The 143,507-nt window shown below is 35.6% G+C and overlaps 11 protein-coding genes and 1 long non-coding RNA gene across 15 annotated transcripts; 7 read left to right on the top strand and 5 right to left on the bottom strand.

Moving 5' to 3' along the window:
* Window positions 1-4,764: 4,764 nt before the first annotated feature.
* Window positions 4,765-11,363, top strand: LOC121733313 (sodium channel protein Nach). Its single transcript, XM_042123529.1, has 9 exons — window positions 4,765-4,865; window positions 5,211-5,405; window positions 6,461-6,748; window positions 6,904-6,985; window positions 7,103-7,188; window positions 7,385-7,581; window positions 10,284-10,449; window positions 10,685-10,788; window positions 11,197-11,363. Exons 1-9 carry the CDS (start codon window positions 4,765-4,767, stop codon window positions 11,346-11,348), a joined length of 1,371 nt encoding a protein of 456 aa, XP_041979463.1. The 3' UTR covers window positions 11,349-11,363.
* A 1,373-nt stretch (window positions 11,364-12,736) lies between these two features.
* Window positions 12,737-21,615, top strand: LOC121733439. The gene is made up of 13 exons (XM_042123697.1): window positions 12,737-12,869; window positions 13,737-13,921; window positions 14,251-14,561; window positions 15,373-15,501; window positions 16,581-16,735; window positions 17,043-17,284; window positions 17,624-17,773; window positions 18,490-18,633; window positions 18,727-18,944; window positions 19,938-20,103; window positions 20,416-20,580; window positions 20,833-20,965; window positions 21,443-21,615. The coding sequence occupies exons 2-13, from the start codon at window positions 13,744-13,746 to the stop codon at window positions 21,444-21,446; spliced, it is 1,995 nt and encodes a 664-aa protein (XP_041979631.1). The 5' UTR covers window positions 12,737-12,869; window positions 13,737-13,743; the 3' UTR covers window positions 21,447-21,615.
* A 3,617-nt stretch (window positions 21,616-25,232) lies between these two features.
* Window positions 25,233-28,342, bottom strand: LOC121733441 (uncharacterized protein F21D5.5). Its single transcript, XM_042123700.1, has 6 exons — window positions 28,106-28,342; window positions 27,157-27,821; window positions 26,748-27,017; window positions 26,338-26,487; window positions 25,592-25,797; window positions 25,233-25,376 (listed from the first exon to the last, which is right to left on the bottom strand). The coding sequence occupies exons 1-6, from the start codon at window positions 28,236-28,238 to the stop codon at window positions 25,253-25,255; spliced, it is 1,548 nt and encodes a 515-aa protein (XP_041979634.1). The 5' UTR covers window positions 28,239-28,342; the 3' UTR covers window positions 25,233-25,252.
* Window positions 28,343-29,006: 664 nt separating this feature from the next.
* On the bottom strand, window positions 29,007-33,157 carry LOC121733440 (spindle assembly abnormal protein 6 homolog). The gene is made up of 12 exons (XM_042123699.1): window positions 32,921-33,157; window positions 32,671-32,834; window positions 32,190-32,346; window positions 31,871-32,056; window positions 31,461-31,618; window positions 31,211-31,370; window positions 31,057-31,125; window positions 30,664-30,807; window positions 30,373-30,580; window positions 29,949-30,123; window positions 29,326-29,426; window positions 29,007-29,192 (listed from the first exon to the last, which is right to left on the bottom strand). The coding sequence occupies exons 1-12, from the start codon at window positions 33,035-33,037 to the stop codon at window positions 29,050-29,052; spliced, it is 1,782 nt and encodes a 593-aa protein (XP_041979633.1). The 5' UTR covers window positions 33,038-33,157; the 3' UTR covers window positions 29,007-29,049.
* A 4,396-nt stretch (window positions 33,158-37,553) lies between these two features.
* Window positions 37,554-40,888, top strand: LOC121733438 (leucine-rich repeat-containing protein 1). Its single transcript, XM_042123696.1, has one exon. It carries the CDS (start codon window positions 37,800-37,802, stop codon window positions 40,551-40,553), a length of 2,754 nt encoding a protein of 917 aa, XP_041979630.1. The 5' UTR covers window positions 37,554-37,799; the 3' UTR covers window positions 40,554-40,888.
* A 7,821-nt stretch (window positions 40,889-48,709) lies between these two features.
* On the top strand, window positions 48,710-53,133 carry LOC121732939 (cationic amino acid transporter 4). The gene is made up of 7 exons (XM_042122974.1): window positions 48,710-48,982; window positions 49,100-49,246; window positions 49,612-49,860; window positions 50,052-51,028; window positions 51,223-51,439; window positions 51,768-51,929; window positions 52,827-53,133. The coding sequence occupies exons 2-7, from the start codon at window positions 49,105-49,107 to the stop codon at window positions 53,045-53,047; spliced, it is 1,968 nt and encodes a 655-aa protein (XP_041978908.1). The 5' UTR covers window positions 48,710-48,982; window positions 49,100-49,104; the 3' UTR covers window positions 53,048-53,133.
* Window positions 53,134-56,732: 3,599 nt separating this feature from the next.
* Window positions 56,733-63,594, bottom strand: LOC121732940 (acetyl-coenzyme A transporter 1). Its single transcript, XM_042122975.1, has 8 exons — window positions 63,436-63,594; window positions 63,138-63,365; window positions 62,572-62,861; window positions 61,835-62,192; window positions 61,224-61,343; window positions 59,212-59,394; window positions 58,324-58,545; window positions 56,733-58,139 (listed from the first exon to the last, which is right to left on the bottom strand). Exons 2-8 carry the CDS (start codon window positions 63,345-63,347, stop codon window positions 57,969-57,971), a joined length of 1,554 nt encoding a protein of 517 aa, XP_041978909.1. The 5' UTR covers window positions 63,348-63,365; window positions 63,436-63,594; the 3' UTR covers window positions 56,733-57,968.
* A 1,861-nt stretch (window positions 63,595-65,455) lies between these two features.
* Window positions 65,456-67,653, top strand: LOC121732941 (replication protein A 32 kDa subunit). The gene is made up of 6 exons (XM_042122976.1): window positions 65,456-65,602; window positions 65,680-65,762; window positions 65,837-66,058; window positions 66,499-66,684; window positions 67,169-67,371; window positions 67,530-67,653. Exons 1-6 carry the CDS (start codon window positions 65,593-65,595, stop codon window positions 67,612-67,614), a joined length of 789 nt encoding a protein of 262 aa, XP_041978910.1. The 5' UTR covers window positions 65,456-65,592; the 3' UTR covers window positions 67,615-67,653.
* On the bottom strand, window positions 67,522-69,147 carry LOC121732942 (LDLR chaperone boca). The gene is made up of 3 exons (XM_042122977.1): window positions 68,869-69,147; window positions 68,341-68,595; window positions 67,522-67,952 (listed from the first exon to the last, which is right to left on the bottom strand). Exons 1-3 carry the CDS (start codon window positions 68,997-68,999, stop codon window positions 67,778-67,780), a joined length of 561 nt encoding a protein of 186 aa, XP_041978911.1. The 5' UTR covers window positions 69,000-69,147; the 3' UTR covers window positions 67,522-67,777.
* Window positions 69,148-74,362: 5,215 nt separating this feature from the next.
* On the top strand, window positions 74,363-113,843 carry LOC121733115 (protein spinster). Of its 4 annotated transcripts, none has more exons than XM_042123272.1 (10): window positions 74,363-74,775; window positions 104,689-104,885; window positions 105,155-105,306; window positions 106,423-106,623; window positions 107,464-107,595; window positions 108,746-109,007; window positions 110,285-110,383; window positions 110,738-110,921; window positions 112,307-112,332; window positions 113,115-113,200. In XM_042123272.1, the coding sequence occupies exons 1-9, from the start codon at window positions 74,571-74,573 to the stop codon at window positions 112,324-112,326; spliced, it is 1,452 nt and encodes a 483-aa protein (XP_041979206.1). In that variant the 5' UTR covers window positions 74,363-74,570; the 3' UTR covers window positions 112,327-112,332; window positions 113,115-113,200. The 4 variants fall into 4 exon arrangements, with proteins under 4 accessions (XP_041979206.1, XP_041979205.1, XP_041979204.1 ...); XM_042123271.1 differs by lacking the exon at window positions 108,746-109,007 and adding an exon at window positions 107,899-108,166; XM_042123270.1 differs by lacking the exon at window positions 112,307-112,332 and having other exon boundaries at window positions 113,115-113,843.
* Window positions 113,844-115,493: 1,650 nt separating this feature from the next.
* On the top strand, window positions 115,494-141,828 carry LOC121733145. Its single transcript, XR_006036508.1, has 3 exons — window positions 115,494-115,613; window positions 134,961-134,962; window positions 141,815-141,828. It is a non-coding gene; the product is annotated as an uncharacterized LOC121733145 (long non-coding RNA).
* LOC121733143 (ovarian-specific serine/threonine-protein kinase Lok) lies at window positions 117,338-122,168 on the bottom strand. The gene is made up of 9 exons (XM_042123311.1): window positions 121,872-122,168; window positions 121,472-121,601; window positions 121,226-121,359; window positions 120,970-121,097; window positions 120,609-120,734; window positions 119,987-120,190; window positions 119,332-119,543; window positions 118,683-118,881; window positions 117,338-118,299 (listed from the first exon to the last, which is right to left on the bottom strand). Exons 1-9 carry the CDS (start codon window positions 122,050-122,052, stop codon window positions 118,045-118,047), a joined length of 1,569 nt encoding a protein of 522 aa, XP_041979245.1. The 5' UTR covers window positions 122,053-122,168; the 3' UTR covers window positions 117,338-118,044.
* Window positions 141,829-143,507: the final 1,679 nt, after the last annotated feature.

Below are 143,507 nucleotides of genomic sequence, written 5' to 3'. Positions count from 1 at the left end.
AACAGTGTCCTCGGCCCATCACTCGACATGTTTTATATGGACGTGCTCGGCCAAGGGCACTGTCTCCCCAGTCAAGTCAGTCGGCACTCGGCAAGCTAGACATAACCTGAAAAAATTACGACGGACCGCAATCTGCGTATAAATAAATTTCTCTGATAAACTGTAAGTGTAAAGTAATTAAATTCCATGTATTATCCGTGTAATCATTCAGTCAAAAGCAGCAGTCATTTGAAGCTGGTGTTAATGATGTTATTGTATTGTTTTATTAAGGGTATGAAAACTCCGAGATGGTCAAGCAACTTGTGTTGACAGGAAAAGAAGAGGGTTAAAATGCTAACTAAAAAAACTACGTGCCTGTTAATCGCTTGATCGTGTCGGAAGCTCTTAAATCATTGGACTCAAACTAGAAAATTTCTAACAGGCTCTACATTCTTAGCAAGGTTAATCCTAGTGCCAAATGTTCTATGAAATCAAAGTTACCATAAATGTTATGTTGCTTATCTATACTTATATTATGTAAAACTTTTGTAAATATATTATTTATAAGTAAGTAATATAGTAATTTTAAGGTTATATCGTGTTTACATAAGAAAATAATATTTCACCTACAAATACTGTTGTTAGGCAAGTAGTAGATTGAGGTAGTTTGTGTGCGGAAAGAAATAATAGGTACAGATGTTAATAATAATAATAATATCTATAGACGCTTCACACCACGTCAGTCTGGCCCCGTGCCAAGTACCTGAAGGACTTGTGTTACGGGTACCAGACAACGGAAATATATTTAATAATTTTACACTATACATATATTTAAGATTTTTATTATAATAAACACATATTTAATACACATCCATGACCTTTGAAAACTTTTTGTTCCGTCGACGGGATTCGAACCCGCGACCCACCGTTTGAGCTACCAACAGCCCACCAACTGAGCCACAGAGGTCGTTAAACAATTGTCAAAACTTTATTTTATTTATATCAACTTAAAATCAAGGTTAAAAATTTACAACGCATTCTAACATCCTTTAGCCTTGCATACTGTACTCATTACCAACATGACATTACCCAATACAATTAGTTTAATGATAATTTATAATGTGCAAGGCTATAATGAATATAATTTTAAACGAGACTTATTACTCTATTATAGCTATACTTACTATAGAAAAGACGTCTGTTTTGGCACATGGTCACAAATAGAATGTACGCATTCATGCTTCCTATTCACATCCTGTCAATGTATATACATTATACCTATTTTATGTGTGGCCAAAATGGCCGAAATGGAAACCAACAACAAAAACAATAGTTGTTTGTTGCTTCGCATCCACGCCGCACACTAGGGTCGTTGAGGAAGTGATTATGAGGAAGAGGAATTGTCACGCGCAAATTTAGAGGACGCGGTATGCGGATGAGGAAGAGGATATTTTCTGAGGACGAGGTTTTCCTCATTCGCATGATGAGGAAGTTGAAGAGGAAGTGGATGAGGAAGATGATGATATTAAATTATAAATACTAGTACCAACCCAAAAACCTTTGGGTTGGTACTCAAAAACCTTTGTCACAGTATAGCAATATGACATATTGCTATACTGTGCCTTTGTCCTGTTTGTACATAACTAGGTTCATACATTATACAAAAATTATTTAAAAGTACTTTATACGTGGGAGAACCATGCTTCGGCACGAATGGGCCGGCTCGACCGGATAAATACCACGTTCTCACAGAAAACCGACGTGAAACAGCGCTTGCGCTGTGTTTCACCGAGTGAGTGAGTTTACTGGAGGCCCAATCCCCTAACCCCTACCCTATTCCCTTCCTTACCCTCAACTATTCCCTTCCCTTCCCTTCCCTACCCTCCCCTATTACCCTATTCCCTCTTAAAAGGCCGGCAACGCACTTGCAGCTCTTCTGATGCTGCGAGTGTCCATGGGCGACGTAGGTTGCTTTCCATCAGGTGACCCGTTTGCTCGTTTGCCCCCTTATTTCATTTTAAAAAAAAACTTGTACTATTATCTATTTTGTGTTAAAAGGGCAGTTTCCAGTGGACCACACTATGAATCTAAACCATTCTCAAAACACACAGTAAAGAATCATCAAAATCGGTCCAGCAGTTAAGGAGGAGTTCAGTAACATACACAACACACGCACACAAAAAAAAATTAGTGAATGATACATTTTTATTTAGGAATTGAAATGAAAATAAGAATGCAGTCTTTGTTTCTTTATTAATATTAATTTAAATAAAAGTATTGAATACTAATAATCAAAATTAACTATAGGGAGGTTATTTTTTATAAAAATTAATTTGGACGCTGTTTCCCCTGACAACCGGTTTCTTAGCTCATCATAATATGCCAATCCAGCATTGCTAAAAATTCGTTCGCTGGGGACACTTGATGCAGGTGAAGATAGGTATTGCCGTACAGCTCCGTACAACTCCGAATATTTCGGATTATTTTTCCACCATAGAAGACTGTCTTCATGCATGTTAATTCGTTTTTCTTTAATGTAGTTATTTAATAGTAGCTTTAGTACCACGCATCTATCTTCTGTTGGTAAACTTTTAATTTCATTGTCACTATTTGGTTCAGAGGCTAGCATTTCGGCTAACATTGAATCTACAATCCTTCCCGTGGAAGCGGCGGCTGCAGCACAGGCTGTGTCTACTATAGCTCCAGAACTAGTGGATGGTTGATTGTGGACTTCCATGACGACATCATCTATTGGACGTTCGCTGGTTGATGTTAATAGTGCTAATTCAATGCGTTCTTTAGTTATTTCATTAAAAAATTTCGTTTTGTATTTTGGATCCAAATAAGTAGAGATGGCGTAGAGATTATTATTATGAAGCTCACCAAGGCGATTGTTAATCTCTTTTATCAGTTTTTGGATGACATTTTTGCAATCTTGGTCATTACCGATGTTATCTCCTCTCAAAAAATTTTGCATTGTAAATGTTAAGACATAAATCAGAGGTATAACAGAAGATATACATGCCTCAGTGCTGCTCAAAGATTTAGTTACCTCTTCAAAAGGTTTCAGAATCTTTGTACAATTTTCAAGTTTCAACCAATCACTTGGTACAAGTTGCGGCAAATTTGGGTGTTGCGATGTATATAGTATGATAGCATCCTTTATCTTAACAAGTCGCTCAATCATATAAAACATGCTGTTCCACTGAGTAGCACATTCTTGTATAACTGACAGCTGGGGTAAACCCAGGCGCTCTTGAATGTCGCTCAATTTTTTTTGTCCAGTTATAGAATTATTAAAGTACGTCGCAATCTGTTTACATTTAGCCAACAGCGTTGAGAAATGTTCATTACCCGCCAAAGTTGAACGTATACACAGTTGTAATTGATGTAAGGTGCAATCTATATTGTCGATTTGTGAGATACGGGCAGCTCGTCTCATATTAGATCTACCATCACGGACCATTGCATGTAGCTTTTCCCGAGGAATGTCCCATTCCTCTCGTATTTCGTCGAGCATTTGATCTACCAGATCGTCCGTGTGTCGTTCTTCGAGTATAACACATTTAAGAACTAAAGACACTCTTTTGAAATCATCATTAATGCCATGGACTGTAAAACTAAGCAGAGAAACACCAACTCCAGGCTCTGTCCATATGTCAGTAGTGAAAGACACGTATTGCAAATCTTTTATCAAGTTTTTAATCTTTTCACAAAGTTTAGGATAAACGTAATTACACAAATACGAAGTATAATACTGACGATTTTTTAAATCATATTCAGGCTGTGCGGCATGGACAAAACGTCTAAAGCTAATACCTTCTATAAAATTGAAAGGCAAATCTTGCAACGCGATCATTTCGCAGATTAATTTATCTAGCTCACGATTTTTTTCGTGTGATGAATCCCAGCACTGATCAAATGAGAAACCCAATAAAGACTCTTGTAAAGTAACTTGCCTCTTGACCAACTGAAGAGAAGTTTCTTCTGTGCACTTACGTTTCTTTTCCATTTCGCATTTTTCATACTCCGTATATTCCGTTTTATGACGTGACTTGAGATGACTTCGTAGCCCAGAAGTCCCGCGCCCTTTTCTTGAATAAACTTGTTTGCACAAGTTACAACGCACAGTCTGATCGTCTACTTCATTAAAGTACGTCCATATAGCACTGCACTTCGGTCTCATTTCGACTTTCGATAAAAGAAATCAAATTATTAGATTCAATTATTCGCACTGCGTGCGTAGCTGCGTGCGCGCGTGAACAAAACAACGCTTGCTATGTCAATAAAATTCAAGCAAGGAACAGCGGCGCGCGGGTGGCGAGAGGGGAGGTCGCGCTCTGGCGTACGTGCGTTGCCATGATTGGTCCATACGCGACGCACATGCTCAGTGAAATTCCTCATTTAAATCCTCTTACATTTTGAGGAAGCGATAGCGGAAATCGATTTTTTATTCATTTATAAGGATGCGTAACGGTTGAGGAACCAAATATTGCGGAACTCGGCATTATGAGTAAACGGAAGAGGAATCCTCAGCAGCCCTACACCGTGACACTATAATATTATGACGATAATATTATAATCGACGCCAACGATATCTAAATACGTTCTAATTCTACGATCGACGCGCCAAAACGTCCTTGCATCTAATCATTGTATTAATTAGTTAATTTACAATTTATATAATATAAAGCAGATGCTCCAGTAACACCACAGAAATAATTTTCATTACCTCACTTTTCATAACTATTGAAAGCATATTCTGTCCTGCAATATAGTTACAAAATGTCTGCTTCGTGCAAAGCCCAAATAAAAGAGTATTGCCAGAACTGCTCCTTTGCTGGCATACGATTTATAGCGGACGATTCTAAACATTGGATAGAAAGGTAAGTACTTATAACTAAACTACCCCTCCTCTGCTATGTTGCATTAATGAAACGCTTAACTACCTATATCTTCCTATACTTAAGTAGGTACCTACATATTTTAGAATTTTCTTTGAATATATTTTACAGTAATTACTAATTAAGTACAGAATTATTACATTTTAAAAAACTGTAGGTACTTTTATCGAAGTTTGTGACTAAAATTTGTCAAACTAAGGTCTGAAAACGCAAAAAAGAGCCTATCATAACTATTGATATCAATTTTACTATTCAGAACCAACTCTTCTACGGTCATAATCGAACAGTGTATAATTAAACAATATACCTAAGTATATCAAATTCTAGATGGTTCTGGGTAGTTCTCGTAATCCTATCGTGGTACGGCTCGGCTCTGCTCATCATAGCAGCTTGGAACGCCTTCGTCAACAATCCCATTAGCTTCGGCGTGGAGACCACATACACCGACTGGAGCACCAAGATGCCCGCTGTGGCTGTCTGCGAGATGGCCAACGATGACCAGATATACAACGTTTCAGATACGTAAGTAGAATTATAAGATTGGTTAGGTAGTGAGTTGATATTATAATAGATCAGAGAAATGGGCATTGTCCAAAAAAATCACATGTACTTTTTATATTTTTTTTCGTTAAAATAGGGTATTTTAAGAATATATTTTAAATAATTTTGAAATTCATTGGCTAGTTTTTTCTCAACAATTTTTTTAAGTTTCGCTCTGACGTGATGATCGGCGGCCAATAATTGACCTCTACAGTATGTTTTTCCTTTTAATCTTATTTATAATGGCTGGTTCGTCAAATGCAAGTTCTCATTATGTGAAAGCTGATACGAGAAGCTTACCAAAAGTTCGAAACGTAATGTTGGTCGAATTTATTGCTAATTTAACGCCATTGAAGGTCAAACAAAGGTTAAACATATTTGTTCAAAAATATAAGTAACTAATGGGTATTTTTTCGTTTATATACAGAAAAACGATCACTGACCTTATTCCTCGAAATGTTTTTGTAATGAGCAAAATTAAAAAAAAATGGACAATCCCCATTGAACTTCAGATGCCCAGCCGAGAGATTCTTTGCAAATAAATTATTATTATTATACAAAAAAAAAAATTCCATACTTACTAGATGACGCCCGCAACTCCGGTACGCCAAAATTCGTTTATTACGTGGGAACTGCACATTTTATCCGGGATCCCTTGTCCTTTCCCGAGACTTTTGGGAAGAGTAGAAGACAGACAGACAGACATCACTCAGATTAACCTATGACTTCCTTTTAAGGTTGTGGGTTCCTAGTAAGCCATACCAGGACTTATATTATTTGTACATAAAAAAAAAGTTTAGATATATGCGGTCTGAAAATAGTTTTATTACCCATAAAATATATCTACTTCATAGGTTTTATGACCCCATGACTATAATGAGTAGTGACATTATTAAAGGCCGGCAACGCAACTGCAGCTTTTCTAATGTTGCGAGTGTCCATGGACGACCGACGACGGTAGTTAATGCTTTCCATAAGGTGACTTGTTTGCTCGTTTGCCCTTTTATTTTATAAAAAAGATACTCTTAATTTTGCAGAATCTGGACGCCGAAACACCTTCTAGACCTTGAAGACGTTTTAAAGGATATCGCTTACTTCCGTGGAGTGGCATACAGCCTTATAGACGTGTGCTACCTCTCCAAGAACCCCGATCATCTCTGTCCCCTCTCCAATTACTCCTACTACACAGAACTGGTCCGAAGTCCATGCCCAAAGCTGATCAGAAATTGCTCTTATAACAACATCGTATTTGAATGCTGCGACTATTTCCAGCCAATAAAAACTGATCTCGGAACTTGTTATATCATAAATTCCATTCAAACTGAGTAAGTATTCATCTTGTAAGGCTCTTGATTAACTGCATATAGGTACTAGTCGAAGTTTCACTTTTGTAAGAAAAAATATAGGTGTGATATTTAAGTACTTCAATGGTAAAAAGACCGCATAAATCGGTAAAGATGAACCAAGTTTAATTTTTCAGAAATCCTAGGCCTTATCCAATGATAAGCAACATTACACAAAAAAGAGGAATCCTCCGTTTTCAAATTATGCTCTTATCAATGGTAAGTAATAAACTAACAATGACTCTCTACCCTACTTTACCACGTATCTGAATATTGTTCTTTTATCTGCAGATGGAGTAGAATTTTCGGCTTTGACAAAAAAGTAAAATGTTTCAGATTTACACAATCGGAGAAGATGAAATACCAGGAATAACGACGCTTTATTCATCAACATTAAAAGCGAGTCTTGGAAATACATATCTGTACGTAAACTATTATATGCTGGAACTTGGCTTGACACGCTACCGCGTATTTTTATACTGTAATTCTCTAGTCTCTTGTATCGTACTCAGTATAGGTACTCAATGTTTCTAATCCTCACTAACCTAAAGGTGTTTTACGCGAGGATAAAATATGTATGGCTCTAGAATCTAGATTACCTAAAGTTACGGTTTCCAGCCGTCAAGTATCAGTTCGAGACATAGAGAACGATCCTCTGGTGGTGGAGACGACACCGGAACAACGCGCCTGCCGCTTCAACTCGGAGAATCAAGGCCTGTACCCACACTACTCGTACAGCGCTTGCATCGTGCTCTGCCGGAAGCGGGCGCAGTTGGACATCTGTCACTGCAATGATCACTTCATGTTGAACACATGTAAATACTCTCGTTGATATGAAAATTGCGAAGATATCTGTAGCACAATCGACGTTAGAAGAAGACAACCATAGACTAATATGCCCCTTATACTCTAGTCCAGGGATTCCCAATCTTTTCCAGCCTGCGTCGCAGTTACCCGTCGCAATATTTTGTGACGGCGCTCTACTTTACCTAGCTATTAGAAAAAGATACATAAATGGTTAGGTTAAACAGGTGAATGATAATTAACAAACATTTAATCATCTATCTGCTTTACATAATAAACATTATTATAATTTTATTTTATAATATTTGTGGTTTTATATAATGATGGAGGATCGACTCACGAGTCATGGCGCCTCTCTTGCCTTTTGTGACACACTTAGGGAACCCCTGCTCTAGTCTCTACATGTTTGCAATCGCGTATTGGGTCATCTTGAGCCAACGTAAAGAATACTTAATATACCTAATGGGCCGCCTTAATATGGGCGCTAGGTTTCTTGCCCTGGCTTAATGTAGACATGTTTCAACCTTTTCGGTAAAGAAGCATTACCATGGGTTTCGGTGCTGAATCAGCAGTTACAGGCCGTTTCGATAAAAGAAGGATCTACATTGAAATAATTCCTCTAAAACCCCAATACAAACTTTTAATATGGTAATCTACGAGTATACTGTTTACTGTTTAACTAGGATACACTAGAAGTCAGTCAAAATTTAGTGCATTCTAATATTATACTACTGATTGAAATGAAATCTGCCCACAAAATGTTTGCAATAAATTGTGGGATTGCTATTGCAACATGCCACAGAAATACAATACGATACAATTCTACAAATTAGGTAAACGCAACCTACACTAACAGAATTTTTCACCTTGGAGTGAAAGCTGTATGTAGATACACCTACATGTAACATAATATATGTCGACTTTACACGAAATTTATTTGAATATATATGTAATTGATTGTACCGTTGGTTCTTGGTGGAAATGCATGTTGAACACTAATAAAACAATATTTGCGTGCACTTTTTCCACTATATTAAGAAATTATTAAGAGGATACCACAGCAGCTAGAGAAATGAAAAAAAAGTACGTGTAATATCTATAGCTGTCTCCCTTACCTCAAGCCTATACCGCAGAACGCGATAGAGACAACTGCAGAAAATCCAGAAAATCAACGATTCGTTGTCCCCTGATTCCTTCTCCAAAACTTAACCGATTTAAGTACTTTTTTCATTAAAGATTAAAAAAAGGCTTGAGCTGTGTTCCTATGTTTTGCTTTTTTTGTATAATCTATCCAAATCTGTTTTCTGGACGTTTGAACACAGTGGAAAATCTGGCCATTTTTTTGGGTTTTTGAACGTTCATATCTTATTTAATAATTAAATTATGAAAAAAAGGAAAACATAGGGACATTGTATTAGTGGCCGTAGATATTCAGGAAAAAAATTATAACTCTACTAGCATTATCCAGGGAGGAAACAGGGGACAGCGTTTGTATGGGAAAAATGGCGGTGTGGAATCCTCTTAACAAATTACACGACCGGTTTCGAAATTAACCACCTGAAGATGATTAATTTCGAAACTGGTCGTGTAATTTGTTAATAATTTCTTAATATAGTGGAAAAAGTGCACGCAAATATTGTTTTATTAGTGTTATTTGAATATCTCTAGATCTATTAATTTAATTACAGTTAATTAAATTAACAATTGCACTTCTAAACTAGTTCACCATTTGATAAAGCTCTGCATTGATTGAATATTGACATCAAGATTTGATCTTATCATGAACGATCAAGGTTGGTATAATTCAATTACAATTACAACACTCGAAAGGTTATAAAGGTCTCACAATCTAAGTTATCAGTGTATATCCTGTGGAAGTCGTGACCGTGGGGGCCTCAAATGCCGAGGGCTGAGGCTATATCCGCCACTGTATTGTTACACGAGATATCGTGAGAAGTAGAGTAGAGCATCTTTTAATGTATATCTGTATTCTGTACGGTAACCATTGTACATTTTATAAACTTATGTAAACTTTCTCACGTTAAACGAAAGGGCTATAGCTCAGCATATTGTTATTACTTTAATATCACAAAAAGTAGGGCTAGCTAGGTAGGTAAGTACTATACTTTAATCATCTACTGCAAAGAAAATAGTAGAGAGCTAAAATCAAAATTGTGAAAAGTAACCTAATAGTAAATAATATGTGCAAAGTAGCTAATAGCAAAGTTGTTTTCGGCAGATGTCTTTTTTTTATGATAGAAGGGGGCAAACGAGCAAACGAGTCACCTGATGGAAAGCAACTTCCGTCGCCCATGGACACTCGCAGCATCAGAAGAGCTGCAGGTGCGTTGCCGACCTTTTAAGAGGGAATAGGGGAATAGGGGAGGATAGGGAAGGGAATTGGGCCTCCGGTAAACTCACTCACTCGGCGAAACACAGCGCAAGCGCTGTTTCACGCCGGTTTTCTGTGAGAACGTGGTATTTCTCCGGTCGAGCCGGCCCATTCGTGCCGAAGCATGGCTCTCCCACGTATAAATGTCTCATAATTAATCACAAATAGGTACCATTTACTAGTTAGTTCTACTTATAGAACTACGAGTAACTATTAAACGGTACCACAAATTCGCATGATGAGGGGAGGTAATGAAATAGATTGTTCACATTTAAGCACCTATAGATTCTCTGTAGTACAAAAAATATTGCCAATTTCCAGCGGACTCCGAACGCTGTAACATCACCGGCATGTGGTGTCTCCACACCCACTCCAAACAGCTGACAGCGCTGAAGCCGCCGTGGTCGCAGCGCCAGGGGCTGGTCTGCGACTGCCTGCCGTCATGCGAGGAGACTGATATCACCATCATCAAGGATGTTACTACACCGTGAGTGTACTTCTAAAGATGGGCTTTAGAAGGAAAACTATATTTACTTAATACTGCGTTTGGTCCTGAAGAGAGGTCATATCAAAACTCTTCCCAAATTTAGATTTTTCTTACTACGAAGCTCCCCAAATGAATACGGCCGATTCGAAGAACAGTGAGTTGGCGGTCGTCCGAGTACGTGATATTGCTCATTGTTAATTCGTTGGCTGTTCTTTAAAAAAACTTTGTATTTCAGGCTACATCCAAAAAGGAAGAAGGCATTCGTTGAAGTCATGCTCCCGTATTTGCCGACTGAAAGATTTAAACGGAACGTTGTCAGAAGTCGCCTGGATTTAGTTGGTAGGACAACCCAACCACGGCACGAATGATACGGCTTCACCATTATAAATATTGCGGAGAGCGAATGAATTTATTAGTTTGACTCAGTCATAATTGGCATTGCTTTGGCTATGTTACGTCTCTAGCAAGTTAATCAAAGTATGTAGTTTTAAATAGATAACGCCTGCAACTCCGTTGCGTCAAAACTTGTATATCGCGCGAGAATCGTACATTTTTCCGAGATAAAAAGTATCATTTATGTACCTCAAAACTGTCAAAACTATCAACAGGGACTCAAAGTATCTCCATACTAAATTTCAGCAAAATCCTTTCAGTGATTTGGGCGTGAAGAGGTAACAGCCAGACATACTTTCGCATTCATTATATTATATTAGTATGGATTAATATAGTAGCGCTTTTCTTTTCCAGTATCAGTGGGCAGCACAGCCGGGCTTTTTGTGGGAGCGAGTCTCTTGAGTTTTGTGGAGCTGATATTTTTTTTCACAGTCCGTTACATAAGCAACGTGCTCATGGAGAAACGGAAACGGAAGAGGGTCAGAATCATTTTACCTCGACATTAACGTCGTGATTGATATTTCACGGCCGCATATAACATATAAGTTAATTTAATCTTTAAATCCTTCTAGGATTTAAGGATTAAATTAACTTTTATTTAATGACGGTTTGACATACACTCAATACATTTTCTATCAAACTCTACATTAAATTAGTGCGGCTGTTTTAACCCATCAAACCCCATAAGCTCACCGGTGAGCGAGACACAATAGAATAACAATAGATTTCCAAGAATCCACGATCGAAGGAAAGGTTTTCATCACGTTCAAAGTTCTATTGTAATGCACTGCTTATGAATTATTGTAAAATAAAAAATACATTATACATATTTCGTTCTATTTAGAGAACTACTCATTTCTCTACGCAGAGATCTGGCCTCTATTCTACTAGAAAACGTTTGTTTAACATTTGTTTTGAACAATAAAAGTGTATTAAAAAGTAATTTATTTTATTTATTTGTTTAAAACCTAAGTTTTAAAGGCAGGAATGGGAGCGATTCCTGCCATAAAAAGTTTCCAATTACATACTTAGGAAACATTTAAGATTATCCTTCGTACCTTAATAGCCTTAATGACACCTTCGAGACGGATTATAGTTATTTAATAAAAGTACTTAATACGAACCTTTTAATGTGAAACCTTAGCAACGCACTGGGCGAGTAGGTTACATATTAGTTAGGTCTAGGTCTCAGGTAAGTATAGTGCATAGATCAGGGGGTTATTTTGATTATTTCTGGTGAATTGACAATCACATAATTAATAGATTCCCAGAGGAGAGAGTTCCGGAGATATGCGAACACAAACATAAAAACATACATAATATACACTTTTAAAATTTGTCACATTTTTTTCTGATGCTGATATTATTAAGGACTAATATATTTGAAAACTGGGAAGTTCTGGAATTAATAAGTTCGTAACTAATTGATAACCTCCTTTTTTTGAAAGCGGTTAAAAAGGAATAAACAATATTACCTATGTCTTGATATCTAGTAGAGACCGCATTTGGGCGAACATAGGTCGAAATTTAAGTAAGAGTATCAACATAAAAGTGTGCGCCTAATTTTAAAGTTCATTTGTAACAATTTACTACTTAGATTAACTTTTATATTTGTTACTTAACTCGTAATAATAGAGCTAAGAATAGAGAAAATGTCTTAAAAATTTGTCAAATCTGACGAAAAGACATCTTTGTAGCTAAATATTAAGAAAATTTTATAATTATTGGGATTTTTTAAATGCCTGCATATTCCTTTTGAAGCCCAGTACAAAAGGCAAGAAAATTTATAAATAAAAATCGTTATTTTGGAACATTATTTGGTCGATGGCTGAATGGTCACCCTAGTAATATTTTCATCGATCGTTAGCTGAGTAAGTGAGACAGCGATATCTGTCTGCACTCCTCGCGTATGTCGCATGGAAAATGGAAAAGCGACCTTAAATTGTAGTGAAGTGTCTGCATGGAATCTTCTTAAATATTGTGATATTCAAGATGTAGATTATTTATCTTCCCACTCTATAATTATGGTGAGTTATATTAGTAAACAACATAATATTATGTAATTTGTTTTGGTGTGTAGTGTATAATTATATCTAATATCCTGTAATACAAATAAAAAAGCGAAAGGTCTTTAAAGTCGTAGACGTCCATAAAATATTAATTATTAGAAATGTTTTGTTCTAATTCACTCAACAATTCTTTTACAATTTATTTTAAATTCAGTTCTAAAAATATGACTAATTAATCATTACTAATAGTAATTAATTATTTTTTAGGTACACTTGACAAGGTTATAAGTGTAAAAATGTTTTTACGATTGTTCAAAATACGTATGCTATGTTTTGGTTTCCTTTGTCTTCGTCGCTTACATAACATAGGTACTTTAAATGATATTAACAACATATTTCTAGACAGCAGACTATATTTAAATTCATATGCCCTTTTTGGAAAAATATTAACACAAAATCATAATGAGGCTAACCTAGCTCTACTTTTTAACATTTCTATTTTTTCACAAAAAATAAACAAGGGGTTGACTTAGTTATTTGATAATATAATATATTGACTTGCTCGCGACTTCTTACGACCAGAAGAAAATTGCCAATTGAGTAAAAAATAGCCTGCTATCTTCTTCCCCTTGGACTCTACATGTCTGCCAAATTCCATAAAAAATTATAAACTAGAAAGTAAATTTCTAGTTATTGCTTTAGGTTTTAACATGTAGGCTTTAGTGATAGAAGTTGGAAGTAAATAAAATAATTTAATTAACTAGCAACTAACATCAATAATCCAAGACGTGATGAGATAATAGAGATCAATAATTAATAACTTGTACTATTCAAAATCCATAAACCCACTAACTATATAATATTATCCTTTACATACATTTTCAGAAGTAACATGGCAAGCGGAGGTAGTTCGCCCAAGATGGGCAAGTTGTGTGGGCTAGCCGGCGGGGAAGCGTGCGGCGCCAGGTGGACTCTAGGTGCGTTGCTGCTGGCGCCACTAGCTGCCGCTAACTCCAGCTACTGTGCCGTCTTCGCCGTGTTGCTGCTTGCTGTCTTTATAACATTGGCCAGTAAGTATACTAATAGAGGCTGTATAATTTTAGTAAATGTGACGTAAATTTGCTGATTTTAATCCCTCGATCGTGGATTCTTGGAAATCTATTTTTATTCTATTGTGTCTCGCTCACCGGTGAGCTTATGGCTTATGTTCAAACTAGAAATCTTACACCTGCACATAAGTGGCGATATGGCTACCACTTTGCCTAGAACGCTACGATCGATAAAACGTATTCAAAGCAATTTTAGATGTCCGCTACATTTGATCAAAATGCCTAACAATTCTATTCAGAAAATGATTTTTATTGGGCAAGTACTTTTTTCAACTAAGCGTTTCTTTCAGCATTCACCAGTCAGGACTTAAAGAAGCTAGCCGAAATCCTCCCACCTGCAAAGACAGCAAGAGGCAGACGGGAGAGAAACCTCCGTTCCCTCGCCGACTACATGGCTATGTGGATGTCGTTTCTGTCCCATCTAGTAGCGGTTGCTGTCTGTGCCAGGATCCTAAGCGCAACCGCTGACCATGTAACAGGAGGACGTACGAGGAAGTGGTTGTTTGGTTACGAAACCCGCTCCCTGGGGGAACCCTGGCCGGATGTTTTGGGAGTTACGGTAGTGATGGTTGTTTGCGCCATGTTCATGTGTGGATTGGAGGTAATTTGTTGTTACCATGATTTAAGACAAAGATTCCAATAAGGCCTATCTATAAAAAAGAAAATGTTGCTACGTTTTGCATTAAAAAAAAGTCGAGCGATCTTTTAGTAAGACTTACTAAAAGAGTAAGAAGTACACCAAAAACAAAACAAGAGACCTACATAAAGTCATGTACAAATGTAGAGTTTAATCTTTCTAAGCAATGATGAAATACTCAAACCAGATATGTTACAACGCGCGCGTTGTGAAGCTTCAAATACGGCCCAATTGGGCCGTCTGTTGTTTAGTCTGCATCGAGCGCAGTCACGAACGTGCCGCGTCTTGTCTTACCTAAATAAATTGAAAATGACGTCGTGCGTATTTCGAAAATGTACCAATTATGACTCGAAAGTAAACAAATCACATGGAATCTCTTACCACATGTCTTGATTGCAATAAATACCTCGATTATTTACATTTTCAATTATTTTTTCGAACAATCTGGAAAAAATCAAATTTTCGTCATAGCTCAGGCGAAGAAAGAGACAGCGATACGATTCGACGTTTAAAAATAGAACTGTCTCTTTTATGTAAATGGTTTTTCGTATCTTTTGTTTCACTTATCTGTCAAATTTGTCAATGTCTGCAATTTCGAATTTGAAAATTGTTCGGAAGAGATTTTAGCCGGAAAATAGTATGGACGTAACATATCTGTCTAAGTAGAATATCATTGTTTCTAAGATACATTTACCATCTTTCATGATTCGACCATTAATAGTATTTTAATAGAACTTCAAAAATTGGTTTAATATAAAAAATAAACATTTTTTAGGAGAGTATGATGTTCACATTCCTACTGCTAGTGGTTCTGTACATCTTCAGCCAATGTTTCGCAATATTTGGCCTGATGAATTTGGACATCGCAAACATTAATATGCCCATACCGATTACCACATTTGAGGTATGTTATTTGTTCTATCATTATCAAGTAGTAATACCGGTTGTCATTAAGCAAACGAAGGTAAATTGTTGTGGACATTAATTAAACCAAGGTTTATCATAATAGTTAATTATATCGTATATTGATACGGTAGCAAGTTCCAACATCACTGGACTTCAACAATGCATATTAACGAGAATTATAGCTACAAGTGGACATCGGATTATATGCATTTACATACTATCAAAATCAAAATCAATATGCATATGCAAATGCATATAATGACACTTTTTAGGCGATAGTGCATTTTTTGGCAATTTTTCGTTGATAAGTAGTGCATATTTCGGTAGTTTTATGTCCTCGTAGCTCCTCATGTAGTCTCCAAACTAGTTATCATGGCAGAGCCCCCGCTACCATATGTGCAATGTGTGCAATGCACACGGGCGCCATCCTCTAGGGGCGCCAAATCGTCATCTTTCTAGAAACAAAATTTTTCTTTGTAGTTCACAACATTAGAAAAAATATTGAATAAAGTAGTAACGATTTTATAAACTTCCATGGGCATTACGATATTGCAATCGGAAAATATCGGTAGATAATTACTATTGGTGCTGTATAAGAAATGAAAAATCCTGGATTTGATGAATTAAGTGACTTGATTGTGCATATTTTGTGCATATTTCGACCATTTTTTCGTGCATATTTGCATGCACATTTTGGCACTTTGATCGTGCATATAATCCGATGTCTAGCTATAAGTATGGATGGAAAAATATTTCGAATAATACAGCATCCAGTATAAGATTATTTACTGTATATCAATGTAAACTAGCACAAATAATAAAGTCTTCGTTTCTACGATTCTTCTATAGAAAAGTTCTGTCTAATTAAAATGCAAATACTAAGACGCTGCCTCGTGTATTATTTTCCTCTATGCACATTGCTTACACCTGTTCGCACCAGCCCTAACTTTTGATTAGATTTTTATTTGAATAAGGTACCCTATATTAACATCAAAGAGGATATAAACTACGTAACACTAATATGTGGGTAGTTGTAAAATAAAGCAGATGTTTATGCCAGCTTATTTTTACTTGCAGCTCATAGCAGCCGCTGCCCCGATCTCGTATGTGTTCTGCGTCGTCTCCACGCCCAGAGATGACAAGAAATTCAGGAAGAACATGCTACTGGTTATCGTTCTACCCACAGTAGTTCTAGTCAGCTTGTGTTTTCTGTTTAGTAACATGTTAAAAGGGTAAGTGAAACTACGTAACACTAAAATCTGTTTGTATACTTGGTTTGCAAATAAAGTATTTGAATTTGAAACTAGTTAACTGATGATTTGAGAGATTATTATTATAATTTTCTTTTGGAAAGCTCAAGTCGAAGCATCTTGGCGTCATGCCAAGTGCCTTTTTGATTCCTTGGATTATGGATATTTTCTCTTGTGACGACTATCTTGAACCAAAGTTAACTTGGAGACGATTATAAAGGTTTAAGCATTGCTAATAGCTATCATGCTTGATCTCTATTAGTTCAATCTTTCAATCATTGTATAACAGAACCAGCATCGACGCAGCCTTACCAGTCACCACATTGCTAGAAGCGCGTACATCCAACTGGATCTGCCCGGTGCTGGCTGCCATAACCGTGTCTGGTATATGCCTGGCGCTGACGGAACTCTGTCCGCTGCTGTTCAATGTGCTGGTCGCGCTGGCCTCTCCGGAGTGGAAGGTGCTGACGAGGTCTATGACGTACGAGAGCGCTACTACAGGCAGTCCAGTGCTGGCTGTTTTTACTGCAGGTGAGAAATACTTTTCGATATAGAGCCAATTATAAGTAAATGAAAGGCATATTCGTGGTGTCTTGGAGTTTGGACTTCCTCAATCCTGATATCTTCACGGTTAACAGCTTCATTCTCCAAACCCCATAAGAGCACCGGTGATCGCGACAAGAATAGAATAAAACAGCATTTCCTGGAATCCGCGATCGAAGTATTTAAGAGATTTCCGTTAAGCGGTTTACTGCGCAACGGAGTTGCAGGCGTCATCCACATTTCATTATCAGTATAAATCCTGGTGTAGTATGAATTATGGAGACCGAATATTATGGTCATATGCTTTCATCATCATCAATGTTCCAGGGAGTCTGGCAGCGATATTAGCGTTCGCGTGCCCGCTGTCGCACATGATCACGCTGATGAACGCCAGCCACCTGTTCAGCATCACCATCCAGGCATTCCACTTCATCATCCTGCGATGCTACCCCACCACGGAGCAGAGGGATGCTGGAGGTAAGACCTTTGGGACTTATAGTGATCATAACCATAATCAGTGGCCTAACTTTAGGTGGCAGGACTGGCAAAATGCCACGGGCCCCCGGCCCAAGAGGCCGTGAGCTCAGATTTTTTAATACATTGTTTTATTAATTAGCGTGACGATTTTTATTGATAGGGCCCCATGAACTTGCCACGGGCCTCGAATGTTAAAGTTACGCTTATGACCGTAATGTTTATTTAAATTGCAAGAATATGGTAACAAATTGGTCTTAAAATTAAATATTTTTGAGAACACTTAATCTGCTATAAGCATTCAAAGAACGATGAAAGGGAATTAAGAAGTAGGTGTAGATGTCGGTTTACTAGTAAACGTAGGTGTAGTTGTAAGTGTAGGTTAATGAAGTGTTGTTGTTGGTAGTTATTAATTAATTTCAGTTAAAGCTTCAACTCCCAAGCAGCCCAGGGTGGGCCGCGATAACAATTAAATAGCATTGTGTCTGGTTTTCCCAAAACCAAGGTATTAATTGTTAGAATAGACTATTGGAAAGAGCTGGACCATAATGTTGCAACTAGGAATTATATTACGGGGGCATGGAAATAGCGATATGATCAATTCGAAGATCAGACTAACAACATTATGTTTAGATGGGTCAAATATTCATGATAAATAAATATAAAACAAAGACATAGACCGTGTAAATTAAATGTAATAAGTATCTAACATTTTTCAGATGTGGAATACAAACGTTTGGGAACTGAAAGCACTCGTATGGCGAAATCCTCAGAGAAGAAGGCGAAGCGCGGTCTGTGGTTTATACCTTCTGCTCTACGTCATACGAAGACTTTGGAGAGCATCAAATCCAAGGTCATAAAAGGTAAGAAACTAAAGAGAATAAAAACATATTTCAACCCAAAGCAATATTATGTCTATGGTCAAAAATTACAAACTTTCGATGTTTTTTTTCTAGAAACCGAAGACCGAGAGTGTCTACTTCTGGATGAATACTCTGGTTGTCCTACAGAAGATGTAGACCAAATAAACAGCAGTAGCAGCAGAATTAACGTAACGCTAGCCCAAGAGGAGGACATGCAATCTGACATAGAGATCAGCGAGCCAGAGTTGTCTTCGGGAGATGATTCTACGGACATAGATGCCGTTGTCAAAGAATATAGAGATACGATCAAAGTAAGTAAGTTAGTAAAGGTGTTGTGATATTCAGGGGTAAAACTTAGGATGAACTTGTTGCTATTGAATATATATATGTAAGAAGCATTGTTTCTTACAAAGCAAGTTCTTCAATAATAATGTAAGTACATTATAATAATGTAACATAGTTAATATCGACATTAAATTGTAACAATCGATAAACAATACATATCGTATTGCGACTCAACATTCCCCTTATAGTGAAGATTCTTACTTAAGAAACGCCGGCTGTAAAACATCGAGTGTCGCAGCAACGTATATTTTGTTTTCACTGCCAGGAACTAAAGCTATTGACGTTTATACCCTTTCCAGTTTCCACACAAAATCATTAAAGTCCAATGTTCAAACACTTACGGATTTTGTCGCGGGGCACTTTGATTAATCCCGACGTTTCGGCTACTCTACAGCGGCCGTGGTCACGGGTGGACTGAGGTGACAGGCGTCCAATTTATTAAAGTTCTTCAACTACCCGAAGATTCATCAATTTTTGTTTGCATTCCGATCTACGCAGAACGAACTCAGCCAAGGTTTCCTAGATTTGTGCTTTAGCTTATTTATCACTGGATCCCAACTAGATGGCAGCACCGAACCATCTTCGCGGTTAAAATAAGGGTGTTTTTTTTAATTTCAATGGCCTCGCGTATCACTCTTGGGCGGTATCTTGCTTCTTTTGCCAGTACTTGTGGCTTATCAAATATTATGTAATGGCGAGGTTGATCCAGTGTGGTTCACAAATTATTGCGGACTTGGTGTTCCTACGGTGTTCGACATCTGCAATGTGTTCCTTGATACGGGTTTTGATGGCCCTTTTAGTTTGCCCTATATAAGAGAGGCCACAATCACAGTCGAGTTTGTAGATTTCTGCATCTTGAACTTAAGTGTTTCAACTTTGTAATATAATGAGTGATACTCGCGTAAACCTAAGAAATCATTATATCATAAAAGTCCCCTTTGTTATGTCAACTTCTGCAGGTAGTGACAGCAATCCCTGAAGCGAATGCTCCCATACTACCTTGCGTCAAGGGTGCGCGGTGGTCAGCCGTGGGGGCGCTGATCCAAGTGCTCGCAGACGCTTTCATCGCGGCAGGGTTTTGTAAAGACGAACTAAGGATGCCCATGTTCTCTGTTGGGATACCCCGTAAGTATGGAATAATTTAAATACTTTGTCCCAAAATATAAGATACTGTCGAGCAATTCAGGGCTTTTGGTCAAATTGCATAGTGCAACATGCATTGCTACTTGGCAAGGAATCCCTCCTTATATCAAATCCTGTGAGATATTGATTTCTATGCAATTTTACTGAACCCCTACTTTTATGTACGTTTCTTTCGTCGATCATATTTTATTCTTAAGTTTAACAGCAATTCTTCTCAAAACCTCCTGTGCTTTGTTGGCAGAACTATTTTTACAACTCAATTATGGTACCAAAATAATCTTCTTCATCTTTCAGTGTGGTTCATCGGTCTCTTCGTGTGCTGGTGGCAGCCCTCCCACAACATCGGGTACAAGCGGCTGCAAGGTATCCAGGGGCCGCTGACGTTGGCGCTGTCGATACTGCTGCTCATCCCACTGCTTCTCAACTCCTGGCCAGCGATCATATTGTTCGCAGGAGCAGGTAAATATGCTTTGAGATTATGATTCAATATGGGCATCACACGACTTCAAGGTCGCCAAAATGGGTCGGAAAAACGCAATATCTATTTTATATAGTTTCTACGCCGTATTTTATACTAAGAAGATGCTGGCTTTAGGCGTTACGCACCCAAAACTTGTACTATGTTATTTACTACATGTGCTGCCATGCCACCTACTTCCAGTACGTTCTCTATTCTGGATGAAGGATGCTTCATACAGGTTTTGTATACAGGTGTGGTGATATACGCGCGGTGCGAGCGCTGGTGCGGCGACCTGGCGGTGCACCACGCCCGCCCGGACCGCCGCACGGTGAAATCCGCGCCCGCAGCCAGACTCACACACGTCGACACCGTTTATATCGCTAGGTAAAGCAGTTAGACTGGCCATAGACGGACCGAAAGTTGCAGTCGGGTCCGACTGCTCTATAGCGGTCGCGTATCGACCGCCCAAGAACTGCTCGAGAGGTCCGTGTATTGCGGATATGAATTCAGTATAAAAACTGCAGATCGCCGTGCTTCAACCGCAATTTTGCAGTCGGATTCGACTGCATTAGTTCTCATTCCGGCTAGCAAATTTACATCTGCGCCCTGATTCAAACTGCGTAATTCGATTAGAATTTGACAAGTTCACTGCGCGACAAGAAAAAGCGCTAACCAATCACCGCGCAGTGAGTTTCCTAATACAAGTAGATCTGGAAATGTATGGTAATCACCCCGCTGGAAGACAGTAGCCTCTGAATTGACATTTTGCTATATAGCAGCGTTAGTTTTTTGCCACGAGCTAAAACAGAAACCTAACCAAAAAATCGAGCATAAGCATCTGACATCTATGTTCTGTTTCAGATGACAAGAAGACGACTCGGATTCGAGTCTTGATAATCTCATAGACGCGGACGAAGAAGATCCTGACGCCGAATGACATGTACCGACTGTTGTTATATTAACACACTAGCGACCGCACTCAGGGACGTTTAATGATGATTAACTTCAATTTAATGAAGAGTTTGACAGATAATGTGTGGGGCTTATGTCAAAATCTTCATTTAATTACAGTCAAGTAATTAATGTTGGCATAGTAAAAGGAAGGGAAGTAAGTTATGTTCATACAAAGGCACCGCGCGCGGCTTGTATGTGTGCGCCATAGTATCAATGCGTTGCCACGTACCGCATACAACAAAATCTCGGCGAGTTTAGCTTCGTGGGTACCGCCGAGATTTTGTTGTGTGCCGTGTGGCGACGCATTGATACTATGGCGCACACATACAAGCTGCGCGCGGTGCCTTTGTATGAAGATAACTTACTTCCCCTCCTTTTACTATGATGTTGGTCTCTGGACTCTGAGTGCGGCAGTAAGGGCCTGTTAAATCACCGTTATAGTAAAAAATGTGAGACGAGAAACAAATAACAAAACTTAGGGTCAATTTATAATAGCGCAGAGTCAAAGCTAATTCCCAAAAGCTGAACACAGAAAATTCAACCTTAACTCCAGAGCATAACGCATACATTACTTCTGCGAGGCCAGTCATCGTTGGTCGGGCGCATTCACGCGAATTTGCGCGGATGCGCGCGCCTTTTTAAATTCTCAGAAGTAATAAGGTGCGTAAACGCTTTGGAGTTTAGGGTTGAATTTGTTATGTTCAGTTTGAATAATTCGCCTCGATAAACTTCGACTCTGCGTATAAAATATTGACCATTAATGAGTATTGCTTAAAAAAGTTTATAGAATAAAAATTGACGGTTCTATAGAATAAAAACCCTCCACACGGTTTTGACTATATAATACCACTATTATTAGTGTTAAATTCGGTAGCGAGGGACAGAAGCTAAAAACATAAATAAGCTATCTGATATTTATTCAGATAATCAAATGAAACAGAATGTAAGAAAAAGGAATTGGCAAAACTAAATGATGGTGCTTTGCTAATTAGGAGCAAAAGAGAAGCGGTAGCGTAATACCAAAGAAGTGCTTAGAAAGAAAGGTTTGAATTGAATTATTTTGTAAAAAATTGTGACACAATGAAAAAGATGTGTGATTTGGCCCCCAAAATTAGTATCTTTATGTTATGGTCGAATTAAGATTGGCGTTCAAGACGTATTTTGGATAGCCGATAGTCAAGTCCTATTTTATAAAAGGATGCCTTTCAAGCTTTTGATAAACAAGGGCTTTATCGAAAATAACGCCAAATTGGAATATTTGGAAAGAAACCGAAAAAGCGCAAAGCGCTATCTTGACTAGTGTATTTTGTAACTAATATACGCCAAAATTGGCTTTGGTAAGGTTTCGTGAAATCAATTAAAACCCTTTGAGTACTTAAAATCTTCAAAAAACTTAGGCTCATGAACCATCATGTGTGAGTTTCCTTTACCGTACGACGGCCAAAGTGTTTGTGATTGATTTTAGGAAGCTTTGCCTATTTAGGTAGATTTTATATAACACTTTCTCTATTATGTGACTGTGTTGCCACTTGCCTGCTGCTGACTGCTCGATATACACATGTGCAAATTAATGTCAATTCTCTAATTATGTAATAGATTACGTTATCTATTTTATGAATATATTCAAAATATTTATTTTGCATCTGTCATAGAATTATTTACGCGTAACAGATTTCTGATTATTTACAAGAACGGTTCACAAAAAAGTCCGTCCATATCTTGATTTTGAAGTTGGATTAGTGGCTAAATTACATTGATTGTGCTTTGAAATAGCTTATAAGGACGTCGTAAATAGTAATGAGAGGCAAATATTGATATTATAATTTAAAAAAGAAGTGAAAATTAAGATTTTAAAAGTCGCCTAAAGGTTTGAGGTGTACCACTATGAAATCATTCTAATAGATACTTATATTAAAATGGTTCACCAAACGGTCTTTCGACGATTGTACATAACTTTTAAAAATAATACATAAGTAATACCTATAGGCTATATTAGCTTGCAATCGTATTGTTTTTAACGACCGCACTCAGATACATTTAATGATGATTAAGCTTCAATTTAATTAAGAGTTTGACAGATAATGTTTTTGGCTTTTGTCAAAATCTTCATTAAATTACTTTTTAATATAATTAAATATGAATTAATATTCGTCTCTGAGTGCCGCAGTAGAGAGTTTTATACATAGGTAAAATATAAATTGCACTTTCATAGTCTTATCTGGCATACAAAATTATTAAATGTCTACTCAAAAGTGCGATTGTAATGTAAAAAAAATGTACATAAGATTATATTTTTGCACAGAGTAAATTTGCCTTAAAGCTTTAGACTGCCTAACCCTAGATTTTAAATATAATTTAGCAATGCTAAGTTACCAATGGGAAAATTGCCATTAAGATTTGTAGAGGAATTTATAACAAAAATGTTTGTACCATCGAGGAAATTGATTCCTAGGCAGTTGACGGACCTACGTCATTTGGTCGAATATGTCAATTCAATGTTAATTGTGATCTGTCAGCTGGGTTTGACGTAACGCAACCAAACTACTTAGGTCCCCGATTTGCATAGGAATCAACTTCTCTGATAGTACATACAATTTAAAATAATAATAATAATAATGTTACTCAAACATAGTAGGTATAAACTTGTGACATTTGCGAAAGTGATAATAAATAAGTAAATAATTTTCTATACAGATACAAAAATAATTTGCAAGAATTCAATATTCTTGTCTCGATGGAATTAAAAAGATAAATGTGGGTCGTCTCAAAAAATATTATGAAAATATGTTATATGGCCTTCGATCACTAATATACGTGATCGAAGTATATGGCACTACCTTGAGAAGCGACATGCTAGAAGTTCTAATTTAAGTGTTAAGTAGGATAAATAAATGCAATAGTTATTGAGTTAACTTATTATAATTATCTAGTGATTGCCTTATAAATTAGCCCTGGCAACACGAACAAAGATAAAATGTTTTGGAAATTAACATGATTTATTTCGGTATACAATACTCAATAGTGTTTGGGCCTACAAAAGTTTTAAACTTGTAAACAAAGCAATAGTGAGTATGTGTCATTTGTCAGTCAATTTGCAATAAAAATACAGCTTATAAGATTGTTTTAATAAAATCCCTATTGAAAGTCAGTTAAGTTGTTCACAAATAACATTTCGACTGTATAATGGACTATTACCTATGGGTTACTAAATAAATAATTTGACTTCCAAAATCCACGATGTAGTGTATGTGCAGTGTACTAAACATTGTCTCATAAACACCAGTAGTGGGGATGCAGTCTATATAAGTCATCTGCCAAGTAGTCAATAGTTTCAGTTGTGCAGAGGCAGTGACGGAGTATACACGTGCGCTCCGCAGTGGTACTGGGTGTATTAGTGAGCCAGTGTCCCTAGGATTCTACACACACTAATATTATTATAGATGCGAAAGTGTGTCTTTTTGTCTGTCTATCTGTCTCTTCACGCCCAAACCGCTTAACCGATTTTGCTGAAACTTGGTATGGAGACACTTTAGAGTCCCAGGAACAAACATAGAATACTTTTCATCCCGGAAAATGTACGGTTCTCGCGCGGTAAACGATTTTTGGCGCAACAGACTTGCAGGCGCCATCTAGTCTAAAGAGCTGAAAGAAAAGACTGCTGAAAATTGTTACGAGGGCAAAAAAGTAAAAAAAGACGAACCTTTTATTAATTTAATGTCACTTCTCTAACAAATGCATCCTATAAATATTTTCCGCTTCCTTGTTTGCAAAACATGGGCTGAACTTCACATGGATTACTTCCTTGAAACCCTCCTTTACTGTCGGTACCACGTATTTATTCCTGTAAGAGGGAAAACAAGAATATAATCAACTGTAAAATTTACAAACTATGCGCATGTTTTATTGCGTGTAAGGCGCTTTTCCTGTCATGTAAGTCATCATCAATCAAAGAAATGATAGGATTAGGTTCCCAAACGCTCTGGTAGCTTATCCAAGTTACAATAGACTTTAGAAAACTGTGATTTTAGTAGTGTAGGTATCTTGGCTATTACTTACTTGAACGAGTGAAACACAATATCACTGACGGGCATGTGTTTCTCTTTCATGATCTCTCTAAACTTATTGTTGTGTAGCGCATGTGCCTTGCTGGTCGTCATGTTGGCACAACGACATGACACTTTCAAATCCTTTGCCAACGCTGTCCAGCGCGCTCGAGATTCTAAATCCGGGTTTGTACTGTCTACTACTACGCTTTTGCCTTGCTGAATTTTTAAAAAAGAAATGAAACTACAGACAATCACATTATTATATTTAGAATGTATGTACGTGTGGCTTGCGTGTGTGTGTGTGTAGTGTTCTTGTGTTTATTGTTGGTACTTGATACTTGCAATGAGCATTTGAGTATATAAACCTGCAAAAATGTATTGGACATTGGAGAGTCGACATTATCATAGGGGCTTAGACATATAGCAACTACAAATCGAAATGACATGGACACCAGCAATAGTCATTCAAAATGCTACACCCATGAAAGTTTTGAAAGTTCACTGTGAGTATTAAGTAGCCGTCTCAAGCGACACCGGCCGATTTTGTCTTCGCGCCAAAACAGCCTTGTAAGTCAGAGACAGAGTTGTACTCAGAGACATTTAATTACGATTAACTTTCAATTTGACAGATAATGTATGGGGCTTATGTCAAATTTTTAAATTAATTACAATGTTATTAATGTTCCACTCTGAGTGCGGCAGTGAATGTTGTTTTCGACATTAGATAACTAATCTATTATGGAACTTGAAACAAACCTGTAAAAACTTTGTAGCCTCAGCAGCACACTTTTGCCAGGTTCCAAGAGTGTCTCTGCATACAATGGCATATTTACTGTCAGATTTTTTTTGAATTTGTTTTGCTAAAAACGATTTGCCACTGCCAGGATAGCCCACCATTACTAACAGCTGAAATAAAGAAAAAGCAATAAATCTCTAGCTTTTTTACGCCGCTTCATTTGCTTATTATATTCCAGGCATACAAACTTTGATCACTAGAAGCTTTCGTAGGGATGATATTTTAATTTTTTTTTTCTAAATGGAGGCTTATGAGTACCTGCCATATGAGCGAAATTTAAAGTTTCTAACTTAAGTTTGGCCAGTGCCTTGCTGCAGTAAGTTTTGGCTTTTAAATTGATAATATAAAAAAAAAATATTAATATAACTACCTCTTTCTCATCAGCTATTAGTTTCTGATTGAATGGTTCTGAATTTAGTTCTCTTGGAATAAATTCTGGCTTGCCCATCGGAACATTTGCTATGGAATGTCCCAAGAAAAATTGTTCAGGTGTATAGAATGTTAGGTTTAGATTCTCAGCAAAAAGAATATCTGCCATCGAGTGGTCCTTCTTCTTGCCTGGAGCCCAATTGGCCAGTCTGCCGGCAGCGTCACCACAGTAGAAACTGCTTTTCATGTCAATTTCGATGCCATCATTTTTCTGAAAAAAAAATTCACACCTTTAAAAAATTTAAATTCTTCAATACAAAAAATACACCATTCTTGTATCATATAAGGTGTACTGATATATACATAGATATACCAAAAAATGCTAGTGAGTTATAATCCAATCCATTTACCTTTTCTGATAACACTTTCCACATACCAATTCCTGGTTTTCTATAGAAGCCTTTGCCAGTAGCCAAATACGCTTGCACCGGCACATTCAACTTTTCAACAATCTTCTCAATTTTTACTTTGAAATCCTCTAATTTGACCCTGCCACTGCCTATAGGCGATTGATTACTCAGAATCACTATTTTATATCCTTCGTCAAACTTCTCTTTTATCTTTTTGGGTACTTGCGGGAATGCTATCGTCCAATCTTTAGTGTCAACTGGAAACACTTTACCAGATTTTGTTTTTATGAGCGTACCATCCATATCAAAAGCAGCTATTTTGGAACTAGATTTCACTCCTCTAGCTGTAAATATGTACACTTCTTTATTGTCTTCGTCTTCCCAAACATTATCCATGGCTTCTTTTGATTCAATTTTAATTAATTTTGATGGTGTATTATCTCCCTCCTCCAATTTTCGTTTGCTGCTTTTTCTCTCACCGTCTTCAGGAGGTGGGTCAAATTCAACTATATGAATGAAATTATTCAGTAGTATTTCCACCCTACTTTCATGTTTTATTTTGTACACTGTATCATTTTTTAATTGGAATCCATTCAAGCCAGATGGATTAACACCTAATGACTTTAGTTCAACAACACAATCCTCGCAGTTGGCTTTCAAAGAAACTGAAATAATGTTAAAGAACTAAAAAAATTATAGAAATAAAAAGACTAGTTTTGATTCAAATGTGGTACCATAAGTAGAATTTCGATGCCTATTGAATAAAACAATTGCACATTTAAATAAAACGTCATGATAAACATTTTTATAAATTAACCATTGTTTTAAAACCTATAAACATAAACATTAAACAAGTTACAGGTGGATCGACCATTATCCGTTTCTTTTATTGTTAAAGATGAAAAAAAAATACTAAGAGGGAAATCAAAAAAAGAAAGACAGTGCTTACGTTGCTTTCTAGAGCAAGCTTGATCTTTGATTTTAGTTTCTTTACTACGACCAACGAAAACTTCGATGTTATGCGGCAACATAATCGGCGCGTGTGTATCTAGTAAACAACGTAAAATACATTTGCGATTCATATTGTGGAATGAAAAAAAATCATAATTCTCTAGTAAACTATTTCACACACAACTATTATTTATTTTGTTTCGCTTTTGGCGAAAATCGAAACCAAATCTGAAGTCTGAACAGCTGTTCATGACTTTGACTGTTGACATTTGACAACAATCACTATTGACATTTAATTTTTTTTATCTTTCTATTCGACGTGCACAGACGCGCATGAGTGCATTCATAGTGCATTGCATGCTACTCAACAACTCGTTTACCAAAATATATAGTCTGTCAAGAAAGTGAGGAAATTAAAAAGTGGCAACATCGTAGTGTCATCCCCAAGTCATCCCTTTCAAATCAATCTAAGAAAAAAGGGATGACACTACGATGGTGCCACTTTTTAATTTCTTCACTGTCTTGACAGACTATAATACCACAAATAATTTAATAAATGTAAAGTAGAGACTGAAACTTTAGACTTTCTGCACTTTGTGAAGCACCTATTCTGAATGTTACTTGGCAACGAGAGCCTCTACCACACACAGATCAACGTAGGATCAGTTTAAAACAAATTAGCAAAAATGAAAAAGGTATGTATATTGTATACTGACTTAGGTTGTTTACACACACGCCGTAGCGACGGCGCGGGCGGCGCGGCGCTCCATTACTCATCCTTATTTCTATTTGCCCTTACACACGGCGCCACTGTGGCGCCGTGTGCAAGCACGCTTAGATGCGAATTGAATCATACAAATTTTATGTTTAAACATTTGTATAATAATTATGAAATATATTTACAAAGATAATAAATACATTTATATTAAAGCCTTATGCTTATTATGGAAAATAAGCTGATACAGGCGTTGCGCGGTATGTAGTGCCTCTCGAAGACTTTTTTTCTCTGTAGTCTACCTTCGGAAGCTCAGTGTTTTTATTTTCTTTGCCCTTTGAACTCTGCGAAGACATCGGTTGGATGGACTCTGTAAATTAAAACATGATAATAAGTAATAAACGCATTTAAAGTATACAGACTATACACCAACAGACATAATATGCACTCATCCTACATTTATTGAAACATAAGATAAAATTATTTCATGTTACTGAACATACCTTTACTTTTCCTATTATCGTCACTCGCTGGTTTCAAATATTTGGGATCAATTCCTTTTTGTACAGTCTTTAATGGCGTATGACTATCATCAAAGTTTGATCTAAAAAATTTAACAAATAGAATGAAATATGTATAAAGCACTTTTTAAACATACAGTTACATTATATATATACGATATCGATATCATACAAGAAAAAATTAAATGAAGTCCATAATGACATAGTAAAAGAGGGGAAGTAGGTTAACTCCGGCCCAATCCGCGATTTAATTACAGGCTACTGTATGCGCGGGGCCCTAGGGTTGTCAAATTTAGGCGGCGGGGTGGTGTGGGAGCGGATGTCCGCGCTTCGTTCGTAACCGCATGAACAGCGGCAACGTCGCGATCTCCCGACTTTTGATAATAATGGTCGATTTACACGGGTGACTAACGGGTCGATTTTAGTCACCCGGCAAGTTTTTGATCGGCGACGCATAGATACTATGGTGCACACATTCAAGCCGCGCGCAGTGCGTTTGTATGAAGTTATCTTACTTCCCCTCCTTTTACTATGATAATGATAATATTTTGGTATGAGATAAATAGTATGCCCTTTTGTAAAACGAAAGTTGCTAATGAACTTACGATTTTGATGGCTCATAGAAATTAACAGATTCCTCAGTAATCTCCTCAATAGGTTGATGATTGTTTTTCGCCAGATATGGCGTTGAGCTAGATGCTGAATTAATCCCTCTCATCCTACCGTCCGTTTGCGCAGCAAAACCAGTCTCCTCTATTTTCTTATGAAGCCATTGAATAACTAAAATGATAAATTACTTTTAATTGTCTGAGGCCCAACTACGCAAATCTATGTTAAAGTTAATTACGAGTATTAGGTTAAAACAGCAGAAACATAATAGAGATTTTATGTCAATATTATAAAGTTGTGTACTCATCTTACAATTTTGACTATGATATTTTATAAGATACTAAATTTTAAATAAAACTACCTTACACTAATGTGTTTTAATAATTTAAAATGTCTACTTTACATAAAATTATAGCTTACCCATATTATTATTTTTTATAGTTTCATCCCTATCTTTCAATGCTTTTTCACTGTGTTCAAATTTTTCTTTTAAGCTTTGTATTTCTTTTTTTAATTCTTCCATATTTTTTCTCGACATTCCAATTTCAGATTTTAGATCATATATTTCTTTTGTATTTTGTTCTATGACCTTCTCTTGCTCTAAAGCAATTTCAGTTCTGCATAATAACTGCAAAAATTATAATTGATGATGATGATCCATAGATATATTGTTACAATGTTTTTTTTTTTAATTTTCAAAAAATTACATACCTTCTCTTTAATTTCAATGAGATCATTATTCTGTTTGGAGATAATTTGATTTGCTTTTATAAGTTGTTCTGTTGTTGTATGTGCAGCTTCATTGTTTTTGTTTGCTAAAGACTCACTTATGGCTAAACGTCTTTCTAAGGTGCCCTGAAAATGACAGGTACAAACACATGCTAAATTCGTGAAGATAAATTAGGTGAGAGTACTAAAAGAATGTAGGTAATATTTCTTGTTTTTGAGTTGAGACAAACAACAACACACACTATTATAAAGCCACTCACACACACACTACCATATAATATATGTGACTTTATCTTTTTTATTTTTCTAAGAAGCAAAAGACCCTGAGGAAAGTCCAAAGTTAATAAATATCAAATTAAAGTGTAGTCAGAGTACCTTTTCCATTTTCAATGTTTGTATCGTTTCATTCAACTCCTTTATTGCTGTATTATTATCCTTTATAGTCTGAAAAATTGAAAACAATTCACATAAAAAAATCACAACAGCATCTAAATAAATTTCTGTATAAAATAGTTTTTAAAGTGCAAACCTTATCGATATAAGTACACTTAGAACTTAAGTCAGCTATGGTTCTGTCTCTTTCGATCATCTCCTTTTCCAAGATTGCATTTTTTGCCTTAAGTGTTGCCACTTCCATATGTGCTGCTTGAACTTCATTTTCCAACAAATTGCAACGGTGTGCTCTTTCACTGCAATTATTTTTCAATATGATTGCATTATAGTAATAAATGTATAATATTAAAAAACTAAAAGAAGAAAGTTATAAAAATTAAACAAACCTCAACTGATTCTCCAAAAGTTTATTTCTCTCATGGAGCTGTTGATTTTGTGAGTTTAGTTCACTAATTTGCTTATCTTTTTTATTTAAATTCTCTTGGGAGCAAGCAAGCAGATTGTTGGTATTCATTTCTGAACTTCTTTGCCATTGCAATCTTTCCTAAAAAGAGAGAAAGGCAATTAAAAAATATTTCCTAATGTTTCATACAACTTTTTGTTTGTCCTAATAATAGTTGAAATTATTTCAAACAAAATAATATATAGTATAACAACTGTACATTTTGCCACAGCAGAAAGAAACTTAAAAAGCTTTCCATGATCTATTAACATCTTTGCCCTTATTATTATTGAAGCTAATATTAGTATGATTTTTTCCACTTCATAATACAATTTTCATGAAAAACATACTTACATCTTTGAGTCTATCTCTCTCAAGTTTTAAAGCTTCTTGAAATTCTTTTTGATGTCGAGCTTTCTCATCCTCCATGATAGACACAGTGTGAGTTAGATCGTGCACTTTGGCTTCTATTTTCAAACACTTGTCCTTCCATAGCATTTCAGTACTCGACAATGCACTTTTTAGGGATGACAAAGAATTCTGTAAGCGTAAATTTTTTCTCTTAAAATATATTATTGTCAATAAATTTAAGCTTTGACCTATAGCTATCGTCACATCATAAAAAAAGATTGTTATTATATTTTAAACTTTATAAAGATTTTATTATCTTTACCTTCAATTGTGAGATTGTCTCGGACATATGCTGCTTTACTTCATCGTCATTAGCTGGTCCAGTCTTTAAAGACAAATGTACTAGTCGTCTAAATTCATTGTGTTCTACAATCTCAAAATTATACTGTATTGGTGATACTTGGTGTACAATCAGAAACCTACAAAAGATGTGGTTTATAGAAAACTTCTTTTTTCAATTTTATTTTTCCTTGTCTCCTACTATATATTTTAAACATAATATTGTTAATTAATAATACTCATTTCATTCACAATATTTCATTTCATTTCACCCCATTGTCGCAAAGCAGTTGTATTTCACCTTTCATTGGAACACATTTCATCCATAAAAAACTGTGCTGTATTTTGTATTTTGTTAAATGTGATTCTGTTGGTGAATCAATAAATAAATAAATAAAACTAAAAGGGATTTAGTTTCTTTTTACAAAGGCAGGCAACAGTGACAATAGAACAAAAATACCTACATATTATTGGAAGAACACTGTTGTAATAGTTTCACCATTTGAGAGGGAAAATTTTCAAAATCTATTAAAAGGCCTTGTTGTTTTTTCAGATCTTCATAATCACATCTTGTTAAAACGATTCTGCACAGAAAAGCTGGATCTTCGTCGTCTGATAAACTTATTCGCTGGAAGTTATTAATAGTTGGACTTTAGTTAGATTAAAACGTAGGTAAGATGTTTATAACCTTTTTATGAAAAATTCTTAACTTACCAAAGAATCTTTTTCTTGCATTTTGTCAATAGAAATAGTAATATCTCTTCTGGTCTCTTCGAAGCCACGTTTAAAGGATATAAAGTATTTTCCATTATGAAAACTTTTGTAAACCATTTGCGTACCGAAACTTACGAGTCAGAAAATTGCTTACGCACCAATGAATAATATGTAAAAAAGACACAAAAGTTGAAATTCCTACATTTATTTTTAATTTGAACTGGTATAAAATGATTAATAATTATAGAAATACACGTTTTCAACACAAAATAAAAAGTTAACAACTTTGAAACACAAAAGTCAAAACAATGTAACAAAACAATCGTCACAATATTCTACTTCTTCTTCTTACCAAAATAAAAACTGTTAAGCCGGCGCGGCGCGGCGCCAAACATGCTAGCTCATAGCTGGCGCCATCCAGACATAATATCAGAGATATTATACTTACCATCAAAACGCGCCGCTGAACCACAATATTTTGAACGTCAATAGTGGACACAGATTAATATATGAAGCAAGCTAATAGTGGAGTGGAGTAATGACGTAGTTTAGTTATCGAATTTCTTGGCGGCTTGGCCTACTTCAAGCAGAAGCAGACTGCAGAACCCTCAAAAATTTAATTATATCATAAAAAATTAAATGCACTCAAATAAAATTATTTAAAACACAAGGGCGGATCTTGAATTTGTGGGGCCCTGGGCTAATACTGCTTAAGGGGCCCTACCTAATTACTCAACTAATTGCCATTTTGACAAGAAACTGTTTTCTGTAGTGATGTAGGTATATCTATAATAATCTATACTATAATATTATAAAGCGGAAGAGTGTGTTAGTTTGTTTGCTTGTTTGAACGCGCTAATCTCAGGAACTACTGGTCCGATTTGAAAAATTCTTTCAGTCTTAGATAGCCCATTTATCGAGGAAGGTTATAGGCTATATTTTATCACGCTAAGACTAATAGGAGCGAAGAAATAAAGGAAAATGTAGATAAAACGGGGATAAATTATTTGACAGGGCTTATTTGAACGCGCTAATCTCAGGAACTACTGGTCCGATTTAAAAAATTCTTTCAATGTTTGATAGCTCATTTATCGAGAAAGGCTATATTTTATCACGCTGAGACTAATAGGAGCTAAGAAATAGAGGAAAATGTGGAAAAAAATGGGAGGAAATATATTTGAAAGGGCTTATTTGAAAGGGCTTGTTTGAACGCGCTAATCTCAGGAACTACTGGTCCGATTTGAAAAATTCTTTCAGTGTTAGATAGTTCATTTATCGAAAAATGCTATAGGTTATATTCTATTATGCTACAACGAATAGGAGCGAAGAAATAGAGGAAAATGTTGAAAAAACGGGAAGAAATTATTTGAAAGGGCTTATTTGAACGTAATAATCTCAGGAACTACTGGTCCGATTTGAAAAATTCTTTCAATGTTAGATAGTCCATTTATCGAGAAAGGCTACAGGCTATATTTTATTACGCTACGACTAATAAAAACGAAGAAAGAGAGGAAAATGTTGAAAAAACGGGAGGAAATTAATTGAAAGGGCTTATTTGAACGCGCTAATCTCAAGAACTACTGGTCCGATTTGAAAAATTCAGGCAAAAAATGTAACGAGTAGTACACCTTTTTACTAACTTCATTCACATGACTAATCCAGGAAAGGTTATTGTCTAAAATAAGGCCTAGATTTTTGGCAGTGTCGGTGAAAGGAATGATGGTGCTATCAAATACTATACTAAGTATATCACGTTCACGTACACGCTGAATCGAGTATTTACTGCCTATGATCATGGCCTGTGACTTACCTGGATTAACCATCAGACCAAATGACTTAGCCCATTCAGCTATTCGATTGAGATCAGTATTAATTTCTGCAATTGCAGAAATAATGTCCTCAATGAGTGAATGACGGTAAATTTGCAAGTCGTCAGCGTAGAGATGGAAATTGGATGCAATTAATTTGGAAACAGTATTTATAAAAATAGAAAATAAAAGGGGAGAAAGAACGCCACCCTGGGGAACACCCGCCTCGATGTCACACCAATCCGAGAAAGCCTCGTCAGAGCGGACCCGCTGCAAACGTCCCCGAAGATATGAGTCAAACCAGTCTAACACAGAGGAGGAAATATTAAGGGAACGAAGGACAGAGAGGAGTATGTCAAAATCTACCGAATTAAAAGCACTGCTAAAGTCTAGTAAGACTAAAATGGAGATACATTTATTTTCCATTGCTAACACAAACGACTGCAACGATTTCGGAGGTACTTGTATTTGGCAAAATTCTCGTCTGTCGGTCTCTTTCTGTAACAACACAATGCACGGTTACGCTTAGCCATAACGGTAACTAAATCCTGTGACATCCAAGGTGCCGGTACGTGTTTAATTTTAATTCTTTTGACCGGAGCATGTGAATCGAAAATATTAGTGATTAAACCGGTCATTATAGCTACCTTTTGGTCAATGTCAGTGGTAGAGTATACAGGAGACCAGTCAATGTCAGATATATCCCGTTTATGAGCCTTCAAAGTTATGTCCTTAAAACTACGCGAGAAAACAAACTGGGTTTTACGACGGGCAGGTCTTATTTTGAAGGAAAGGAAAATTAGGTCAAGATGTGATATGGTGGACGGGAATTGGCCAAACGAATCTATAAGATCAGGCGAGGAGGTGATGAAGAGGTCTAAAAGGGAAGGGGTAATATTAGGGGCATGATGGGTCGCAGAAAGTGGAAGTATGCTTAAGTTCAGGGAGGAGAATAGGGTACGGAGTTTGGAAGCACGCGAATCAGATTTTAAGAGGCACGTGTTGAGGTCACCTGCAAGTAGAGTGTAGTCGTAATTTGGGCAATGAGTGGTCAACAGAGACTCTAAAGCGCTAAAGTAGTCAACGCGTAAAGAAGGGCTATAGACCACACAAAGCAGGACTTTCTTGTGGTGCAGGGTGACTTCAACGAACAAATGTTTAGCAGAGCCCGAGTAGTGATATATATTAGTTTTCCTTCTAAATTCAGCATATTTCCTACTACCGTGAATTTTTTCACATTTCCAGAAGCAACCGTTTAGCTGGTACACAGAGAAGACACTGGACAGTTTGTAGGCATCATTATTAAGTGCATTCATCCCAAATTACAGCTTTGTAGGCCCTATAGTCTCTGAGCAAAACCGCGGACAGACAGACGAACAGACAAACAGACAGACGGACAGACCGAAACTATAAGGATTCCTTGCTGACTACGGAACCCTAGAAAAGACTTTCTTAATATCTCAATGGTATAAATGCTTCCACACACAGGCGCGTTATTATCGGTCGATAATAACGCATGCGTTATTGCGATTTCTGTTTTCAGTAGAATAGAATAGAATAGAATAATTATTTATTTGCAGCTATTACTTACTATTGCAATAAGATACAATAAAAATAACTTAAATTATGATAATATTACCAGGGGCGTCTTTCCCTTAGGTGCAATGTGTGCGGTGCACACGGGCGCCGCGGTCCTAGGGGCGCCGAGCGCCGCTCGCATTCGGCGCGCGCCAGCGCTGGCCAGCCGCCACGGCCCACGCTTTATTGACCGACGTAAAAAGAAGTCCAGTTTGAAAACATTTTTGTGTAATATCCGAAGCTCTTCTTATATTTGTAGAATTACAGCAAAGCAAGGCGCGCCATGAGCGGCTCGTCTTTTGCAATATAAATATTATAATCTTTATTTTTCAATCTGAAATGAACCTTAAAACACATAAATGAAGATTACATTGTTTGGTGTAAATTGTAATAGTGAGTGTCCTATCGCTCGTTTTTTTCAAAATAGGTAGTGGGAGGATTTGGATTTAGATCGAATTAATACCGATGTTGTGATGAAATCGAATTAATACCGATGTCGTGTGATGTTTAATTTTATATTGGAGAAATTTGACAGTACCTATGTGGTAACTTGATGTGCTGTTATAGTTCGTCTGGTGGAACGAAAGAAGCCACCGCTTAGAGTCCTCACCCTTAAGCGGCTGGACAAACTGTACTTTTACTTTGTAAATTGTACCCATTTCATTTTGACCGCGCGCGCGCTTGTTAGGGGGTGCTAGGGTAATGTTTGCACACGGGTGCCACATGGGCTAGAGACGGCCCTGAATATTACAACAAAATAATGACAATAAAATTCCTAAATAAATCAGCCGCAAATTGGACCAAGCTCGGCAGTGTTGGCACACCTAGCAGGTATCCAACGCCGGTCTTCCGCTTGACCCATTCCGTGACCTCACAGCCGTCCCAACTTCCCAAAAGTACATTTTGTATTATGATGGTCATGTAGTTACACACTGCTGCAATAATAACGCCGCTTTTCTTGCATACCTGAGAGAAATGGTGTAATAGTACCGTCGCGGCGCGGCGCTCTCTCGTAAGAAATATCGGACGATAAAAACGTAGGCTCTGTGTACAAACTGCAAGGAATCGTGGACGCATTATCGCAATACCGCATGCGTTATTATCGACCGATAATAACGCGCCTGTGTGCGGGAGCTTTAAAGCGACGTTTTAGAAAAATAAATAAATGCAACTGGCAACAATTTCTTTGACAGATAAAAAGGCACCTGTAATTTGGTTTAATAAAAAAATAAAAAAATGATTGACAGTTTTAGGAGGGGGAGTGAGTCACAAAATCACAAGTTTATTTTATCATTAAAATAAAACCTAGAATTCACAATAATTTGTTAAATTGACTGATTTTAAAGTTGTGAGCTGTGTAGTCAGTATGTGCTTTAGAAGAAAAAATATCAGACTGAGCATAAATAGTGCATAGAAAACAAAACATTTCCGATGCTGGAAACAGCAATATTACGGAATTTCTAAGATAAGTTTTTTGTGTTACTTAGTTCAAAATGCCATTCGACTTTTTATGTTGCGTGAGACCTGACGTCGAAGATGTGATGGAGCTGGATTACTCGCATCATTCGCTTACAGACGTACCTTCGGAAGTTTTCATTTACGAAAGGACTTTGGAAACTCTGCTTTGTCACAGCAACAGAATAACTGAGCTACCGAGACAACTTTTCATGTGCCATGGTTTGAAGCATTTAGACCTTAGTGATAATGAATTACAAGCCATACCCGCCGCTGTGTCCTCATTAGTTAATTTACAACATCTAAACATCAGTAGAAACTTTTTAGCAACCATTCCCGAGAATATGAAAGCTCTGAAAAACTTACAGTTTCTAGATCTTAGTGTAAACCCATTAGAGAAACTGCCAGATACAATCACAAACCTCATTGCACTCCAAGATCTATATCTGAATGATACATACCTCGAGTACCTCCCTGGTAACTTTGGAAGGCTTGCTAACTTACGTTTGCTCGAGCTGCGGGACAATTACTTAATGATACTGCCAAAATCATTGTCTCGCTCTACTGAACTTCAGAGGCTGGACATTGGACAAAATGAGTTTCAACAGTTTCCTGAAGTGATTGGAAGATTTTTGAAACTAAAGGAGCTGTGGATTGACAGCAACAGTTTTACATCGATACCTGCTATAATCAAGCCACTTGAAAATTTGAGACATTTAGAAGCGAGCAATAATATGATAGAAATCCTTGCACCAGAAATAGGTCATTGCACCCAGTTGGAAGACCTCACTTTATCAATCAACAGTTTGACACAGCTACCCGATAGCATTGGACAGCTGAGCAATTTGACTGCCCTGAAACTGGACAACAATAGGCTGTTTTCTCTACCAGAGAGTATAGGTCAGTTGAAAAATTTAGAAGAGCTGATGCTTATGTGCAATTATATAGACAAAATTCCTTCATCTATTGGCTTGCTTAGAAAATTGAGGTATTTGAATATTGATGAAAATATGCTCAGAGCTATCCCACCGGAGATTGGAAGTTGTACTAAGTTGTCAGTCCTGTCCCTTCGTTCTAACAAATTGACCAGCATCCCACCAGAAATTGGACATCTCAACTCATTGAAAGTCCTGAATTTGGTACGTAATTCATTGAGTTGTCTTCCCCAATCCTTACTCAATTGTGATAAATTGGTAGCTCTTTGGCTATCTGAAAATCAAAGCAAACCCTTAGTGCCTATGCATTCTGAAGTAGACCCTAACACTTATGAACAGGTTCTTACTTGTTTCCTCTTCCCCCAAGTGCCTTTAAGTCCTGTCGAAAACCAAGATGATTTATCTAAACCTGACAATGCTGAGTCACAAAGTGCCACCAGACACATCAGCTTTGTGGATATGAAACCGGTTCCTAAAGTTCCAGAAAAACCAGGACAACTGAGAAGAGCTCCTACACCTTATCCTAAAGAATTAAGAGCTATGGCAAAACATGCAAGAAATATTCACAAGGATAGTTCACAAGATATCACCCCACCAAAAAAGAGTGCTGTTCACATAAAGGCTGCAAAAATAACTCCCACATTGCAACAAAAATATGTTTCTGACAACAACCTTGATTCAACAAGTGATATAGAAAAAACAAAGGCAGAGCAAGATGCAATGAAAGTATCTGTTTATGATAATCTTCCTGGTGATAATGCTTATGACAAACCCCTCAATCTTGACTATGAACAAGAGCAAACTTATAAAAGTGTGGATCACTCTTTGTATGTTGAAAACAGTTCTACTAAAGACTACAACACAGGTAGTGTGGAAGGGTGCACATTAGCCACTCAACAGTATGACATAATACATAATGAAAAATATCCTCATTCACCACGACAAGACGTAGTGAGGTCCAGTCCCTCATTACAGTCCAGCAGTTATGGTGTCAGCAATATCCATCATAAGAAGTATGAAATTATGAATGATAACAGCTATCAAGTGTGTCCAGATACCTGCAATCAAATGCAAAGACTCAGCATAAGTTCACAAGATAGGCATTGCAATGAGGAGGCCATTTTAGCTCATCGCATGGATGATAATCTCTACAGTGTGAGATGTAGAAATGAAGGTCCTTATGACCATCATTACCCAAAGAATGAAGTAATGTGCCACCCTGAAAGTGAGAGTAACTATCACGATAATGCATATGGAAGTGAAAATTATATTTGCAACCAGCAAAAAATAACACACAGGAATGTACACCCTAGAAAGTATGATGTTTTTAACTATCATTCCCACGGTACTCGAGAATTACCCAGTCCAAGAGTGCATACAGTAAGCCAAATTGTTAGTTCTACTACAATGCCAAATTTAACAGGCTACAACAACATGTATCCTGCCCCTGGTGTAGAGACACATCATTATCCTTCTGCAATGCATCAAATTGCACCACCGGATTCAAAAATTTACTCACTAAATCAAGCAGTTTCTAGTCCAACCTACATATCATCACAATCACCAGAATTATATTCTCCAACGGGTCATACAAATGCAACAAATCCATATCGTATGACAAATACACCTCTCGTGTCAGATGATGGAAGTTATCCTCGTGTGCAGTCTGTCGCCAGCCAGAATATGTACGATATTTATGACGCAATACCAGCTTCGTCAAATACTCCGAGTGTTATCAACCACCATCATAGTTCTAGTGGAACGCCAGAAAACTCCTATAGGGGGCAACCACCACCATATCATATTGCTGCACCTTACACAAAGCATGCTCAGTACTTCAATGGTACAGGAGGATAGTGGTATGTCTATGAAAAATTTTAAAAGTGGTAATCTTCAATGGATGCAGGTATGCACAGACATCTTTCAGAACTTCTTTGTGCAATTTACATGTGATAACAAAATATATTGTTGAATTATTAAATTATTTTAAGGTGCTATGTGAATCAAGTTGAGGTGTTTATGAGAGAATATTGAGAGTATTTAGAATGTGATCAGTAAAAGAGCAAATGTATTTAAAAATAGAAATATAACCCTGAAGTACGTACTTTAATGTACAAAATGTAACAACAATGTTGTTTTCTATAATTATAAAATAAAAAAAAAATTAAGTGAACATTGTGGATAGAATCATTTATATAAGTTTGTTAGAATTTAATATAAAAAATTTAACAACATAAATATATGTAATAACTAATAACGAATAAATAATAACCGAAAATTAAAAAAAATAAAAATATTTTCTGACCACATCTTAAATAAACAAAAAATGCTCAAGTATGTTAAACCATAAAAAATAATTTTAAAAATTTATTAAATTATGCCACTTGGCACTTTGTATTTAAAATTATATTTGGTTAAATCGGTAAGAGCTTTTTAGGGTTCCGTAGTCAACAAGGAACCCTTATAATTTTGGTCTGTTCGTCCATCTGTCCGTCTGTCTGTCCGCTGTTTTGCGCAGATGATGCTGACAAAATGGTACATGAAATCTTAAAAAAATATTTTTTTATAATTATGGTACCTTCCCTACACATCAAGCAGGGTGATTTTTTTTTCGCGTCCACCCCATCGTGTTGGGGTGTCGTTGGATAAGTTTTTTAAAAATATTATGAGTATTTAACACGTTATGAATGAACATTCATTGACCATACAAAAATAAAAAATAAACTAGTGGTACTGGACCCTATACTGCGCGTGGCCCTAAACGACACTGGCCGGTTTTAACTATTTAATTCTAATATAAAATGCGTTATTTTTAAGACCAAAACTATCTGAAATTTTTGGAAAGGCCAAAATTTGCTTTTCCTTATGCTGCTCCGATTGCTGATTTCCGATTGTTAGGGTCCATACAACCACTAGGAGTCCAGTGGCACCACTGATGATAAAGGTGCACCTATAGGCTATATGCCATTAAAAAAAATATAACCTCCTCCTTTTTGGAAGTTGGTTAAAAAGTCAACATCAGTAATCTATAGTCTGTCAAGAAAATGAAGAAATTAAAAAGTGGCAACATAGTAGTGTCATCCCTTTTTTCTTAGATTGATTTGAAAGGGATGACTTCACTTTCTTTTTTGTAACACCAGTTGTAGATGGCGCCACTGCGATTTCCCTGTGGGCAAATGGCCCTAAGTACTTTACTGCCTATTTGTGATACTTGCAAATTGCAATGGCACGGCTTGATGCACATCGACCGTGCTGCGTATTTTAGTAATTTCATGCTCACCATTTTTTTATACTGCAACAACTATTAATTGTTTAAATTATTTTGTTAAGTAAATTCTATAATCACAAATTAACTAGTTTCATAGAATAATTCTTCTAAAATTCTTAAGTAATTAACTGATTTATATTAAGTTAAATACTGCAACTTGTAATAATCATAATTTTATATTTTTAATGTACTTACTACACCTGATTTATAATATAAAATAAATTATAATATAAAGTCAAGGGTGCTAATTTGGCATAATGTATGAATATTTTTGATCTGAAAACTACATAAACGTAAGTAGGCATTTGAAGATGGTGTAATAATTTTGAAATAACTATACGTAATACGAATATATTATTAAGTAAAATATGTATTTAATACGAATATAATATAACTTTAGGGTCTTTTTATAGGGGTATGCAGTTTGCACAAGCGCAAAGTGTCATAAGTCACAACTCAAATAAAAATATTTGACTAATTTATTCAGAATTCAGTTAAAAAATATATTACTTACCTGTCGTAACTCAAAGTCGCATTAAGTTCCATTAAAATTTTAAAGCAAAATTAATTTATGATATTTAAACTTATCGATAAGAATGAAGAATAAAATACGCATGAAGCACAATATTTCCACAAATTTATTGACTGAAAATATTGCATTTTAAATAATAATAATTTATTAACGGGTACACTAACGTAAAGGTTGTTACGAACGTGATTTTTATTTTTGATGACTTCTTACTCGAAATATAACAAGTTTTATTTATTATTATTGTATATTTTTGATAATTCATAATAATTGCCATTTTTATTAAGTAGGATAAACGTTCACCTTGTGTAATTTTATGTACTCGCACATTTTTGTTCTCGTAGGGTAGTCTTACATTTTCATAAACTAAGGATGTTACACTTACGAACAAATAACGCCGTTTTGAGCACTACAATAATTTGTGCGTTTAATGAGTAGATATTTTTATAATCTTAATGGTGTCTAGTCTAATAAATAATAGAGTTCACGGTTTAGAGTTAGGTTCATATTTTAACACAAGTTGCGTGTTAATCATAAGTCACGATAAAGGCATAATCTCGAGTAGAGTTGTAGCGAAAAATAGGAATTTAAAATTTATAGTAGATCCTAAAGTTGATGAAAAATCAATAAACCTGACTCACACTAGAATTGCTTTTTAGCTAACAACGTTAATAACTGGAATTGGTTATTGGTTAGACTGTAGAAAAAACAATTTGCATGTAGTTTATAGTTATACCTACTCATAATTTTATAATACTAGCCAACAATATTCGATTTGGCAAAAAATCTAAATACCCGCAAAATGTTACTGTAGCTCGTTACAGAGTTAGAAAACTAATTGAATCTGACAGCCGACTCGTTAACAAGATCGTTAACAGCCGTATAACAATATTTTCTTAGTTAGCTCCGAACATTTAGTGGAGTATACTCGCGTTTAATTTCTTGGCCTGCGCGTGGCCTAGTTGGAGCTCGCCGCTCGGAAAAATGTCAAGTATAGACTTTATGTTCTTGATGCAGAATTGATGAAGTAGTGGCTCATTTGTAGCTAGCGTTTTATTATGAAACCAAAACCATTATTTAATTTTTTATGTAAATTAATTTTATTTTTGCAGCGCGTTTGACGGATTCAAATTTTTTTAGCGTTATGAAATCGTTTTTAAGTTGGAAAATAATTTCAGTTTATTCGAAAGTAAAAATGGTCCCGTAACAAATAATTATTCGATGCATGACGTAACATAAACAGCTTTTCAATTTTTTTTTAATATTTATATGCAAATGTAGAATGAATAATATTAACTATCTAATGTCGTTAGCGAATTTTGTATTCATTTTGGGACCATAATAATAAATATAAAAAAATAGTTTGCAACACTAGTACTGTTTCTGTCGTGTTTTCATTGTACAATGTATGAATTTTATTTTATTTACGGTACTACTAACTACTAAGTAGCTATTTTAAACATGAAAAATACATGGCAAATAAACAACTATTCAACATTTTACGGCTCTAGTAGCCGTAAAATGTTGAATAGTTGTTTATTTTGTAATAGCTTCAAAACGTTTTTTTTGTAAATATGCAGCTGTTTATATATCAAACATTTAAATAAAATGAATATTTAAATTGTTACCTTGATGTGTCATGCTAGTTTTGTTTAGTACTAGTGACTCTATTTTATTTACACTTGCTGAGATTTCTACATAATATTATGATTTAGATCCTTACATAATATGAAACTGGCCTTAGGGAGGAATATAAAGTCGATTTTTTTTTGTATAATATATTTAATTAATCAAACTATGTACCATTGTTATCGATGCATTTTTGCCATCTTAAGCGTAGTTCGTTGATCCCTATTCCCTTTACTAAAAAAACGGAGGGACAAGAGTCAATAAATTCTTTGAATGCGGCTTGGACTGCCACATCAGACTTGAATTTTTTTCCTTGTAGGAAGTTATCCAAATTAAAAAAAAAATGTTTATCTGTTGGAGCAAGGTCCGGGGAGTACGGTGGATGTCGCAGACATTCCAATTGCAGCTCCTCCAGTTTTGGGGCCGTCTGTTGTACAGTGTGTGGTCTAGCGTTGTCCTGAAGCGATTGACCAACCTTGGTTGTTTAGCAGCTAGTTCTTCCATCATGGTTTGCAGTCGCTGACAATAGATATCTGCCGCAACCGTTTGGCCAGATTTTAGAAAGCTGTAGTGAACGACACCGGCACTAGTTCACCAAACACTAACAAGTAACTTTTTCTGAGTCAATTTTCGCTTAGAGCAGGATTTGCCTGATTCTCCAAGGGACAGCCATTGCGACGAATGCTTCCGATTATCGTAAAGGATCCATTTTTCATCACAAGTAATGACCCGATTTAAAATTATACGTGGGAGAGCCATGCTTCGGCACGAATAGGCCGGCTCGACCGGAGAAATACCACGTTCTCACAGAAACCCGGCGTGAAACAGCGCTTGCGCTGTGTTTCGCCGAGTGAGTGAGTTTACCGGAGGCCCAATTCCCTTCCCTATCCTCCCCTATTCCCTTCCCTTCCCATCCTTACCCTCCCCTATAACCCTATTCCCTCTTAAAAGGCCGGCAACGCACCTGCAGCTCTTCTGATGCTGCGAGTGTCCATGGGCGACGGAAGTTGCTTTCCATCAGGTGACCCGTTTGCTCGTTTGCCCCTTTTTTCATTAAAAAAAAAATCCCTTCATTATTGTGTCGGTTGAGCGATGTAACGCAGCAGTCGACGCGTGTTTTCTGGTTTGCTTCACTCAATTCATCATCATCTTTCAAGTTTTTTATCTTCCCAATTTGCTTCAAGTGGATTAGATCAGTTTTATCACTTACACCGAAGCCTGCTGCTAACTCTGAAGTGGTTTGCGATGGATCGGCTTCCACAATAGCCTTTAATTCTTCATCATTCATTTTGGTCTGGGGACATCCACGGGGCTTGTTCTGAAGGTCGGTTTCCGGAACGAAAACTTTGGAAGCAAAACCGTACCCTGTTTTTTTTTTGTGACACCAGTGCCATACACATTGTTAATTCTTCGAGCTGTTTCTGCAGCACTCGTGCCACGGTAGAACTCGTATTCGTAAATAAAGCGATATTTCAATTTTTCCATTATACGATATGAATGAACGACTCCAAAGAAAAAATAATCAAGAAAAAAACAAATGAATGACTGTTTTGGAAACTCAAATATACCAAATAAATGAATACTTACATAAATTTAAATTTGGAATTCCCAAAGAGGAGATATTTGAGATCAATGTGGCCTGTTACAACAAAACGCCAATTTCATAATATGTAAGGACCTAATATTTGAACTATACAGTGTACAAATCTTATATTTACATACGTATTATTATTTTTATAGTTACAATAATAATATGAATTTTTGTATGAGTACCTAATGCACTATAATATTATTTTACATTGAAGCTTATTTTATTTTATTATTATCTATTACTTATTAACTATTCAAAATGTACAATTCAGGGTAATTATGTTTTGTATTTCTTAAAATCTTTTAAATATAATATAAGTAATTATGTAATAAAATTACCCTATTTTCAATAATAAATTTTATAAACGTATTTTGTTAAGACTGAAAACTTAATACATATCATTTTGCTGTAAGCCTATCTATTGCATATTTTAATTAAGACTTTTATATTCTTTGATGCTCACTCTAAGACACTTTTTACTGTAAACTTTGAACCTGTTAAATTCGTCCACTTGTCCGCCCATAATCTATACCTTTGTCTATGTTATTCTTCCTCAATATAGTTCTATAACGATAATAAATACACAGAGACTTTTACGCACAATGTTTGGCTTAAAATTATCTTCAACTTATAAAAGCGTATAAATTTGGATGCCTTTTTTTTTAAAGATTTCAAGAGACCTTGAATCTTGAGTCAGTTTTGTATCACTTTTGTACGAAAGTCGAAAGCCCCTGTGTAATTACTATTCATCTCTAATCTAGGACTAAACTCTATTATCTATTCCAAAGAAAGCACTATGTAATTTTATTAAATTCCATTTGCTATTTACAATTATAACATAGGTATATTTTTAATATTGTGGTAATACTTGATTTTAATGGAGTTTTATAAGCGGTAATCTCATTTATTGGTTCCCATCCCAACCTAATTGTAATATGTACTTAACTACCTATGAAGATAGCAGCTAAACGGATTGGAAATATAACAAGAAAAGTTTTTCCCTGTTCAGTATTCTTTTATCTTGCCATAAATGAAATTTAATTCGTCATTTATGCATTTAGAGTTATTTAACCTTAAAGGTGGGCAGGGGCTCTCACAAAACAGTCTATATTTTGATTCGCTAATAGTAGGTACAGTCTAGCGGTTATAGTGTAAACGGTTGCACTCATAGATATTTAATTATTACTAACATACCTAGTTTTTTAAACTAACAGAAAATGTGGAGTCACTCAGGGTTTCTTTATTTACCTAATCATTAAAAATCTCTAAGTGCGACCGTAAACAATAGTTTTTAATTTCCAAAACATTTAAAAAATCAGATTGATTTTATTGTATTTCTGAGTTTTTTATTTTTTTATTTTATTACAATATAGGTGTGATTGTAAAACTACCGTAATATGATTGTATTTATATAATATTTATATTTTTTATGGTTCGATTGTAAATCTTGCTGATCTAGATTTTTTTTAACTGCGATAAGTATAATTTACACAAAGGAAAAACTGCATCGCGTTGTAAAACAATAGGTTATCGCCAGCCAGACAAAACGCAGTAAAATTAAAATAATAAACGTTTTTATTGTATGTGGAATAATCTGGTAGCAATGTTAGTGGCCTAAAGATCTTTTAACTTGCTCATTTTGTAATTCATACTCGCAAGAATTAATTTAACTTAATTTACTACTCGCATGATCTTTCTATTGCAAAATGTTATAATTAATTATTATTGACTTCTCTTATTTAATTAATATTATAAGGTTATTCTGATTGTAATGACTTTGGAGTGGCTGTAGCCTGTAGGCCTACTACGAAACCGTTTTGAGACTCAAACAATCGGACGAGAATGCCGCGTCCTGCTCTAACAACGTCATTTCACTTTTGTTAGAGTGGGACGCAACATTCTCGTACGATTGTTTGAGTCTCAAAACCGTTTCGTGGTACGGACCCTGAACCGAATTATTGTATATTACTATTCTGACTGAAACTGTTACGTACAAATGCAATAATCATCACAGTTATTGTAGTACTTGTTAATTGTAAATAATATAACCTCGTTTTAGGGATCTATGTAAATAATTGTTCGGGAGGTTTTAAGTAGAGACATAAATATCAAAGTTATAAGTATAATAATTATTGTTGAGGTAAAAGGTTATGTACTTCTGTTTCTACCTTGTAAATTATAACATACTAATATAATTACTATTGGGTATGTATTCATGTTTTGTACATGCGGTTCGACGTAGAAAGTAGAGAAATTAATAAAATATTTCAAATTTTATTCGCTTTTTATTTAAAAGTTTAATGGTAAGTCGTAACTTATAACATTTAACGTAATGCATTATATTTCGTGATTTATAAAAATTGATTTTGGCTCGAAGGACCAAATTTTTAAAGTACCATCAGAAAATAATTTAAGAAAAAAGTTGCCACAGTAACTTTTCACCTGGAAAAGGTAAGTGTCAACAAATTAGTTCACGTTGGCACTTACTTGGGGTAGTCACGTAAAGTGACGTGCAACAGGTAGAGTGCCATTTTGTTAGGCACAATGCATTTCTTAAGCGCTTTTGTGTTAACGCTATTAGAATGTAGGAAATGGGAGACCTTATAAGTTTGCGGAGGTTAATTTTTGGTTCATGATTTTGGTAAGATTTTTTAACATAAATCGATTTTAGTTTGCTATGCCCTAGATTAATCCATTAATTTAAGTTCTGCTTTGTTACTTGGATCTTAGTAAAAAGTCTAGTTCTCGAAGAAGATCTCGAACAAATTGTCAAAATTAAAAACTGCAATGGGGAGAGTGTACCGCATTTGTCGAGAGCAGCCCCACAAAAGTCCGCTCTCTAGCCCCATATTCCTCGCAGCTCGTGCGCGGAGTTACTAGGTTCTTATACCACAAGCTGTGCTAGAATCCACATGCGCAAAATAAAAGAAACTGCGAGCCCTACAAAATTAATAAACTGCTGTTGGCCTTAATTAATCAAATATAAAAAGCCAGAAGTCTTCGATAAAATTACTTCTAATTGGAAAGCATTTTTCACAACTAAAAAGAAATGTCGCATTCCTTATTCCGCTGCACGTACCATGGCTTAATAAAGTTCGCTAAACGACTAATCTGAAGTATTTCTGGAATGCATTACCCTCGAGTTCAGAATTGAAATGAGTATCATCCCTTCCACGGCAGAAATCGATTAGATGCGCGCGGCGAATTTTCTCTTCGTATTCGTCAGTGGTGGACTGAAAATATAGACATTCAGTGATAAAATAGATAAGGTAAATTTATTTCCTTGTTATACCATTGGTTTATGGGTTACATGGTAAAATTCAAAACGTACGGTTTAATTTCGCGTAAAGTTAGCAATATTCGTTGATAAGTTGTTTTGTTTTCAGCCAAGATGCCAGGCGCCAGGCATAAAATTCTGGGCCATGTCCTCTCAGGGTTTTGCCATAAGATGAACCGACGAAAACCTATATATGGGGACTGCCTGGACACCCCTCTAAATCGCTGCCTGAGCACCTTTGACATCACTTTGCTGGGTAAGTTTTGATCCTTCTTTTCCCTTGCTGTAACGTTATCATTATTGCATACCCATGCTATAACGTAGACATTAAAACTCCTTAAATTAAATCGTAATTGATTATTAATACGAAATCTATGTTTAATGGATGTGGATGGATGGAAATGGATCAGTATGCATCTGATGTGTTGACCAAAGAAACATAAAACGAATAAGCTTAAAGCTTACTTAAAAGCATGTATTATAAAGGTATGAGCAATTGTTTTCGAATCATTTGTTGCTGACACATTTTTTCTACCTTTAATTCTTCATAGCCGGGGAACACCAATGTCCAGGTTTTCAGTTATAGGTACACAAGAGTGACCGTCATTTATTTCGTTTCAGGTGTTGGACATATGGTTGGTGCTGGAATCTACGTGCTGACGGGCACCGTAGCCCGCCATATGGCCGGACCTGCCACGGCTCTCAGCTTCCTACTTGCTGGGATAACCTCCACCCTAGCTGCTCTGTGCTACGCGGAATTTGGCACGAGAATACCGAGGGCTGGCAGCGCTTATGCCTACACCTATGTCAGCATTGGAGAGTTCTGGGCATTCATAATTGGTTGGAACATAGTGCTCGAGTATATGATAGGTGGGTACAAAAAATGGCGTATTGGCGACGACCCAACTTTAGTTCCTAATGGGATCGCAAAAAAGACATTTAAAGTCAAGGTCCAGAAACAAAACAATGCTTTGTTATAAATCGATCACTGTATAAATCAATTTCTACTTATTGCACAGTTGCATACATAAGTTGTACTCATATCTTACAATTTGTTACAGGTGCAGCATCAGTAGCGAGAGCATGGTCAGGATATTTGGACGCCCTGATGGATAAAGCAATTAGCAACGCCACTATCTCTATAACTGGGGAGCTCCACGAAACCCTATTGAGCAGATATCCAGACGTTTTGGCATTCCTCATATGCATTGTTGCGTCCCTGATATTAGCTGTGGGCGTCAAGACCTCTGCGTATATCAACAACGGCCTCACCATTTTGAACCTCCTCGTGATCTCTCTTGTTATCTGCCTCGGCTTCTATTACGCCGATGTCGACAACTGGTCGGAGAAAAATGGCGGTTTCATGCCATTCGGTTTCAGTGGCGTATTGACTGGTGCCGCTACATGTTTCTACGCTTTCGTCGGGTTCGATAGTATATCGGCCTCGAGCGAGGAAGCCAAGGATCCCTCGCGTTCAATTCCTATTGCCACCATTTTGTCCATGGCCGTGGTTGCTTTTGGATACATCTTGGTGGCTATCGCTCTTACATTGATGGTTCCGTATACGAGCATCAATCCCGAAGCTGCTCTACCTGAAGCTTTAGGAGCGGTTCACGCTGGCTGGGCTAAATACGCCGTCGCGGTTGGTGCCGTGTGTGGAATGACCACCACATTGCTAGGCTCCCTCTTTTCGCTTCCTAGATGCCTGTATGCCATGTCTGCGGATGGCCTTCTATTTGGCTTTCTCAGTGACGTCTCAAATAAGTCCCAAATTCCAATCTCCAATTTAATCATCTCCGGATTTTCTTCGGCTTTGATTGCTCTATTGTTTGATTTGGAAAAGCTGGTAGAGTTCATGTCGATCGGCACCCTATTAGCGTATACGATAGTGAGCGCTGCGGTTATAATACTGCGTTACAGACCGACACCTTCTGAGGACAAAATATTTGGCCCACCACAAATCGACTCTCCGATCGACAGAGAAGACAGTTCTGCTACTGGTACACCAGGGACCGATGCTGGATCCTCATCTTCAGAGGTGTGTTCTTTATTACTTACTTATCATGAATTCAGCAGCATGTATACATCTTATATAAGTAGTACACAATATGTAACCTAGAATTCAAATTCTGATTACTCATATATAGGCACATAAACAACATGTTTTTTCTCCAAATGTCCCAATAAATTTATAAAATATAAGTACATACCATGCTTAAATATTCTCCACAGATGTTCGAAGCGCTTACTGTTGGGCGCCTGCGGGCCCAATACGCGTGGCTGGAGCCCCTCGCCGGGGGCAGAGCACCCGGGACTGCTGTGACCAACTGCGTATACGTGTTCACACTGGCGTCCATATGCCTGTGCGCGCATAACCACTTTCTGGCCGAGCCGGCTGGATTGTGGGCGCTACTACCTGACTTCGTACTCAGCTTTATCATTATAGCCTGTAAGTTATTAAATTTTCTTAAATCTTGATTCTAGGAAAAGCAAAAAGGAGTTACCATTTTTTTTATTAAAGTCTTTAAAAAAATCTTTGTCAATGATCTGTTTAATGTTAGTAAAGTGTTGGATTGGATGCCACATAGTTTTCGAAAATAAAGAAAGATAAAGTATCTATTGACTACAGCGTTCACACTTATCAACATAATTATTTACTATATAATACAATATATATTTGTCAATATAAACATACCTCCTGCGTAGGTGGTTTTAATGAATTCAGCGAACGTCACCGAAACCGCTTTGGAGATATAAAGTCAAACTTCCTGTTCCAGGTCTGGTGATAATCTGGGCGCACCAGCAGAGCCCAGCGCGGCTGCCGTTCCGCGTACCCTGGGTGCCGCTGCTGCCGGCCGCCAGCGTGCTCATGAACGTTGAGCTGATGGTCAACCTCAACGCGCTCACATGGGCCAGGTTCACTATTTGGATGACTTTTGGTGAGTGGATTTTATGGTTCAGTTGCGAGAGTGTGAGTAAGACGTTTGAGTAAGTATCATATTATATCACCCATCCTTAAAGGTACGCTTATACGGGCAACTAAAATTGCTCCACTCCAGTAAATTCTCGTCGACTATGACGTCACGACTACATCAAGCAATTTTCGGCAACAAGCGGCAATATTGCGCAATTATTGCCCGTGTAAGCGCTTCTTTACATCGTAACTAATATTATAAATGCGAAAGTGCCTCTGTCTGCTATTTCTTCACGCTTATACAGCTGATTTAGGTGGGTTTGATACTTTAAGAGACGGGAAAGGACGAATGATGTAGGCGCAACACAGTTGCGGCCATCATATTCTAGTTCTTCGCAAATTTAAAAGAGGAGGATCGACCTTTTATGTACTAACATACCATCTATAGATAATGACGTCATACTTGTATCTCTAATTTAAGAGGTTTTTTTTAATGAAATAAGGGGGCAAACGAGCAAACGGGTCACCTGATGGAAAGCAACTTCCGTCGCCCATGGACACTTGCAGCATCAGAAGAGCTGCAGGTGCGTTGCCGGCCTTTTAAGAGGGAATAGGGGAGGGGAGAGTAGGGAAGGGAAGGGAAGGGGAGGAAATAGGGGAGGGTAGGGAAGTGAATAGAGTAGGGCATTAGGCCTCCGGTAAACTCACTTACTCGGCGAAACACAGCGCAAGCGTTGTTTCACGCCGGTTTTCTGTGTGCCCGCGGTATTTCTCCGGGCGAGCCGGCCCATTCGTCCCGAAGCATGGTTCTCCCACGTCAATGAGGTGGGTATATTATGAGCATACACGATACATACCCTTGCAACCGAGATCCGAGGTATGACTTCCGATTATTGAACCTGACAGCATTCTGAATTTTCAGGTCTCCTCCTATATTTCCTATACGGCGTGCACCACAGCAAACTGGGTGAGGGAGTCACTGGTCTTCTGTCTCGCTCTGGCAGCGGCGGGGGAAATGGCGGCTGGGGGGCAGTAGACAAGACGAGCTCGCTCGCCCGGCGAGTCGGCAGACTGGGGCGCGGGAAAAGCGACGACCGGAAACCGATCATATGCGATGACGAATTAGCCAGGAGAGAGCCTTAAGTGTTGCCAGGTTAAAAAATACCAGACTAGAAAAATAAAACGTTTCTTTTGTTCAGGTAAAATTTCAGACCAGAGAAATAAAACAATGGGGGTTTAATTTTTTTCCATGCTAGGTATTGGTTGATTTGAATAACGTTTCATTAATTTTTAAAAGAATGTAGTGCGAGAAGCCTCGTAATGAATGACATGTCTTACTGCACTTTAGCAAGGTCTGCTATGCTCTTGAGTCCTGACAGACTTTATTTATTTTATTTTATTAATCAAATCCGAATTCGATATAGTGATAGCTGTCCATAGGTATTTAGCTGAAATGTAAATGCTTTATGCAAGCACGCACAATTATATATTTTTTTTACAAAAAAGATGTGTTTATTTACTGGTAAATCGACACTGGTGATTCTCGGAGAGCGTACAGAAAAATCGAATACCTATTATTGTTTTTTTTTATTCTGTTTAATTTAAGTGTAGGTCCTTTATAAGAATACATGTCGGTCCTGTAAAAAATACCTATTATAAAAATGTAAGTAAGGGCTCCCACTATAAAAATGTGAGTAGGTAAGGGCTCCCACGCATTGCAAAAATCTAAAACAAAACTCATACTAAAAATTAGTAATGCAACGGATCTCTGTTTCTGTTTCCGCAAGTGCGGAAGTTCCGCGCGATTTTCAACATCCGTTTCTGCTTCTGTTTCCGCAACTTTTATAATGGAGATTTAAACGGAAGTTTTCAACCGACGGCTGAGAAATTTTGAATATTAATAAAATGTTCAGTTGCAAAGTTGCAATATTGTTTTCTATAAGTAATAGATTTCTTATATATATATATTTCTTATCTAGATTTGGTGTATTTGATACTTTTTTTTTCATATTATTTACACTTCCGTTTCTGCATCCGTTTCCGTTTCTGCTAAAATTTACTTTTGACATCTTTATCCGTTTCTGGTTCTGCTAAGACACTACCGTTGCATCACTACTAAAAATGACATTGCGATGCAATGCGAATTCGCAGTTTTGTGTGGGAGCCCTAAGTAAGTTTTGTAAGAAGTAAGAGTGCGGCGAAGTACAGTTTTTTCTATTTCAAAAAATCCTGACGCGCTCAAAATCACGCTAATACTATTCGATAGGGGAACTTTATTAGAAGGAATTTAATGATTTTGTATAGTACACGCTTTCTACCCTTTACTAACCTATACTGCCAGGTGAATATTTTTTTTACTTGTAACTTTACATTATAATTAGGCGTTACCTATATTAATACTTTCTTAAAGTATAATTAAAATGCCAATTAACTTAATACTTAAAAACTATCTAAGTTCATACGTGTTATAAAATATTATGTAATATGAAATGAAAACAGTTTACAATAAATCTATGATTATTTTAAACCACATATACGAAAACAATATGAGTTGCCGGCTATTCCAACGGCATTTAAATACTTACTTGTTAGTATAAAATATTATTAATTACATTTACATAATAATTTATGTTTAACATTATAAGTTGCAATAATACTGCCTATTTATAATTAGTTTTAGATTCTAAGAATAATTTTAAAGATTTAATATGATGTTAAGTGCATTTGTTGTTTATTTAGATTAATTTCAAACAAAATATTTATTTTATGTATAACTCGACAATTTTATTAAACTAAAATTTACCAATGTATTCATATAATCGTTCATGACAACATTTTTTTCTTTCATTGATACGAAAAACCAAAGAAACAGGAATTATTAATATTGTCACTGTCTACTATAATACTGTTGTATAGTGGCAACACTGTAAAGTGAGATTTTATATCAATTATTTTGACATTGTTATGTAGATCTAGAATACTTGCTCTGTTAATATTTTTTATAGTATGTCCATGGTGCTTTACACCTACTGTTCTGTTATAGATGCTAGCCGTTATTATCAATTGCTTAAAAGGATAGAATTAAAAAACCTTTTTAAAACCAAAATAAATATTATATTTAAACCACAATGCAAGTAACAAATTTAAATTTATTATGAACAAATATTTTATATACTTAAAATGATGTGTTTAAATGAGATGTTGACAATTATTTTTACCATTATACAATCACGTTGTTTGTTGGATGTCCCTTATGGTCTCAGATTGTTTGAAATCGATGGTTATGTTCCATTTGTGTTTGCAGATAATTATTTTAATTTATTAATTTTTGTAGATTTTTTACTGGTCAACTATTATAATAGGATAAATTAAATTACTGCAATGTTTTCGCGCTAGACGGCAACACCAGCACAAACAGTAAATAAATAGTTTTGTTTGACAATGTTTATGGCAATCATCTGATGTGACGTGTGCAACATGGATGGATGGATCTTGGTCGGATTATTTACTGTATGTGCTAGCAGCGCCCTCTGCTCCGACCTTGGCGTAATAATCCCTATTTTTTTTTCTTCATAAGTTTATGATGTATTACTTCCAAATTATACTTTAAATATATTTTTTCTGTATTTAAAATAATGCAATTAGGAATGTTATGAAGTTTTATATTTTAAATGAAAAGAAAATGTAGTAACACCATACAAATTATTGTTAGAAATTATTGTATGTAAGTATATTGAATGTTGATGTGTATATAAAGAAAATCATAGACAATTTCTATATTTTTTTTTACCCGTCTAGACTATAATATTACATTGACAAATACTGACATTAAAATATATTTGTACTCTAAAATTCTACATAGAGGTTTAACAAAACATTACAGTATAGAAGAATATTGTATCACAACAAAATTATGTCTAAAATTATTATTTCTTATACCTCATATTCCTTTTTGTGCAGAGAAATATTAAGTTGTTTGGTTGGATCGAACACATTATGAACTAGCGTATACAAGGTATTTTACAAAGAGAGATTTATATTAAAGTCGGCGAAGTTTTCATATTTTGAAGCATTATATTTCCCACATTAAGAAATTTTAGATTATTAATTTTACAAATTTTGTCTATACTATGGTTATTATTTTGAGCAAATGTTGAGAACTGGTATTAGTTTCTTAACTTTTTAAAGATTAGCAAATTAAGGGCCTGTTTCACCACTTCCTGATAAGGCTATCCACCAATTAACTTGACAGATATGGAGAATCTGTCAAAAAAGTTGTGAACAGCCTATTAGGCACTTTATCAGAAAGTGGTAAAACAGGCCCTTAGCCTTTTAACTTTAATAATAACTTAGTAATGTTAGTACTTAACTTAAAATGGTCAACAACTAAAAATAAATATTTTTAGCCACACCTTGCTGGCTTTATCATAATAAATACAATCACGAACCAAAATACTACATTCGTGTTTAAGAAGTATATCATAATTCATAACAAATACAATCACGAACCAAAATACTACATTCGTGTTTAAGAAGTATAACTTCTGGGGTCACATTATAACGACACGTCAAATTTTAACTAAGTTTAAAGGCCTACACGTTGGGCCACAATGGATATCCATGTTTGCCACCATTGCGCAGCTATCAAGTATGGTATGGGGTTACCAAAGTTAGCGCCGTGGCGCCCTGGTGCGCCGTGGAAAGGCAAGAGGGGCGCCGTGAGTCGATCCTCCATCATTATCCGAAACCACAAATATTATAAAATTAAATTTTAATATTAATACTATATAAAGCAGATAGGATTAAATATTTGTTAATTATCACCTGCTTAACCGGTCTATAAGGTGTTTATTTATGTATCTTTTTCTAATAGATAAGTAGAGTAGGGGGCTGTGACAAAATATTGCAACGTGTAACTGCGCCGCAGGCTGAAAAATATTGGGAACTCCTGTCAGCTATATTGGCATCGATTATTATGGGCAATTATAGATATTGGAATATGCATTTGTCCATCATGGCTTAACACATAGAGAATTACATCTAATAACACTCGGTCAAGTGGAAAATTTCATTTTAGAGTTATTATTAATCTATACATATAAATAAATTATTTATTAATTTTGTTATAGTGTGGTGGTGGAGCTCGTCGAAATTCTTACGTCGATCTTTTGTTACGGCCCGGTCACCACGAAGGTAGAACTACGTCCACCGATCTATCGCCAGTTCTCTTTCAGCTGCGCACACTATCACACTCAAATCGCGTACACGTAGGAAAGATATCTATTTGCTATGGCAATCTATTTGTGTGTGAAAGAAGCGATAGATCAATGGCCAAATTTCTCCATCATTTTACTTGTCTCACTCACGGATTTAAGGTAGAAATATTTTCTACGTAATACGCGACCGGACTTAAGTCGTATTTAGCAACTTCTATTAGGTATTTATGGGGCTTAGGCGTCATACCAATTATAGTAGTCAATACAAAATAGTCTGTTAATAGGTTGATGATAGCACCCAAAAAATTGATTGACCAATTAATGCCAATCCCTGTGGTTTTACCACAAATTAATTTGTTATTTCCTAATTTTTCTTTCAATTAATTATTAATATTTATTCCTAAGGTAATGTTAATTCATACCCAAATCCCAGTAAACTAAACAATCTTTAAATTACTAAACAAATATATACAAGAATTTTCTAGAGAAACCGCAAAAAGCAAGGCTCTTAGTTAGGTCATTCTAACTTTATGATTTCTAAAATATCTTTGTTATCATTCGAGAATTTTATAGAAAAAAAAATACCACTTTCGAAACTCGAACGTATTGCCTCGTTCGTTCTTCAAAATATCATGCCTTCTTTTTCATAAATTGTACCAAGAATGAGAGTGATTTAATCCACGGTTAATTTTAACCCAGACTGACGCGACGCGATAGCGTATCTTTCAATTGTCTACTATATAATATAGAATAATAATCATTTCATCAAATTAGAATGATCTTTCCATCGTAACTTCCTTGTGCGTTTGCTTTATGCGTAAAAAAACGAATATTGTCTCTGGTCAGTCTTATCTGTTGTATCTGCTCATCTGCCACGCCGAAGACGGGAGCCTCTGTAGTCGGTTGATGGTTTTCCGTCCCCACTGCAGCCATAAGAATCCCACAATCAAACATATGACTGTTTCAATGTAGTACCCGTCTATGCGCGTTATGCAACTACCATTGTTGGCTTTGCAGAGCTGAAAAAAGAAAATAAATATATATATTTTAATCTGTTCATTAAATTTTAATTTAAAAAGGCACGTTTTAATGTCCATAACAGTATTTTCTGTTCACATTTGATTTGGCAATAGACAATTTACATAGACAAAAACAAAAGTAGTGTCCATAGACAAAAAACTAAGCAGTAAATTAACAACTTACATCACTTTCCAGTGGGGACGAGCAAGTGTTATCTGTGAGTTCTGGGGCGGAGCACTTCTTGTAAGTGAGATGGTCTATGGCCCATAGCGCGATGGTGCTTGGCCAATTCGTGCCAAGGTTTGACACTGTGTTTAACAGCGTCATGTATGTACCGCCAACAGTAGGATCTGATACTTTGGCGAAGAAAGCCATCACAGCGACAAACATGCAGTACAGGCAAGTCTGAAATAAAATGAAATTATGTAAGTTTACAATGTTATATTATGCATGTAAGCAAATGATAATATTATTGTTAAGATTCACGGACAAAAGAAGAAGAATATTTTTAATTTTCTATTTTATATAACTGGCAACTTTTTTTTATTAGCCTATAGAGTATAGTGTCCCACTGCTGGGCAAAGGCCTCCCTCAGGATCTTCCACTATTCTCGCTCCTGCGCGGACTTGACAACTTAACACCTTAAAAAGACTATCGTTGTGTAGATTGTTCTATCCACAGACATAGATCAAGATACCGCATGTGTATGTACTTCGCGTGCCATATCGCGCTCCCAAACGACGAGCAATGCTCGTCTTTCGAAAGTCTATTCTTTAGTCTGCTATTGGAATCGGACGTCAATCGGAATTTTAAAAATGCCTAAATGCCTAATTGTGCCGTATAGAGCTGTAGAAATTCGAATAGGAACGTTGGCCTAGATAATGAACGTTTCTTATCATCACAGTTATACGTCACTGTAGGTAGCAAAAAAGTGGCACGCTCGTTTTCATACAAATGGAGGGATATGCGGTATCTATCTTGATCAATGTCTGTGGTTCTATCCATAGACTATAAAATAAAAAATACCCCTAGGTTTAACAATAAAAAGTTACATAAACTAAACCAACTAACCTGATGGAAGATATACATAGCCATGAGAATAAGCAGATAGAAGTATGACGGTCCAGTGTCACCCAGTAACGACGGGGTCAGAGCTACCAGTATCGCGGCTAGCGGACCCACTAGCAGGCGCAGGGGGAACGCTCGCAGCCATAGAGATAGCGGCGCCGGACCCGTCGTGTGTTTGGCCAGGATCTGAAATATATAAAGAGAGTAAGAGTAAGAGAGTAAGCCCGCCTTATATTCCGCTCTCAATATCCTACTAAATAACATTCCTAGCTGATACGCTCTCAGCGTCTTTAAACTCAACTTTGACAGAACTTAAGTCAAGATTTAACCACACTTAAGAAATAGCCTCTCAACTAGCAGTTTCACATCAAAGTTGAGTGCCGAGTTTCGTTTATTAATGCTAAGTACCTACTCGCATACGGTTTTACTCGATCGAGCAATCACATCGAGCAAAACCCGCGGCTTGGGCTCTATCGAGTAACCTCTTCGTTGACGTTCAGTATTCACCGAATTCGAGCCAAAAGATGTCTGTTCAACCAATGAGAAAGTCGACTCGCGCCACTCGAAATCACGTCCACACGCTTAAAACTCGACGGCTCGCGTCGAAATACGTTCGTTAATACGCAACACACAAGTACAGTACTTAAGTACAAACTATTAATTAAAAGGTAAATAATGATGTTGAGCATACAATATAATACAGCATATTACATAATATACGGGCCTAAAAGTCGCACCAATAAAATACTCCCGCACTCAGAGACATTTAATGATGATTGAACTTCGATTTAAGATATAAATTGACAGACAATGTATAAGGCTATGCCAAAATCTTCATTTAATTACAGTTAACTGTTAAGTAATTATAAGCGTCTAACCGCCGTACTCAGAGACGTTTAATTATGATTAACCTTCAATTTAATGAAGAGTTTGACAGATAATGTGTGGGGCTTATGTCAAAATTTTGAATTAATTACATTTTAAGTAATTAATGTTCCTCTCTGAGTGCGGTAGTCGGAGTGGGGTGGTTTCTCCAGCAATTTTCTTTTTTTAAAGGCTTTTTGGAAGAAATTGCTACTTCACAAGTACCTTTGTGTACTCTCTTTATTTCATGTGCTTCTATTTTGTGTGTGTGTGTAATTTGTAATTACTGTGATTCATGCATTGGATGGATGACGCAAGACTTTGGGAGAAAAAATTTTTTGATGAGTACTTATTTATTTTTCTAAAAAATTAAGTATCAAAACTAGTAAATCATAAAAAATCCTCGTGGTCCTAGGGGCGCCAGGCCCCTTGGATCGCGGGGCCGTAGACGGTGGCCCACCCTATGCCTCTGGTCATATACAGCATTCATCATGATTTGTGCTTCAATTAATGCACTGATTAAAAATAATAATTATTTTCATTGACCACCACATTATCTTTATAGTAATTATTGTTATTGATTGTATCAAAAGGCCCATACAAATAATAACGCATTTTCTTATCGTATGAGATAACGACACGGAAACTTAAACGTGAAATTAGTTATCAATATTTGAATTGAACGGTCCTAGTTAAAACTAAGACCGAAAATTAAACTTGAACATTTTAAATATCGTGACTTTGCTTTTCGTGATCAAGTCGTATTTAATATTTTAATGCACAACTATTCATGTTTTTATAAAGTAGGTATTTGTAGCTATATTATTAAATATTATCTATATCTATAACATTGTTTTATAACATAGAATAACTAATAACTGAAATAAAATAAATAATAATATTAGTCATTAGGTACATGGGATCAGCTTGCACCAAAAATTTCCAAGCACTGCATTTTAAGGTATTAAAAAATTAACTTTATTAACCAGGCAATAATACATTTCCATAGTGATGCGTAACTTAGCTAAAGCAGTTCGAAATTCAAAATGCAGTGCAGCATTGTATCTAGTCTCTGTGGTGTTATGTATAGTATAATATTACTACATCTTGTTTTTATAGTACACTAGTATATAGATACACAGTAAGCTTACCACAGGCATGATGATTTGTACAGGAACTAATGGTACCGCTAATAACGCTAGGTCCTCCCTCGGCACACCTGCTTCTACAAGTTTTAAGCCTGATACAGCATCACTAGCGCAGAAACCAATCTGTTGTAGAAAAAATGTACAGTGAACACTTTTATCATGAAACAAATATATTATAATATGGTATCTATAAAAAGAGAAGAAAACTTGTATTTTAAAACCATATTGACTGCATTTTAAATTTTACTAGATTACCTGCCACTTTGTGTAGAAATATGTTTATCATGGGAAGCATACATTTTTCCTGGTAAAACCTATCAATCCATACTTCCATACTAATATTATAAATGTGAAAGTGTGTCTGTCTGTCTGTTACCTCTTCACGCACAAACCGCTGAACCGATTTTGCTGAAATTTGGCATGGAGATACTTTGAGTCCCGGGAAAGGACATAGGATACTTTTTGTCCCGGAAAAATGTACGGTTTCCGCGCGATAAACGAGTTTTGGCGCAACGGAGTTGCGGGCGTCATCTAGTATATAAATAAACAGACAGTCATTCTATCACATTTACATAATATACTATCTATGAGGGATAATGTAAATATGCAAATACCTTAGCAGTAAACAGGACTAACGCTAATGTCCTCACAGCCGGCAGTTTTACAATTTTCAACAACTGTTTGTAGGCATTAACTATATCCTTGACACCTTTAACATCACTTTCTCGGGAGTCGGCGACATCATTGTTTTCATGTTTGAAAACTGCCACTAAAGTAGTTGCTAGAATAAATATCCATCCCCAGAATAGGAGGAAGCTAGATAGTGTCACTATTCCTGTGTCTTCGGGCACTACCCGTAGATATTTGTTGCAGAAATACGGAGACTCAAGAGCGAGGAACAGTACATAGCCCAAGAAGTACCCAGCAGTCTGTCCAACTGTATTACAAGTTGAAGCGTGACCAACATTACATCTGAAAAATTAATTATAATAGCAATAGCAAAATTAGCAAAATATATCTTAATAAGGTTATAACTAAAGTAACAAGATACTGACATAATACATATTGTGTTACATCAAAATTGTTTTCTGAGTCAAGAATGCTTTTTTAAAAAGATAATAAAGTATACATTACATGCATATTAAATTATTGTAATATACATGCATTACTGTTACTAGAATTATACACCAGTGAATATAGAAATATTGCCATGAACTGAATATTCACAATCTTAATTGAATAATTTTCCTTTTATTTTGCATTAAAATGAATTAGAAAACTGTATAAGTAGAACACTTTATTGATTAAGGAATAATTAATGAAAGTATAAATACATTAATTTAAAATTCACCTTTTCAACATTGTTAATGCCCAGCCATCTACAGCTATATCTTGAGTTGCAGCCAAGAAGTTCAGTATCAAAAATGATATTGTGAGTATTGTCATTGAAGGAGCCTCATCTTTTGATCCCAGCCAGTCCATGATACAATAGGACATAATTATCATGAATATGCCTATCAAATACTGTACAGGTACCAACCAAGTTTTACGTCTTCCAAAGTTTGGCAAGAATATAGCATCCACTATAGGAGCCCACAGCAATTTTACACTGAATGGCCAAAAAGCTAAACTGAACTCAGCCTAAAAAAAATAAGAATATTTTTATTTGTAATTACATTTACTAATTTAATAATTTGCAACACTTATATTTATATAAATTGCAATGCAACTTGTGTGATGCAAGCAACAAGCCTGTTTTATAAAAAATATAATAGTAAGTATATTTTTAAAAAACTCACATTGATTATTACTAAATACTACCAAATACTAATTGATCTAATTGTATGGCAGCCAGCCAGTAATGGATTTTATTTTAAAATATCTTTGTAGGCATTTGAGTAATTTTATTTAAAATACCTGCTGTGTATATGTTATTCCTCTGTTCTGTAGCAACATCGGAATAGCGCCGGCCAATCCTAGGGGAATCCCTTGCAGTGTGTACAAAAATAATAATACTGCAATATTTAATTCATCGCCTTTTATATTGCTACGGCCGGCAGGCACAGAATCACCGTTCTCTAGCAATTCCTCATTTTCCACGGAACGTTTTCTTTTAGTAAGAGACATTATTAAATTGTACAGAGCCTGAAATAAGACACCCTTAATGAAGGTTCGTGTAGAAAAATGCGCATATTTAAGAAATATAAATTAGTACCTTAATTTTTACTGTTTTATTTTTTTATGAATGGTAAAAAGATCGAAGAGTTAGATATTAAATATATATCTATTTCCTTGGAGATTATTTATCAATTAAACACTGAATTTATTCAGAATACTGAAATATTGTGCACCAAACCAATAACAATTAACACCACGTCTATCATTTATTGACAATTAATGACAATTGACAATTGGCAAATGTCATTTTGATTTTTGCCCTAATGACACCTGTCAACCTAATGTGTCAAGTGTCAGTGGATAACAGCTTTAAAAAAATTTTCTTATTATGGCACTTCGGCTATTTATAGCCTGTCAAGAAAGTGAAGAAATTAAAAAGTGGCAACATCGTAGTGTCATCTCTTTTAAATCAATCTAAGAAAAAAAGGGATGACATCATGACACTACGTTGTTGCCACTTTTTAAATGTCTTTACTTTCTTGACAGACGTGTCACGTACAGACTATAACAATGGCCAGTGTCGAGTATATTATGGCGGGAAAACAATATTCTATAGTACAATTTTCGGCATCGTTTTTCTATATTGTCAGATGTAAAGTCTATACAAAGTCTAAGTAATAGTCAATACAGTCAAGAAGTCAAGTCGGTCGATTCAGTAAAGTGGTAGCACAATTTTAATACTTTTGTATTAAAATTGTGCTGGGTTTTTAATGTGTAATATTGGTAGGATAATAACTATTAGATATTCGTTATCGTGCACAAGTGTAAGAAAGTGATGCAATATCCAGAAACGTGCTATTTTGTGTTCCTTCCAAAACTCAATCGAAAGTTTCTACTGAAACTGTGGTAGACGCTTTACTAAGCGTCTACCACTTTAATTACTGAATCGACCTCAAATCGACCGACTTGACTTCTTGACAACATCACTGCGGGGCTAAAATGGTCGCTTTGAAGAATCATGATATGAATAATTATAATATGATTCATTTTTCTAAAATCGCAAAATGCAACTCTGCTTCCAATGTGGGATTTTCCTATATTTTTAATTTGATTGTCAAACAGTTTCCATTTTAGTAACTAGATGGCGTATGGGTAGACAACTATCGGTAATACCAGGGAATACCATCAATAATTGCTACAAAACTGGGCAAAAGAATGTAAAACTTGATACATTTCAACTTGACAAAGACGCAATAATATTCCAATGAATAGGATAATAAAGTTATTATAACGATGTTTTAGCTAAAATTCACGGAAGAATAGCCATATTTACCGATATTCACACCAAATGTCACAGGAATTTTACATTTTGGTTTTGACAACACATCTTACCTGCACTTGTGCAAGATAACGGATATTTAATGGCTAATATTTTACCAATAATGAATATCAAAAACCCAAAAACCACCATTTGGGAAAAATTAATAAAAACCACACCAACAATAAAAAGTAGAAGAAGTTTGAAAGTGACATGCCCGCCAAAACTCTTTCAGTTGTCAAGTTTCAGTTTGACAAGTTTTTATTATGTCAGCGTGTTCCTAAACTATTACCAGTGTACTAGTCTAATCGCTTAGGCCAATGATCGCTTAGGTTTAAGATGTTTTGATTTATGTCACACTTGACAGTACACTGATATTTTTTTGAAACACAGCCTATATGTAGTCAGTGATGCCAACCTGCAGATAATTTCAGATCGGTGAGGAACCAATTGAAAATCTAGAAGTGTCTATCCTTACGCCATCTAGTTAAGATTGTTAAAATTAAAATTCAAAAATATAAATGAAAATCCCTCATTCATTTCTGTATTTTTGTACTGATTTGACATTTGTCAGTTTGACAGTTTTGACAATTCATTTGCTGAATTGATTTAGAGGAATTGCTAAATGTGACCATTTCAGCCCCGCTGATCACTCTTTCACATTCCCGGCAAAACTCCTTGACAGGCGACAGCTTTTTAATTATTTTTAATTTCTGGCAAATATACTACTTTGAATAAAAATAAAAATAAATTTGACATTGACAAATGACAAATCACAATCGTCGCGCCAAAATCATTTTGAAGAAAACGATTGTAATTTGCGAAGAATTTACTATAAAATAAGAATATTACATAAATAATATTTAAAAAAACCAAGTTAAGAAAGTTTAAATAAAACCAGCTTCTTGTAAAAAATCATAATAACTATATTCCATCATGTGGAATGGTATGCTAATCCAAACTTGAATCACTATCTTGCCTTTATAGACTGGATGTAAATAACGTAAATATTGCAAATTTTAGATCAATCAGTTGCCGGTGGAGGTTTCTTCAACTCACCCAGCCAATTCGGAAATGCAAATACTCCTAACCAACCCCAGAAAACCGTAAGTAAACAATTTTTTTGACCTCTGATTATTAGTTGAGTTTTTTTTTTCATATAAAATAAAATCGATTCCAGGGAAGGAGAGCATCTCGTACCGCACCTATCGTGATAAGGCAGGCCCTTCATTGCGGCGATGATGGGATAAAAATTTGGGGGACGGAAATACAGATAGTGTCTATAGTGGCAAGAGTAAGAAATATAAGAGAGCAGAGCACAAAAATCACCTACACAATACAAGACATAACTGGGCGGATGAGAGCTGTGCTGTGGCTTGATCAGGAGGCCATGGACGAAGATGTAAGTTCAATTTTCTAATAAGATTTCATACAAAAGATACTGCTTGCAATTACTGAAGTTGCACAATTCATGTCATAGTTTATCACATGGTACCAAACTATCTATAACATCTTCTGGTAGGTACTACATGTTTGTATCTCCATACAGGGGGGGTCAACGGGGACATGACCCCCCCCCCCCCCCCCAAATCTAAGGTCAAATTCTAAGATCTCAATATCTTGTCAAATAATAAAAGGAAATTTCTTGTTATCATAATATAACAGTGATAAATTTTTAGTGTAGTGACTAGTGAGTGACCCCCTCCAAAACTTTAGGCTGCGACCGCGCCTGGCTCCATACCCATCAAATTAAGCATGAAAATGGGACAGCCGGACTTTGTATTTATATCATTAGCCCTTGATGCAAGTTACATGAAATAATCAAAATATTTTCGTTTTCAGGACAAATCTGCGCCCAAAGTGAAAGTTAATGATTATGTGCAAATCTTTGGAAATGTTAAGACTAATAAGGGTAAAAAAGTAATAATGTCCTTCAAGATTATGCCCATAACTGATATAAATGCTATTACATTCCACTATCTACAATGCATTAATAACAGGTTGAAAATGGAGGCAGAATCTAAAAAGGTAACTTTAAATTTTACTTTGTGATTGTAAATTCAGTGTCAGTTTCTTGCTTCAGCATGTGACTAGATGTTTACAGTGTGAACAACACTAACCATTTACAGTGTTGCTTACACATCTTGCAGGGTTCCAGTAATGTAATCCAGTGACGTGCACTCACTTTGTATTTTTTTTTTTAAATAAAATTCCTCCCCCTAACATGATCAGGGCTTGATCATTCACAATTTTATTTTTTGGTTTTCCACATTAGTGTAATACAATTTTTTCCAAATACATTACATACATGAATAATTTTAAAATAGCCAATAAACTTACTTTGTATTAACCTATCAAGCCCCAAGTGGCAGCCGGCTGCCGCATAACAATCGAAAATCTAACGTGTCTGCGATACCCACGATAGACGGGTGATAGATAGAATAAATCAACATTAACAAAAGGTTATTAAAATTGCATTATTGATAGCATATTTATTATAATTTTCTTTTAGGAACAACCAGCCAATAACAACACAGTTAACAGTATGCCAGCTAACTCCATGGTTGGCATCGCTGAAAGCGGCTCTGTCAATGGTTTGAATGCTCGACAAATGGTGGTGTATAACTTGATACGAGCATCAACACTGGAGCAAGGAATCAGCAAACAGGACATGTTTTCTTCACTTAAAGATCGCATGTCAATGGTTGAATTTGAGTAAGTTTGTTTATCTGTATTGTGCTTAATTTTATAAATAAAAAAAAACTTGTAGGTTTCATACTTTAATATAAAAAAATGAATATATTAAATTAAAATATACAACAATAATTAAATTACTTATTCACCACACAAACTCAATATTGATTCTTTTGCAGAAACATTTTGGAATGGATGTGTGGAGAAGGACATATTTATTCCACAATAGACGAAGAACATTTCCGTGCCACAGATGCCTTCTAATATTTCTGATATTTTTCACAATATACTTTTTTTATAAATTTTTTTTAATTATCTACTTAAAACTCTCTAGTTTCCAAAAAATGCAGATCCCTGGTTTTATTCTTATTTATTATGACAGCAGTAGAACGGTTTTGGCAAAACTAGTTTTACAGGTTTCATTTTCTTATAATTCATCCCTTACAGCTTGATTTCTAACATTGGGTTTCTTCCCTTCATATGTTTGGCTTTCAAGTTGTACATCTTTAAGCTCATCTTGTTCTAAAAGATATTCCTTTGCTGCCCAAGCTTGGGATCCATCTTTAAACATGAATATAGCTCTATCGTCTCCTATTAAGTATCTGAAATAAAATTATTAATTTTAGTAAACAACTTGATTATACAATTTTAGATTTGCCATTGTCAATGGCAAATGAACTGTTATCTATATAATATAGTAAAAACTAGTACTTAAGTAACAACAAATATGATTAACAAACCAAATGTGGACTATAATTTAGTGTTAAAAGTTAGAGAAATTCGCACAATAAAACTATTTTATCCCTTTTTTGAAACTTTATAAAAATTTAAGTATGGCCGTACAATATCAAATTTTATTAAAATTAGTAGTGGTGTAAGCTGGAATTTGCATTAGAGGTAAAAAATGAAGAAAAGGGTGAACCTTTTATATTATAATTAAAATGATTAAGTTATTGTGTAAATAAAATAACAGAGGTAGCAAAAAACTACCTTTCAGCCTGTATATGATTGCTCCACAGACTGGTCTGCCAAATCTTAGTAAGCTCCTCGGTTCTGGCTTTAGATGGGTTATTGGCTACAGTGACAAACATCATAAGAGTCTGGCCCTTCTTAGTAGCTTGTAAGACGGCTTCTGGGTTAGAAGTATCAAGGTTTTTCAAATCTATAGATGGCGGCTTGCGCAAGTGTTCAGGCAATTCATCCTCTGGTAACGGTTCTTCGTCTTCTTCCCATTGATCAAAAAGCCTGAAAAAATATTATTGTTTATCGCACAGTAACCATACCTTTTTACTGGATAAAAAGTATCCTATAGCCTTTTCCGTGACTCAAAGTATCTCCGTACCAAATTACAGCAAAATCGGTTTAGCGGGTAGGGCGTGAAGAGGTTACAGACAGAAACAAACTTTCGCCTTTATAATATGAATATGGATATTATGGATTTTGTAAAGATAAGTCATGTTGCACTCTTTACTTCACTCAAGTTCTAAAACAACTAACAAGATCGAATTGTTACAGTACCGTTCCATGTCGGCATCGGTGAAATCTCGAATGTCCTTTTTTGCCCATTTCGGTTTATCCTCATCCTTGTACTTCTTGGCTAGAGTACCGCTAATGCAAATTACAAACACTAATTTCAACAAGGTTTTCATTTTTACGACTGAGTATTTTTCTGCCAATACAGAATGGAATTTAATAATTAATATACGGATATAGCTTTATTATATTCGTTTGTTATTTTATGTAATTTACTATTTTCATTTTAGCGACAGTCGCCGCTTATGATATCGAAATCGAAACTCGAAAATTTGACAGGTGACATTTGATAACTTTACACACGTCATGAAAGTTCTAGGAATGTAAAATTGTCGATAAAGTTTATCGATGAAAATTCGATGACATGAACTCAGGGTTAAATTATTGTCCATTTTTTTAAATAAATTGGAGAACACTTTCCTTATACTAGAGTCTGGCTAGCGAAAGATGAAGAAGAAACTAAGGAACATTATTATTCGTAGTTCGTAGATCAAAACTTTAATTCCGACTACAGACAGCTTTCCTATACGTCGATTTTTGAATTTACCGCCTTTTTCAGTCTCATCTTTCGCTAGCCGGACTCTATCTTTAGACCTCCGTGCACCTACTTTAGCCTTTTTTAATTAAATATCGAATAGTTCTATTATAAAAATCTATTATAAAAAATCATTATAATTAATAATATGTGTCTGGGTGTCCAATGTTTTTATAGATTTAGTACTTTCGTAATTTAATTGGATGTACTACGGGATTTGACCTTATATACATCCATAAGTATAGTTTGTGCGTTTTAAGATGATATGGGTGACAGTTCTTATATTCCTTGCTACGGGTTTTTTTTACAAGAAAACAAAATAAATCAAAATGTAATAAATTATATTCCATCTACAAAAACAAATGTTTCCTATAATTGTAAATGAATAAAAATGAAAAGTTGCTAAATGCTAACTTATTCATATAAAATTATAAATATTAACTGTGAAATAGGAGTATAAAATTATTGTTACGAAAATATTTGAAAAATATCAGATGCATAAAACGGAACTTATGTCAATAGAGATTGACTCTGTTGAATCGAAATCAAATCGATAAAAAAGGGCGGCCATCTTAAATCGCCGGCACCACTGAAATGTCAGTACGAAATCGGTAATTTCGATTGCAATTCCTTTACGATGTGATTCGATATTTTTAAACTATCGATTAAATTTTGTTAGGTAACTTCCCTACTATTGTCAGTTATAATGTGTCACGCATATCATCTTAAAACGCACAAACTATAGTCAATTTATTTAATCGACAAAAGGGATTACTCAGTAGTTACATCACTATTATTTATTGTTAGGTTGGTATAATGGATTTGTGGGTGTGTTCCTAAACTATTTCAATCAGAGGCCAGAGCATCCAAAGTGATTATTGATAGTGATTTATGATGACTAGCCCTTTTCTGACTTGTGTTATATAAAATTAAGCAAACTTAGCAATTTCTTGTCACATCATCGTACAGGCCAATAATAGACCGGACCATACAGCATACCAAGCATACTTTTGAGTACATAACATAAACTTATAATGCATAGACCAACCAGTAATTAATCTTCATGTCCTAATTGCTACGATGTGTTTATTTTTGCTCTATTCTGTCTTTAGCCCTCTATTTCAAATAAAATATTGTGAATCCTCCCTTTTACTTTCATATTTTGCGTAACTAAAGTTACTATTGTTCTTATATTACACAAATTTTGAAGAAAATATTTTCATAAAAAAATTTACATATACGCTAGTGCTTGAATCAAATTTATCGATATGCTTATCGATATTTTACAATAACATAAAACTAAAATAAAAATCATTTACCTTTATATTTATCACCTTTAAAAAGGACATATTATCTTATTTTAACGATTATTTTTAATTAATAATTATCTTTTGACATAAGTACCTAGTATAAAATCAAGGTTTCACAGATCAGTCACTTGAATCTAATACTCATTGAATGCAGCTTTCAATAATATAATAGACAGTTCTCTGACAGAATAGGTATAACTGCAACTTATATACTTATTAATAGGACTGGTACCGACTCCAAAATTATGAAGATTGAGAACAGAAATACTGAGTACAGAATAAGGATTATTTAATACATTTTAGTTCATTTAAGTATAATATTACTATTGTCTTTACCTTCAAATCGGCACAAACAGTTGAAAGCCGTTCACAAACGGCGGAGTAATCGTTGAACATACATAAAAAATATATCCACAGCCGAACGACTAACCTCCTCCTTTTTGGAAGTAGGTTAAAAATAATTGTAATAATATTTTATATTAGGGAGTGCCTCCGCTGCCGGCGCCGGCTCCCAAAAATATCAGTAATGGGAACCGGCGGTAAGTATACTGACGGCAGCCGAGATATAAAACAACATTAATAGGATATTTTATGATATGTATTTAATTTAAGAATAAAATATAATATACTATGTGTGTTGTTTACTTTCAACGTTTACTTTCAATGCAGCAATGTAAGGGCTGATTTACCAGGTAGATTTTACCTGAGTAATAAATAAGTAACTTTATAATGTGTTATGTGTATATTATTTACCCCTATAAGAACTTCATGTCATAAGTCATAACATATCCGACGAATGACGATTGAAAAATCATTCCAAACGAAAATGTGTATCTACTTTTCAATCGTCACCTTTTTTGCCAATTAAAATTTATGATACCTAATTTGAAATACAAAATCTGTCAAAGTTGCTTATTTATTTCTTATAGAAACTCACGTAAAATAACTCGAACGGACTAAACTATCGATAGCAAAATACCATACTATCGATAGTAAAATATACATCACTAGCACACGCACACATTGACAGATCAAAAATGGTCACGCATTTTCGGGTTGTCAGGTGGTCTATACGACAGTATATTATAAGTTTATGGTACTTAATATGTACAGAGTTTAGGAACACACTCTATGATGTAGGTAGTTGATACCATAGACATAATATAATGCTAAAGACCAACAAAGAGTGCGAGAGAGAAGAAAATCCTTTATGGAATTATAACAAGATGAAAAGAGAGAGGCAGTCTAATGAAAATTGTAACAACTTTTATTTGACAGGTCGTCAAAAGTCGTCAATCGTTTTTATGCCCTTTCGGTATTTGCAATTTATTATTTAAATCGTATGTTATTTTCAACAAATACTATTATATATAACAATAATAACTTGTGCTGTGAGTGATTGCAGTGTAAATCATAGGAATAATCCTGAAAAATATACATTTCACCCGTAATTAATCTTCATGTCCTAATTGCTACGATGTGTTTATTTTTGCTATATTCTGGTCTTTAGTTCTCTATTTCAAATAAAATATTGTGAATCCTCCCTTTTACTTTCATATTTTGCGTAACTAAAGGTACTATTGTTCCTATATTACACAAATTTTGAAGAAAAATTTTTCATCAAAATTTCTTACATATACGCTAGTGCTTGAATCAAATTTATCGATATGCTTATCGATATTTTACAATAACATAAATCTAAAATAAAAATCATTTACCTTTATATTTATCACCTTAAGCCCGGCTGCACATTATCCGAAATTTCTGATCAGAAAAATTCGGACGCCCGGCGGAACGCACTCTGTTCATACATTTTGTTGTAGACCCATAATACTAAAAGAATTTCTGACGTGTCAAAATGTATGAGCGGGGCGGGGCGTCCGAATTTTTGTGATCAGAAATTCGGAAAATGTGCGGCCGGACTAAAAAGGACATATTATCTTATTTTAACTAATATAATATAGTATAGTATAATATAGCTAATATAATATAACTACTATAATATAGAGTGACTCTAAAACTAGAGGAAGGTTTATATTTATATATCATAATCATTTGTATTACAGATTCTCTCAAGATCCTCTAATAAGAGGAAAATGGCTGAAATTAATTGGGCGTGTTGGTTGGAATCCCAAGAAAAATTCAACAATATGTAGGCAAACATTTCATTGAAAATTTAAAAAAAAAATTAGAATAAATACTATTTTGGTTAAAGGAGCTATCCCAACTTTATTTGTGCCAGTAAGTTTGACATACTGTTGCACTTGTTACTGAAGCAATTATTAAAAATAAGCAATTATAAGCAATTAATGCTTTTTAGTTCATTTAAGATTATACTTATATGAACTAAAAAGTATTAAATAATCCTTATTCTGTACTCAATCTTCATAATTTTGAAGTCGGTACCAGTCCTAAGTATATAAGTTGCTGTTATACCTATTCTGTCAGAGAACTGGCGATTAGGTACCTACTCGGAACAATACAATGTACAGCAAAAGAAAAAATTTGAAAATCGGTTCATAAACGGCGGAGTAATCGTTGAACATACATAAAAACATATCCACAGGCGAACGTCTAGACTCCTCCTGTTTGGAAGTCGGTTCAAAATAATTGTAATAAAATATTATGATATTTTATAATATGTATTTAATTTAAGAATAAAATATAATATACTATGTGTGTTGTTTACTTTCAACGTTTACTTTCAATGTAAGGACTGATTTACCAGATAGATTTTACCTGAGTAATAAATAAGTAACTTTATAATGTGTTAAGTGTAAATTATTTACCCCTATAAGAACCTCATGTCATAACATATCCGACGATTGAAAAATCATTCCAAAAGAAAATGTGTATCTACTTTTCAATCGTCACCTTTTTTTTGCCAATTAAAATTTATGATACCTAATTTGAAATACAAATCTATCAAAGTTGCATATTATTTATTTCTTATAGAAACTCAGGTAAAATAACTCGAACGGACTAAACTATCGATAGCAAAATACTATACTATCGATAGTAAAATATACATCACTAGCACACGCACACATTGACAGATCAAAAATGGTCACGCATTTTCGAGTTGTCAGGTGGTCTTTACGACAGTATATATTATGTCTATGGTTGATACCAACATTATAATCGGTTTTTGGGAGAATGTGAAAGAGTGATGTTGTGTTTTTATATTATTTTCCTAAAATTGTGTTATCTGGGTTTTTAATGTGTAATATTGGTAGGATATTAACCATTAAATATTAGTTATCGTGCACAAGTGTAGGAAAGTGATGTAATAACCAGAAACGTGCTCTTTTGTGTTCCCTCCAAAACTCCATCAAAAGTTTCAGTAAAGCGTCCTACCACTTTACTGAATCGACCGACTTGACTTCTTGACTGTATTTACTTTATACTTAGACTTTGACTAGACTTTAGACCTGACTGACCTGACGATAATATAGAAAAAAATTGTATAAAGAATATTGTTTTCCCGCCATAATATTATACTCGACACTGGCCATGGTTATAGCCGAAGTGCCATTATATGAAAAAAAAAAAAAAAAAAAAAAACATTATAATCATTTTGACATTGCTGACACTTCAAAATTCAACAGTTGTCACTTCACACTTGTCAGTTTGTCCCGGTTACGTGTTTCGAATAGGACGTGTCGCCGTGAACTAAAAATACATAATTTTTAGAACCTACCCATTGCCCGGGTTTATTGTACCTTTAAACACATTCTGTAATCTTAATAGAGCATAACAAAAGCGGCTTACATCAGATCAACTTAAAACTTCGAAGTGTTCGGGGGTGGTTATATCATTACCGTTTTTGGGTGATCAGAACTATGGACCAAAGTAGCATAACGCCGAATGCTTCGGACCAGCAGTTGGTTGCGAACGGTGACAATGAGTCCGCAACATCGTTATTGCAAGACAAGCAGGGCAGGAGACGCGACAACCTAAGTGAAGTTACGTTCTTCGAATACATGACAGTGGGGATACTGTGCTATGTCAACCTCATCAACTACATGGACAGATTCACGTTGGCGGGTAAGTGTTTGCAGTACACTACCTATTACCATGTTCAAAACATACCCTACTTTCCCTTTCTCTACACTACCTCCTTGAATATTCTTATCAGAAATAAACATACTATAGCTTAACCAACATTTAATGACATGTGGTAGGCTTTAATGAGACAATTAACTATAAGATATAAATTGGTTGGTGTAAATTGGTTAGGTATAAATAAAATATGTTTATTTCAGATAACTCAGATCCATAAAATTGTTAGTAAATAAACTTATCGCTATGTTAGTAATTAGTATTCTATTCTAAAAAGAGATTTAGTCCTATTTATCATAAAGTCGATCAGAGGACAATCCCCGCTGTCGACTATCTCCCTCAGGACACTGTGACTGCTGCCGCGGACCCTGGCCAGTAGCGATGCAGTTCTTTTGCGGAGTATAGCTTCAAAACTATCTACATCCGCAAAAGCAAACATGGCTGAGGTACTACAGAAACGCGGCAGCTGCAGCAGTGCTCTAAAAGCATTATTATATTGAATGCGTAGGGCATTGTATGTTTTATTGGTGTAGTTGGCCCATAAGCTGCAGCAGGTGTAAAAAGAGGTGCAGTAAGCCTTAAAAAGAGTAATTTTTACAGCGTCCGTGCAACGACTAAATCTATGCACCAACATATTTGCCATAACCTACAATGCCCTATGCTCTCTTTCGAGGTCTACATCGTCTTGATTGTCATCATTAGTAATGATACAATAAACTTATGTTATGGTTTACATTATTCGGCCTCTGGAATGCACTGAAATACAATTCATAGCACTACACTACCAGTTTATATTATTCCAGTAGCAATCCAATGCTGTATTGGGTTACTGGATTGGAATAAAGTAAAGGTCATTAAGGTAATGAGTTTAGAGAGCCCATAATGTATAAAAAATTTGGAGATATTATTCAAATTGTAGTGTAGATTTTCTTCTTACATACAAGGGTATCTTCAATTTTGGTGTCATCAAAATCTACCTAGTTTTTTATATATTATATGTATAAGAATATTTGGATGTATTCGTGTTTGGTTGGTAGATAATAATTAAATTAAAGTTACTATCAATTTGATAATTATGATTATAAAATTGATGCCATTATTATAATATCTCTACTATCCATTATATTTAAAAAAAATCTAGACAGATATTGCTCATATTCATATAGGACATTTATGGAAAATGTTTATGGAACCCTAGGAACATTTCCAAAAATTACACCTTTAAGGGGTGAAATAGGCCACATCAAATAATTATTTTATGAAGGTTAAAATATATTTTACTAGCTGTTGCCCGTAATTTAAACCCGTAAAAAAACCCGGTTAATACCGTGGAATAGATATAACAATCGAAAAAAAATGAAACTTAAATGTTAAGATGATACCACCTCTTATTGAAAGACTTTTGAGCAAGCGTCAGCGCGATGTAGAAGACGCACGGTGCCATCTATTATGAATTTTTGGAACTAACTTAATTTGAACAAATTTACGCATTTTCACCCCCTTACAACCCTTTTTTCCAGTAAAAAAGTAGCCTATGTCCTTTCTCAGGCTTTACACTATCTGTATACAAAATTTCATTACAATCGGTTCGGTAGTTTTGGCGTTTGGCGTGAAAGCGAGACTGACAAATAGGCAGACAGACAGAGATACTTTCGTATTTATAATATTAGTATAGATTATATGCACACTGCACAGCTGTTTTTGGGTATTTTGATTAATTAAGGGCCGCGCTACACCAGAATGGCAGCAGCGAGGCGAGCCCTTTCAGCGCTGCCATTCCGGTGTAGCGCGGCCCTAAGTGGGGTAACACTTACCAGGGTTTTAAAAAGTTTTTAAATTTGACAAAAATTTTGTTCATGGAAATAAGATATTTTCCCACATCAAAATGTAGCCTATGTCCTTTCTCAGACTCTTGAATAACTGTGTACAAAATTTCATTGCAATCGGTTCAGTAGTTTTGGCGTGAAAGCGAGACAGACAGACAGACAGACAGACAGATATACTTTCGCATTTATAAAAGTAGTATGGATAAATGAACCAGGCATCATTTTAGTTCCTTGTGGATGCCTCCTCTGCCTGCCTTGTCAATTTTTAATAATGTATAATCTCGAGTTTAACATCACTTCATCCATGCAACATGTTCAAGAGCTGTCAATAATGTCATGTTAAGTTAAAAAGGATTACAGTTTTTTTATGTTATTAAATGATAAAATAAAGAATAACAAATTAATGACAAAAAAAATAGTGAGCATGTCATGTTTTTTTTTATTACAGTTCATATGAAGTTACAGCCATAATATTTAAATATTTTTTTGTTAAAATCTTTTATCAGTTTCCGTTTTCATCACATTACATGTTCAGTAAATGTACTGATAGTGAATGACAAGGTCAAGGACAAACCTTTTCAAATATTAGTCTATATAATATATTACATAAAAAAAATCAGTGTCAAAATGGTTGTACTATCTGAGAAGTTGATTCCTAGGCAGATGGCGGACCGAAGTAATTTGGTTGCGTTAAGTCAAACCCATCCACCCAATCACAGCTAACATTGAATTTACTTAAGTCGACCATACTATTTCTTCGCTCCTATTAGTCTTAGCGTGATAGAATATAGCCTATAGTCTTCCTCGATAAATAGGCTATCTAACACTGAAATAATTTTTCAAATCGGACAGTAGTTCCTGAGATTAGCGCATTCAAATAAGCCCTTTCAAGTAATTTCCCCCCGTTTTTTCCACACTTTCCTCTATTTCTTCGCTCCTATTAGTATTAGCGTGATGAAATATAGCCTATAGCCTTCCTCGATAAATGGTCTATCTAACACTGAAATATTTTTTCTAATCGGACCAGTAGTTCCTGAGATAAACAAACAAACAAACTCTTCCCAATTATAATATTAAGTAAAGATTCTATAAAAAAACAGGCTCCAGAGAAAAAAATCCCATTTCAATTTTATGACTTGAGGTTTAAATGGATTATGCAAAATAGCAGTCTGATGGTAAGGGCTTACCTTCTACTAAAAACTATAGGAGTTAGAAGTAAGTATTTTTTTAGTGAGATCGCAGACGGCACACTTTTTGTGTGATCGAGTCTGTGGCGCACATAGTCTGCATGGCCCGGCCAAAAGTGTGCCGTCTGCGATCTCCCTTAATCCTTATCTTATACTAGTTCCATATTCTTATAAAAATTTATAAGAATATGGAACTAGTATACGGTAGGATACGGTACTTGAGTCCCGGGAGGACCGTCCTACTCTATTTAAATCCGGAAAATATAGTTCCCGCGCGATAACGAATTTCGTCTCAACTTCCCTAGTCTCAACGTTGCGGACTGCGGCAACATCTACCTACTTGGTATAATAAAGGATTTATGTATGAAGCTCATATTGTATCCTTTTCCAAGAGTTAATAGTAACAGGAATTGCTAACACATTCCAAGATACAGGAACACCCAGGAAGGGTCGTTGTCACGTATGGGAACTTATTGTCGAATCACGAGCGTGGGTACAGTCATCAAAAACCTCCAAATCGACCTTATCAGCATAGAAATAAAGATCATTTGTGTCCGCGAATGTAATTGCATACAATAATATTATGATACATTTTAAATCGAAACGCTAAGCCCGTGAACGAATGCGCTTACGTGCTCTAAATGATTTCGTGTGAACTTATTGTGAAATTTTTAAGTTTAGAGTGAATTCAAAGCAACAATAAATAAAATAAAATATTTAATCGCTATTTGAAATTAATTTTCATAGAAATCTGTTATGGTGCTCGTACCTACACCATCCATAGTTAAAAATTAAAATGTTGTATTTTTCCAAGTACAATTTTTTTAAAACCTTCCATGTTTCAACGTGTGATACTTGATAAATGGTGGTGACTAGCCAAGAATTTAACCCAAAAAAGTAGGACACAAAATTAGGCACGCTAATAAAACAACAGTTTTCTTAAGTGTTTGTAAATGAATGGGAATAGATTTAAATAGTCATTCTACCTAATTTATTCTGGTTTTGAAGGCAGAATTATTTGTTGACGAAGTCAATATTTGTTAATCTTTCCCATGGTATAATTTGGAGGGCTACGTTTGTTTAAACAAGCAGGCGAGAGCCACTTATTTCGAGTGGGGTCTCTGTGCGAAGGACTGCACATTTTGCCCTTTTTTTCTACAAAACCAATAAGTATCTTCCCATGTTTCCACTTCAGTATGTCGACGCTTTGGCGAAAATATGGCGGCAAGTCAAGGCAAACTTGAAACTATTTTGACCTTTTTTACTGGCCAGTTAAAATTCAGGTTCTTTGCAACTCACTCATAATCATTATTAAATACTATTAGTCTACTTCAGGGGTCACAAAATGGCGGACCGCCAGTGCGGAGTGTAAGTTCATTCAATACTACGATACTACCCACTTACGTAGGTTAATTTTTCAGTTCTGTTTGGTACTACTAATATACAATGTGTCCCGACACCGGTGTCCGATCCTTTAATGTCATGATCTATGGCATATTTTATCGACAAATTGGCTCTCAAATTTTTTCTCTTTCTCACGGTTGTAAAATGGCACATTGTATATTTTGTGGTTCTGTGATACTAAATACTACAACTACGCTCCAAATGAGCAATATTAGTTAACGTCCCAGATGTGACAAAATCTTACACTCAATCTACATACTATTGATTATTATTATTGGTAATATTAGTGTATAATTCAGTGTTTTCCAACCTGTCATCCGCGGACCCCTGGGGGTCCGTGAGTATAATATTATGTACAGGGGTCCGCGGTGTCATCTCTGGGCCATACATAATATTCGGAATTTTTTGCTGTTTATTAATTCTTTTATTAAGGGGTCTATGAAAACTGTGCTTGATTACTAGAAATCCGTGCAGACTGCAGGCTGAAAAAGGTTGGGAAACACTGGTATAATCAATCATGAGATACAAAATCATGTTGAACATATAATATAGCGTGATTGCGATTTGCGACAAAGTATGCGGTTATCCACTGTAACTATGTAGGCATGTAATATGTTATCTGCTCATGCAGAACTATTATGCATGCTTAACCTAGCGTGTAGGTACAACCAACCTAATGTCTTCTAATCAATCCCACCAAAACATTAAATGTAAAAAGGAGCCAAGAAAAATATTGCATAGCTATGCAATATTTTGCTCCTTTTTACATTTAAGGCGGGGATTAATCTCAATCAAAAACGATAACCTTGCAACAACCAAAGACCAAGCGTATACGCATCGCAATAAGATTCATTTTAGCTTAGCATAAACCTGTAACTACTCGGGCGATTCTTCTCTATTTTTCATGTTTTTTTTTAAATATCTTTGGAAATAAATATTAAGAAACAAAATTGTTCGGTTAAAGAGATTTTAATATAGATTTACTAACAATTTATTCAAATAAAATGTATAATTATCCTAGTTAATACTTATATTTCGATGAAATAGTTTTTTCGGAGGTGAGTTTGTAAATTAATTATAGCCAAAGTCACGTTAAAACTTTTCTGTACTTAGCTTAGTACCCATTCTCTATCTCTAGGTCTATATTCTTTTTTTATATTTTAATTTTTTACAAATTATGTAAGTATTTTTGTTGTCGCTACAAAAGCTAATAGTCCAATTAAAATAAAATAAATGATTAATCTCATACAACAAACACGGTTTTTGAAAATTTCAGAAAATACTTAAGTAATTGTATTTCAGCTTTAATAATCAGTAATTAAAAAGTACATAAACTTGTGATTTAAGGGGAGCTTCCATACAAATTTACTGTACGGAACTCTATGTACGCCAGTCCGACTCGCATTTGGCCAATTTCATAATTTTTCCTTTCATTGTGGATAACGACTTACGCGATTCTGTATTGTTTTAATTGTAAAACAATAAGAAGACATAAATTAATATTTTAGTATTATAATGAATTTATTGCTAATAATTATATTAATTACTAGCTGTTGCCCGCGACTCATCAGCAAAATGTGATAAAAAAAGAAAACGAAAAAGAGAGAAATTTTCCCTTCCTTACCCAAATAGTAAAAATGGGACCTTGTTAGGTAGTTGATGTGATAACTTTTCATGAACCTAAAGTTGTAGATGAAAACGTCAATACTGTATAGAAAATCTTAAGGATAACGAATAAGAGTAAAATTATTATTTTAAACAAAAATTGAAACCGACTTCTAAGGTAACGACAATAGTAATTTTCTTAAATGAACTAAAAAGTATTAATTAATAATTCATATTCTGTACCTACTCAGTATTTCTGTTCTCAATCCGGTACTGACTTCAAATAATTATGATTATTTGAAGTCGGTACCAGTAATATAAGTTGCAGTTATATTTTGTCATAGAACTGGCGATTAGGTTAGCTGGTAGTTGGTACCGACTTCAAAATAATGAAGAGTGAGAACAAAAATATTGAGTACAGAATATGAATTATTTAATACTTTTTAGTTCATTTAATCTAGATCCACAAAAGCTGTAAATTGCACATAGAAATTGCGCTAAAGTTAGCTGCTACGGAGTAAAAAGTTATGAAGATTCAATACAGAAATAGTTGACGTGTCTATGTCTGTCCCAAAAAATATCACTAAATAGCAACAAAAGAGTTTTGAAAATCAGTCAACAAACGGTGGAACAATAATCAAAGGCAAGATTTTTGATAATAATGTGATGATTCATGGTATAATTATAGTGATGATGATGATTAGTATTATTGACACATTGACATAATAATATGCTTTTAGTTGTTGAAAGTTTGAAACAACACCAAAATTGCCGAACATTTATCAATAACGATTCAAGAGTTCTGTACAGCACCTTCGGAACCAGGGTGTACTTCGGAGCAAATTCTTATTTTTTGATAGTTTAAGCTTAAAATCCTTCATAAAAACGCAAAATCACTTTATGTTTCCATTTAAATTTTAAGGACTCCCGTCGATTTTTCATGGATTGCATCATCAGATCACCACTTTTGTGATCATGTTACCAAATTCGGGCTACATCTCGTACAACAACAAAAGAATTTTGGTAATCGGTCTACAAACGACGGAGTTGTCCGCGAACCGATATAAAAAAGTGAAATATATCCTCCTCCATTTCGGAAGTCGGTTAAAAATTAGCCTAAGTTATGCCTTACTACATCAGGTATGTGCCAAAAAAGTCCCGTCACAATCGCTCCAGCCATTTCAGAGATTAGCCGGAACAAACAGACAGACAGACATACAGACAAAAATTGTAAAAAATGTTGTTTTGGTGTATGTACCCTATATACATTCATATGCATCGAGTAAAAAACGGTTTTTTCAATATTACAAACAGACACTCCAATTTTATTTATATGTATAGATGTATAGATTATTATTATTTAGATCGAAAACAATGAACTTTGATTGCCCTTTGTCATTTAATAACTGAAGCATTAAAAAATAATAACTTCTTACTTGATAAGTACTTCATACTCTATGTACCTATCATAATTGGTAACGTTAATAATATTGTAAGTTTATCACTTATCAGCAATTATTTTGTTTATAAATAATAATTAATATCTTATCCAAACCAAAAATATCCAAATGTGATTCAACGTTTTGTATCAAAACAAAATCTGCTGTTATCAAAATTTAACACGGACAGCTGTTTCTCAGACGTACAGAAAAATTAATTATAAATGCGAAAGTGTGTCTGTTTGTAAACCGCTGAACTTATTTTGATAAAATTTGGTACTTATTCAAATACCGTAGTCCTGAAAAAGGACAAAGGATACTTTTCATCAGAGGCGTAGCGTACCTTGGCGGGGCCCCGTTTAAAAATTTCTTTGGAGGCCCTTAGGAAGAGTAAAGATTTCTCTAAAATGAAAAAAATGTTTAAGTATATAAAATTATAAGAAATATTTATTCATCATAATCTAAGATCTATCTGTCACATTTTTAAAAACAATTCAACTTAGATATAAACTCTTCTTGCCTTATTTTCGGCAAACTGATTAATTAAATCATTATGATGCTGATGATAACTTTAGTTTTTCTAAAGTTTCTGCCTCTATGGACAATAGTGACAGGTCTGACAGGCGTTTCTGTCCCATAGTTCTTAAAATTTGAACGCACGCTTTACTCGGGAAAAAGAAATTGCTTTTTTTTACTTTTCTCATTTCTGAAATTTAAAAAATTTGTGAAGTTTTTATTAATTTTTGCTTGTAACGCGCCTTAGGGGCCCCCTCAGGCCGGGGGCCCCGTATAATTGATACGGCTGATATACGGCGGTAGCTACGCCCCTGCTTTTCATCCCGTAAAGAAATTACGATTCCCGCGCGGTAAAGTTTCTGCGCAACGGAGTTGGTTACTTTACTAAAGAGTGAACATTTTCGCTGAGGTTGTTAAAGAAGATTCCTCTTTCGTAACATATTATATCTACGGTTGTTCGCGGTCAAGTGTTCGGCAAACAAACGTACATAATGATATACGTGCATGAGCAATATTGTTAAAGTAAACGTTACCATCACATACACATTGTATAAGATGTGGAATGTGGATATAATTATTCGTGTATCCAGTACCTATCCACACTTTTGTACTAATTATTATGAATGCGAAAGTGTGTCTCTCTGTCTGTCTGTTACCTCTTGACTCTCTTGAGTCTTGACGCCAGACCAGACGCACAAACTGCTGGTCCGATTTTGCTGCCATTTGGTATGGGAGTCCCGGGAATGGACGTAGGATACTTTTTATCCCGGAAAAATGTACGGTTTCCGCGCGATAAACGGATTTTGGTGCAACGGAGTTGCGGGCGTCATTGGTCTGAGGCGTCATCTAGAACTTACAAAATAATATTATATTATCCCTTTGTAAATAAATTATTATTATGATCAATGATCATATTTGCTAGGTACTTTGCTTGAATATATACTTTGCTTGAATACAAGAATAATTTTTTGCCACATCTAAATTCTAAACGTCGTTGTTTAAGAGGAGTCCACACCGCCGTTTTTCCATACAAACGCTGTCCCTTGTTTCCTCCCTGGATTATGCCGGTAGAGTTATGATTTTTTTCCTGAATATCTGTGGCCACTATTAGCATGTCCCTATGTTTTCTATTTTTTCCTAATTTAATTATTAAAAAAGATACGTCCAAAAACCCAAAAAAATGGCAAGATTTTTCTCTGTGTTCAAACACCCAGAAAACAAAACTGGCTAAAATATTAAAAAAATATATATAACATTGGAACACAGCTCAAGCCTTGCTTTAATTCTTCGGTTAAGTTTTGGAGAAGGAATCAGCGGACAACGAATCGAAGATTTTCTGTTCTTTTATTTATTAGAACTTTTGTCGTGTTGTCTCTATCGCGCTCTGCGGTGGGAGACTTGAGATTGGTGAGACAGCAATACATTTTCAAACACCTATTTTCAATTTCTCTCGCCCCTGGTGTATCATCTTAAGTGAGTAGCAGATTTCTCGGGGTTTTTGACATTAGTTTACCTAAAGCATTGCTTTGAGATAATGATTGGTTAATGTTTGAAAATCGAAAAGTTTTTTTAAATGTCTAGGTCTGCGAAAAAAATCCGGAATAAGTCGTTAATTTTTTTGTATGATTCACGTCAGTCTTTTGGTACTTCTGTAGGTAACTAACTCTTATTTCTATAACGTAAAAAAAGCCTTTGCTATGCAAAAGAATTGTAAGAAACACTAGTTAAAAAAACAGTCTGCATAATCTTTTAGTCAACATTTTTGTGTCTGGGAATAAAAAAAATACAATCATGAGAATTTCAGTGTGGCGAATCATTGTTTACCATTATGACAGTTTCCGACTGTTTCGTCATCTGTGCCAAGTAATTCGGATATAAGGTAATCACATTAGACGAGGTTTCGGAAAATTGCCGCAAATGCAATGTTATTTTGAAAGTTTCTGAATGAAAGCGATTCAGAAACTTCGGCAATCAACAATTGAAAACTGCCGCAAATACAATTTTCAAAGTTTCTGAAAGGGATTCATTTTAACATTTTCAATGCTATAAATTATATGACTTAATTTTAGTTAGAAACCATGTAAAGGACAAATCTTAAGTTGCATTATTCCCTCGAAGCAATAAAGCTATATTCAGAGAATATTGTGTCTATAGGCTACGCTTTAAATACGCCTGAGTGTCATAATTTCCCTAGGGCACTGTCGCCAGTCGCCACTGCTGGAAGATTATCTAAATTAAAATCTATAGTTTGAAAATGTTTACAAGAGGTTCGTTGTTTTGAAATGTCAGTTAAATTTTTAATTCTTTTGAAAATGTAACACAAACATTGAATTTATACGTGGGAGAGCCATGATTCGGCATGAATGGGCCGGCTCGACCGGAGAAATACCACGTTCTCACAGAAAACCGGCGTGCAACAGCGCTTGCGCTGTGTTTCGCCGAGTGAGTGAGTTTACTGGAGGCCCAATCCCCTACCCTATTCCCTCCCCTACCATCCCCTATTCCCTTCCCTACCATCCCCTATTACCCTATTCCCTCTTAAAAGGCCGGCAACGCACTTGCAGCTCTACTGATGCTGCGAGTGTCCATGGGCGACGGAAGTTGCTTTCCATCAGGTGACCCGTTTGCTCGTTTGCCCCCATATTTCATTAAAAAAAAACTTATTTTATCTCAAAACATAGCGGCCTCCCACACGCAAGTAAAGTTAATTTCTCCAAAGTAAAGATTACGTTATCAACCTTATAAATGTTACATTACCCTTTCCAAGTGCGGCTCGCGATATCAGCCAAAGAACATAATATATTCTTAGTTCTTTGGATAACTAATACTATACTTAAACTAACAAAATACCGTCGCGTCGTAATGTTATCTAAAGAATTTTAGAACATTATCAGACTTGCAATGCCAAAAGAAACTCCTGCAGTTGATACAGTTTCTAAAAACGCAAGTATTTATGTATTGTGTTGTTTATCCTTTAAAAGAATAGAAGTTTAAAAGTGTAGCTTGATGATATGTCAGTATCTTATGACTGTATTGCAAAGATCAGTGATGATATCATATCGGATGATTTTAGGTGGGTGCGAACTCAGCGGGGCTAAAATGGTCACATTTAGCAATTCCTCTCAATCAATTCAGCAAATGAATTGTCAAAACTGTCAAACTGACAAATGTCAAATCAGTACAAAAATACAGAAATTAATTGCAAGCAGAGAATTGCATTTTGTGATTTTATAAAAATAAATCATATTATGATTCATATCATGATTCTTCAAAGCGACCATATTAGCCTTGCTGATCTTTAGAACAACTCACACGAAAACATTTAAAATAACAAGTTGATTAACCTCTGTGAATGATGAGTATAAGTTATAACGGTATCTACATTAGTATTGTATAATGTTGTCATACGTCACTAAATAAAAGCTGGAGATTTTTGGAATTCCTGAATGATTCAGAAATTTCAAAAATGATCTTAAATAAGATCTTGCCACAAAAATTATATGTATTTCAGAAATTATTTGACTATTTTAATTAACAAACCTACAAGTAGACGCAATGTTTTTAATTGTTTTCAGATAACATAAAAGAGATAACCAAGAATGTGTGTTTTTGTCTATTTACCGACACGGAAAGAAGGTTAACACATATCTATCATAGGTCAAGGATTTGAGTCATTGCTACAGTGTATGTGCACCGTTTATTTACTAAAAACAAACAGTTTTATAATATGTACTGTATGAGCTAATCTGTGATAACAGTCAAGCATGAAGAAATTATCCCGTTCAAACGACTAAATGACCTAGAGTCTAGAGATGACTCAATGCTTTTGCAATTTGTGTACAAAATAAAAAACAAAAAATTTACCCCATATATGGAATAAAAATTGAGAAAATTACTGTTGTAATACCTCCAGTTTGACGTGGGAGAGCCATGCAATACCACGAGCTCACAGAAAACCGGCGTGAAACAGCGCTTGCGCTTTGTTTCGCCGAGTGAGTGGGTTTACCGGAGGCCCAATTCCCTACCCTTTTCCCTTCCCTACCCTCTCCTATTTCCTTCCCTACCCTCCCCTATTCCCTTCCCTACCCTCCCCTTTTCCCTACCCTACCCTCCCCTATTACCATATTCCCTCTTAAAAGGCCGGCAACGCACCTGCAGCTCTTCTGAGGCTGCGAGTGTCCATGGGCGACGGAAGTTGCTTTCCATCAGGTGACCCGTTTACTCGTTTGCCCCCTTATTTCATTAAAAAAAAGTAGGTAACTTAAATAATTCTTGCTGTCAAAAACTTCTTGTTGTCCCATGGACTCAAACGCCCTATTATCCAATGCTATGTTATCATCACGTCTAGGCACGCTGGGGTCTAAAAAGCCGAGAATACATTTGACACGTCATCTGTTACGTGGAGTGCTAATATTGGCTTTGTGTTGCGTCCACACGTAAATTGTGTATTAAATGTCAACACAGTGGTCAACACTTACCATTATTTAAGTATACTAAGAAATATCTATATAAGTACGTAATATGACATTGCTACTTTTTCGCAATTTTTGTTTAAAAATATTTTGTCAGTAGGCAGCCAAATGAGGTATTAGTCAAAAAATGCAAGGCATAAGAAAAGACTAATCAGGACGTCTTGCTAGTCATAGTATTGAGATAATGACTTATCATCATACTCATTGTTCTTGTACAATCTACGTCACATTCTTTTTGTCATTTTAAATAATCACAAAACATTTTAGAGACACCATCATAATTATTTTCAGATAGTAAAACCGTCACAAAAAGCTTAGTAAATTATTTAAGCAAAAAATGTTTTTAAGAAGTCATAAAATACTACCAAAGGTTACAACTAACAAAATATGTATATTATTGTCGCCTCGGTACGAAATAGCTTATTCCAATAAAAATAATAACATAAAAGGTTACAACTCCAATAAAACACCGTTGCTTATAAATGTCATAAAAAAGTAATATAACGAATGACATGAAAAAGCGTCTATGTTTTTAATATAGGGGTCTTCTAGGCCCCATTTGTTGAATCATTGTGGGGTGTGTTGTGTACACGGAGATTAATAAATGAAATATGCCATGGGTTATACTGTTTCATTTCACTGCAGGGTTAAATTTATTCATGGTCTTTCTAATGTGGAGGGTTGATTCAATACAATATTTTTAAGACCAGTTAACACTGCACACAAAATAATATGATTTAAGTATTTATTTTTATTTAAAAAACAAAATCTTTTGCACCTTACATCATTTGTATCTAAAAAGCAATTAACAATGTTGCAAATCAAGATTTTGTTTTCTTCTTTTGAAGGCCTCGGCCGCATCAGGTTTTATAAAGAATAATATAACTCAACCTTCCAGTCTTGCTGAATTTTAATTACTTATGATGTAACTAAAATAAAATATTATGATGTTCGTAATTAAAAACAAAAAAAAAAAAACTCCACAGCCGAACATATAACCTCCTCCTTTTTGGAAGTCGGTTAAAACGTTTGAATTGGAATTCGCATGCCATGCCGTGTCGACGGGGGATGAAAATTAAAAAGTTTTTCAATTTACGTTGACACTCCATAAATTAAATGGATGTTATAAACGTCACGCAGGATGCAATTTTTGTGGTAAAATTTATGCTCCAGGGTTCCAAAAGCTACGTCAACTAAGTAATTAAATGATATTATGCCGCTACTGCAAGTGCAACTCCCAACTACAACCAAAAAAGCAAATGTTACCGTTAAATTATACAATAGAGTAACATAGAATAAATTAATGTTAATGAGAGATTAATTTTAAGTGCATCAACCACTATTTAACGAACTTTCATTTCCTGACTACATCATTTAAAAAATAAAGTGTGTACTGTGTATGAGCATAAAATATGTCAGGATTATTTGACTAGGACCGCATGTGGTCTTAAGAAGTGGTCTGACCAGTCCACCGTGGTTGTTCAAGTGTCACTAGTCACTACTCACTGTGAATTAAATTAGGAAAGTGTCAAATGTTTTTTGGGAAGAGACATTCTTTTTTGAATCTTTTGAACATCATAAATGCCTTAAGCACTAAAAAGTTTTACAAGGAAAAGCTAATCAATCTTAGCTAACTGTAAAATTGGTGGTGGTCTGGTGTATTTTCTGTAACATTTTCTCTGTAAGGTCGTCTAAATGTAAGAACATGTTCGAATGAATGTCATTAAAGTCGTAATCTACTCCTTTAATCTTTTCATTTCCTGGTTAAAACGTAACATGACATGGTGATTATCTAGTGACAGCAATTATACAACAGGCGATTGGCACCATACAGTTGGCTGTTGCATTGCTGTCGCAAGATACAACACCCTGCATGAAATCTTTCTGTCGATCACATCCTTTCGTTCAGTATGCTCAGTTAGTAGTCTAAACATGTTCCCCGGTTCCAGGCGCGATGTGGTTGTGGTTTTATTTGACGTTAAAAAACGATAACTCGGACACGACTCTTTAACTTGTAATAAAATATTGACCGCCCGCTAAGAAAAAAAGGAGATTTTTGGGCGTCTGGGTTATGTCTGCTTCGTGCCTTAAGATTCAATACGTAGTTTAGACACTAGTGAGATAGTAAAAAATCTTGTACGTAGGTTAATAAAGTACAAGGTAGAGAGATATATTTTGTACAACATCTAGAATTAACTGAAAATCATTTCAAAAGTTTGTAAGTGCTTTTTTAGCTTCTTCTTTAAAGGTTATTGTTGTAGGAATATTTTTTTATAAAATCATAGGTTACAATGAAGGTAAAAGTGCATAATATTATTATGAAAACTGATTATAATTTACGATAATGTAAAAGTCAGCCATCACGCTTCAGTGCACGTGGATTTTGTACTAGTGTTATGTTATATGTAATACATACAATTATTATTTATTAGTGTATTTAGTTTTACAATAACTAATATTAGGCCAAGGTGACAGGTACAATATAAAATCAATACTGGGGAAGATTTTTATTCAAAAATTATTAGTTTATGAAAACTTGAAAACAAAATAAAAAAAATACCAATCAACAAAATTCACGCTTAAAAACTTTAAAATTATTAACTTTAAAATTATAAAGAATAAGTATTCTTCAAATTACAATTATAGTATTACACGCATTAATAAAAAATATTTTATTTGATGCGGAAGTAAAAAAACATTTAATGCTGACTTAGTTTTAAAATGTATGCGATACAAATGTGTATTATGTAAGTAATATAATCATTTCCAAGTTAGTAGGTTAATGATTCGCGTTTTAGGTTTCAAAATCTTGTACCTGTTTTGTACGGACTTTTTATTCATTTTGGCTACTGAGAACAAAACGTTGTGTCAAGGACAAGTGGGCACTGTTTCCACCTTGAGAATTCAGATAAAACTAAAAAAAGTAAAACAAAATCCTACGATGTAAGACTTTAGGATAGCAACTGAACCAAAATATGTATGGGATTAAAATACTATTTTTTTTCTAAGTCATCTTTCTTTTTTTATTTAAAAGTGGCTTAGAACTTAATATGTCGGTCTCATCGTGGTTATAATATTTCGGAACGTTTTTAAGCTTTGTTATCTTTTCTATTTTTTTTTATTACTTTAGCTGATCCCTCTAGAGTCGATTGTTAATCTTCTTGAGTAGGTGCTGAGTGCTGACTAATGATAGGTGGGTACATTTTTATTTGTCTCGGTAAGTCGTTAGTCTTATATTATCAAACATTAAATAAACAATAAAACAACTTCGGTGTCAAGATAAAAGGCAATCGAGTAAACATCGCAAAGAAAAAATTCCACTTTATGTATAAGTTTTAAAAATCGACATTCAATCTCCATCATCATCATAATATTAATACGTGAACGAAAAACTTTGTAACCCTTTTTACGAAAAATGGGGAAACGTAGGTGCATGAAATTTTGCACAGTTATAGTTTATATGGTGAAGGAGTGCATCGAGCTAATATTATTTTAAAATGATGCTTTTATCATATACATTTTTAACAAATAAAACGTTACACACACTACGACACTACTACTAGGAAAAATGACAGATTTTTGAGTGACAAGCCTACGAATACATACGAATTAAACTCTTTTATTTATGGTTGAAGTCTGTTGACAACAAGTTGACAAATTGAAAATGGATTATTGTTTTTTTTATTTAATTTTAGATACTATTAAGTATTAGACAATGCTTAAACAGCCAGTCTGAGATCAGCTGAGTCCCAGAGACAAGAATTGAAAAAACTGTGATGAAGTCAATATTTTTTACAAAATATAGGTAGCAGTCCTAATGTCGTTGCAAGTAAGGTCGAATTTCGACCATTGGGCGATCTCTAGTATTTTTTAAATGGGCACGAAAATATTTGTCGGATTCTTCCGACCTTGGCAATTAAAGGGTTAATGATTCAAAGCTTCAAAAATTTGCAGAATATTTTATGTTCGGCCAAAATTATGGAAACAAAAATTCTACCAGTACCAGTGTATAATATCCACCTGCTTCAAAGCTTCATACAAATTTTGGAGATTTTTTTAGGTTCATCCAAAACTGTAAATTTTAGTTTAGCTTGGTTTAGTTTAAAACAAAGTAATATCCAGCACATTGTTACTCATTGACCAAGAAAAAGTCCATTTCCGGATGATTTCCGAAGAAACTGGCACGTCAATAACAGAAACCCCAATATTGCAATATCCGCTTGTCTGCCGCAGAGATTGCTTCCTACCTTGTATTTGTGGGGTAAATAATACAATTGCAGCTTAGTAATTTCGGTCCCTCCTAGCTGGAGGCGTTAATAGCTTTTTCAACATTGGAATTGGTGAAAATCTTTTGCGAAATTCACTAAAATCTTTTGATTATGTCAATTCTTTGAAGGAATCATTTACGAAATTAAAAGATGTAGAAGATCCTGAAAGCAAACATGATTATTTTTACTGTCTCAAGGATCTGCGCTCAGAAACGCTCGAGAATTTAAAAGGCAGCTTCTAGTTTCGCATTAAGATTTTAAAAATTCTAATCTACAGTCTGTAACAGATTACTAGATTTTTTCTTTTTTTAGCCCCTTTTGATCTACCGTAATGTGTCTGGAATAAACGCAGTTTGTACTCAAAACATAGTGGTCATCCGTCATGTGCAGCCGTCTGGTACACGAACAGTAGAACATACAAGAAACATGGATTTTTAAGTATTAATAAAGTTAAGCGTATTATCTGTAGCAGAACTAATTGAATGCTCTGAACGAATGCGGTTCAATATAATATGCAGCTGTGTTCCATCAAGTACAGAGAGCCCATTCAATCTATTTCCAATCGGGCACTGCGATTTCAATTGAACCTGCGTTGAGAGGTCAATAATTCATTTAAACGGCCTCCTTCAAGTGATATATCCTTGGGAATCAGGTTATTTACCTCAATGAGGTGATAATGAATCAAGCTCTGATTCAAATGATGAGGAATGTGTTGGACTTTGAACGCATTTGTAGATACATCTCCAACGTATTGTAAAGGTAAAGAAGAAGCGACTATCATCGCCACCTGTAAGAATCCTATTATTTCGAAATGAGCAGTGAAAAAATTTTCAATTATCTATGGCAGGCCGCAGGGATATTATTTTAAAAGCTTAGTAAGCATTCTTTTAATTAAGTAGGTACTAGAGGATAGCTGATAAACCTTTTTTATAGAAGCAGGGAGCATCATGTTCACCATGAACATTTATGTGGTTCAGTGTCACCATAGTATGTGTCACTTGTCACATAATAAGTCCTATGTTTTTGTTTACCAACTTAATATGATGGAAATTTCGTCAGGTAAGTGTTTACCGTTTATTGTTTACAGTACCAAGAATGTCTGTTTTTGGCAACGTAATTTAGTTTGGCCTCAGATCTCGCAAGTCGCATCTCTGCAACATTTGCTACTTATCGTACAATTTGGTCTAGATTTTATCACTAAGGCGGTCGCGAAATTCTTATGTCGCTTTACAATTTTTATCATTTTTTGCCATCTCTACAATTTGTAAAGCCGCGTTCGTACTAAGGAATATATTTTTGAAACTAGATTCTAGCGTATGTAACAATATCGTTCAATTTATGAGCAGTATTGGGTTGGGGATGATACTTTAGTGCGAAGGAGTCACAATAGATCCTCATGGGTCGCAGTGACGTCAGGGGCCAGGGCTACACCTGCCTTCTTTAACCCAAAAAAATGTGCTACAAGTATGTAGGTATGTGATGATGATGAACAAGTTCTTTTATGTTCTGTTTTATTGATAAAAGTTTACAAAGTAATGTCTTCAGCTAAACATTCTCTTAACACATGGTTATAGAACTCACAAAAACCATCGTACTGTCTTTAACTAAATCATCTATATTTAGTAAATTTCATTAAAAAAGTGTTATTTCTTTTTGCATGCTCCTGAAATAATTTATTTTTTATATCTTCTCTACCATGATGATGATTGCATGGTGCACTAGCGCGATTACTGTGGCGGCTAGACCCAACATAAAAATTCTTTTGCGTTAATCTCTCTGTTATTAGGATTATCTCACAAATTTCACAACACTGAATCCTCCGCACAGATAACAGACCACACCTCATGTTTATTGTTTGATATACCGTACGCGATAATATCTTGCGACATTTCTGCTACTTGTTATACTTAATTACATTTACGTAACAGAACTATTTACGTAATCTGGCATTCTTATGACTGTTCATTTAATATTGTTGTATTTGAGTGTAATTTTTATGTCTTTGTTACTTCTTTAGTCTAAAATTTAGTTGTCTGACAATCCGTCGTCGGCACTTGCGAATTGTGGTTTATTTTATTATCTTTTTTCATTGTTAGCGACTTCTTACTACTAGAATGGCATAAAAAAAAACAATTGGTGCTAAATGAAGCAAATCAATTAGATTAATTAGACGTTCAGTAAAATATTTGAAATCATTGACGGCTGAGAGTAATTGCATTCTAATTTCGAATTGTTCAGTTCATTTTGCATTTCTCACTGGCGCCATTTTTACACGTCTGAATGGTTTTATTTAGCAATTGTATGCGCCTATGCCTCTGTTTGGTGCAAGGCTAATGCATTTATTGCTAATTGTTATTGACTTGTGAAATCGATAAATTAAATCGAATTTCCATTTTCCTAGCAAACATCGGTTTTCTATTATTATTGCTTTTACTTTTTACATTCAAAAAATAAACTTCCTTAAGTGACAATCAAACTCTTAACTACGAAGCAGTAAAAACTTGATCCATTTTATCGTCATCCATAAAATATATAGTAAAGGATGTTTAGACTTTAGACGCATTCTTGTAAACTCGTAAAAATATAATATTGGGGTCGTTTGATGTAAAAAAACAGTTTAGCGTTTAAAAACCATTTAACGGAAGTTGAAATATGTTTAGGCAAAAAAGCTCTTATCTTTAAGAGGATACACCAGGGGCGAGAGAAATTGAAAATAGGTATTTGAAAATGTATTGCTGTCTCACCAATCTCAAGTCTCCCACCGCAGAGCGCGATAGAGACAACACGACAAAAGTGCTAATAAAAGAACAGAAAATCTTCGATTCGTTGTCCGCTGATTCCTTCTCCAAAACTTAACCGATTTAAGTACTTTTTTCATTAAGAATTGAAGCAAGGCTTGAGCTGTGTTCCCATGTTTTACTTTTTTTGTATATTTTAGCCAGTTTTGTTTTCTGGGTGTTTGAACACAGAGGAAAATCTTGCCATTTTTTTGGGTTTTTGGACGTTCTTATCTTTTTTAATAATAAAATTATGAAAAAAAAGAAAACATAGGGACATGCTAATAGTGGCCATAGATATTCAGGAAAAAAATCATAACTCTACCGGCATTATCCAGGGAGGAAACAGGGGACAGCGTTTGTATGGACTCCTCTTAAAGTTACTCCTCTTAAAGTTTGACATCGTCACTTGCCTGGCGCACCATACAAATCTATTTTACTGCTTCAATAATTCTAATGTCATATCATTAGAATTGAAGCAGTAAAAATAGATTAGAAAGTTGATAATTTGGGGCGTATAAAGAAAGGCTCCCAGATGTATATCAGACATAGTAATGCTACTAATTATTTCTATTAACTTTGTCTATTACCAGCTATTCAAAATTTGTGAACATAATAATATCTGAAATCTAGATGTTTTCTATTTAAATTTAAAAATTAATTATTATTTTTACAATAATTTGAAAAATACTATGTAACATACAATTAGAGATCATTTTTGGCACTGACATGTATCATGTTACATGTATGACACGCGTACTTTGCCAATTGCCATAGACAAGGTAAGTAGTATTTTTTTTTATTTCGTAAGACTCCTTTTGTTAATTTTTTGGCATTAATTAAAGTAGGGCAACAAATCATGTAAAACTAGGCCAAACCCACTCCTTGGCCAACCTCCAGGTATTGACTGTCTCGGGTTCAAATAAATAAGTCACTTTAACGTTTGCTAGCTTCATTTTAGTCGTATGTTAATTTTATTTTTTGTTCATACTTCATTAATTTGATAACATTTAAAACATTTAATTATTTGAAGTGCGTATTTAATTTTATCAGGTTTATGCTGCACAAATAAATGCACTTTTAAGCTTTAATAAAAACCATAGTCAGTGCATTTCCTTGGAAAATTCCGTTCTTGTAAGTCGATCCATAAAGCCGCTTCCGAGTAGTCTTTGATTTCGCTTTGACGTGCAAGTTAATGCCATGGACACTATGATATGTACCTAGATGATTTACTTTACGCAGTATTCCAGACTTTGTAAGACTATTGCTTAAGTTTATCCTTACCCTAGATTAAAACAATGGATATGTTGAGAAACTTCAATTATTCAATGCGTTTTATTTCTCAATTAAATAGGTATATTAATAATAATACAATTTATACACAATTTTATAGTCAACGATTAAATATACATTTTCCTATTATTTCTGTTCTCTCATATTTCTTACAAAAATACGAGTGCCATTATGACTGTTACTATTTTGAGTATGGCCCTTCTTATTGTAGGATAATAAACAGGATAAAATTTACAGATGCAAATGTCTGGTTTGTGGGGAATTTTACTAGTCATAACAATATTATGGTGATCACTGATTATATTTCTCATTATTTAGCTTTTCCTTGTTAACATTTAACTACATAGCATCCCATAAATTATGATAAAATCATTTTAATTGGTATCTTAAATGAAAAAATAGCAACTGTTTAAGCCCCAACGAGTGTAAGATTTCACATTTCTGAATATTTTATTTAAAATTTAATTTTATTTGAGTTAAAGTGTGCTTCAAATTAACGATTAATTAAGATTATCTCAAATCTGAGACAATATTCTTGAGCTATTGGTTTTTTGTCATTAGACAAAAATGGCTTTTCTAAACGAGGTTAAGCGGCGTCCGGTGTCATCGTCCAGTGATCGCTTTATGCAACCGACCTTGAAAATTAATCGGCAATTAGCTGAATTCTAAACTATGTTATGCTGACAGCTGAGCTAACAATTGCTTGATACACATTTATCATTCTAGCGTTTTAGCGTTACTTGAAGCGCTGACTAATTTGAAATCAAATTCCTGAACGATATCAGTGGTATAGTAAGTATAAGGTATTTGTTTTGGTACCAATTTTTGTGTCCCATGCATAAAGTTAATATAAGTACCTAAGGTATACTTAAATTAATGTTATAGTCCCATGATGAAATAGTTTAAAACATAGATTAGATCGTTGGAAAAAAAAAAGATTTAAATCTATGGTTTAAAAACACAAGTCATAATTGGCTTTCGTAAATCACCATGTAATCGACACTGTATTTTCTGTGGGAGTTCCCGCCGCGAGTGCGGTCCGCGCTGCGATTGGCTCAAAAAGTGGCGTGATGCGGGCGCAGTGGGGCGAGCGTGGTGCGATAGTGCTGCCACGTATGACACGATTTCGCGTGACGTAGCTCTGACGTTTCCCGCCACGCGATTTTACGTGAGCGGTTAAGGTCATCGATAGCTGTGACTTGTGACTAAGTAGTAGATTGTGCCATCATAATAAACATTAGCCAAATAAGGTTCTTGGTGACCTGAATAGATGTTATCAATGAACATTATCGTGAAATCTGACCTTGCTTAATTAATGTAGAGATGCATTTCTGTCCTAATTATCAGGTTGATGGATGTAATTTTTTGAATTTCTGTAATCTGCTTTAGGCTGCCTTCACATTACGTCGCAAGCAGCGGCAGCAGCGCTGCGGCCGCACTGCTTGCGACGTAATGTGAAGGCAGCCTAAAGCAGATTACAGAAATTCAAAAAATTACATCCATCAACCTGATAATTAGGACAGAAATGCATCTCTACATTAATTAAGAAGGTTGTTAGTTGTAACTTGTAAAGTACTTATTCATGTGACATGTCCCTTTGCGTAGCCCAGGCCCCAGCACCTGTATGTATAGTGTCTTAAGTAATCTAATATTATTATTATGATCGATTGACATGTAGTAGTTTCTGGACTTCCTAGTTTTGATGATTCCTACATAAGATGACGAGCTGGTGAACAGAACCGGATTAGTCCACGAGAAAAAAAATTACACAGTGGCTAAAAAACTAGTAACAACTACTACAACTACGACTGAATTTATCCCGTTTTGTTTGAAAATGAACATTTTAAAGCTTTTAACCGGTTTTGATTGAAAATATTAACAGGGATTGACGCAGATGGGTCAAGAGAAGACAGTTCGAAAAAAAAATATACTTTCGCACTCTGGTGGACTTGTCCGGTTTTGTTCGCCAGCTCTTTAGATGATTTTATATAATACGAGCTTTTGGCGAATAATTTAGGAACACTCTCAGACGACCTCTGTGGCTCAGTTGGTGGGCTGTTGGTAGCTCAAGCCGGGGGTCGCGGGTTCGAATCCCGCCGACGGAACAAAAAATATTCAAAGTTCCTGGGTCATGGATGTGTATTATACACATATATATATATATATATGTGTATCATATAATAAAAATCTTAAATATATGTATAGTATAAAAGTATTAAATATATTTCCGTTGTCTGGTACCCGTAACACAAGTCCTTCAGGTACCTACTTACCACGGAGCTAGACTGACGTGGTGTGAAGCGTCCATAGATATTCTTATTATATTATTATTATTATTATATTATTATTACTATTTAAACTGTATCAGACATAAGTTCAAGCTAACGTAAAAGGAGAAATACTTTATCACATCGCATCGCAGAGTAACATACTAGTAACACAGCTATTGTAACAGCTTTCTATGGCCATTTTGTTGCGAGTGAATGCAACTCGACGAATAGTTTTTACCTTTCACAACCATCATCGTTGAATTAATTTTTCACGCATTGCCAATTAAGAAAAAAAGATACATGTCAAGAAATGAAAGTAAGGTTATGTTAAGGTTAAAAATCAATACTTATCCATATGTAAGAAGTCAATTTATTAAACCACTAGCTGTTGCCCGCGACTTCGTCCGCGTAGACTTCAGTTTATAAAGCGCGATGTCAACAAAATTGGTGTCAAAAGCTTTTATAAAAAAACCCTGGTACCCCTTAGATCAATACAGCTGTGCAGTGTGCACACAATAAGTATTTCATTTTTTTATATTAAACTTTATATTTTATGCCAAATTTTAAAACTTATTTAGCCCCCCAATTACACAACTTTACCCATAAACTATTTATCATTGATAGGCTTTAAGGTTACGTCACTGCACAGATAAAGTACTGAGTTTTTTAATACAGTAGAATAGATATAACAATCGAAAAAATTAAATGGTGTAGTATATAATAAAGCTTAAATGTAAGATCAAAGATGATACCACCTCTTATAGAAAGACTTTTGAGCAAGCGTCAGCGCGATATAGAAGACGCACGGCGCCATTTATTATGAATTTTTGGAACTAACTTGATTTGAACAAATTTACGCATTTTCACCCCCTGACAACCTTTTTTCCAGTAAAAAAGTAGCCTATGTCCTTTCTCAGGCTTTAGACTATCTGTATACAAAATTTCATTACAATCGGTTTGGTAGTTTTGGCGTTTGGCGTGAAAGCGAGACTGACAAACAGACAGACAGGCCGAGATACTTTCGCATTTATAATATTAGTATAAATTATGTGCACACTGCACAGCTGTTTTTGGGTATTTTGATTAATTAAGGGCCGCGCTTCACCGGAATGGCAGCGGCGAGGCGAGCACTTTCAGCGCTGCCATTCCGGTGTAGCGCGGCCCTAAGAGGGGTACCACTTACCAGGGTTTTAAAAAGTTTTTAATTTGACACCAATTTTTGTTGACACCGCGCGCTATAAACTAAAGTCCACGCGGACGAAGTCGCGGGCAACAGCTAGTAACTAATAAGTATGATAGTTTTATGTTACAATGAAGTAAAAAATAAAACGCCATCTGTTTTCATATATTAGAATTAAAATGTTGATTGCATTGATATATTTTCTGGATGGAATATAGGCCAACACGGTACACTTGAACCTCCTTTATTTTAGAGCGCCTTCTGTTGTCAACTTGTCACGTATATTAGAAATGCAGAAGGAGTTCTATAAGATAAGATAGATTGATTATTATTATACCAAGTGATAATATTCTAACGTATTAAAAACTATAAACAAAAACATAATAACTAATAAGTATGATTAGTTTTATGTTACAATGAAGTAAAAATAAAACGCCATCTGTTGAGTCGTATTAGAACTAAAATGTTCATTGCATCGATATATTTCTGGATTTTTTATCATATTATACATAAAGTATATTTAAGATTTTTGAAATATTATTTTAATACACATCCAAGACCCAGGAACATTGAAAACTTTTTGTTCCGCCTGCGGGACTCGAACCCAGGACCCCCGGGATGAGCGAATTAATTTTCATCGATATTTTCATGGAAATAAGATATTTTCCCACATCAAAATGTAGCCTATGTCCTTTCTCAGACTCTAGAATAACTGTGTACAAAATTTCATTGCAATCGGTTCAGTAGTTTTGGCGTGAAAGCGAGACAGACAGACAGACAGACAGACAGAGATACTTTCGCATTTATAATATTAGTATGGATTTATTATTTTTATTTGACCTGAAGTTAATATTTTAAGTAGGTAAGTATATACTGTCGAAAATTACGTCAGTCTAGTTGGAATTAACATTTTATGTGCGTCCAAAGTATTTAACGTATTCAGTAGTGACAACCATTTACATATTTCTTTAAATTCTAAAGAAATCTTCACATTTCCTGTTGAGGTTCTAACTGGAAAAGCAGTCTCCGCTTTTCATCCGCAGTTTGATAAAAAGGTGCTATGTGTAGATTCAAAGAAAGATGATGTTAAAGGAAATTTAAAAATTTAAGGAATTAAAAGACAGCAATGTACAAACATTGCTGAATCTTTAAATTTAAATATTCGCGGCACACAATTATCAAGTTTTGGCAGCTTTCCCATGAATCTAGGAAGGTCCTAGCTATCATATTTTCTAGTCCAGCTAACTTCTAAGTTCTAATATAAACAGAAACCGCAGAAATAGTTGGGTAACGAAAGCGCCAGTGTGATTTACGGTAACTTAGTTCTCTAGGACCAAATTATTGAAATTATGATACCTATTATATCAACCGCAGTTTCGCAAGATTCAGCGATGTGTACATAATACTGCATTACCGCAATATTCATATTCTATGCATACCATCTTTCACCGTTCTTTATTCAAACGCTAAGTAGGTTGCCTGGCTAGAAATGAATTCTAGAACAATGTTTAAAACATTAAAATTATTACAATATGTGTGCTACTGGTACAGAAAGTTGTTGAATCGCTCGTAATTTTTTTTATTAAATTTCGCTAAGTGTAGTCGAAAGTTTCAATCGTAAAATGTCAATTAATAGCATTTACCGATTGGGAACGGTTGGGAAATAAAATTTCACGTTTGTCGGTGTGAACTTCAGAAATGAGAGTAGTTTCCACTGAGGGCTTTCCATTGAATGGCGTACGTTAACCATTAATTATATAAACAATGAACGTTTATTCCTATTCAATATTTTTTAAAGAAAGTATGGATTTTGAGTACTATACTAGATATATCTAGACTTATAATATTATTGTGTTTGTCTCATTATTCTTAGTCTATTTCTTTTGTTCCGTTTTTAACCTCCGCGATTGTCGGGTCCGGTAACGGAAAACCGTGTAATCTATCTGTCTTGTTTCAAAGACAATGTTCGATGCACTTTAGTGCTTATCAGTTGTCAGTTACCACTACACACTTCGGTTCTCTTTCATGTCCATTATCGCTATTACCGTCTAAAACATTATCTACCTCTTGTTTCTGTTCGGCTATGATTCAACTGATTTTAACTCCAATTTGTTTGGATCCATTGTTATATAAATATTACTCATAAAGTATCTATTCTCTATTCCATTAACGATCAATATTTTATTCATCACGTCCTTTTTACGTACGAAACGTGTTGATTTTATACTCGGTCGTTACAAAAGCGATAAAGAATATTGTTTAGTTGGGGTTGGAGGTGGGGTTTATGTGTACAATGAAATGATTTATGGACACGACCAAATAATAAAAGAAGCGAGACGCGAGGCTAAAAATGAATAGAATGTCAGAGGTGCTAAATGTGAACTGACGGTATCTTTGGATGATCCTTTGGACTGTTGCGCCCGAAGATTTAATTTCATTGAAATAAAACTATGTACTTACATTAAAAATGCTTAATTATTGATTGATATTTATACATGATTTGAGAATATTTTAACATTATCCTAAAGTCAGTTAATTTTTGTTAAAAACAAACCTGGGTGGTCCCATAAGTACGTCTGGTTATGCCAAGAATGCTACGATAGGAGTTTTAAAAACGTAATCAAAAGTGAGATTAATTGGAGAGTAAAAATAACTCGTAGAAATGAATGGAGCGTATCCGGGTTTCCGTTCCGAAATGGTGATGCTTTTAATAGAAATGGATGCGTTGTTTATAAATAATATCTTAGTTATTAAACTTAAATATCTTACAGATTTAGCATTTTGTTAGTCTCACTAAATCTCGAGATCGGCTGAACAGATTTAGCTAATTTTAGTCTTAAAATATTCGTGGAAGTCCGGAACGTTTATATTAAGAGGAAGGTGATACGATGTTCACCGGGTTCATCTAGTGAAAAATAAAGTTTTATACTTAAAAAAAAAAAAATGATAGTATCATAATGAATCGTGTTTAGTTTTAGTCTTGAACTTAGCACATCCTGGCCGTGAAGTCAGAATGCGTCAGCGTTTTGCTTCGTAACATTCGTAATGAATAAAATCACTATAATTAGATACACTATTTATGTTGGGTGAATAATTGAATAGTGACTACATTGTTCCTTTACATTAGTTCAAAACTGTACTTAAGATAATAAAACGTGTATCAATCACTACTTTAATATAAATCTTCCCGGGAAATTAGATTTAGATTTTTATTATACCAACCATTTATTCATTTTTAAAGGTCAAACATTGCTACCACATTACAACATTATTTAAATTCAGTTTTAGCAATTTTAGCACGACCTATTTTTCTTCGGTTCATAAGCAGTCGTGTTATCCATTTTATCCCTTCGTTTCCCTTATCGGGCGTCTGTGTTTGTTCGGCAAGTTTGCGAACCTCGGACCACTCCTGTGGATATTTACCCTTGGGACCGGTTTTGGTAGAACCTTCTATCGCCCATATCTCAAGTGTCAGATATGATGAATAAGGTACCAGCATTCTTCTTTTTGCAGATATTTGTGCTAAAAAGTTGATTATGTTTCTTGTTATAAGTTTAAAATATTATCCGTTCAGACATGGGGACTTTAAAATCTGCTCTTGAAAACTTTTACAATATATTATGTTTATATCGTAATGAATTTTTATAATACAATATATTCTTAAAGCTGGAGGAGGTACGTATGTTCTATGTTTAAAGATATCGCTCACAGTATATTCGATTAGAATTTGCAAAACGAGATAACATTATCGAAGCGTGGGCATTGAGCCACTTTGTTTTAATCGATAGATAAGGTTTAGACTAAACAAATAAGTACTTGTAGTTTCATGGCCAGACAATTTGGCAGACTTTTAAAACTTCTCGTTCTTTTTATACTTTGCGCTTTGGCTTCTCTTCCTTTACTTCTTTCGGTTTCTAAATCTAGGCTAACAGCGCTGGCTTTGTTAGTTTGGTTTCTGGTTATATAAGCATTTACTAAATATACTTACAAAAAATATCCTTTTGCAATTAAATACAAAAAAGAATGGGTGCTATTAAAACATTAATAGTTTTCATCTCGTAAAGATCGTGATTCGTGATTGACTTGAGTGTCCCGGAACCTGTTGATTTTCACAAATGGCAGACGGTCACTCACCTTCTCAAGGTCGGTTACACTTCGTTATGAAACGGTCGTAAAAATTCTCCTTTCACTGACATGCTTTTACGAGAAAATTATTGCCGATGATGATATTTAAGCATTATGACCTTACATTACGAAAATCGGGCTGAAATTGCAGTTATGGCACTTATTTATGTGAGAAAGACTCGCGTAAATAAGTGCCAAAACTAAAGTATGATACGGTAATTCGGTATGAAGCTATGCGTTTTGTTGCTAAATATGACATCATTCCTCACCAAGACATTCTCACCAGGCTTTCTGTTCCTTTTCCTTTAGAAATAAGTGATCTTTACATAAAATTATCAGGCCATTATCTATACATCTATATGTACATATAACATACATACATATAAATAAAATTGGAATGTCTGTTTGTAATATTGAAAGAACTGTTTTTTACTAAATGCATATGAATGTATATAGGGTACAGACACCAAAACAACATTTTTTACAATTTTTGTCTATATGTCTGTCTGTATGTCTGTCTGTCTGTCTGTCTGTCTGTCTGTCTGTTTGTTCCGGCTAATCTCTGAAATGGCTGGAGCGATTTTGACGGGACTTTTTAGGCACATAGCTGATGTAGTAAAGAATAACTTAGGCTACTTTTTAACCAACTTCCGAAAAGGAGGAGGATATATTTTACTTAAAAAAAAAAAAAGGGGATTTTTTTCTCTTTTTTATTAAGTATCTTTGTTCACATCACATTTTGCTGACGCGGACGAAGTCGCGGGCAAGAGCTAGTTAATATATATAATTAGAGGTATCAACTATCAACTATATCAGGTAGGGGTCACGTTACTCTGTCAGCTGCACTAATAAATCTTCATTATCATTCGACTTTTACTTGTCATTCATGCTATTTGTAGCTGGAAAACTACTGGTCCTAACATTGAAGGCTTATCAGTTTATTAATATCGGATAAAGCGTTTCAAAAATCCATTGTCGCGTTGTAAGAATTTGTATACGGTATTTAAAGTGTTGCTAGTGGAAGGAAGCTCTGCAATAAAATTCTACAAAGGAAGCCGTTTACGTAATGTAAGATTTTTGCTGGACTGGCTATTGATCGTCGACTGCAGCGCAGTTCAAGGTCAAAATAGAATGAGTCACGGCAAAATCACAGTTTAAGATCCTATTGGCACCACGTACCATTATTTATTATTTTCCTGAATCACAACATGAGTGCCACTTCTTGGCAAAAATGCCAATAGACGTTTCTATCGCATTTTATAACAATTTTGAGTCATAACCATAAGTAATTAACTTAGAGAAGTGTATGGTTTGGTCATGCTTGCAAACTTGGCCAAGAAATGCGACACACGTCGTAAGGATACGTGCATAATATTCTCACACTTTCTTTTCAAAGTATTGTGTTTTGGAAATTGGCAAGGCTCGTGAGATTTTTTACCCTAAATGTTTTGGTCCTTACACATCTCTTTGGAGGCAGTGTTTATGAAAAAATGCTGAATGTACCAGAAATTTTAAAGTTCTTCTCTTTCTTTCCAGGTGTCCTAGACAACGTAAAGACCGCATTTAGCATAGAGGATGACAAAGCCGGTTTCATACAGACGGTATTCGTGGTGGCGTACATGGTGTTCGCGCCGATATTCGGCTACCTCGGCGACCGATACTCCCGGCGGTGTATCATGTCGTTTGGCGTCGCGTTATGGAGTTTGATGACGCTGGTTGGGTCGTTTATGCCTGTAAGTAGCTTGTGAATTTACATTTAGCAAGCTAAGAGATTTATCTACCGTAGCACATGACTGATGATATTTATTTATTATTTTATTTACTACTAGCATCAACCAGCTAAGCAAATCGTAGCGTTCCTATCTTACTTATTAATTATTTGGTTCCAACAGACTTTTTAGTCTTTAAGCTTAACCTCCTCGTCATAGTTACCTAACCAAAATCTTGCTTGCTGCTACGAGCTCTCTTCTCAGCTAATTCTAAATGTAACGTATCTCTTCAGGAGTACAAGTCATTCCTGTTGTTCCGCGGTCTGGTGGGTATCGGCGAGGCGTCGTACTCCACCATCGCGCCCACCATCATCAGCGACCTCTTCGTCGGCAACGTCCGCTCCAAGATGCTGGCGTTCTTCTACTTCGCCATACCAGTTGGCAGGTGAGTTTTTACGTTTATTCTCACTACTTCTTATCAAATCTCATATTTTTTTCCATCTTTCCCATTATTTTTTCTTTTCTTCCCATTCATTTTAACTTAATTTCTGCATGCGGCATAATGCTAGGATAAATGCTCTTTTATCTTGTTTTTTATACAAGAGATTTTGCTCGCGATGGTTAGCTTCCATCATTTCTATAAGGAACTTTAGCTGTTTTTAATACATGGTAGTTATGGCATCATTCGACTTATATTATGATGAATACTCATAGACTGTAAGTCTGGATGATGAAGTAAATAGGCTTATGAAGTTTTTGTCAACTACAAAACGGTGACATAATCTGGTGCTGGGTGCATCATGTAGATTGCAAAGAAAAAGTAGAACTCGATCTTATAAAACAAATTTTTGCCTCGTAAGTCATAGGTTAATTTGAAGAGGCATCCCAAATCATAACCAATATGAGAGAATCTTTAACAACATCCAATTAATTGCTAAAAATTCGGATTTCACTCGTCATTTTTTGCTCCATTTCTCAATCTCATTTAGACAATTACAAATCTTCACCCATTTATCATTGTAACTCGTAAACACATCACAAAACGTTCATCGCATGCTCGCTAATTACAAATTAGTACGTAAATTAGACACTATTTCCATTTTCACGTGAGCAATTCCAAATATCGCTCATATTGATTGATGGAAGTCACCGGCTGCTGCTTAATTGATGCTAATTCTACATTAGTCAGCGAGATGTTAAGTTAATTGGCGCCATAATTAATGACTGAGAAACATCTCATTTATGGTTACGTAAGATGATGAATACAGATCATGTCGAGATTTTTCTCGATTCTTCCTCAAGAATTTGCTATCTTTATGTTTTGCCTTACAAGTAATTTGATCGGATGAGGATAAGAGGTATTGTCTTACTGTTATTCAGGGCATTTACTTGACAGGAATCTATATGTTATGGACCACCAAAAATCCTCAGTACGACTTTTATATTACTTTTCTTCTCCCAGGCCCCAGTACCTCTTCTCTACCTATCTGTCTACATAAGGAATGTAGCAAATTTAAGATTATGCTCACTTCTGAGCCTATATTAACGTTTTTTTTTTCAGTGGTCTCGGCTACATAGTCGGTTCAGTGGCCACAGCGGTGGCGGGCAACTGGCGTTGGGGGTTACGTGTGACTCCAATACTAGGAGCGGTAGCTGTCATGCTCATGCTGTGGGTCATGAAGGACCCCGAGCGAGGGGCAGCTGAGGAAAGCCATATGAAAACCACCACGTATAAAGAGGATCTGAAATATCTTGTTAAGAAGTGAGTTTAATTCTTATCTTTTGAGTTGTTAATTGTTATATTATGTATTTTATTTTATATTACCAATTTTGGTTACGGTAAGTGTAGTTTTTGCAATATTTTGATGATATTCCTTCGTAAGTAATATTATATCTATGGACGCTTGGTATTGGTATTGGTTGTGACTTGTGCAATTTGCTAACGAGAACGCCAGAACTGATACATCATAATCACAAGATATTACGTCGTATCTTAATATTGGATGATTGTGACTTATGAGTTTATGACAGGCGCGGTCGCAGCCTGAAATTTTGGGACCGCGCCTGGGTCCGTACCACGAAACGGTTTTGAAACTCAAACAATCGGACGAGAATGCCACGTTCTGCTCTAACAACGTCATGTCACGTTTGTTAGAGTAAGACGCAATATTCTCGTACGATTGTTTGCGTCTCAAAACCGTTTCGTGGTACGGGCCCAGGTTTATGACCCAAGAGTCTGAGATCAATAGATTAAAATTATAAGACGTTAGAAAGCTCTACCCACTGCCCACATAATATTTAACCTTATGAATGCAGTGTAAGTCATACTATCACATTATTACAAACTAAAATGAGATTGATACAACGTACTTTAACAGAAAAATGTTTTCGTTGTTACTGGCTGAGAAATGAAATTCGTTATGTTCTTTTGTTATCAGTTATGGCAATTTAAAAATATTTTTTCTAACTTTTTCATTTCCGCCGCCGCGTTTAGAAATATCACATTCTATTTTCAAATATTATTCTCTTTGTTTTTTTTTTTATTAAAACTGGCAACATACAAATATTATGTTCTATTTTAATTATGTTTTTTAATTTTCAGCCCATCATTCATGCTGTCAACTCTCGCGTTCACGTGCGTCGCGTTTGTAACCGGAGCGCTCGCGTGGTGGGGGCCGCAGTTCATATTCCTCGGCCTGTCCAGACAGCCCGGCGTCGACATTACCATCGGCAGGTGAGTTAGCGAGGCGCCATCTTGGAATGACGTTATTATTGACATTTTACCCCCCTTTGTCATCTTCTCCCCCCCGTCAGTTTTATAGCTCAATCCCTCTGATGGTAGTTACGACCTACTATTTGACAATAACAAAATGAAATTCACATCATTTATTTAGCTTAATTAGGTGGATACTCCACTGATATTATAGATTTTGATAGAAAAATTAATCAAAGAATATTTTGAAATCAAAAGTATCTTACGCAACATGCAGTTTTTATTTTATTTTCGTGGCTTTGAAATAAATACAAATCCTATCAGCGTGTCGTACAAGTTCGGTCTGGTGGGCATGGCGGCGGGCGCGATGGGGGTGCCGCTCGGCTCGCTAATCGCTCAGCGCCTGCGCCCGCGCCTGCCCGACGCCGACCCGCTCGTCTGCGCGCTCGCCCTCATCGCCTCTGCGCCGCTCGTGTACACGGCCTTACTCGCCGCCAGCCCTAGCGTCCCACAGCCGCTGGTCTACCTCATGGTTTTCCTCGGCATGTTGACCTTAAACCTCACTTGGTCGATCGTCGCCGATATCGTGCTGGTGAGCGCGCGCGAAATGGAATTAGTCTATGGGCTCAAGGCTGACAACTTGAAAAAATATTTGTCTATGGTAGCGAAATGTTCCAATGAGATACTGCGCGCTAAGCTCATCATTCATTACTAATATGGAGCATGCATCATCGGCTCCCACTGCCTATAATAATAATCATTTTACCGTGGCTACGAATAGATGGATAACATTCTAAAGATTGTCAAGAATATTTAAACCCAAATTCATCTATTTGTGGCCATGGTTGGTCCTAAATATTATATCCTAAAACTTTAAATTCGATTCAAGGAATTATTATTATCTTAAAAGCGTTTAAAACTATGCATGGACTTCTATTATTATGATTCCTTGATTCGATTGAACGCTGGGTTCGATATTTGAATGTCGAATATTAACGCCACAAAATATTCTGGGTTCAGCTTTTGAATTTCGAATTTCCCGATTTAGGGAATCAACGTATTTTCGATACAATCTCGTTTGCATGCCATGCCATCATGCACGCACGTGCCAGACAGATTGTGTTGAAAATATGCGGGCCTTCGATGTCCCTCAAAATGCAATGTCGTGAAGGGTGTCGCTCGTGTTCGGTGCTATCACGATGGTGTCCGGTCTGCTGGGTGTCCCGCTGGGCGCGTGGCTGGGGGCGGCTCTAGTGAAGAGGTACCCTCGCGCCCACCCCGTGATATGCGCCTCTGGCCTGCTGATATCCGCCCCCGCGATGTGCGCGGCGATGTTTCTCTGCGAGAGCTACTTCTATGCGCCATTCGTGCTGATGTTCATTGGCGAGTTGGCGTTGAATCTCAACTGGGCTATCGTCGCAGATATATCGCTGGTAAGCACGGGTTTATGAGGTGGGGAGTTCTTGATCTATTATAATTTTTAGCGCCTGTTTCACCACTTACTTATAATGCCAAATAGGCTATCTGACGAATATTTGACAGATTTAGTGCTATGATATTTGCCAAATAGGTTGTGGATAGCCTATCCGGTACTTATCAGTAAGTGGCGAAACTGGCTCTTAATCTATTAACTCCTTAATGCCTTGATTATACCTACCTAGTAGCAGGTAGTTTTATATGGACGTGCTCGGCCGAGGACTCTGTCTCTACTCGGATAGGTTTACACCTACCCGAGTAGAGACAGTACTCGGGTAGGTGTAAACAGGCCCTTAGTAATCATTAAAAGCTACAGCTACGAATAATATTTTTATTATTCGTAGAGCTATGTCAGTTATTAATATTCAGTTTTTATTTTACCAATAAAGTAGATTTCAAACCTGCTCTGTAATATGTAGCTTATAATAATTAAAGTGAAGAAGTTGAAATGTGTACATTAAATACACATTTCATTGTTTGCATGTCATGACTATTTTAATAATATGTAACTTAATTTATTCTAGTAATGATGATAATTAGAATTTCAATACCTAGTAATAATTATAAGGTTATTAAAGTAGTCCTACTGCAATAACTTCTTATTACTATTGCATACTGATTGCAACGTAATATTTTGTTGACAAGTTAGAATTCCTCGCCTCATAAAATTATCTGAAAACTTTTTAAATTATTTTGGATAATTATTGCATGTAAACTTGCACTACTGGATACGAGCACTTACAATATAAGATTGAAGCTAGCATGAGCATTAGCGTAAAATATGTATGATGCATGTCATTGAAATCAGTCATTCACATTAAAAGGTGTTTACTACTGTGTAGGTTGCGTTGGAATCTCATTGGAATATTTCCGTTGTATAAAAAAAAATTCAAAGTATTGCAAAGTGGACTGATTTCAATTTCGCGCAAAATAGCGACATCTATTGACGGCTGCGCGAACTTTCGCAATGTTTACTTAGATGAGTCACAAGCTTACAACGTAGTTTCGCGAGATGTCAATAGATGGCGCTGTGAGTATTAATTTTATTTATACCTTGTATATTAAATTTATAAAACAAACTTATTCAAAGATAATTTATAAAAGACTTAAATAGTTTACTTCAAATTTTAAATCTACATTTTTACTTTATTATAAAGCCGTTACGTTACGTTTTTTTTTCAACATTACTAATGAAATTTTGATGAAATTCTACAATAATTTGTATAATTTTCAGTATGTGGTTGTACCACCTAAGAGGTCAACGGCTGAGGCTTTCCAAATCCTGATATCACACATGCTGGGGGATGCTGGTAGTCCCTATTTAGTTGGTGTTGTAAGTATTTTATCCCAAACTTCTATTTAAGCATTACTGTGGTTACTTTTGTACTGAGATAAAAAAAAAATTTGATAGTATGCATAACATGTTCTAAACTATTAGAATTAGGTATATATCAGACATGCCGCAGATATCATAATAATTATCATCTCAACAACTTTTTGTGTGATGCAAATGGTCCCGATCCTTTTTGTCGTAGGAAACTCCAATAATAATTATAATAATATTGTTTATGTGCACACCGTTACATTTTATACAATTATAATAATATTGTTTATGTGTACAACGTTACATTTTATACAATCTATCTTATTAATATTAGCCCTAATTTTTTTCTATACTTTTTTTCAGATATCAGAAAACCTCAAAAGAAAGTTCTCTCCCTTCGAAGCGCCGAGCAAACTGGTAGAGTTCAGATCACTACAGTACGCTTTGTTCGTGACATGCTTCGTGGAAATACTCGGAGGGCTGTTCTTCTTCCTCACAGCGATATACATTGTTAAAGACAAGTTGAAGGTCGAAAGAGCTATCGCAGGTTGGTAGTCGACCTTTAGTAGATGTAGCTTATGCTGCGCTTGTTTTTTTTTATTTGATTATTATCATGAGTTGTAATTATAAATAAACACGGGTCAACAAACACAATACATATAGGAAAGAAGTCTAAGGCTGCGTTTCCACCATAAAGTTAATATACTTACCTAGCGGAATAGAGCAACAATCTCGAGCTGGCAAACGAAACCAAAATTGGTTTTCATCTGTGGGAAAAATATGTGTAGGTACGTATACACTTACACAAGCATGATTGAACATGAATTCTATGAGATTAAATTGTCAACTTGCGGCACGTGCCGACTGGACGTCAAAAAAAGAGTGCTGCTGTCACACGTCTCTTTTTACCACGCAGTGTTACTGATAGTGACATCTCTCTTGCTCAGGCCTTCGCTTCTCTATTCCGCTAGGTATATTAACTTTATGGTTTCCACCAGAGATGTGTTGCGAGGAATGTGTTTTTAAGATCCAATAGAATCGATGCGCTGAGCGATGTCCCGTCGATGAAGCGATTTTATTGGTTCTCAAAAACACATTCCTCGCAACACATCTCTGGTGGAAACGCAGGTTAATGCTTGTGTCTTTCACTCATATACGATTTCTATCAGAAGCATTGGCAGAGCCTCGTGTCGTAAATTGTTTGGCCCTTAGAAAAGGTAGCCTTTTACTTTTGACATGTTTCGTAAAATAAAAAAAGGAAAAGATTTTATTAATTTTTGCTAAAGCTGGTCTGTGGCCCGGGGGCATCGTATAATTATTGATATAGCTACACCACTGATTTCTATATTCTCAACTTTTATCGGCAAATTAGTCGTGAAAGATACAAAATATGGTGTTAGGTCTTTTTCAGGATGCCCGAGTGTTAGGTGGCCTGTGTACTCTAGACTCTAGATTCTAATCAGTAAAGTGAACAGTGACACAATATTCAATATATTGCCACTTTTTAATTTCTTCACTTTCTTGACGGACTATAAAGTTGTATGCACACCTACGCTTAAGTAAATAGTGACAGATCTTCTATCTCACTCGTTAAAAAGCAATGCGTTGTGTAATGACTAATGTGTTGCATTTCGCTTTTTCGTCGTTTTGTAGCGGTTGGCCACGTTGGTGTGCAAACGGCGTTTGTTGTATCACTTTATTCAATAGCATTTTCACATTATGCGATTCAAATATCCGATAAAAAACTGCAACGCACGCCTTTGTCATAAGTGCGTTTGTTCTAATATTGATCCAGAACATTTTAACGGGAATATGTCGCACATGTTTTACATTAAAAATATCTCTTTTTCATACCGATGCAATTTATCGTTACGATATCGTACTGCATAATGTAAAAAACGCTTTTAGAGAGTTGATATTTCATTGTTTCAGTCGCTGCAAAAATTATTTAACAAGCGGTGAGTGTCACACCCTGCGCACGCTTGCCGCTTACTAACATACATTTTCACTTTTTGTAGAAGTATTGCATAGTCGCTTAATGAAAACACAATCACGATTCCTTGTATTGTAACGACATACATTTATTAGGACAGATTATTCTCTAGTATACAAATGCCAGTTTTAGCTTACATTTTTGAGCTAAAGAATAATTATGTCTGATAATCTTCCGTTTTGTGATTGACTTTGCAGTAACTAAGTACATAATATTTTTATAAAAATAATTGTAACTTGCATCCAAACACCAAACATATCCCGTGGGTATCATTTGCAAGCTATGATTGCTTGGGTAATGGGTACTGTACTAAATTATTTTGTAATTTAATGAAAATCATATAGCACACTAAAGGAGTGAGCACAATGAGACGGGCCGTGCCAGGGCTCAGCGTGCCGGGGCTCATCACAAAAATCAATTGTGAAAATCAACATACAATTTGTACGGAAGCGGATGCGCGTATCGCACACTGTGTCGGGGCGCAGCGGATTTCCGCTTCCATACCACGCCCCGGCACGGCCCGTCTCAGTGTGCTCACTCCTTAAATCAGGGTTATAAGTTCCAGGGAATCCATTGTAGATGTGTGATAAATGATAATAATCAATACTTATGTATAATTTAAGAAACAGGCCAAATAATATTCAAATCAAATTTGTAATAAACCAAAGTCTAAAACTTTTTTCATCGCAATTCATAAAAAACATTCCATTTTAAAAAATTTCCAATAGATAATTTTATTTTTTCTAGAAGCCCAAGCACAAAACGCGGAGCCATCACACAGTACGGCGGAGTCCAGTTCAGCGGCGGAATAGACCAAATAGTAGAATATTATAGGGTTGTGTGAACTAAATTAATTGTAGAAGACTGAATTGCGTCGAGTGGGTTATGGTTTATGTGAATACATGTGGCGGATATACTTGCCAAGGGTACAGGGCATCTCGGGGTGCCTGTAGGTATGAAATTACAAGAACATTCTGAGGCGTACACTAATCCCTTAATAATGAAAAATGTTACACAATAAGTTATACAATGTTTCCCCTTGTCTATCAACATGATTCGTGAACATTGTATAGCGTATTCTTTGTGTTTAATTATTCTGGGGATTAGTGCCTAATGCCTATCATAGTTGGGTCACTACTCCAGTCTTAAATAATTAGAGGCCAGTCCTTACTTCAATTTTACTTAAAATAACTATGCCGTATTAAGCTTTGGCTTGTTTGGTAAACAAATAAGTTTTGGCTGTTTACAAACGCTTTGCTGTAAAGTATAATACGTAATACTAATCTTGTTCAAAATATATCTGAATTTTGTACCTGTACGAATATGGAAAAAATGCAAGTTGTTACGAGATGAATTTGAAATAGGTAAAAGATGCCATTGCAGTGGCGTACTAAGATTTGGAATTGATAATAATAGAAAGCGGACCCGAAACCAGTTAAATTATCAAAGTTTAGTTTGTTCAGTGGGCAATGCTATGGTTATTTGTTTAGTTCATAATTATTTTATTGTCAAAAATTATTTATAATATGGGCTTCTTTGTCTGAAAATAAATTTTATTTATTTATTTATTTATATAAAAATTTAGTGAATAAGTAATACCTTGTGATTTAGCTACGCCACTGCATTATCCGGTATTATAAAATGTAAAGACTTGGTAAATTGAACTCTATGCTTGAGAATTAAGAAATCGCATTTAAAAGTATACTATCGTACAAATGATTTTATCCTAAGGATAAACTGCATACTTACTCGTTTGGCTGAATGTTATTGGAATCTTATCTAAATTACAATACTAGTATTCTTATTATATGTATTAGCATTTGAAACTGTAATATGAAAAGTATTATATAATTGAATATAAAGTTTTGTAGAATAAATTACAGAAATGTTGATACTAAGGTACCGTTCCCATAAAGGCTGCAAGCGACCGCGATCGACAAAAATAAAATGCCACTTTATGACATAGGCTATAGGTTTCATTTTGCTCTACGCCACTGAAAGCAGTGGCGGCATGGGTCGCTGGACCAATGTCGGTAGAAAATAAAAGCTATTAGTTTGTCATAAATGATAAACTGGAATTTGATTTGAATTCTTGTTGACCGCGGTCGAGTCGCTTGCCGGTGAACGGTAAATTCATATTGTAAAGACGTTTACACAGATGAGGGCATTGACTGTCAGCTGATTCTAAAACGTCTTTTGGGCAGAAACTGTTTTAGTTGTGGTTGATTTTATAAAACTAAAAACTAAACTGGTCATCAGACATAGTGAATATTGTAATAATTGGTGACTGAATAATTAAAATTACAATCGATTGATCAAAATATTTTTAATCAATGTGAGTAAATAGAACTTTGTCAAAGTCGGAATAAGAAGAGATGTGCCTAACAGATATGATTAAATTATTTGTTAATTTATTTTAGAAACATTTAAATTGCAATAGATTTTGTTGAATACCTCATATTGTTTGACATAGATCGTGTGCTTACTTGCGACTTTTAACTTCAAAGATTAAGTACAGAAAGTTTATAAATATAGCCCATATGCCATGTTTTTATGAGGTCATAAAAAGTGTATGGGAATATGCGGCCCGACATATTATTGTGCACGTATTCAAAGGCTGCGCCTACCTTTAAAAGTAGCAAGTGTGCACATACCATTTATGATAAAGCTTTGAATGGAAAGTTACTTAATTTATGTTTTAATTATATAATTATCCATCTTTATATATACAGTTTAACATTGTTGATTTATTTATTTCATCCATCAATTTACCGTCAACGTTAATATTTTGCCACTGCTGAAATTAAAAAAAAAATCTTGCTGCCTTAATTTATATCTAAACTACAATATACCAAAATGACCCTTTTAAAGGTAATAATCTCATTATTCAAAATCTGTATAATAGAGGCAAGGCACGTAGTGAATTTTCTTTAGTAAGTATTAACGCTGACGGCAAATTATTAATTTCATACCTCTTAAAGAAAGTCAATTATAGTTACTAGAAGTTAAACTGTATAGAATGTCAAAGACTGAATTGTTTTAAAGATTCCTAATGAAGCGTTTGTTGTAAATATAATTGTATAGATCGAATCGTGAATGAAAATACATAATTTATTTTTTAATATGCGGTTTTATTTCACAATCAGCTGTTAAAAACCATGATATGGCACAAACGGTGGGTCAGGAAAAAGCATAGTCCATAAGTTTGAAGTAAAAAAAAATTGTACTTCTGTATTCTTAAATCCAGTAATTTTTTAGATTTGTATGAACTACTAGGGAAAACCTCATAAGGTTTTCCCTAGTAGTTCATACAAATCCACACACAATTAAAATGTTTGTTGGCATACCATAGTATGCCAACAAACATTTTGACACATCTCAATATAACAACATTTTAACATTTAAAAAGTAAGTCATTCATAAAATACAATACGTATCTGAAAATGTTTCTCATCCAACCATTTACAAAATTAAGATACTAAAACCGTACAATTTCCCTCATAATACTTGCTCGTTTTAAAATTAGATATTTGAAATGTAAATAATGTGAATAAAAAGTAAAATATGACACAACAGAACAAAAAATTTAAGGATATATGTAAGAATAAAAATACTATCATTATTTCAACTTCTAATGACATAAACCTGAGTATTTTATGAATGACACAATGTAATAGGAAACAATTACAGGTATTAATGAAATGTAACATTTAATAAAATACGTCCTTACCTTTTAAGTGCTTTGTCAAAAAGCACTAAAGGTATTAAATATTAATTAAATTATTATTTAACATTATCATTAAAATATCACAATTTTAATACTTACTAACAAAGAAATTAGAATTCTAAAATTCAATCATAAAACAGAGGTAGACCAACATTAATTATATACAATAGAGTGTAGATACATAAATGTAATTTCAGATAACTTTAAATAGTAAAGTGATGTGAATTGGGAGTTTTTGTGTTCAGTGGCATTAATGTTAGACATAGGTTACACAATCAGTTTTTCATCAATCTGATTGATGGAATACTGATGGTTATAAAAAGTACATATTAAAAAATGATCAGTCCATCAATCTGTGGGTTGACACCCAGACTGATGGATCAGATTAATGATGAAAAACTGATCGTGTAACCTACGTCTTAAGAAATCGCTGAGCTACTCTACTGTATATTATTAATTTATAATACAACATTAAAATCAACATCAATGGTAATATTCATAAAATTATTAAGTCCCAAATCTTAGTAACTTTGAGGCTTTAAAAATAATAGCCCTGCAACAAAGACATAGACCATAATAGATACCGCATGTGTATGTACTTCGCGTGCCATATCGTGCTCCCAAACGACGAGCAATGCTCGTCTTCGAAAGTCTGTTCTTTAGTCTGCTACCGGAATCGGACGTCAATCATAATTTTAAAAATGCTTAAATGCCTAAAAGTGCCGTATTGAACTGTAGAAATTCAAATAGAAACGTTGGCCTAGGTAATGGGCACTTTTATTATCATCGGTACGTCACAGTAGCTATAAAAAAGTGGCACGCTCGTTTTCATACAAATGGAGTGACATGCATCTATCTTGATCATCATCGGAGCACAGTATTCTGCTTGCAGGGCACAGACATCGGTCTGTGCCCTGCAAGCAGAATACTGTGCTCCGTAATACTTTTCTTCCTTTAGAAAAAAAGGGTGAATATTATTTCTAAGTCTTGACTTGAAAACCAGTCCAATGGCTTATGACAGGGGTTCCCAAACTGTGCGCCGCGGCGCCCTGGTGCGCCGTGGAAAGGCAAGAGGGGCGTCGTGAGTCGATCCTCCATCATTAACCATAACCACAAATGCAGGCAGATGATGAAATGTATGTTTATTATTATTTACTTGCTTAACCTAACTATAATCATTAAAGGTGTTTATTTATGTATATTTTTGTAATAGCTAGATAGAGAAGGGCGCCGTGACAAAATATTGACTTGTAAGTGCGCCGCAGGCTGAAAAAGATTGGGAACCCCTGGCTTATGGCATAATATAGGAAATGTGTGTACCAGTGTACCTAAACTTAATTTGTCATGTTTTTATTTTTTAAGACAGTGATTATGATGCAATGTAACCCTCCCGTATGCTAGGGTTATAAAAGTTACTTAACAAATTCTAAGGCTCATATAAGGCAGTCTGGGTCAAAGTTTAATGTTTACAAATAAGCAATACCGTTTATGCAACTCGCATTATGGAGATAACATCGAAAGTCCTACTGAAGAAGCACCTAGTTTAAAAGCCATCAAAATACAATATTTGTAATGTCTTATTAAATATACAAAATATCAGTCAAATGTCAATTTACAAACAAAACATAACTTGTCAATAACTCTTAGGGCCCTCGCTCACTTTATATAATGACATTCAACACATTTTAAAACTTACCTCCTGGTTATTGCTGACTTGCGGCTCATATTTTACCAATAGGCAGAGTTTAAGCTTAGTTACCAGCTTGGATTATTATAAGCTTAGATGCCGTTATTCACAATATGAAGTGCCTATATAATAGTACAGCATTTCTTAAAGAAGTGAGCGAGGGCCCCAATTCTAGTATGGCACATACAACTCAAGTATACTATAAGCATATCAAAAGCTATTTTGCCAGTCTCATACATCCATAGACCATATGTCTGGCTCATTTAATCACTGTAACTAGTTGTGGAGCCCGTGTCATTGCAATCATCGGTGCATTGAACTCGTAATTTCTTGGGCATTGGTTCACAGGAACTGAAACTATTGCTTAATGCTCTTTTATTATTGCACTGTGCCAACTTCACAACCTTGTCGTTTGTAGCCATATTATTATTTTCTTCGTCACGGTTTTCTTTATCAAGCTCAATGTCATTTACATTGCAACACAGCAACACATCCACTTTCAATATAACATCATCATCCTGAAACAAAATATTTGATATTATTAAGGTGTAATCACAAGAACTCAACTATAATGTTTTTGTCTGAAAAAGAGTGCATATTATAAGTGACCACCCATAAAGTGGGGGGAGGGTGTGACGAGGAGGGCGAGGGGTCCTAAGTTTTGTGACGTCACATTTTAAATTTAATAAATTGAAAAACGAAATTTAAAATATTGAGGTGGTCTTAATTTTTAGATGTAACATTGCAAATGTGTGACGTCACAATAGGACCCCCAGGCTCTCACAAGTGTGACCACCTGTGACAAAGGGGGAGGGGGGTTTAAAAATTATGAAAATCGTGTGCCATAGTTTGTGGATGTGTCCCTTTGATGAAACTTTCTAGGATGTTAGGAGATGCATACCTGCATCCAAGGATGATCAAGTATCTGCTGCAGCGTTATCCGCTTTCGTACATCGACTGTTAACATCCCCTTCATAAGCAGCTTGGCCTGCAAGCTCACTGTCCGCCAGTGGGACGCCGAGTATCGGTACTGGCCTTTGAGAATCTGTTCCACTGTGGGTGTCCCGTAGTCGCTTGAGAATGGCATGTAACCTACGAGGCTGGAATAGAAACTTTTTTAGCGAAAAAAGAATCATTGTAGGATTTTAGGCCACATATTAATTAGAATCTATGACGAATTTTATTGACTCTTCTTTCTCCAAGATTGACAGCGTTGTCATAATGCTCCGTTGCCTTGTAAGTGCTAGTCCACATGACAGCAGGCACTAATGTTTTATTTACTAACTTTATAATGATAATATTAGCGTTGTCACTATTTTAAATTATATTGGGGCGTTAATTACATTCCCGCATCATAACACAACAGAGGAATGAGCCTCGTTTCAAATATTAAAAATAATGTGCGGCACATTGATTATTATTAAGTTGCTTGAAAACAAAGACAGAACATTTAAAATTATGACGTGAGCAATGAGCATACAAAAAAAATATTTAATCTTTTAGTAAGTGAGTTACGCATTAGTTGTATATTTTTTCAAGTAATTTCTTACCAGATAAAGAACATAACTCCCAGGCTCCACACATCCACCTCTGGTCCGTAGCTGCTGCTGCCGTTCGACCTTAACACTTCAGGTGCAGCATAGGTGGGTGTGCCACACATAGTCTTCATAAAGCTATGCTCACCCACAAACTTGCTCAGACCAAAGTCAGTAATCTTTACTCTCGTTTCTTCATCTTTACTTTCACATAGCACATTTTCAAGCTGTAAAATAGTATAAAAAGAAATAGTATCAATAAAAACGAAATAATATATTGCCTACAGTTTTTAGAATGGACAAAGAATACTAAAAGTCAGTAAAGTAAAAGTCAGGGGGGGCAGCTGCTACTAAGTATATTATCTAGTACTTTCATATATAAAAATTTAAAATAATAAAACGAATTTTTGTCATTTGTTTGCAATTCAATTATAAGCACCCAGCTTATAAAAATCTGATTTGCCCCCCCTGGCCCAGAATATGCGTAATTTGCCCCCCCCCCCCCCCCCCCCGCTGGCCCAGAACCTGGGTAATTTGCCCCCCCCCCTGGCCCAGAACCTGGGTACGCCCATGTGTGCAAATTTTCACTTGTATTGCTATCATACTTTATAAACTAATGAAAACAGTATAGTGCTGAAAAATTTTAGGCTATGACTGAGCTCAATTATACCTTCAAGTCCCTATGCGTAATGCCATTAGCATGCAAGTACTTGACTGCCAACACAATCTGTCGGAACATGAACCTCGCAAGGTTCTCTGGCATGGGGCCATGTTTGAAGATGCGGTCAAAAAGCTCTCCTCCCTGCATCAGCTCTAGCACGATGTACACTGTGTCAGGGAAATCGTACGCCTCCTCAGTTGAGATTATACATGGCTGTAAAAAAAAAAAATAGGGCACATAAAGCATTGAAAACGCTCTGCAAATTGGAAATGTTGAGGATGGTTGAGAGGTTGGTTCCAAGTTCCATGAGGAAAAAGGTTTTATGTGTTCCTGGATGTCTATTAAAATATATGTGTTACATAATATTTAAAATTAAAAACTTAAATATAAAATATGAATACTTAAAAAAGTTTATATTTCTATTATCTGGCACCAGTGTTTCTTCAAAGTTCCTTGAGAGTTAGCACAGTGTCAGACTGAATAGGTGTGAAAGGTTAATAAATATATCAGATTGTTTTAGTATAATGATATCAATCATCATGATTGTTTTGTTACTTATCTATCAATATAATTTACCATTTCTTACAGTGTTAAATTCTAAAGTAAAAGTTTAAAATATTTATGTACTTACATGATTAAGGGTTTTCAATATTCTAATTTCGTTTTGAATTTTCTCAGGATTATTTAATTGATGGAAATTTCCATTAGTCAGTCTACACTTCTTAATAATTTTTATTGCATACTTGGTACATGTTGTCTGAAATAAAAAAGTCATTAAAACCATAATAATACCTTCAGTAGCCAATCATGATTTAAAGATGTGTTTTATTTTGTAATTAACCCATCAAGCCCCAAGCGGTTCCCGGCGGCCGCATAACAATTGAATATTTATTGTGTCTGTGATTCCCACGATCAAATCAATAAAAGACATAAATAAAATAAGTAAATAAGAAATGCATAAGAAAAAAAAAAAACAGAAAACTAAAACCTACTTTGTTAAAGGCCAATTTGACAATACCACAAGCACCTTGGCCTAAAGTCTTTGAGATGTAATATTTTTGGGCTATCTCTTTTGGTACTTGGTCCTGTTCATTTTTCAACAAATCTTTATACACAAACACTGTAAAAATAAAGTAAAGAAAATATATGTATAAACATGAAACTAAAAAGAAAAAAGTTTTGAAACACCTACAGATTGGAAAAAAATGTTTTACTCCACTATATACAACCGCACAATAAAAAACTTACTCTTAAATGTCGGAGTCATAGCAATAACATCATTATCATCCAGCACACGACTATTCCCTTTGCCTATTTTTATACCATTGATGAAGGTCCCATTGTAGGACAGATCAGTCAAGATAGCAGGACTCAAAGCTTCACTGTAAAACAAATGTTTTTTCAATTTTCATTTTCCCTTAGTTTTTTCTTTCTCATATGATTGACCTCTTTCTAACCATTACAAAATTTAAACCACAATGTAGGCAAACTTACGATAGGTCCCTTCTGATTACAAAATGATTTTTGCTTATTATCTTCAACATGTCTATATGAACAATGTCTTTCTTTATAACTATAGTGCTTGAAAGAGCTCTGCCCAATGTAAACTCTTGGGCAATCAAGTCTGAAATAGACAAAGTATTTTGATGAAAAAATGAAGACCTAATAAAAATGTTTTTCCACGAAGAAGTTCAATAAAAACCAGTGTAAAATTGAATCCAAAAGATAACAAAACTACAGGTCACTGCTGGAATTTTGGATAATATTTTTATTTTACTGCAGCACGCAAGCGGCACGGCAGCACGTGAAGTGCGTGAAATAATAATAATCGTGCGAGGGTAGTAAGTAAATGAAAGTTGAAATTGTTTTTTCTATTAAACTGAGTAAGACATACCATAATATTCTGGTTTACTAGAGCCGCTGAGCCAGCATTGTTTTCCTCTTGACCCTGTACTGAAGTAGAGTCTCCCCCAAATATTTGGGATAAACGCTGGAGTGTTGGACTGACTCCATTCTGCTTGAGAGTTTTGAGTCTGCGTTTGCGTGTTTTGTGTATCGTGCACGTCTTCACACATTTTCTTAGTAAACTACCTATTTTAAACAATTATTTCAAATTATTTCAACAAAATAGTGAAATGAGAATTGAGAAAACTTCTATCTTTTTTTTGTTTTTTAGCGGTTTTGAAATATTGACAAGTGACAACTGACAACTGTGAACTGACAACCACCACCACAGACAACTAAACTGATAAGTGTGACAACTGACAACATGAACCGAGACGAGACAAACCGTTTGATCGTCTTCGGGGCCCTTGACAATTACTTTTTATTACAGCCCGACCGCACCTGCGTCTATCATCCATAAAGTTAACATGCCTAAAAAGGCCCATTCACGGCAGGACTGCCGTGCAGTCCTATCGTGAATGGGCCTCTTAACTTAGACGATGCACGGCAACGCCGCACTGACAGACCGAACGCTGTGCCTGGTCGGAGTGTTAGTTTTATTTCGTTACGGAATATCTTGATTCGGTCGCCGCGCTCAAAGCCCGCGATACAAGCTATGCAATAGTTTAAAAAGATTATTTTTATTATTCTAATATTGTACTAAGGCTGGGTTGCACCAGAGGCGTGGTTAAAGTTAAAGTTATGGTTATAGTTAAGGCTTAATTAAATTTTAAGGGTGGGTTGCACCAGAGCCATGGTTAAAGTTAAAGTTATGGTCAAAGTTATGATTATAATTAAAGCTAATTTAACTTTAACCATAACTTTGACCACAGAATTTGACAGAAGACGTTGCTGGTCCGACAAGACTTTAAATGAACGTGGGCGGAGGCGCTGCTGGTAAAGGAGAACTGTTAAAAATTGCGTTTTTGTATGATGACAGCGTTAGTTACTTTTTTCGCCACGTGCATTAAAGTCTTGTCGAGCTCTATGGTTATGGTTAAATATAGCGTCCATTTTGACTTTAACCTTGCTTTAACCAAAGATTTGACATTTTTGCATTGTAGTTAAAGTTAAAAAGTTATAGTTAAAGTTACAGTTATAGTTAAAGTAAGTATGGTGCAACCCACCCTAAAGCTTCTTACAGACGAACGGTACGTGTCGACGGCACGTGTCGGCGGCAGTCAACGGCAGTCAAAGCATAAATTTTGACTTAGGAACTTTGTTTCGACTAATTATTTGAATATACTGGGTACTCGGTAATCCGTACGCTGCCGATACAGTGGACGTAGATGCGAGACGTCCGTTGCGTACGATACCAACCTGTAGACGCTTACATTTACGTGGTACGTCACAACTGCAAGCGTGATAAACTGTCGACGGCTGCCGTCAACTGCTACCGACTGCCGCTGACATGTGCCGCCGACACGTGCCGTCATCTGCCGTCGACTGCCGCCGACGCATGCCGCCGACGCGTGCCGCCGACACGTGTCGCTCTAATATCAAGAAACTTAAAGGGGTAACTTATGTTATCAAAGTATTTCTTCGCTCTTAACAACTTTAAAGTTCTACCAAAATGTTTCTCCTGCGAAGTGTACACTATCCTAAAACTTATTTTTTTAACCCATAAAAGCTACTATGCTGTTTATTACGAGTACACCCGGGCAGGCCTGTCCCACTCGCGAGAATAGGTATCGAACTGTAAGTACCACCCGCGGGTGGCCAATCCGTAGGGACTCACAAGCGAGCGGTGACGCACGCGCAAGATTTTTCGTCGCGTATCTACTGTTTACTGATCATAGAGAAATTTTATTCATGACTAGCCGTTGCCCGCGACTTCGTCCGCGTTAGCATAGTAGATCACATCGCAAGTATTGTACAAAAATATTCAATGTACAGAATTGACTTTCCTACGATTTTATTATATATAGATGTCCCGCGCGTAGTTTAGGAATTTCACGCAACCGTACATTTTTCCGCAAAAAATAGCCTTTGTGCCTTCACGTGGTCTATTCTTCATGTTTGCCAAATAACATAAAAATTGCGCCAGTAATTCTTAAGATGATAAGCAATTTCAAATAATTTCACTCCGGTATTTCCACGTTTTTCCTCTATTTCTTTACTCTTATTAGTCTTAGCGTGATAGCCTATAGCCTTCCTCGATAAATGGGCTATCTAACACTGAAAGAATTTTTCAAATCGGACCAGTAGTTCCTGAGATTAGCGCGTTCAAATAAGCCCTTTCATATAATTTCCCACGTTTTTTCCACATTTTCCTCTATTTCTTAGCTACTATTAGTTTTAGCGAAATAAAATATAGCCTATAGCCTTTCTAAATCAATGGGCTATCTAACACTGAAAGAATTTTTCAAATCGGACCAGTAGTTTCTGAGATTAGCGCGTTCAAACAAACAAACAAACTCTGCAGAATGATAATATTATTAGTTTAGATACTGATTTAAACGCTGTGACAAAATCGTTATAAATCTTATAAAAATGAACAATTAAGCAAGGCCAATGAAATATGTATAATATAAGGTATTTAAATATAAAAAGTAGATAAAAACTATACAAACATAGCAAATAAACCAATTTCATACAAAGAAACGCACAAACTACATAGAAATAAACACAAGTTACTATGTTTAAATTGTAAAAGTTATATATATATATATATATATATACATACGAATTGCTCGTGTAAAGATATAAGATTAAAAAAGAATATTTTGTTTTCTTCTAGACAGAGGATAGACAGATTAATGCGATAGGCACCTAGCACTGCGCGGTCGGAATTTGAACTTAATAGTATCGTAACATGAGTCGTTATTTCTTTAAACGGGTTTCGCTAGTGAGACTTCTGTTGGTACTACTAATATATTTTCTGTGACCCGGGTGACAAAATGTTTTGGCTGTATTTTCGTCGGTCCGTTTTTAAAGACAAAAAATACAGAAAAGACTGATTAGTTTCGATATTCTTTCCTATATGAGTAGCCTCCTAATTATCTGATAGCTTTCACACCCGCTGTATCAAGTACTTATGTAGAAATGAATCAAGAATCTTGATTTATTTCTGTGATCTACACAATAATATTGTTACGGTACATGGTATACGGACACGTAGTGCCATCTAGCGACAAACCAGCAAAACTTACCGAGGGAACACAGGCAACATAAATCCCCTACTCAATACTAGATGGCGTTAGGTGCGCTAGTACATACTCGAATAGACTGTGCTCGAACTTTCTAGAAGTGTCTTGTTAACGTGTTTACCGGTTTATTTGACGTGGGAGAGCCATGCTTCGGCACGAATGGGCCGGCTCGACCGGAGAGATACCACGTCCTCACAGAAAACCGGCGTGAAACAGCGCTTCCGCTGTGTTTCGCCGAGTAAGTGAGTTTACCGGAGGCCCAATCTCCTACCCTTTTCCTTTCCCTACCCTCCCCTATTTCCTTCCGTACCCTCCCCTATTCCCTTCCCTACCCTCCCCTATTACCCCTTAGAAGGCCGGCAACGCACCTGCAGCTCTTCTGATGCTGCGAGTGTCCATGGGCGACGGAAGTTGCTTTCCATCAGGTGACACGTTTGCTCGTTTGCCCCCTAATTTCATTAAAAAAAAAAAAATTGTTTACGTATTTAGTTGTTTATGTTTATTGTGGTACATGCTCGAGCCTCCTAGAAAGTTCCGACACTTGTTTACGTATATCGGGAACTTTCTGGAATTCGTCTCGCCATAAAAAAAGCCGCAGGTAGACGACGCGGCAATTCAGTTCGTTTCGAGCTATCATCAAGGCGATTTCGGAGTGACAACAAGTGATTAATAGTGAGTGAACTTGACTTGGCTACGACCTAGGATAGTGATAGTGCTTAGTGATTGGACCTAGTGATTAGTGTTTGGACTTAGTGCTAAGTGTTGAGACCACAAGCCTCACACTTGGTGACACAAGCACACACTGCTTGTGTGACCTGGACTTAGTGAATAAAGTCTTCAAGAGAGTCAGCAGGTCTTTCTCTCCAAAATCCTCGAACCCTAACACGTAACATTATATTCACTGTAGTCTTTAAACGCTAATACACTATATTATATAATATAATAATATCTATGCCTGCAACTTTTTAGGGTTCCGTACCCAAAGGGTAAAAACGGGACCCTATTACTGAGACTTCGATGTCTGTCCGTCTGTCTCCAAGCTGTATCTCGAGAACCGGTATAGCTAGACCTCTAAAATTTTCATACATTGTGTATTTCTGTTGCCGCTATAACAAAAAGTACTAAAACGTAATTAAATTCATATTTAAGGGGTCTCCCATACAACAAACGTGATTTTTAGGGTTTTTCGCTCGTAATCAATAATGATAATAGTATATAATAATAGTAATAAATAATAATAGTGCCTAGGCACTTGAAATTTTCAGAAAGTCCTTCATTATATTTGTACTTTAATAATTTATCATAAAAATTTAATTAAGTAAATATTTAAGGGAGCCCCCTTAAATATTTACTTAATTAAAACTTAAAATTTTATTTTTTTATTTATTTAATAATTTATGTACACATAATCGTTAACAGAGAAAACTTAAAATAAGAGATAAATTTTACCCATACAAGAAACACAATTTTTTGCCTACTTTCGCTTTATACCCGTACGGAAAACCCTTCGTGCGCGAGTCCGACTCGCACTTGGCTTATTTTTATAGTACAAACCTACACAAGCTAACAAACAACAGACTGTTAACAAGGTAAAAAAAAAATCCAATCGTCCTGCCCTATGAAGCTTTAAGCCATTATAACTGGACTAACTTTTAATTAACACTCGTCGAAGCACGTGCTCGGATCGCGTTACATCACAAGGATTAGATATCGACGTCACGTTTGTGGAATATGGAGTACGATTGCAAACCATGAAGTTCAGAAGTTCCGAGAGTGTTGTGTCATGTGTGCTGCGGGGCTAAAATGGTCGCTTTGAAGAATCATATTATGAATCATGATATGATTCATTCATTCTTTTAAAATCGCAAAATGCAAGTCTGCTTGCAATTCATATCTAGTAATTAGTACTAATTTGACATTTGACATTTGTCACTTTGACAGTTTTGATAATTCATTTGCTGAATTGATTGAGAGGAATTGCTAAATGTGACCATTTTAGCCCCGCTGGAGCCTGGAGGTCGTGAGTCACTTCCCGCGATGATGAAATGATGTTACCATAGTTGGGCTTACGCGGGCTGATCAGGTGATCACATGGATCGTCTTCCTTGTTAATAGACAGATCAAAAGGACCTTTAGCCGAGTTGAAATCGCTTCGTTACGAAAAAACTTGTAGATTCGTTAACATTTTGCGGTAGCTACTGGCTACCACGAAATATTGTGATCTATGCGTCGGATTACTAATAATAATGGACATTTAAATAGTCGGTACTGCGCCATAACACTGGCTAATAAGCCAGTGTTATAGATAATAATCTAATAAGAGTAAAGAAGGAGAAAGCTCTAGTATTGCACACACTAGGGCACTATTAAATAATTTCAGATTAGCTGATCTGGTTTGAATTAAACAAATTGGCATTATTACTATCATACCAACATGAGATCAACTTGTTTTTCTTACTCGTGTACTCTCTTCATAATAATGAGTTTGATTGGCTTGTGACGTCAACGTAATTGAGTTAGGCGAACCCCCTGCGAGCGCCTGAAAGCAACAATTTACATGCCCTAATGTTTCCATCAGGTAAACATCAACAAAAGTACCTATATCATCCTCGTCACATCATCATCATCATCATCATATCAGCCTATAGTCGTCCACTGCTGGACATAGGCCTCTCTGAATGAACGCCAAGATGACCGATCTCCTGCTACTCGCATCCAACATGGGCCTGCAACTAAGCGGAGATCGTCGTCCCACCTAGTTGGAGGTCGACCTACACCCCGATTTCCCAGCCTTGGTCTCCATTCCAGAGTAAGTTTACTCCAGCGATCGTCTGTTCTTCGAGCTACGTGACCAGCCCAGTTCCACTTCAGCGTACTGATTCTTTGCACTATGTCGGTGACTTTAGTTCTTTGACGAATTGTTTCATTTCGAAGCTTATCCGCCAAAAAAACTCCGAGCATAGCGCGTTCTATAGCACGCTGAGCGACGGAAAACTTACGAGCTAGCCCCGCTGTAAAAGGTCAGGTTTCCGCCCCGTAGGTCATAACGGGAAGCACGCATTGATCGAAGACTTTCGTCTTCAAGCTCTGCGGAATATGTGACGTGAGAATGTGGCTTAGCTTCCTGAATGCTGCCCAACCCAACTGTATCCTCCTATCAGTTTCTCTCTCGAAGTTATGTCTACCTACCCGCAGTATGTGCCCCAAATAGACATATTCCGTACGACTTCGAGAAAGATACCGTTAACTGCAACCGGTCTCGGGAGAACATGTTCGTTGAACATGACTTTCGTCTTGTCCAAGTTCATCCCGAGACCGATCCGCCGCGAAGATTCATTTAGGTCGTTCAACATTTCCTGCAAGTCGTCCAACGATTCTGTCAATATGACGATATCGTCAGCGAAACGAAGGTGTGAGAGGTACTTGCCATTAACGTCTATGCCACGTCCTTTCCAGTTTAGGGTCTTGAAGGCGTCCTCTAACGCATTTGTGAACAGTTTCGGGGAAATAATATCCCCCTGTCTCACTCCTCGATGCAAATAGATTGGCCTTGTTGTGGCCCCCTGTACTCGGACGGACATAGACGCGGCATTATATAGACCTTTCAAAACTTCGACGTAACGCCAATCGACTTGACATCGTTGCAGGGCTTCCAGAACAGCCCAGGTCTCAACAGAGTCAAAAGCCTTCTCATAGTATACAAAGGCAAGGCACAATGGCTGCCATTACTCATGTGACTTTTGTACAACTTGCCTTAAGGTGTGAATATGGTCTATGGTGCTAAAGCCTCTGCTAAACCCAGCCTGCTCCGGTGGCTGGCATTCGTCAAGTTTATTGGATAGGCGATTCGTAATGATCCTAGAAAACAACTTATATATGTGACTCAAAACCGGCGTGAAACAGCGCTTGCGCTGTGTTTCGCCGAGTGAGTGAGTTTACCGGAGGCCCAATCCCCTACCCCCCTAGAAATGCCGCAGTTGAAAAACAATTTGTTACCCCAGGAGGGTACCAACTGCGTTGGAGAATCCCTCTCTGGACGTCCGTGTTTTCCCTCCGTTCCCTCATAAGTTTGAGTGTCTCATCCGAAAGTTTGGATTTCCTGCCCGCATGCTTGGGCCTGCAAAACCTTTCATTTTCGACCCGTATGCTCTCCACAATTGCATTTAAAGCCTCGTCAACTTCTATTATTAATATTTCAAATCGACTTTATTTATCAATCATAACCTTTTATTAATTCCTCCTAGGCCAAGTTCTACTAGAAATACGCATCTGTTTAACAAAATTCAGTTTGAGTCAAGTAGCCTATAATTTGTTGTCGACCTACCTAGTTTCTACATAATATTATAGGTCTTACCTACACATCACAGTCTGTAGTCAGTTACAACGGATCCAAATCATCTGATGAAATTACCCTAACGTCAAGCCATCACTTAAGTTAATTTCCGCATATCAAAGGAGGGCCGTATATCCCATATTCACTTTAACTTCTAACTCAGTTTGTTGCTTCGCGAAATTAGATTATAACTGCACTAGTTTAAGGTGACGCCTTGATAATTTGGCTGCAGCGATATCGATTTTTCTCAACAATGACTAAAGCTAAGAAATTAAAGTTCCTTGTCATTATTCATCATGTCTTTATCTTTGAATTGCCCATAGCATAACACGATTGGTCAACTTTTATAACACAGAATAATTAATCAAAAAGACCTCTATAAAAACAGGGATTCTATTTTTGCCAACAGAGGAGAGTGATTTAAGCTTCCAAAATTTTTACATAGATTAGTTCAAGCATACACTATAATTTGCCCATAGCTTATAAGAAATATATAAATAAATAAATAAATAAAAATTGTTTTATTTCTGAATAGAATCAAATGTTTTCAGAACGTTGAACTACATGTTGCCTACCACCGGTTCGGTGTATATTGTGTTCGGTGTAATTTATGGTTTTTAAATTACGCGACAAAAACCATTTTCTCGCTTACGCCCTTATTTTTGTGCTTACGCCCTTTCCATTTCTTGCTGTTCCATTTCTTGTTTTCTATAAGAGACCGGCCCGGCCTCTCATAGAAAACAAGCGATCTGAAACATATCTAAAACGATTTTTTACTTTAACGCGGCGTCACCTTAAGACTGCAAAATAACTTTTAAAGTATTTTATTTGTTTTCCCCGACTGCACCAGACAAATTAATGTTTTTTGAGAATGTGTTTTTAGCACACTCTATTAAGATAATAAAAACTGGTTTAAATTGAAAGTTTCTCGACATCTCTCTTACTGCTAATATAGTATAATATTAAGGACTATCAAAGCAATTTTTTCATACACGTCGGACCGACATAATTTGTTCAGATGATGTCAAGCTTATACGACAGATCACGACCAAGATCACGACCAACATTGAATAATATAACCTACACGAATAACATAATTTATTTAGTTATTAACCTATTATGAGCCAATTTTTTTCGGATTGTAATATTCTTAACCCTTAATTCGACCCTAAATAGCGGGCTATACGTTTTCTTTAAAAAATTCTAGCTCGAAAATTATTCCATATTTTCATGAGGTTTCTGTATTATACTATTAAAAAACTATTCTAGATTTAATAAAAAAATACTATTTTAAATGTTTCAAAGAAAAATAATATAAAAAATAAAAAAATGTAAGCCAAAGTCGATCGTTTGCAGGATACGTTTTTAAATAATGTCATTTAAGATATTTATAACGGTCTAAGTTACACTTTAGCAATAGTTATTTATTGTCTAACTATCTGAATCATGCGACTGAATAATAATTTGGAGTAATCTGCTTTCATATTGTACCTATAATTATGCCCAATGTATACGTTTAGCCGATTATACATTGCCACATTCTCAGAAATCACACTACGAAATTCGCGGGTTTCACTTCGTCGAATTAAAGGTGAAGTAAGTTATATCATCCTGGACCTTTTGTTAACTGCTGCAGCTGGAGCTGTTGGATTAGCTGGACTTATACTTCGTCCATGGTCTCCATTAGACTTAATATTTCGATGTTTGGTCTCATATTTGATAATATCTATGTGAAAATTTTTCGGCCCCTTCAGTCTTAGCTTACTTGTGTACTGTTCTATGAGAAATATTTTGGTTATTATAGGAATTTTATATGTCTACCCTCTCTTAGCTCTTACAAAAGTTTTCTTTTCCTCATTGAGTAAGATGTAGCTTACTGAAAAAAAGTTTTTCTGATATTCATAATTTTGTAAACATTGATAAATTGCTAGTTCGAGGCTTTTCTTTTTAGATATCAATGATTTTTGAAAAAAAAGTATAATTACCATACCAAAAGTATAACTGGACACGATAATTGACGTATTTTTACAAGTTAAATTTAACTAATTGATCTTTACTGTCTAGATGAAAATTCTCACCAACCTCCTTGACTAAAGCATTTTAGTAGGCACTTAGATGGCTATTAAATTGGTTTTTGATATTATATTATCTTTTCCAATGTTTTTACTAAGGCTCTCTAGGTATATGACTCTATTATAGGTCATGAAACATCGTGTTAGAGCTTTCATAGTTTTTATCATTACTGCGCTTTTACCAACCAGCCATAAGTAAGTTATATGGCTGTATTTTATTGAAATTCTATTTTTTACAGATCAGAACCTTAAAAGCATCTTTTAAATGCTTTTTGTAATCAGCCAGTTGATAAATACTTCTACTTGAAGCTTCAGAAGCTTTCATATGCGAATGCTCTTAGTAGTCAAATTTTGATTCATTTTCAAATCCTTAAAAAAACTCCAATTTGTAGAATATTACGTTTGAAGTTAAGTCTAAAATGTAGCTACTAGACTCTGTGGACATTTAAGATCCAAAAAAAGGACTCTTATAATTATTTTTTGCAGAAACTTAAAACTACCCCTATGTTTCATCCCCAATAAATGTCACAGTTTAAGCTAATCGATATAACAGGCTATAGAAACAGCTATTATCAGTCTTTACTTAGCCTAGAAACCAATTATTTCTTCTTAATTTATTTTATTTCTAAAAAAAATATTAAATGTAATGTTCTCTGAATCAGAGTTGCATAGCGGGCTATACGTATATATTGGAAGTATGTTTTGTAGGAACCCGGCAATGTATAATAAACTATACTATCATTTTCTCGAAAATTGTCAAATAGGGATTTTTTTTAATATTTTTCTGTACATATTTAGACACTAAAGGAAAGGTATATGAACAAAAAGATTAAAAATCGCGAAAAAAAAATCCGTCGAATTAAGGGTTAAACAATAATATGGAGTATTACGCAAATGTCGGAGTTCGGCTCGTCGGAGAAAAAGTATGATGAGTTCATTTAAAGCCTTTTCGAGCTCAAGGTTATCGTCAAATATGGCGTCCATTATTGACTTTAACCAAAGATTTGACATTTTGCATTGTAGTTAAAGTTAAAGTTACAGTTATATTTAAAGTAAGTTGGTGCAACCCACCCTAAAGGAATTACAGAAGTACAGTTCTTCGGTGTTTAAAGCCATTTAAACGTGTGAAAACGTACGTGTTAAGCTGCGCGTCCACTGGATCGGAATCGGAGCGTACGGAGCGTCGTCATTTACGAAATGCCGATGGGGTGCGTCCACTGCATTCGGATTCCGCATCGGCAATTTAGTTATTAATGTATATATGAAATGTGTGCGTTAAAGCTTTGGAGTTAAGGTTGGATTTGCTATGTTCAGTTTTGATACTTTGTTTCGATGCGCTTTGACTCTGCACTAAATATATAAATTGACCCATAGACGCGGCTGCGGATGACGTCATCGGCATGAATTCCGGTCTCAGGTGCAGAAATGCCGATCCAGTGCACGCAGTACCATACAAATCAATACAAAGCAACAAATCCGTACGCTCCGATTCCGATCCAGTGCACGCGCAGCTTTAAGGACCAATTCATTATTTATATAACGTCCCTCGAACCTTAGGCCACTCGGGTCGCGGCCTTAAAAATATTTACACGACCTTTTCGTCAAAACTTCAAAAGTATTTAAAAGAAACGACCTTACGGCCGCACTCAGATTAACTTAACTAGAAAAAAATAAAAATTAAGACTAACTTATCTTAATTTTTAATTAAAGAGTTTGCCGGAAAATAAGTCTATGTTAAAATATTCATTAAATTAACGTTAAGTAAACATAAATGTATTGCAGCTATTCATATTATCTAGCGAACAAAATATAACTATACTAGCTGTCCCGGTGAACTTCGTGTCACTTTAAAACCTTCCCTGGACTTCTACGAATGTATTAAGACTAAAATCAGCCCAATCCGTTCAGCCGTTATCGAGTTTTAGCGCGACTAACATATTTGAAAATGTATTTTTATATATATATAGACTAGCTGTCCCGGTGAACTTTGTGTCACTTTAAAACCTTCCCTGGACTTCTATGAATATTTTAAGACTAAAATCAGCCCAATCCGTTCAGCAGTTTTCGAGTTTTAGCGCGACTAACACATTTGTAAATCCATTTTTATATATAAGATTTGACGAAATGTATGGTTTCCGTATTGTATCTCTATTTGTTACTAATTACTGGACGAAAGAATATTTTTTTGTCGCTATAAAAAAATTCTAGAAACTTTTTTATTGCTTTTTATTGTTCATATTATGCAACCCATCGTGCGCGAGTCCAACTCGCACTTGGCTCGTGGACATAATAGAAAGGTTATCCGACTAGAATGCCGCTGACAACTGTTTTAAAACAATATAGCGCACTAGCGGCTAGGCCCGCAGCGGCGGAGGCCATCGAGATAGATACCTTATGGTCAGTGACGGATTAAGACTACTTGATACCCTAAGCAATCCATGCCTGTGGGCCTTATCCGTATCTCAACTAGAATCGGTCTTTGAACCTTTACTCTTCTGGTGCCTCAGACGTGATGCCCTAGGCAATTGCTTAATTTGATTAAGGGCTAATCCGTCACTGCTTATGGTCGATTTACACGGGTGACTAACGGGTCGATTTTAGTCACCCGGCAAGTCACCAGTCGAATCGCCTGTCCAAGTCGAATCGCCACCCTATTTACACGGGTGACTAACGGGTCGATTTTAGTCACCCGGCAAATCACCAGTCAACAGTAGTATTGGCAGCAAGCGATCGCTTGCGTCTGAGCGTTTGCGCGGTCGAATTTAGTCACCAGCCGCATGCGGCAATTGGCCGCACGACTTTGGGGCTTGCGACTTTAGCCGCATGCGGCGTAAACGAATTGCCATTTACACGGTTGATTTTCGCCGTGTGGCGGAAATCGTGCGGCTTTAGTCACCCGTGTAAAGCGGCCATTAGTATAGAACCGCCATAGACCACGCGCACCTACCCTAGTAGTCACCAAGCTCTCGGAGGCCGCCGCTAGTGCGCTAGTGCTCTGATCCATGATCCAGATGTCATATTTTTGTGTGGCAGAATTATGGTAAGGTAAATTATATGACATCTGTATTTACATTCACGCCCTATAAAAGTCATTCACGCGCTGAAAAATCCTGGGAGGTCTGTAAAACAGCTCATGTCTTCGGCTAGGTGCTCTCGCAGTACGCCGAGTTTTAGTGGGCAGGGCAGCGTCTACTTACCATCTCTTCAGACGCAGCGATTCATACATATCCTTGATGGGATCAGTGATCACCCAATCCCTCACGGCATTTCTTTAGGATAATTATTATTATCGTAAAGAAGTGAAAAAAAGGCCGGCGACGCACTTGCTCTTCTGATGTTGCGAGTGTCCATGTTCGACCGTAGTTGCTTTCCATTGCTCGTGTGCCCCCAATTTTATAAAAAAAAAAGTAGAAATTAAAATTAGGACAGATCACAAATCTTATTTATGTCAAGGCCCCATTCACCGTTATCAAGAAGTTGTAAAGGAGTTTTAATGCAAATATATAATTTGTGATCATTACTTCAACACGGGGGATATTAAACTTATATCGGCTTCGCAACTGTTCCACAAGGACACTTGATGAATATCAAATAGAGATAGAAGATCTACTTTGCATTATAATTTTCATCTGAGTTTAAAAAGTTAATAATAATAATAGCTCCCACACTGGTTTCGGTGACGGTGGCCGGTTTCATTGAAACCAGGCCAGCTACGCAGGAGTAATTTTATAGTGCCCAAGTGTGTGCGCAGTACACAAGAGCACTCTCTATTCCTTTACTCTCATAACCCAGTGGGACGGAAGACCGACACGACCGGCGAGAGATCAGGCGCAGGACCGACTTTTTACATGCCATCCGACGCATGGATCATCTTACTTGTCAGACAATCAGGTGATCAGCCTGCACTGTCCTAACCAAACTTGGAGATAACATGCTTCCAACGTGGGAATCGAACCCACGACCTCCGAGTCAAGAGCCGCGCTCTATATCACTGACTAGACATAAACTGTAAAACTTATGATTGCAATGTGCTAGTGCAAATACTTACAGTAGTATCACGCATATCATTTTTACTAGTAAAGTTCAATTTAGTTTGTTATTATTTTTAGCAATATTCCGCGAAATAAACTTCCACCTTTAAGTAAATGAGTGAGTGTACGCATAGGCATGCGTACGGCACCTCCCTCCTCCCACACTGCCTATGCGTACACTCGCATGCAAGAACCCTCTTTTCAATCTGCATGGTAGTGAGGGGCCTTGCACGGATTTGCCAACATTAATGCTTGTGTGGTGGTAGTGTTTGCAGGTTCTTGCATGCAAGTGTACGCATAGACAGAGTGGGAGGAGGTAGGTGCTGTACGCATCACTCACTCATTTACTTAAAGGTGGAAGTTTATTTCGCGGAATATTGCTAAAAAGAATAACAAACTAAATTTTAAGCTATGGATTGCCGCAAAGTAACGCCTGATTCCATTAACTACTAATAAAGTGTTCAGACAGTGAATAATAATGATGATAATAAAAAGTTTACTTATCTTTCTGAGGCATATTATTAGAATCGTCTCTAGAGAGAGATCTATACATCGTCAGGTTCATGAAGTTAGCTCGTGTTGCATGTCCTACTTACGAATAGATGAAATAATAGCTTATTAATATTTGCCTACAATGTAGGCAATATGTATAATAATAATAATATTATGTAGTATATTCTTCATTACCGTACAGAGTAAAAATAAACCAACTTGGTCCAAGTGGTATGAATAATTATTATTTGCATATAATATTGAGGGTAATCTGGTAATCAAATGTCTGAAAAAATATGTCGACCGTAAATCGTAATATGTTTAATGGACACAATTATAACATAATTTATGGCTTTAAGCCTTAGTACCCAACAATTTAAAATAATATATTTTAAGGATATAGGATAATCCATATTAATATAATATTTAGGATCTAGGTACTATGCGAATGTATCTGTTACCTCTTTTCACGTTTAAATTATTTAATCCGATTATGTTATGTCCATACAAGTATCGGGAAAGATAGGACATACATTAGTACTAATTATTTTTATATGACATATTTTTGAATGTGTTCTTATGACAGCAAAATGTACGGCTCCTGCCTGATAATTTCTCTATCTCTCTCGAATCTCGGCATAATATTATGTAGCATTCAATATATGAAAACGTACCAGTATGTGAAAACGTTTTATAAGTTGTATTGCTTCCTCGCTTCATCACCGGTGTGGGGCAATCTACTTTTAATACGCCATTTGCTAGAAATGATTTCTAAGCTAAGGGTGGGCTATGACGTATATTTCTAAAAATAAGATCTCCAAGACATCTTTCTTCATGGTATATCTAAAAAAATAAAGTGGCTAAGGACCTGCTTTATATCGTTTAGCTTATCGGGAAGTTTTGTAAGTTTAATTTCTATGATTTTTTATGACTTCATATTTTCAATAACGTTGTTAATTAGTCACTGTTTCACATAAATTAATTAAAACGTAGTAAATATCATAATATAAGTAATAATTATAATCTTAACAAATATTCAGATGTATGTGACGATTATGTAACGCAGGATTTTAATGACAAATGTTAAATCGAAGCTACCTCTAATAATTTCAGAAGTGGGGCAGTTCAGATAGGGACAGTTAATACCTAGACATGTCTCGTCCATACATGTTTATTAGGGTGGAGCGATAATGTATGAAGAAATTTTTTTTTCATTGTTTTTAATGCCATAGCTATAGAAAGTTGCTCTTTGATGAGTAAATTCTGCATACAAAATATAGTTTACTTGTCTTGATGTTATGAGGTGCCCCAACCCAATTGAAATTTCGAAAAATACGAATTTTTTGAAAACATTGGTTTAGTTTTGACAAATAGTATTTTTCTATATCTGCTGTTCCTTGTAAAAAAAAACTACATTATAATACATTAAATAAAAGCCTGATGCCTTAGCCAAGACCTGATCTTTATCGCTTTTCTATAGAATCGCCGATCAAAATGTATGGAATTGACTTAAAAATTCGCGAATATTCGCGTTGACGTTCGACTCGTCTAATGTCAATTCTATACATTTTGATCGACGATTCTATAAAGAATCGATAAAGAAAATGTCTTGACTACAGGCTCTGGTTAGTGGTATCAATGTTTTTATCGAGAAAATTTAAATATTTATGATATATTATCAAGGAATGATCATCAGAAAAAGGAGATTGTATGGTATTTAATTGTTTTTATTATTTCACAATTAGGCATTTCAAACAAAAAACTACTATAATAGTTTGTCAATTACTTCTTCCATAAAACGCATAATATTTCTTTTGAAAACTATATTAACAACTGTACAATCTCAGCCACCTTTTCTTACATCAAAATAAATTCTGCGTATACTTTTATATTTGCGATCTGCATCGTGTGTGCTAATCTGTTTTTCATTATTTCTCATCGCATTTTTAACGATCAATGACAGAACTAGAATCCTTTGATATAATAATACGAACAATCAACATCTTTTAACACAGATAAAGAAGCAGATAAAGCTATAATAGCAGCTGCTCTGTCAGAGACTCAGGTACGTTCGCATACGAGAGCTAATGATGGAAAATTGAATCTCTTTTTCTTGGGTGGCTGAGCAGCTATTTATTTTGGCGATTGATTAGCTTGTAGAAGCTACAAGAAGAAGCTACAATCGCTGGAACTCGTTTTTTCGGTTGTTAAGTCATCATGCAAAGAACGAGAACAAGACGTCTGGTTAGGATCCATTATCTCTTTGTTACGAAGTCATTCTTTGTCTTGTATTTTTATTTTCTTCATATTTTTTAGTATCATTTATATCTAAACGTCCTATTATCATTTTTCTTGCAGTTCTTTAATCAAGTAAATACCTAATACTTCTTTTTTGGGAAGCGACGCTTTTCGCCAGATATGTAAAATTTCCGTAGCCAGTCTTTGGGATACATCATGAACTGTCGGCTCTTTTGTTGTTTTGTCCAGCTTTGATTTATAATAATTAATAATTATGTAATTTTTATAACAGAAATATGAGTCGGTAGTTGAGAAACTGGTAACTTCTCCGATAAACCAAAAATGGAATAACATGTCTCTTTTCGTGTTTTGACGACATATTATGACTGTAATAAAGAGAAATACTAGGTATAAATTATATTGAAAATAGTATTATTATAGTATGAGTGAACAGAAATTTAAAAATATTACTTACAGGAGTTTATTTTCTTGTGGGAAGTGCTTACAATCACTGTTTCTCACAAGCAGAATTACAATAATAGCGCGCACTTTATGGCGTTCAGACAACGATTGAAAAGTGCAATGAAATCACCTCTCCTGCTTCAATCTCCCCATCTATCTGAGCAATATTCAAGCTTAAACAGTTATGAACATAACGGAATACACATAATATAATTCAGCGTTAATTTGGCAATATTAGAAGTTGGTGGTTTTTGACAAAGTTTTTCGAATTTCTCTAAAGTTCATGACGTTGGGGGCATCTCTAAATTTATTATGATCTAAATAAAATTCTGTACGCATATTTGTGAACAGTAACAGCAACTTTTTATAGGTATGCCGAAACGAATATCAAAAAAAACATTTTTCGCTCCACCCTAATGTTTATGTTTAAAATGCTATTCCGGAGGGAATTTCTTTTTCATGCGTATAATGCATTTTCCTAAAGCTCAAGGATTTTAATTATTATCTCTTTGCATTTTGTTTCAAATGTTTGTCCTTTGTAGCAGACTAGGGTTAGGTGTTATAATCTTTTCTTTAAAAGTTTAATTTATTATTTATTAGAATATTTTGCAGTTGTATAGCTATTTTCTCTTTGTAGATCCATTTTATTAGTTTACCTATTAGCTATTATTATAAGTATGGAAGTGTATTAGTATTAGTAGTATTATAAGTACGTTCATCTGCTATACGTGGTTCATGAACAGGTTTTTAAAACAGAAATCAAAAGTTTCGAATAACGCTTGAGCATTTTGTACCGAAAAAAATACACCGTTAACGTGGGATACTGACAGTGTTAATACGAACAAAGTAACAGGCAAGTAGACTGTACTATCAGAGAAGTTGATTCCTATGCAAATCGGGGACCTAAGTAGTTTGGTTGCGTTACGTCAAACCCAGCTGACAGATCACAATTAACATTGAATTGACATATTCGACCAAATAACGTTGGTCTGTCAATTGCATAGGAATCAACTTCCTCGATGGTACAATGAAAAGTAAAGTTAAATTTTAAATACGAGTGAAGTTTTAAGATTCGTAGCACTTTCGTAGCGGTGTTCGTAGCAGTCTACGGACTTTGTAGCACCTACGTAGCTCGCGTAGCGTTCTTCAACTTTTACAAAGATTTTTAGCTTGTGTTATGCGCTCGCTAAACGGTAATTCTGCATTACATGCATTACGTGCTGTGATGCACGAATTATCGTGTATTTCAGTGAATGATGCGAATTACATGCAAACTACGTGCTGTACCACGTGCTGTACATTGAATTACAACTTCTTTAAATTTTCAGCACGACATGAGTTACGTGCTGTAATTCACGCATGATCGTTTATTGTAGTGAATGACGCGAATGACATGCAAACTACGTGCTGTACATTGATTTACAAGTGGTTTAATTTTTCGTCATGCAATAATGCAGCGGATCGCGCGATCGGCATGTCATCGGCATGCCCATGGGACAACTCAGTTCCAGGGTGGTGCTCCCGAACACTTAAAAAAATTATGCGTTTCTTTGAACAGGGCATACAAACTGTTAATGTGCGCAAAATTAATAAATCAAATAATATATTTTGCCATAATATAATATTTTATTGCTAATAAATAACTTTTGGACGAATATAGGCTGATATGATGATGATGATGATGAAATAACTTTTTCAATTTAATTTATACAAAAAACGTCGGTAAGTATTTACAAGAACGTATCGTGATCTCCGTGGTCCAGTGGTTTAGCGTGGTCGTGGGTTTGATTCTCGCGTTGGAAACAATATTTTATTTCCAAGATTGGTTAGGACAATGCAGGCTGATCACCTAATCGTCTGACAAGTAATGATCCATGCGTCGGATGGCATGTAAAAAGTCGGCCCTGCGCCTGATCTTTCGCCAGTCGCGTCGTTCTTTCGGCCCACTGGGCTAGGAGAGTAAAAGGAATAGAGAGTATACCTACTCTTGTGTACTGTGCACACATTTGAGCGCTATAAAATTACTCCTGTGGGATGGTCTCAATGAAACCGGTGTGGGAAACCGGAAATATTTGTACAATAATTTATTCAAGGTGCAATGAATAAGATTATCATCATAAAAAACTTGAGGACACCCGGATGGAACGAAGGTCCAGTTTACATGTTATACTAGTTACTTTAACAACTATAGCAAAAATGCTAAATAGTTGTAAGCCGTGCGGTAGTGCTTGTTTCTCTCCCCCTCTCTGGCATTGAACAGTGCGGTGAAGCGACGTCTATTTTTGAGTGTAGGGGAACTGCATGCAAAACGGACCATGCAGGCAAAACGGAACGGTCAAATTACTTGAAACCTACTAGGGCCATCTATTTGTTAGGTAACGATACTAATTACTCGGGCCCTTCCCGTTCTCGGTCATTGCCGGCGAAACTGTCATACGGAGCAGCGGATTTTTATTGCGGTTAAATATTTTTTTCACATTTTGATGTAAAAAACACAATTTTTGACCAGTCCGCACTTTTGTTGTAATTAATATTTTCTATTTAATGATATGACACAGTGTTCTGCATGATTTTAACTTTAATATAGTATGTAAAGAATGAAAGGGGTAAAACGGTTAACTTCAAAATGTGACATTTATTCATGACAACCTAAAAACAAAAAAGACGGGTGCAGTGCATGATTTGTCTCCTCTAGGCACATTGTAGTTTAGTTGTACACAACATTTATTTGTAAAAGGTATTCCCCAAATGACATATGCATTGGGACCATTTTGCCCTTTACCGTGGTCCATTTTACCTTCACACGCAGGCAAAATGGCCTGTGTGATTAATAGGAATTGTAGAGTGATTAATAATAAAGATATTCTATAAAAAATGTAATAGTAAAGCTATATTTGTTGATGTAAGACGAGTTTTGCCTTAAATATACAATTTTGCCTTCAGTTCCCCTATACAGGTTTTTATTACTTACATAAGAAATAATACCTATCTAAGCCCGGGTGTCCTTTGACACCTCTCAAGTTTTTTTTTGTTTATTTTCCGTTATTATGGTGTGTGAAATATTTTAGTGAAATTATACATTTATTCGAGCTATTTTTTTTTTTAATTTTTGGCAGTTTAGAGTTTAGACTGAAATGTTTCTTAAAATGTTTAACCTAAACTACTAATATATATTCTGTGCCTAAACATAAATTAAAAAAATATATACTTATCGGATATAATAGGTAGGAATGTGTTTTTTTTTCTTCTGTTCTGAATTTCGAAATTTAATAATAGAATAGAGAAGGAGATAATTTTCCGAGCTCCACGCGATAACTTGTTTTCGCATTTCTTTTATTTCATTTTATTTGTTTATTAATTTACGTTTTAGTTTTATTGTTCAATATAGTGTTTTAATATGTAACTTCTTTCAATACATATATGTATCTATCTAATATCACAGCTAATATATTATAAAAATAAGTCGGGGTTTCCTTCCTGACGCTATAACTCCAGAACGCACGAACCGATTTCCACGATTTTGCATTCGTTGGAAAGGTCTCGGGCTCCGTGAGGTTTATAAAACAAAAAAAAATCAGAAAAACCTCAAGAGAAAAGCAGGAAAACTGGGTAAACAGGCAAAACAACATTTGCCGGGACAGCTAGTACTTATTATAAAACAAAGTCGCTTTTTTTCCCTCATGTCCCTTTGTTCCCTTTAATCTTTAAAACTACGCAACGGATTTTGATGATTTTCTCAGTGTTAGATAGCCCATTTATCGAGGAAGGCTATATGCTATATTTTATCACGCTAAGACTAATAGGAGCGAAGAAATAGATGAAAATGTGGAAAATTATTTGAAAGGGCTAACTTGAACGCGCTAATCTCAGGAACTACTGGTCCGATTTGAAAAATTCTTTCAATGTTAGATAGTCCATTTATTGAGGAAGTCTATATATAGACTATATTTTATCACGCTAAGACTAATAGAAGAATGCGGAAAAAACGGAGGAAATAATTTGAAAGGGCTTATCTCGCGAACTACTGCGGCAATTTTTATGTTATTTGGCACAGATAAGAAGTAGCCCACGTGAAGGATCATAGGCTATCGATTTTAATCAGTTTTTTAGTGGCTATATATTTTATACCTACCCGTGCGACGCCGGGGCGGGTCGCTAGTTTTAATTAACTTGTTATTAACACGAGTGGGTTTTTTATGACAAAAGCCCCGCCACCCGTGTACAGACACCAGCACTAAATTATAATAATTAGTTTTTAATAGTTTATAATATAAATTATAAACTATTGAGAACAATTAAAATTTTGTATATTTTTTTAATGAAATAAGGGGGCAAACGAGCAAACGGGTCACCTGATGGAAAGAAACTTCCGTCGCCCATGGACACTCGCAGCATCAGAAGAGCTGCTGGCCTTTTAAGAGCGAATAGGGTAATAGGGGAGCCGCAGGGCCGTCTCTAGCCCATGTGGCGCCCGTGTGCAAACATTACCCTAGCGCCCCCTAAGAAGCGCGCGCGCGGTCAAAATGAAATGGGTACAAAGTAAAAGTACAGTTTGTCCGGCCGTTTGAGGGTGAGGACTCTAAGCGGTGGCTTCCTTCGTTCCACCAGACGAACTATAACAGCACATCAAGTTAGTATAGGTACTGTCAAATTTCTCCAATATAAATAGATAACAAACTCTATTGTTATTTGTTTGTAGATTGAAGTTTTTTTCGGTTTTGACCATGATGTCTTGACTGACCCTAACAAGCTTAACCCCAAAACATAAATTTTATATCGCTTAAGTACTTCAATTTTACTTTAAATTTC

This window comes from Aricia agestis, chromosome 13 (genome assembly GCF_905147365.1).
Source record: "Aricia agestis chromosome 13, ilAriAges1.1, whole genome shotgun sequence".
Classification (NCBI taxonomy): domain Eukaryota; kingdom Metazoa; phylum Arthropoda; class Insecta; order Lepidoptera; family Lycaenidae; genus Aricia; species Aricia agestis.
This window is presented reverse-complemented; position numbering and strand designations above follow the sequence as displayed.

Coding starts and splice junctions, on each gene's coding strand:
- LOC121733313 (XM_042123529.1), top strand. CDS start 4,765: ATGTCTGCTTCGTGCAAAGCCCAAATAAAAGAGTATTGCCAGAACTGC. Junction 7,582..10,283: donor TCACTTCATGTTGAACACAT/GTAAATACTCTC, acceptor GCCAATTTCCAG/CGGACTCCGAACGCTGTAAC. Junction 10,450..10,684: donor ATCAAGGATGTTACTACACC/GTGAGTGTACTT, acceptor TTTGTATTTCAG/GCTACATCCAAAAAGGAAGA.
- LOC121733439 (XM_042123697.1), top strand. CDS start 13,744: ATGGCAAGCGGAGGTAGTTCGCCCAAGATGGGCAAGTTGTGTGGGCTA. Junction 15,502..16,580: donor TACCGATTACCACATTTGAG/GTATGTTATTTG, acceptor TTTTACTTGCAG/CTCATAGCAGCCGCTGCCCC. Junction 17,285..17,623: donor GCTGGCTGTTTTTACTGCAG/GTGAGAAATACT, acceptor TCAATGTTCCAG/GGAGTCTGGCAGCGATATTA.
- LOC121733441 (XM_042123700.1), bottom strand. CDS start 28,238: ATGAATCGCAAATGTATTTTACGTTGTTTACTAGATACACACGCGCCG. Junction 26,488..26,747: donor TAATAGCTGATGAGAAAGAG/GTAGTTATATTA, acceptor TCTTTATTTCAG/CTGTTAGTAATGGTGGGCTA. Junction 25,377..25,591: donor ATTGTGTTTCACTCGTTCAA/GTAAGTAATAGC, acceptor TCCCTCTTACAG/GAATAAATACGTGGTACCGA.
- LOC121733440 (XM_042123699.1), bottom strand. CDS start 33,037: ATGGTTTACAAAAGTTTTCATAATGGAAAATACTTTATATCCTTTAAA. Junction 29,427..29,948: donor TTCTATGAGCCATCAAAATC/GTAAGTTCATTA, acceptor TAAATTTTTTAG/ATCAAACTTTGATGATAGTC. Junction 29,193..29,325: donor CGATAATAGGAAAAGTAAAG/GTATGTTCAGTA, acceptor TTTAATTTACAG/AGTCCATCCAACCGATGTCT.
- LOC121733438 (XM_042123696.1), top strand. CDS start 37,800: ATGCCATTCGACTTTTTATGTTGCGTGAGACCTGACGTCGAAGATGTG.
- LOC121732939 (XM_042122974.1), top strand. CDS start 49,105: ATGCCAGGCGCCAGGCATAAAATTCTGGGCCATGTCCTCTCAGGGTTT. Junction 49,247..49,611: donor CTTTGACATCACTTTGCTGG/GTAAGTTTTGAT, acceptor ATTTCGTTTCAG/GTGTTGGACATATGGTTGGT. Junction 51,029..51,222: donor CTGGATCCTCATCTTCAGAG/GTGTGTTCTTTA, acceptor TATTCTCCACAG/ATGTTCGAAGCGCTTACTGT.
- LOC121732940 (XM_042122975.1), bottom strand. CDS start 63,347: ATGTCTCTTACTAAAAGAAAACGTTCCGTGGAAAATGAGGAATTGCTA. Junction 62,193..62,571: donor GCATTAACAATGTTGAAAAG/GTGAATTTTAAA, acceptor TTAATTTTTCAG/ATGTAATGTTGGTCACGCTT. Junction 58,546..59,211: donor CTATGTATATCTTCCATCAG/GTTAGTTGGTTT, acceptor ATTTTATTTCAG/ACTTGCCTGTACTGCATGTT.
- LOC121732941 (XM_042122976.1), top strand. Junction 65,763..65,836: donor CTAACCAACCCCAGAAAACC/GTAAGTAAACAA, acceptor AATCGATTCCAG/GGAAGGAGAGCATCTCGTAC. Junction 67,372..67,529: donor ATGTCAATGGTTGAATTTGA/GTAAGTTTGTTT, acceptor ATTCTTTTGCAG/AAACATTTTGGAATGGATGT.
- LOC121732942 (XM_042122977.1), bottom strand. CDS start 68,999: ATGAAAACCTTGTTGAAATTAGTGTTTGTAATTTGCATTAGCGGTACT. Junction 68,596..68,868: donor ACCGATGCCGACATGGAACG/GTACTGTAACAA, acceptor ATATTTTTTCAG/GCTTTTTGATCAATGGGAAG. Junction 67,953..68,340: donor AATCATATACAGGCTGAAAG/GTAGTTTTTTGC, acceptor ATTTTATTTCAG/ATACTTAATAGGAGACGATA.
- LOC121733115 (XM_042123269.1), top strand. CDS start 74,571: ATGGACCAAAGTAGCATAACGCCGAATGCTTCGGACCAGCAGTTGGTT. Junction 105,307..106,422: donor TTCGCCATACCAGTTGGCAG/GTGAGTTTTTAC, acceptor TTTTTTTTTCAG/TGGTCTCGGCTACATAGTCG. Junction 110,384..110,737: donor GTCCCTATTTAGTTGGTGTT/GTAAGTATTTTA, acceptor ACTTTTTTTCAG/ATATCAGAAAACCTCAAAAG.
- LOC121733143 (XM_042123311.1), bottom strand. CDS start 122,052: ATGTGTGAAGACGTGCACGATACACAAAACACGCAAACGCAGACTCAA. Junction 121,098..121,225: donor TATGACTCCGACATTTAAGA/GTAAGTTTTTTA, acceptor TTATTTTTACAG/TGTTTGTGTATAAAGATTTG. Junction 120,191..120,608: donor TATTGAAAACCCTTAATCAT/GTAAGTACATAA, acceptor TTTTTTTTACAG/CCATGTATAATCTCAACTGA.